This window comes from Rousettus aegyptiacus, unplaced genomic scaffold, assembly GCF_014176215.1.
Source record: "Rousettus aegyptiacus isolate mRouAeg1 unplaced genomic scaffold, mRouAeg1.p scaffold_m13_p_7, whole genome shotgun sequence".
NCBI classification, from domain to species: Eukaryota; Metazoa; Chordata; class Mammalia; order Chiroptera; family Pteropodidae; genus Rousettus; species Rousettus aegyptiacus.
This window is the reverse complement of record NW_023416310.1, coordinates 59999233-60119073: the sequence shown is the minus strand read 5'-3', so window position 1 is coordinate 60119073 and position 119841 is coordinate 59999233. Positions and strand designations below refer to the sequence as shown.

The 119841-nt window shown below is 41.0% G+C and overlaps 1 long non-coding RNA gene across 2 annotated transcripts; it reads right to left on the bottom strand.

Moving 5' to 3' along the window:
* Window positions 1–578: 578 nt before the first annotated feature.
* LOC118605394 lies at window positions 579–85541 on the bottom strand. 2 transcript variants are annotated; one of them, XR_004952115.1, is made up of 3 exons: window positions 85048–85524; window positions 6388–6498; window positions 579–3521 (listed from the first exon to the last, which is right to left on the bottom strand). It is a non-coding gene; the product is annotated as an uncharacterized LOC118605394 (long non-coding RNA). The 2 variants fall into 2 exon arrangements; XR_004952116.1 differs by lacking the exons at window positions 579–3521; window positions 6388–6498 and adding exons at window positions 43548–45043; window positions 45180–48113 and having other exon boundaries at window positions 85048–85541.
* Window positions 85542–119841: the final 34300 nt, after the last annotated feature.

The window sequence follows — 119841 nt, the reverse complement described above, 5'->3', positions numbered from 1 at the left end:
ATGTTCAAAATAGCAGATCATTTATCAATTTCATTTTTCCCCATAGGCTCCTCACCCTCCTTCCCACCTATAACCCTCTGTTTCAACTGGAACTGGTAGCACTCCAGGCCTACTGCTCCACAGTCACTGCAGGATGACACCCTTCTCTCTCACCTAGGTTGGAGTCTTTATTCCCTCAGACTGTAATTGCCTATGCTAGGATCACACCCCGATTTTGGTAGAACACAGCATTCCTTAAAACAAAACAAAACAGAACAAAATCATGGGAGGCAAAAGGTAAGGTTAGGGTTTAAAATTTTTCTTCTATCCTTGCCTTTGACTGATGTTTGATAGAATTCTGGTTTATTTCAAGATCAGGATTTTTTAAAGAATAATTTCCCATAGAATTTTGAAGGTGTGTAATCATTGTCTCTAGTTTTGAATGCCACTTATGAGGAGTCTGATCTACTCTGATCCCCAGTCTTTCTAAGTCTTCGTGTCTTTTCTCCTCCTCCTCCTCCTCCTCCTCCTCCTCCTCCTCCTCCTCCTCCTCCTCCTCCTCCTCCTCTTCCTCCTCTTCTTCCTCCTCTTCCTCCTCTTCTTCCTCCTCCTCTTTCTTTTTTAAAAATCAGTGGAGGCCTTTAAGATGTTCCATCTATCCTCACTGTTCTGAAATGTCACCTGGCTTGTGCACCACTGTTCCTCCAATGACCTGGGCACTGGGTGAAGCTTCTCCATCAATAGGAAATTGTTCTATAGGATCGTTTGGTTTATTTCCTCTCCTTACTTTTTTCTGTTCACCCATTCTTGAATTCCCTTCCAGATATTGGACCCTGTTGACTTGTTCGCCAATATGGACAAAATCTTTTCCCAACTTGTTTTTTCTCTCTCTGTTCCGTACCAGCAACACTTCCTAACCTTACTTTCTAACCCATTAATCGAAGTCTACATATCTGCTCTCACATCATTAATTCCTAAGCACCTTCTTTCTGAATGATTTCTTTTGTAACCTCATGTTCTTGTCTCTTGGATGTAACATCTTTACTTATCTCTTGAAGCATATGAATTATATATGTCTTCTTCTGTTCTTTGTCTATTTTTCCCACACGAACCCATGTTTCTTTGGTTTTAACTCTCATAGTCCATATTAGAAGCCTTTCTCAAAATGTCTCCATTTAAAACAAGTACGAATTCTGTGTGGGTAGGTGACTCTTCTTGATTTGTGGACTCTACTGTTATGTGAGCTGGCTGAGCTGTTTCATTGGGAAATCCCCAAATGTAAATAAGTGTTTTCTCTCAAGCAAGTTTTTCCTGCAGGGGAGGAAGTCCCCCTTCTCCTCCAGGGACATGTAAACATGGCTCTCTGTGTGCTTGGAATCAAATCAGCAAAGGGGTGACACTCTCTCAAGTGTCAACCTTCACTTGGTCCCCTCTTTTCAGCATAGTGACATCATCCTCCACGGTTGCTGCTACCGTGGAGGCCGGAGTCTCTCCAGTTCTCCCTATGGTTTTATCCCAGCATGGACTGGGGCAGTTGCTTGGTTGCTTTAAGGAAAGGGGAAATTCAGATATAACTGGTTCTTAAAATGACTCTTAACCCTATATATCTGTTTTCGGTCTCACTCGGCCTCTCACTTTTAAATGGAGCCAGTGTCTCTACTTCTTCAGTCTTTCTGACTTTCTTCTGCACAAATCAGACTACCGCTGAATTTATTCCTCTGCTGGTTTAGATTTAGCTTTCTCAGGGGTGCTAAGTAGTTATAAGTCCATTAAGACAAGCCCACATGTCATTTCCTCTCTTGTTCTGTGTCCTTGCAGATTCCTTTTTCTTTTAAGTCTCATGTCTGTTTTCTTAGAGAAGGTTTTAGAGGGAGTGGAAGCAAATGCATAACTCAATCTACCACGTCTAACTAGGTACCCCTCTAGAGGCCTTTCTAAGTGGGTCTGAAGAAATTCTGGTCACGAGAAATGGCTTTGAACGTGGATGTCGAATGACAAGAAAAGTCACCTTGGATGTGAGTGACTGGGGAGTGAGATGATGACTGCATCATGAAGGTGGTCAGTGCCCTCACTGAAAGCTGCAATCCACAGAGAACCACTGGGGCAGAGTTGGGGTGTGGGGAATGGAGCATGAAGACAAATGGTATATGGAGAGAGTACTGAGTCTGGTCAAATTTCTTCTTGTTACTTATTAGTTTCTTACCTTATTGACTCTTAATTTGTTGCAAATGGAGGAAAGAGAAAGAGAAATGTAATTTCCCTTATTTTTTTATTTTATTTTTTTACTGCTTTCGTCTTTAACAGCATGGGTTCATAGACAGGTAGGTGGGACACTTTGCTCAGGAAGAAGCAGAGTAGTTAAAATGCGAAGGGCAGTTTAAAACTTACATGGGGTGTGAACTGTGAAACGTTAATTCCAAAACTTCTTGTGAATAATTTCATCCAAGTTCATCAAAACTTGTTATAAATATAGTACAGTACTCATAAATTATTAATTTTTCTAATTTTGTGTGGGTAGGTCTGAACATAAACACTTTCGTGTGTGTGATTAGTCTAACAGGGAGAGACTTCAGCTCCAGGCTATTCTGTATCTGTGGCAGGATGTGCTCTGAATCTTAGAAAATAAGGAAAGGAGGAAAAAAAAGGGAGAATGGAAAACAGATTTTAAAATGATATCAGGGTAAACAACAATGTTAACAGCACCTTCATTCACAAGTAGCTCGAACTGGAAACAACCCAAATGTCCGTCAACATAAGAATAATGAATAAACACAACATCCATACAATGGAATATCGCTCAAATAAAAAGAAACGAACTACTCATATATGCAACAACATGAACTAATCTCAAAATAAATCAGACAAAATAACGCATAAGATACGATGCTTTTCATGTGAAGTTCTAACCTATGGATATAGAAATCAAAACAGTGGTTGCTCATAGGGGCGGGTAGGGGAGAGAAGGGACATGAAGGAACTTTCTGGAGTAACATAAATGTTCTATATTTTGATTGGAGTAGTGATTACACAATTGTATCAGAATCCCCGAATTTCTACTTAAGATTTGTGCAACTCTTTCTATGTAAATTTTACCTCACTACTTTTTTTCAAAACTTTCAAAATGTCTCCATGCTGTTTCTACCCCAGATTTCAGTTTAGGCCTCACTTTCTCTGGATCAGAGAAGTCCGATGTGGAAAGTGATTTCTTCTGGAACTTACGTAGGCCCATCTCCATTCCTGACCAATTTCTACTCATTCCTTGAAGACCAGCTCAGGGCTAGCCTGCCTTACTTTCTCACTGCCTTTTCTCTTCATTAGTCTGCCACCAGCCCCTTTCCATACATTTAAGCACCTCTTACAGCCTTGTAGTAGTAGTATGAGTCATCTTCTTACACAAAACTGTTTGTACCTATGGATTTTAAAGCCACTGCAGACTGAAAGTATGCTCTTTGAGTTCTTGAATTCCTCCATGATAGTTTCTGGCTACTCAGAGTGAAGATTCAGAATCCCTGGTTCCGGAAGTGGAAGGAAGCACTTGGGTCCTAGAATTAGAAAACAAAGGTGGAAATCCTGGAAACATGAACTTAGATGAGTGAACCTCATTGAGTTTCTGATTTTTTCATTTCCAAAATCAGATATTAAAACCTACTTCACTAGATAGTTGGGAAAAAGGAGAAATAGCATCTGTAGACATTGTCACAGTGCCTGGCTCTCAGTAGGTATTTAATAAATATTACTGTTATTAATGGATATTTTTAAAAGGGGGAGGTTCCTGAAATAGGGTCAGTGACTCGAATATTCAGTTCCATCTTCACTGAAATGTTGTCCTCTGGGCTCACCTGCCAACTCCTTCCTTCCCAGATTCCTGACATTTGTGAAGGGACAGTGGGAGTATCCTTGAAGACAGCAAGGGATGCCAGTAGCCATCACTCGTAGCCTGTACCTCTGGTCACCTCCATAGTAGCAGCATGGAGACATTGTGACTCTGCTCTGTTTTGGGCCGCTATGTTTCCCTTCATCTTGCCTAAGACACTGATTCATGTCTCCAAACATCACTTGAATTGTGTTCTTATTTTACTTATTTTCTAGACCTCTATATGATGTTAAAAGAAATAGGGCTTTTTTTCGTTGTTTCTCTAACATGGCCCAGCTAGATGAAATTATCAAGTCAGCTAATAAAGTTATCTTTCAAAAGAGTCCCGAGATACTTAATCAGATTTGTCAGTTAGAATAACGTTGTCCCCTTACATGTCCCCAGGTCTTATGATCACTCCTTCCCTGATAGTGCATAGGATTTAGTAAGTGTTGATGCTCAAAAAGGGCCTGTTATTGACTCAGCTCATGTTACTTGAGAATAAATATTTCCCTGTGACATGCTCAACACCTCACAAATGTGGCCTCACATCCTTCAAGATCCCATATTAGTGGGCTACGTGCTACTTTGACACAATTGCTCTCTGTATCCAACTCAGAAAGTTATGTCTTGAACTAAATAGAAGGGTAGTTAGGAACAGTGCAGAAATGATGACTGCGATCGCTAACTTAAGCCTAGACTTTGACCGATACCAATTTTGATACAGGGACTGTGCAGCGCTTTGGCTCTCAGAGTTACTTTTCTGCCATCACTGTGGCCGAGAGCATCATGCACTCAGGAAAAGAACATTGGCTGGGCTTTGGAACCAAGCGTAACTTAGTTTAAATCTTGGCTCTGCCACTTACCAGCTGTGTGACCGCAAGCAAATTACCCAACATTTCTGAATCTCAGTTTACTCCTCTGCAAATGTTGAAGTTACTGGGTCATTGTGCAGAGTGGAGGTTACGTAGATACTAGCACAGCACGGGCCATGTGGAGGCCTCGAGGAAATAATGGCGATGATAATACAGCAAAAAATCATCTCTGCCATTTTAATGGGGATAACAACAGCACACCAATTGTCAGTGGCTCACCTGCACAACCTGTGCCCAGGGGAGCCACACAGAGTACTGAGTTCTCATGAGGAACCCACTTGTACCGTACAGAGCTAGGTAACATAGAAACTTACATTTTTATCATTAAACCTGGCTTGATACAATTTGAGATACATATCTGTGTGAGCCTGCTTCTCAGAAAAGAGGAAACTGCCTCTTAACTTTAATTTTTGAGGCTAACACCTTTTCCTGGTGGGATCTTGTATGGCCCCTTGAGGATTAGGTGACATCTGCCCTCTGTACAACCAAGACTCCAGCTCAGGTGATGCTCACCATTGCCCCCCTAACTCTGATGGTGCTCCCAGCCCTGGGCCCCTGGACTTTGCTCTCACTCCCGTGACCTCAGGTAAGTCATCTTACCTTCCCTGATCTGTTTCTTCCTCTTTACGTACCTCAGTTGGGGTGGCCAGGTGATCCCAGGTGAGCCATCTGGGAAGCAGCATGAACCTCTCTCTGACTCTAGCACTTGGGTCACATAGGAGGAGGTACGCTGACCTGGGGAAGAACCTGCCTAATGATGTCTCTGGATGGCTAATGTCCTCAGCTGAAATCGAACCACCTTTTCTATGATGCTCGTTTTGTTAGCAGGCTCCTTCCTCATCTTTAGAGGGCCCTGGTCCATAATTGCTCACTCATAATACTGTTTCCTCTTGTCTTTTGCCTACCGGCCAAATCTTGGACTATTAGGAACTTAATATCGGAAATTCTAGTCCTAACATATACTTGTCTAGTTTCTTATCTTTCCAAAGAGTATTTTGCATCCATCATCCTCTTTGATCGTTGTAACAACTCTGTATGGTAAGATGTTTCCTACAAATGACCAGTACAGAAACTGGGGTTTGGGTAGAGAGGATCTAAAGTTCAGTGGCCATTTAGGTGGTAAAACTTCAATTAAAACCTCTGTTCTTTAACACTAACTACTTTTAAAATCCTTAGAACCCAGGTTTCTATATTCTGTCAATATGCTTAGGGTTTAGGATAAGTTTTTTTTTTCTCTTATGTGTAACAATATGCTTAAGGCTTAGGCAACTTCTTTTTCATGTGCAAAGTTTGACTATTGCAATAAAAATAGCTCATCACACAGGGGTGAAGAGGTGTAAGAATTCACCTCACTTCTCAGAATGCTGACTTAGGCTCATGGCTGCTGAGAGCAGGGAGGGACCTGGGAAATCAAGTTCAACCCTGTACGTTATTCAGATGACTCAACGAGCATCTACAGGAAATATGTCTTGCCCAATGTCACAGATCAAGTTTGACTGCTACCAGCAGAGCTGTTGGAACGTCGGGGGAAAAGGTAGATGAACTTCTGGAATCAGTGCAAATCCAACCAGCCCACGGGCCCACTCCCTTCTACCAGAGTCTCTGGTCTATGGCAGACACACGATGTGCTTGCTCTGATTGGTGTGAGGTGATTCTGCCGTCAACCCAGTGGAGCCTTACCCTGTTAGGAAAGTATATTAGTGTTGCTTCTTCTGTATCTCCCTCCCATCTGTCCTCCTGAAGCTTCAGGCTGGCTGGCCAGGGTCCATGGGGCCACCATCAGGGAGAGAGCTGGATAAAAGAAGACACGGCTCCAGTTATCTCTGCTCAGGAAACAGAGTTCTTACACATTTCCGGGCACGGATGCTGCCACCTCTGCCTTTCCAACCTCTCCTGCTTCACAGACTGGGGACTGTCCCTATAGGCCTCTCAGGACTGCCAGCCAACCTGTCCGCCTGCCCCTTGCTGCTTTATCAGAACTCCTGGCTCCTGTAAGCTCTCTTGCTTCTCACTGTGTGTCTTGTGTACACTCTCAGCTCATTTGTGGGGCAGATCCCACCCCAGTCTCTACTTGGGCTCTTCTGGGCTCTACGCACCTCCTCTCTGCTCCCTGAGGCCTCTGCTTCTTCATCTGTGTAGAGAAGCTAACAAAACCTATTTTGCAGGGTTATAGTATGTAATTGATTGAAACCACACTAGCATAGCACCTGACCCATAGAAGTTCCCAAATAATGGCAGCTATTAATGTGATTTGCAAAAATGTCTCCCCCACTGGATTGCAGACACCTGGAGGTTAAGAACCACGGCCATTCATCTTTGTATCCCCTGTGCCTGAGACATATTAACTGCTTAATAAATGTCTCCAGTTCAGAATGGAAGACAATCATCCTGGAAAACTGTCTATGAGTGTGGTCTGCTCACATTCTCAGTGTTTCCCAAAATGTTTGTTTGTTAGAATGATGTTTTACTCCATCAAAGCTGCAGTCACCTGACTGGCTCCTTTTGGTTACCAGAACTCAGCACTGTCACCAGGGGAAGGGGTGACCTTCATGTAAACTTTCCTTAAACTGTGATGAGAACAAAGCAAAAAAGGCGGAAACCAGCAGCTTTATCGAGGGGCATTCCAGAATGTTGAAATAAGGATTTAGTAGAAAATGGTGAGAGTTGCTGTTTGACAGAGCAGTGTTTTTGCTCAAGCCCCCGGTCCCATGGAGCACGGCTGCGACCAGTGACACACCATCGGTCGCACAGACTGTGCGTCAGGCCCTCACCACTGTGCAGAAGGTGGAGTGTGGGTCCCACACAGCTGTGACTTTTGACTCAGTTCAGAGATTAGGTTTGCTGAGAGGTTTCTAATTACCAGAAAAATCTATCCAAGGGCTGCTTTTATGGGGCAAGAAGCACCTAACCCAGTAACACCAAAACTCAGCCAAAGCTCCAAGGCCCACCCCTGGTCGAGCTCCCGCCAGGAGGGTAGTAGACCACTAGTAGACACCAAGCACACAGCTCCTGCTTTGGCTAAACGACGCAAGGGAGTGAGTGTGTGGAAGGAGGACTGGGTTAGTCCCTGTGGACAAAAACAACAGTTTAAGCTTCAGCACTTGCTGTAGCTCCTGTCCATTCTCAATTCATTTCTAAATTTAGAAAGTGCTATTTACTTTTCCAAATCCCACCACTCTTTGACAACCTGGGTCCAGTGAACCTTTCACAAACCTTCACCATCTTCTGGCTCATTGTGTTCCTGGGCTGTGTTTTCTGATGCTCTAGAATCCTGTTCCTAATTCATCTCTCTGAGCGCTTATCATTTTCTGCCTTGCACTGTTATTTTTTATACAAATCTCCTGTATTTCCCATCAGACTGCAAGCTTCCCAAGATCAGAATAAGAAATCCTTTGGTTCTATCTTGGCACACAATACAGTTCCCCAGGGGGTGGATCTTGACTGTTTCTTGAATGAACAAAGGAAAAAGTGATGTTAAGTATATCTTGAGACTTCTAGAGTTACAGAAAGCTTAAAGATAGTGAAAAGAAGGTCTCATATAATCATTTAGAAACAAAATTTACAAAGTGATTTGGAAAACTGAGATAATTATTTGGAGGGCAAGTAAGTGTACTTTTCTTTAAAGATGGCTGGCAGATTTATGAATCCTTCAAGGAAGTGGATCATGTTTTTAAATCATTACAAATCCCCACTGCCTGGCTCATTTGGGGCATTGTTTTGTCTCTTCCATGGTTTTTTATGATGGAAATAGGTCTTTACTGTTTTTGCTTATCAAAAAGTAACATATGCTCAATGTAACATTGAAACAATATTGTGAAACAAAAAAGTAAAAAGAGAAAGATCTGCCTAGGTCCATCTCCTAAGAGGTTATTCACGAATATTTTCCATTGTTATAATGCAATAGGAATAATGTACTGTTTGATACATGCTATCTGTAATCTTCTTTTATAAACAACCGGAAGTTCTGGCCTCACATGCCCACTTACACACAGGTCTCCCTCATTCTGAAGCAGCTGCAGTGTTCTATTTATCACCTCTTACAAAGTGGGAACTTCAGGCAGGTTTCAACTTTTTGCTGTTACTAACTTGCTTCAGTGCAGTCATTGCCCATTCGTCTTCTTCAATACACGGGAGTATTTCTCTGGTTACCGAGACATGGAATGTATTGTTCGGGGATATGACAATTTACACTTGATACAAACATTTAACATTTCCCTCCAGAAGGTTTTTTCCTGACTTATCTCCAGTGGGAATTGGAAAAACCTTTTGGGTTTATCTCCCTTTAAATTCTTCCCGACCATATGTTGAAGGATTTGCAGCAGACGTGATTTTAAAATGATGCTTTAGGGGCATAAAGCACTCTGTACTTTTCCAGGCATTTTTACATAGAATATATATTCTCCTTTGACCTTCATGATGGTCCCTGGTATAAAAGGGAAGACCTTCTTATTCCTGTTTTAGAATCCCAGCCAGAAAGACTGGCCCCAGGCTTCACGAGATGTCAGTGGAAATGTTGGGGCAGAACCCTGGACTCTTTTTCTGAATTTCCACAAACTGGAGAGACTAGCCTGAAGAAGCGAGGAGGGCATGGCCGTGTGGTAAGGAGTCTCCTAGGGGTTGTGCAAGTCTTGAATCTATGCCAAAGCACAAAGGATGACTTGGTTGGGGTGTCTGATTTTTTTGGCTGAAGTACGTCCTCCTTTCTGAAACTAAGCCGAGCTGAGGAAGGAGGGGACAGGTGGCCAGGCAAGTTGGCATCGGGTCTGCCCAGAAGCTCTGGGAGGTGGGGGGTGGGAGGTAGAAGGTCAGGCTCCGAGACCTATGTTGCCATGAGACATCTTTTCACTTCATTCTCAGAAGCACCAGTTTAGAGATTGGGGGCAGACAGACCCAGGGGTTCTGACCACTTCTTTGCTGGGATCCTCTGAAATCCAGCTAGTGCTATGAACCCACCTGCAAACTACCCTGCTGCTTCCCTTATATGAGGTTATAATATTTTTTGGAGTGTACTTTACTGATCCTTGGCAAAGAAAGAAAATAGCGTGATTAGTGCTATTGTTCACCAAAAGTTTCTATGGGCTACCTGGAGAAGGGTTGATCTGATTGTGAAATACACACTGGCTTTCTAAGGCTTAGTATAAAAAAATATATACAATCTCTCAATGGTTTCATATACCAATTATACATTAAAGTGATAATAGGTTGGATATAGTGGATTAAGTAAAATATGATATTAAAATTATTTTACTCATTTTTACATTTTTTAATGTGGCTGCTAGAAAAATGGGAAATTTCTCAAGCATTCCCTCATTCCTTCATTCATCAAGCATATATTGAGCACCTATTATGTAACCAAGCACTAAGCAAAAATAGCTACAGCAAACAAAAACGAGCACCTGATAAACTTGCCATACTTGGATGAAAAAATATATGCATATACATCTGTATATGTGTATATAGATATCATCCCACTGAAGTGTAGCATTTCTTAAGACATATTTAATTCACTGTTGTTTTTTCCAAGCTTCATGAGTTTAACCCCCACCTCATTTATTTATAGTCTTTTTTGTTTTCTAATACATGTATTTAAGGTTCTAATTTTTCCTAGAAGTACTTCTTTAGCTACATTCCAAAAGTGTTGATATGTTGAGTTTTTATAACTATTTTTTAAATGCTTTAGAATTTCCCCTGAATTTCTTTAAATCATGAACTATTTAGGAGTGTGCCTTTTAGTTTCAAAATACAGTGAGTCCTCGCTTAGAATCGTTCATAGGTTTGAAATTGCAACTTTTAGGCAACCTGTAATTAACCAGTTTCACACTGGGCTAAGTGACAGAAACAAGAGTTAAGTTCTATGGCATATTCCAGTCACAAAAACGTCAGTAAACTTCTAAATAAAGACCTAAACATTTCCAATATTGAACATTGAAATAAATGCGAACTCTATGTACATTAAAGGGAGATGAAGAAAAACAAGTAAGAGCATTGTTTTCCAACTCCCCGATTCCGGCCTAGAGTCTCGGTGCCCAGAGCTCATCCAGGCATCTCAGGGCACCATGAGGACCCACCTTGGACAGGATGTCCTTCCATCACAGGGCTACCCACACATACCCTGATCACTTGGACGGAGACAGGGCAGACACGCCGAGTGTGCACGTCTGTGGGATGTGGGAGGAAGTCGGCGTCCCCGGAGGAAACCCACGCAGACCCAGGGAGGACGTGCCAACTCCTCATAGATGGTGGCCCCAGCCAAGAATCCATTTTTTGCCCTCATCAGCATTATAACAAAATGACATTATGGAAAGACCTGCTGTAGATGGGAGAAGTGGTTTGGATACTTTTTTTGTTGGTGATTTCTAATAATCACCAATACATCATTGCTTTCATACAATGTGGTGGTCTGTGGATATGGATTCACTGAAATTTGTTGAAATTTCCTTTGTGGCCTAGTATCACCAAGTTGTGAAAATGTTCCATCTGTGCTGGAAAAAAAAATTATCTATCCTACTAATGAAGGTAGTCTATGTTATCTACTAAAGTTAGCCTGTTCTAAATGTCTTGTTAAAATTTGGGGGAGTGCTTAATTTTCTATTATTTTGGTTCTTTCTCTCTGTCAGTTTCTGAGAGAGATATCTCAAAATCTCCTGCTATGATTGTAGATTTGTCGCTTTCCCTATGTAAATCCATCAGTTTTAACTTTGTATCTTTTAAGATTATATTATTAAGTAGGTGTGTTGTTTTCTTTGTTAAAACTTTTTACCCTAAATTCTATCATGTTTGATATTAATATTGCCAGAGAAGCCTTCCTTTGTTAGTATTTACATGGCATATCTTTTTCTATTTATTTTCTACCATCAATCTCTTTATGCTTGAGATATGTCTCCTTCAAAAGGACATTGTGGTAATTTTGTCTTTTTACTTTTCCCACATGAGACTCTTTGTAATCTATCTACATCTATAGCGATTACTAAAATATTTGGATTTATTTCTAGCATCTATTTTTTGTTACTCTTATTTACTATCACTTCTCTTAACTTGTCTTTCTCCTTTCCTATCATGCTGGGTCATCTCGATTTGCCTTTCAAATTTGCCAGTCTCCACCCTACTCTGTGCCCAAGCGGCTAACCTCAATGCCCTACCCACATTGCCCTGCCCTGGGCATTTAGTTCCGTTGAGCCAATGGAAGCCCCAGCAGGATATCTGAGGACAGGTGGAGAGAGAGGTTGGGCTGTGGGTTCCACCAGCTCCCTCTCTGCAGGTTGTGTTCCTCTGAAGGAGATGGCAGCTGGTGTTGGGAGGCCTTTCTCTGAAAGGTGCAGCTCCTGCTGGTTGCCAGGAACCCCTCTTTCTCTTTGCCCTTTTAGATGGACCACAGCTAAAGCTCCCACTTGTTGTAACCTCGTGGGCAGATTGCAGCATACTGAGAAGAGGTCCAAAGCAAGGCAGGTGACAGACTTTTGAAGTAGAGGGGGAAGAGGACGGAGAGTGGGTACATTGACTGATAGGGTGGAAGGACCCGTCTGAGCCATCATCCCTGTGTCTACCTCATGCTGCCAGGAAGGAAACCACCAGCAAGCCCTAGGCTGACACCAGACCCAAGTGTGGCAAAAAAAAGTAACCAAGGAACCGAGCTCTGTGGTCAAAACACAAGATGGTGAATCAGGAGCGTTCTGCTCAATTCCCTTTTCCTTTCCAGGCTTGGAACACCCTCTTAGGTCAAATCGCATCACCACCTCAGCCCTGGAATTCCCGCCCGAAGGGGAAGTGGTACGCTCCTGACCAAGTTCCTGCTCAGCGAAGGCACTCACATGCCTGTAGACTGCAGCCTTTGGTGACACCTTGTTCCCCCGTTTCTCCAACAGTGACTGGGGGCGCAGAGGAGTTGTATGAGGTGAGGAGATGGACACCAGAAGAGAGAAGCCTACATGTCACATGCGGATTTTTCTCTAAGATTCTAACTCAACACAAAACACACTCATCCCAAAATAACATACCTTAACTGCAGACATTTTTAAAAACACAGTTAAAAAAAAAAAAAAAAAGACCATTTCATCCAAAGTTTGCCATCCAGATACAAGCACTGAAAACATTCTGGTGAATATATTTGGAAAGTATATCTTCCTTTTCATGATACATATTTTCTAAAATGCCTATGGGTGAAATATAATACACACATTTATTTAGATGTAAAAATATAAGCATGGGATTCTGTTATACATACTTTGTAAACCACGTTTTCTCTCTCAATAACATATAGTCAACATTTTCCATATCATTAAATATTATTTTATAATATATTTAATGGTTGCACATTCTCTAACTTTTTGTTGACCATGTGCCTCTCTCTCAAAACGTCCCTCGGTTTCACTTGGCATTACTGGTTTGGGGGCAGGAAAGAGACTAAGAAAGAGAGACAAAAACCATTTCCATTTGGGCCTCATAAAAGTTTTGGAAGAAGCTCGCTCCCCCAGTGCCCAGGGAAGAAAAGAAATACTGAGAGATTAAGAAATCTGGTTTCCTTCTTTACCCTTTGATTGCCTGGCCTGGGGTGGGGGGGAATGTGAGGCTGAGACAGAGGTCAACACAAAACCAAGCAACAGGGTAAGTGTGAGGAGGCCGGAGGGCCTCCCTCCAATCAGACATCCCCTGGGGAAGGAAGGTAAGCCACACAGAGCTGAACCTACCAACTCATGAGTCAAGTGTAATGGACAAACATTCTCAAAGGTCTCCGAAGCACATTGTTTTTGAAAGGGGTCATTGTTGTGCCAAAGAGTCCTTAATTGGTTGAGTTTTTGGAAACCGTAAGGTAACATATTTGGTCACTGCATCTTCCTGGGCCACCCCAGTGTTTCATGGCTTCCTGCCCTATCACATAAATAATACAAGCTGAATGTGGAGGAACAGGAAGTGCCTCAAGGAAAACAAAGATGGAAAAGATCTGTTTTCTCCAAAGGGGGCTCACTGTCTAGTGTTGGTATAGGAGAAATGCTCAGATATCAACCCCATAAGATAGGCTGAACTTTGAGCTGGACTGATGGATTTGAACCCTGGTCCACCACTTGCCAGTGCAAGTGAGCTTCTGCAAGCCAGCCAGAAGCCCCCAAGAGGATAGCGACAGAGCCTGCCTCTGAGGGTATGGAGGGTTTAAGGATAAAAGCACACAAGCCCTTGGCAGAGAGCAGCATGCAGTAAGTGCCCACCATGGTGCCTTTGTGTGTGTGTGGGGGGGGGGGGGTGGCGGATGGGGGGTGGGGTTGGGCTGATGGGAATGAAGCTATCAGACCAGGTCAGGGGCCAGGAAACACTCCTCGGAAGATGTAGGCCTTGACCTTTAGAAAGGTTCCGATGACACAGATCCGGTGGGTAGGATTTCAGAGAGATAGGGACCGGAGGTTGAGCTATATGGAGCACAGTGTGGGGAAAGTGACCAGAACATCTGCACCCAGCCTGGCGTCCGGTGGAGGTGTGAGTAGGAGTTGAGTCAGGAAATCAGGGCCTAAAATGCTGACCTGAAGGGTCTGTGCCCAGCTCAGTAGGAAATGAGGAAATACCACAGAATTTGAACAGAGGATACCAGGTGTAGATGTCGTGCGTAGGAGTTAACAGGCTGATGGAGTAGGATGAGGGAAGGTGAGATGGTGTTGGGTCACAGGAGGTGTGTGGAACTCCAGAGCATCTGTGGGGATGGAGTGAAGAGTCATGTGTGAAGGAAAATGAAGAGGGGACCCAGCCAGCTTCAAGGACGTGCGACTTCACAGTTGCGTAAGGCCCATGCTAGGTTTAATGCTCCGCTGTCACTCTCTTGACATTGTTAATAAACGTTGAACACAGAGCCCCTCCAATTTTGAATTGGATCTTGTTGATTATGAGGCTGATCTTGGGAGGGGGCTATATAAGACCAACAAGATGTTTGGACATGGAGTGGGGCGATGGAGGGAAGAAAATGAAAGAGTAGTGGAAAATTTAGGTGAACAAATGAGGAGTAAGATGGTGGAGAGCACATGTCGTATGTGATACAGCAGACATCACGGGGCCATGCTTGATAAAGCGTTGGGAATTTGGTTTTAGAGCTCAGGAAAGAACATGGAGGTAAAGTTATTTATTTGAAATCATACTGTCTTATTAACATTTTTTGGAACAGTAAAGGATTGCTCCACTTTGATGAGATACATTAATTTTGTAACTAAAAAAATGAAATTGATGAACTCATTTACTCAATAATAGGCAATGAAGCTTTAGAAATGGATGTAGGAAAGAAACATTAAAACAGGTTAAAAGCTGGATCAGGAAGACCATTGTTATGGGCCAAGTTGTGTCCCGTCAAAATTTGTATGTTGAAGTCCTAACCCTTGTATCTCAGAATGTGTCTGTATTTGGAGTTAGGGCCTTTGCAGTGGTAACTGAGTTTAAATGAAGTTATCAGAGTGGGCTCTAATCCAGTAGGACTGGCGTCCTTATAAGAAGAAGAGATTAGGACCCAGACATACACCAAGCAAAGACACAGGAGGAGAGAGCCATCTATGAGCCAAAGGGAGAGGCTTCAGGAGAAACCATCCCTGCTGACTCCTTGAGCCTGGACTTCCAGGTTAGAGGTGGTCAGGGAGGTGGAGGGAGAAACAGGAGGTAAAATCACAAAAGGAAGGAGCCTCTCAGGATGAGGGGTGATCATCAGTTGTCAGTGAGGATGCAGGGCTTATGGAAAGCTGCTTGATTTAACACCAGGAAGTCACTGGTGACCTTTGAGAGAACAGTGCCATGGGTGCAGAGGGGAAAACCAGGTGCAGTTGAGTTGGGGGAGCATGTGACGTGATAGTCTCGGGGTGGGGAAACCTGATTCTTGAGAAGTTTCAGTTTAAAGGGCAGGGAGGAAAGAGGACAGTAGTTTGAAAGGAAACCAGAATCAAGGGAAGGATTTGGGGAGGAATTTAGGAAGCCTTGGGTCAGCACGGCTGCGGAGACCTCAGAGGAGGCCCAGCACCGTGTGTAGTGACCATCCATTCTTATTAAATGATTGAGAAGGAAACTAGGAGGGACTAGGGGGTTGCACAAAGGCCAGGTGGACAGCCAACCCACGGCACTGGCTAGGCATGATGTCTGGAGGAGGAAGGACGGTGTCTTTGTGCTGTTCCTAACTCTGGCAGCCACTGGCCTGCCCCTCCCCGTTCACCTCCAGCAGTTCCTGTAAAGAGCCTGAGGCTGGGTTTCCTTTCCTCTGTCCCTTTGGAATTCCCCTTCAAAAGTTATAGGGACAGGGACTGTCTTCCCAGGGCTATAGCTGTCCCTCCGGGGCTTCCCCAAGAGCACAGCAGGGTCACTCACTGTGAAGAGGACAATGAGAGTGATCTGCAGGCCCTTGATATTAGAAACCCTGGATGTGCAGGGGGACACAGAGCCGCTTCCTGCTCTTCCCTGCTCTTCCATCCTCAGCTGAACTCTGAGAGGTTCTTCCCAGCAGCCTCAGCTCTCTCTTCGTCCTCTGCCCTCCAGGCCCAGTCCCCAGGCAGTGGCCTTGTTTTTTTGGGAACCAGAAGCCAATCTCTGGGCAGCCTGAGCCCTAGGGCCCTGCGTCCACATGGCCAGAAGTTTTCAAACTTTTAAAGAAATAGCTAAGCCCATTTCTCAGACTATGTCTTAGAGAAATCCGTAAAATATCAGGTTGCTCAGGTATGGTTTATTAATATACATTTCCATTATGACTTCAAACTAATTGTACTCACACATTGTAAAGCCAGCCAATGGGAATTACAAGCTGCTTTAATAAATGGAAAAATATCAAAATTGAGGTTATGGGAAATCATTGCAATTTGATACCAGCTTCAGGGTCTAGTTTATTTCTGTAGTTTGCTTTGTATTAAGAAATTCCTAATTCACAAGGCTGTAAACTATTCAGTTTTTGAAATCACCAGCCTCAAAGCCTTGGGATATTCTTTAAGGAAGCAGCAAATAATAGGAGGTTTAGTCAGAGTCTTCACAAAAATGATTTATCTTTGTAACACACATGACCTGCTGATCCTGCAGTGTGTCATGTGTTTGTAAATAACTTATTTATTTGAACCTGTTATACTATAGTGTGCAAAATAATTTAACAATCTTTTAAAATAAAATTGGAGTCAAGTATTTGTGGAAACCTAAATGGAACTTTCTGTGGGGCGTGAATGGAAGTTCAGTAGCCTAAGAACGGCTGTGAGCACCAACCCTGTCACCAACCAAGCAACATTTGCTGAATACCTACTTTGTGACAGATACTGGACTCGGGTGGAGATACAGAAAAAACAATTTATCTTCACCCACAAGGACTTTGACCTAAAAGATGAGGTAGAGAATTTTATAAATTCCATCAAGTGTAGGGAGTTCAGGAGACAGACACCCGGGGGGCCTGGGAGTGAAGTGGGGTACAGAGCAGGCTTCTAGAGGCCACAGGCTCTGTGCTAGGGATGACCAGGGACTGGGTGAAGAGAAGGCCCTCAGAAGAAGTGCCCAGAGGCAAGGCATGCAAAAGCCAACTAGCACACTTGTGTGTGTGCCAGTGTCAAGCGGTGTGAGATGGCTCAGAGGTGACAATGGCAGTGGGAGACAAGCCTGAGGAGGGTGGCATGCCTGGTCTGGTCAGGTAATAAAGAGGTGCCTGGGCTCCAACCTACAGGTGAGACATGGCTGGCCCTTGAGGGGTTTTAAGCAGGTCGGGGCTGCAGTTGAATTCGCATTTTTAAAAGTGCCCTTGTGCAGATCAACCCCATATATGGAGGCAGAGAGCCCGCTAGGAGGTGATAATGAGGCCGAGGCATGGAGATTGAGGCAGGGTGTGGCAGCGGGGATGGAGGGATGCCAGTGGAGGTGAGTGATATTTAAGCGGCAGAAATGACAGGATTGGTGATTGATTGGCTCTGGGGTGGCTGTTGTAGGCCTGGGGAAGGGGTGACAAAGGAGAGGCGAAGTCAAGGAAGCCCTCACAGCAGTTTCTGGCTTAGAAGACTGGCCACACAGTAAGAGTTGAAGCCCAGATGTCTCTACTTCCATAGCCCTTTAAACTGACCCTATGCAAGGAGGAGCCATCGCTTTAGATTTGTGGCCAGGGATCACCGTATGAGAGCAAATCCAAAGGGTGGGTCTGAACCAGCCCAAGCCAGGGGCGAAGGTCAGTCCTTCTTTGTGGAAGACTGCTTACGATTTGTTGCTGAGAACAAAGGAGCGGAGCAATCAGTGCGGGATTAACTGGTAGGCGAGATTAGTTCTCCCAACCTAAATTCAGGCCACTGTGAAGATGAACTTGCTTTCCTTTTCAACTGCAAAATCCACGTAAGAACCACACTAAGGCAAAAGCAAACGTGCTTTTCTCTGGGTTCTGGTCATGGGGCAGGAAAAGATTTTCCAGATAGTCTTGATCTCAACAAGCCTGGGGAAAATAGTGAACGTCTGACCTTAAAAGCAAAGAAAAATAACCAAAGGGACTCTGCGTGAGTGTGACTGCGTTCCTGTGCGTTTCTGCAGAGTGTGGTCACGTTTGATGTAAACTGTCCATTGCAGTGGGAAACCAAGAATTCTATGTCCTTGGGTTGCCAAAGCGATGGAAGGGGAACGGGTGGGGGAGTTTTTGCGGTTTTTAAAATAGGAAGTTTTACCCCAAAGTATGTCATTTTTGAAGTGAAGGAAGTTCTGATAAGCTATTAGAACAGCCCGCACAACAGCAATTTGATGTTTTCAACACATTCGACATATTTATTTCATGAGAGTAAACACATGGCTTTTCACCAAATCGGTCACTATTATTTGGATACCAGATAACTAGAATATTCCCCGAGATTGGCTGCTCTGGGATTTTCCAAAGCCAGAGAGAAACTCCTGTTTAGTCTTGTGAAAGACAAGATTAGTTGCATGTCAAGATTTTTTCTCATTTCAAGTGTCGGTTTTCAAACTGCTAAAGAGACTTGCTTGAAATTATGAGGAAAATGGCAACAAAGAAATGTTGGTGACTGACATCAAGGGAAGGCGAAGCCTGGTCCAAGTGATGCCAGAGGACAGCTTATGAAGAAGCGGGACCCTCAGGGTCATGCAAAACCACTGAGATGCTCACTAACGGAGACCATCTTCCTCCTCAGGTCATAACTGTAACGGGCCCAAATTAGACTCTGGTCTAGCATCTCAGCTGCTGTGGGGACAGCCTCCCTGCACAAGTGTCCACAGTGATGCAGGCTGGCCAAGCGGCCCATTTCACCATGAATAGCTCCAGTGTACTCTGGTCCTGGTGTTTCTGCCACCACCCGGGGGAAGGGGAAGGACTGAATGGCCCAGTGTCCCTCTGCAGGGCTCCTGACCTCAGAAGCTTTTTTGAAGTCTCCCAGAGCTTGGGAACTCCCTTGGATGGTGACAAAGCAAATCTTTAGGGAGCTAGAAGTTGGGGGATGGGGTGTGGGGAGTGGGGAGAATCGAGATTGCATCATGATCTTAACTAAATGCTGAAGAGGTTGGCTCATACCTTGTGTTTGCACTCTGAGTAAATGTTTTTATTGCTGACATTGAAGTTTGGCCATTGCAAATGGTCCGATATTGTATCAGCACCGCAAGAGGAGCCTACGAAAAGTGGAGGAGGTTGTGAGCACAGGTGCCAATAAAGACCACAGACTCTGGATTTGAATCCTGAGACTTCTATTGCTAGCTCTTTACCCTGTAAGAGCCTTGGTTCCCTCCTCTGAGAAAGGGGGAAAGTAATAGCGGGGTCTTTGTCACACCTGGGTGAGACAGCTCTGGCGAAGGCTGTGGGACAGCTTGCTGGGAGAGTCCAAGAGCCCAGTTCATCACACAGCTATGTACCAGGCACAGCTAAGTATACAGGGCTGAAGGTGACCCTCCCACGGAGTCCAACTTGAGAGTCAAGCCTGTCCATGCACACCCCAACATCCTCTTCCATCTTTGGCCACTGTAATGGGCCACCCCCTTTGATTCCTTTTCCGGCTTGTCCCCTTGGCTCTGCACATGTGGAGCTCCTCATGAGTGCGCCACGGCCCCTTCTGACCCCTCTTCTCTTCGCACCAGGTGGTCATATCCACTCCCAGTGGTCACTGCAAGCTACACACTGGCAACTCACAGAGCTACATCTCCGGCTCAGGCCTCTCCACTGAGCAGCAGACCCAGGTATCAACTGCAGGCCTGACAGGTCCTCCTGAATGCTGGATGCCTCGCAAGAACTGCAAACTCCATAAGTGAAAAGCCCAGCTCCTATCTTTTACACCCACGTCTGGCCCTCTTCTGGGGCCACCCGGTTCAGTGCTTGGCGCAACCATCCATGCAGACCTGAAAGGCGTCTGCACCTTCCTCTTCCCTCTCCAGTTTACCCATAATTCCTGTCAGTTCTGCCTCCTAAACATTTCTCGAATAAATCTCCTTGTTTCTTTCCATCTCCACCGGATGACTTAGTCCAATTCTTTTGCTCAGCTACTGCCTTCTACGTCTAACATATAATGTGGCTGGAGAAGTGGTTAACAAACAAACACGCCGACAAATTTGGTAGTTTCTTATAATGCTAAATGCTGTGAAGGGAAATTGGGTAGAGAGTGACCCAAAAGGGTGCTTGGGGATGGCCTCTCTGAGGAGGTGATATTTGAGGGTCTTGAGGAAGAGGATTCCAGGCCTGCTTCAACTTCACAGGTCCTGAGATGGGACGGAGCTTAAGGGATCAAGGGCTGGAGGTGACCACAGGCTAGAGATATAAGGGAGGGTGGGGAGATGAGCTGGAAGGTCTGCAGAGGCCAGCTCCCATGCGGTTTTGGAGACCTTGGGGAGTTCGGATTTTATTTTAAATGCAGTGGGAAGCCACAGGTGACCTTCAGACAGACCCTTCGGCTCTCAGGGGAATTGATTACTGTTACCAGTTCTTCCAGCCCCATATGATTTTGCATCCAATAGAGCACTTGGTGCATAGAACGCCAATGTCTATTCATAAAATAAGTGCATGAGGACTCCTGAAACCCAGTTTATTATTCTCTGTGATCAAGGGAGACCTCCAGGGCTGGCTGGCCCAGCAATTGCGCTGTCATTCTTGCAGATCCACAGACCAGAAACCTAGGGACGTCTTGGCTTCACTCTTCCCCAGCAGTTTGTCCCCAACTCCTGTTCTCTCTACCACCTAAACATCTCTCAAATCTGTTCATATTCTTAGATATAAAGTAACAAGCAAAACCTCCCCACAGTGGGGCCAGAGTCACCGCTGCCTATGACCCCTAAATCCAACTCGGGCCCACAAAGAGTAGCTCTGGGAAGGGGCCCCTGAGCTGCTCTACATCCTGAGACCTCAGGTCGCACTTTGTCAATGCGGCTAAGTGGTCAAGTGCTTACGAAGATGGGTTTGTTGGGACCGGCAAGAATATTCTAAGATGCAAATAGCTATAGAGGCTTTTCTCTTGGTAACCAGAGTGATACACACAGAGTGAGGCCAAGTAGAATAAAAAGGGAAACTGCTTTCTGGGCAGCCCTCTCCCTGCCCTTGACCCTGCCTCTTGTTCATCATTCACTCTCTTCGGAGCACCCTGCTCTCTTCCCCACTCACCCTTCTGCTCTGGGCTGGCACGGATATGCCTTTTTCACTTGTTTTTGTTCACAAGTGGTGGATCTGACTTCATCCCAGTTCACCACATTCTAGCCCATTTCAATGGGTAAATTCTCCATTAAGCATTCTAAATCTCTCATCTAAACCCTGACACCTGGGGGCTCAGAGGGACCATAGCATTGGGTCAGTGTATATCTGGCATTCCCAGCACTTTCATGTACCACGTCTCACTGACCCTGCAGCCCTCGCAGGGGGCAGTTATCACTCGCTTTTTACAGAAAGTCTGGGCAGCATCCTCAGGTGGCCCCAAGCTGAGATCGAACCCTGCTTTCTCAGCAAAGGTTAAGCTGGTGATTTTGTTTAGGAAGAATCATGTCTCCTTGCCCTTCTTTTAAACTCATAACCCACTGAGATGAGACGGTGCAGTTAAGTTTTTCTGGAAGTTTCACCTCTCAGTTTTTGCTTCTACTTCCCTGGGCATGCCCTAGGCTTTGATCAGGAATTGTTAGTCTGTATCCTGTTTCAATAAGATAAGTTCCCTCATTATCTCTGATCCAAATTCCCTGTGGCCAGCTGCTCAAGTCTCTAAGATAATGCAAACAATACTTACTTCTGTTCTCAGTTGCTAGTCTTTCTTTAAAACTTTTTTTCATGAAAACAACAGTCAGTTTTCACAGGTAGGGAGCTGAGGCCTTCGCCTCTAAGGTCAGCATCTGCCAGCAGAAGGACAGAACTAACTTCAGGAGCTCAGGGCCACTGCTGTACCAAACAGCACCATGGTGCATTCACGCAAGTTAGGGGGCGTCCTGGGACCCAGCACACGGTAGCCAGTGTAAGGGCTCATGCAGCTGGCACTTTTTAACAGCCCTAGACTGGAAGCCACCCAAATGTCCATCAGCTGTAGATGGATAAATAAATCGTAGTGTGTCCATACAATGGAATGCCCACCCACAAAGAGAAAGAACCATCTAGAAGCACATGCAGCAATATGGACGCATCTCACGGACGTGATGTTGTATGAAAGAAGCAAGGCACAAAAGGGAATATACTGTGTGATTCTACTTATAGAAAGTACAAAACCAGGCAAAACTAAGCCATGGTGTTAGAATTAGGATACTGGATACCCCTGAGGGCAGGAGACTGAGGGAGCTCTGGGGTGCTGGCTACATTCTGCCTTTTTAAAATCTGAGGTGTGTTCGGTTTGTGAGAAGTCATTTAGCCGATTGCCTGTGATGTGGGAATTCTTCTGTAGGTATAATATCTTCAGTAAAAAAAGATTTTTTAATGTTGAAACTGATGACGCTGGCTTCATCCAGCTGCATTTTGATGTTTCCATTTCTTCACCATGTTTAACTTGTGAAGATGCATCGTCGTTTCTTCTAAGACAGAGTGACCCTTGGAGGCATCAGGTAGTCTCTGATGCCTTATTGTATCTTATTTAAAAAAAAAAATTTTTTTTAACTGTTATACTCACTTGGAAATCACACCTTCATCACACCTTACGTATTCTGTGAATGTTACCTGACAGTTTTATTCTTTAATAGAATTCGCCTTAGGAATTCAACAGAGCGTCATATCTTTTTGCCTGATTGTGGGCATAACGTGGCCTATCTTGTGTTCTTTTTTCTTGTGACCATATTTTGAATTCTAGAAATGTACTTTTTACTGTGGAATGTGAGAGAAAAAAATAATGAGATCCTGAATAAAGTCTTCTTCAGATAGTTATCGTAATTCTTGGTAAAACACATCAAGTTCTTTTAAAAACAAGAGGATTTTTCCATGCTGGCTAGGAGTAGCTGGTTGGCAGCAGCTTAGAATGAAGAATGAATCTGAAGTTGTCAGGAAAACCCGTATGTCTCTGACCATCTCTAACACCATCACGTTAGGTCTCTGAAAGGGAATTTCATTATTCCTGGATGGTGTTGTCGTACTTCTTAGGTGACAGAATGGAAAGTCACACTCTCGACTTTATGATTTTAAAAGTAAAGTTTTGCTGAATTAGAACTTTGATTTGAGGCACACAGGATGAGTGGTTGCAATTGCTGTTACCAGCAAGGAATTTCAATTTTACTTTGAATCTGGTATTGATGACATGTTTATCTTAAGAAGCCCACATCCTTCACCTTTGTTGAGTTCTCCTGTCAATCACAGGCTATCTTTCAGAAGCCAGTATTTGAAAAGGGGCTGCTTAGGTGTCCATCATTAAATGCAGGCTTTCTGATGAAGAAAGGAAGGAAGAGATTGCCACATGCCTCAGTGAAACTTCTAGAGCTGTGACCAACCTGGAAATCCGATTATTAGCCTCAGGCCCAAAGGGGAAGAGAAACAGGAAGTATGGGGGGAAACAAACAGCTGAACCTCACAGAGCAGTGGCCTCAGCATAGTTGGTAACATCCAGAGACATGGTCTCGCTCTTTTTAATCTTTCCTAACAAACAACACTTGGGCCCAGATGCCAGGAAGCCTCTGTTATGGTCCGTCTCTGTCTTATTTCAAGATTTGCCTTCTTTCAGGAAGGGAAATGTAAATTCCTAGGTAAATCTCAATGTCTCAGCAGAGATTTTTCACCAGTCTGAGAGGAAACTACAAATGGTATCTGGAAAAAAGCCTCTGAAAGGAAGGGTAAAACCACTCCAAAGGGGCCTGCAAGGAGCTGGTGTCACTGAGGGCTTGGACGTGGGAAGATCTAGTTTCTGTTTTCACCACGTCACTCTCTTAGGAATGGATATGCTGCTTATCCCTGTGAAAGATGGGCCTGTGGGCAACACTGGTTGCGTAGACACTGGGGACAACAAGTGTGGGGTGCTGACAGTGTACATTTGGGACCGATGACAGCTGGGACCCATGCTACATCCAGGGGCTTGAGGTCATTGCAACAGTGATTGCCACAGGCTGGCCCGCGAGCTGCAGATGAGGCCTGCCCACAGATCGGGACCTGGACCTGGGTGAGACTAGGGCTTCCGTGACTGTCCCATGAGAGAAAAGTTTGCTAGAGATAAGAAGCTCCATTTGGAATCATGGGATTTAGGCAGGAAGCTGCGGGAGGGCAGGAGGCCAGTGTAATTACATAGGCAAATGGCCACGGTCTTTACCCTGGCTGTACCTTAGTCAGTTGGTATTTGGGTTAACACCTGCAAGTGATAAATCCTCCCAAACTTAGTGGTGTAAAACAATCACCATTTTCTACATCCAAAGTCTGTGGATCAGAATCTGGGTGGAGCCCAGCTGGTGATTCTTTGGCTCCTGCAGCAGTTCCTCAGATATTCAGCTGGTGGACGGGCTGGTCTGGAGAGTCCAAGATGGCTTCACCACCTGTGTAGTATCTTGGTGGGGATGGCCTACCTGGGCCAGTTGACATAAGTGCTTACATGTGGCCTCTCCAGCACAGCGGCCTCAGGGATGTTGAATAACTTCAGAGTCGCAAGCAAATCTGGCAGAAATGCATGGCCTTTATGATGCCGCCTCAGAAGAAGTCACATAGCCTTAACTTCGGCACACACTGTTGATGACAGCACGTAAGCCCAGCTAGCTGAAAGGGAAGGGGAGAGTGACTCCATCCTTACAGGAGTGCACCCTGAGGACGCATTGCAGAGGGCATAGGGCTGGGAGGTAGTGTTGCGCCACATTTAGAAATGCAGTCAGCTATACCGGGAAGCTTCTTAAACAACATCTAGTGCATTCTGTTTCATTTGGCTGAAGACAGTGGTTCCCAACCTGGCAAGACACTAGATCACTTGGGAGCTTTTAAAGATACCTATGCCTAGGTCATACCTCTGAACAAGCAAATCAGAGTCTCGGGGAGTATAGGGTAGCCAGCCAAGTTCCAAAGTTCCCAAACCACCAGACAGTCAGACCCAGGAAACTGGTACCATGTGTACGTGTGTGTGCGCGCGCGTGCGCGCGCGCGCGCGCACACACACACGCACACGCACACACATAACCTCCAGGTGCTTCTACCCTGCATCCAGGGTGGAAAAAAACTGGGTTAGAGCTTATGAATTTCGTCCATGAGCAGCTATGTGGTAAGACTATAAGTGGTTCTCTCTAAGTGCAAACGTTTTCATGCTTCTTGTATTTTCTTTGTCTATTTACTTCTCAGTGTCCCTTAGTCAATAATATGTAAAGTAATATTTTGAAAGAGTCTGGCCATGTCAGTAATCCTAGGTCCACAAAGGGAAAGGACTGTATCGGCACTGGGGCCGGAGGCACAGCTGGGCTCAGTGGGCAGTGAGAGAAGAGTGGGGGACCCAAGGCAGACTTGATCAGTGCTGCCCAGTTCCCCCTCTGTGTCTGAGTGTCCCCTTCCTGGGGTCTCTAGAGAAAGCCTGGATAGGAGCCAGTTTAATTTTGGACATGGAGGCCATCTTGTTTCTCTATTTTGTTCTAGAGTAAGCTAACGAAGTGTGTGGATGTGTGTCTTGAAGAAGCAAGCAGAAACCTAGTGTCAGGACGTCTGAAGGCAGGTACAAGACTCTTAATTTCTGTCTGCAATGTGAGGAACCTGAGGCAAAGTTCCCTTTCCAAGTATTTGCTGCGATGGCCCTTTCAAAAGTGCCAGGGCATCTGCCATAGCTCTTAATATGAATTCTAGTGTTTCAATTACTGATGGCCACCAGGAATCATTAAAGCATGTAGTATGGCTTTTGATAATGGATTCTTCTATTATATACTCAAGAAAACTGTGTTTTCAATTGCTAAGTGAAACAATTGTCTATCTTTGCTGCAAAACTCAGGATCTTGCACATAGTAGGTGCTAAATAAATACTTGCTTGGTAAGCAAATAGGTAAATGGAAACAAAACAATTCCACTTTCTTTCTGATACCTCTTTTCTCCCCCTGATATCTCTTTAAGTATGTAACGACATTAATTTCTTAAAAAGAGAGGAAAAAAGGTGAAAACTTGGAAAAACTAAGTTGTTTGTCCTAAAAACCCAGAAGAAATATAGGAGTTACCACAGGGGCTGACCTGGCTTAACTGATGCATCGACCAAAGCAACTGAGTGGACTGGTGTTGGAAAGAGTTCGGTGATAACGCTGGGTTTGTCATAGCGTTTGCTTTGAATGCATGGCTGTAATGTTTGCTCTTGACATCTCAAGTGGGGAGATGTGGATCTGGGACTCTCTCCCAGCCACTCTTGGCTCCCTGTGAGCAATACCCGTCACATCTCATTAGGCCCGCCAGCCGCCATCTGGACCCTGTTGACCTTGATCCCAAGCGGGCAGGAGGGAGGAGGTAAGCAGAGGGAGGGGTCAGATGCCACTCTGGGAAAAAGATGCCTCAAGAGCAAAGTGGTTAAGAGTTTGGCCTTAACTTACAACTGGCCCAGCTCCACTATTTACTGTGTCATTTTTGGCAAGTTGCTTAACCTCTCTGTACCCCAGTTTCCTCATTCACTAAATGGAAGTCACTAAAACCTATTTCAGGGGTTGCTATGGGGACTACATGGAGCAAGGGATGCAAGCACCTTGCCAGTTCCTGGCTCACAGCAAGGCCTCGGGAAATGGTAACTCAAAAACCCCCAAACCCTCAATGCTTCCCTCTACTTTATACCTTTTTGGCTGCTTCAGTGCTTTCTGTGTGGAAAAAAGTAGTTTGAGAATTATAAGAGGCTGAGTTTGGAAGAGGTCATTGGGATCAGTCTGCCCCCACCCATCTGACTTAGGAACCCCTTTCCACATCACTGGTGGAAGGCCATTCATCTCCACTCATCAAGGAAAGGGGAGCATGGCACTTTGTGAAGCACTCCTTTTTTTGTTCTCCTTGCTTCTAGAAGGGTTTTTCCTTGCATGGAGCTGAAATTTGCCTCTTTTCTAACTTCTACATGTAATTTTGAGTTTCGTCCTCTTTCCATTCCACTCTCCCTTCCACATAAGAGTCATCCAAGTTTTTGAAACAGTACTTTTCCCTTTTTAAATTAATTTTTCATTTAAGCACTTTCTGTGAGCCAGCTGGTGTTGACCATTTTTTATAAGTCAGCCTGATGTAGTACTAGATTAATGTTTTATGTGTTCACTTTTTTTCTTCCTGGCTCCTCTCTGAGGAACCAATCTCTGAACTCTTAATGGCTTGGATCAGGCTACCCCATCCCCTATCACTTCTCAGGACCAGAGTTGGGCACGTGACCCAGAGTACTCTACCATCCAGGCAACGATGATTGGCGTAGAAATTAGCAGGAAACCCCAGCTGGACTATTCAGGGGCCTTCCCTAGAATTTGGCTGTAACTCTTGGAAAAGAAACATGTTCTTTTGGGGAAGGATCTCTTGATGGCTAATAAATCCCTGGTCATCTTTGTCAACACACTAAGGAGTTCTTGTCTAAGATTAAACCCAAACACAGGGAATCAGAGTCTCCAGTTAGAGAGAGCTTCCTGATGACAGAATTTGAACCCAGGATCAAACCGTACCTGAAACCATCCTGTCTTGAACATCCCGGTTATAGAGGCCTAAATCCATACCCTATCTTTATCTGTTTTAAGCTAGTTTGAATTGGTTTTCTGTCACCTGTAACCAAAAGTATCTTGACTTATCCAGATGGGAGTCCCCAACAGGACTCAAGCGGGCTAACTTTGGTGTTCCCTCCACACCCTGGCTGCCCCTTTGTGCATATCCAACACACTGTCATTGTCACACAGAAGGGCTATTCATTCTCAGCTCTCCCTGAACCTCAGAGGCAAGGGCATGCCTCAGAACTTCCTTTAACCTTTTTTTCCAAACTAAGAGGGCTAATCTGAGTTGGAGTGTATCTCAGCCAAACGTGAACTACAAAGCAGAAGCAATAACCCAGAAAAGTCTTGTGTGCTGGCCAGATCAGAGTCAGTAAAACAGACGTCAAGAGATAGAGCTATAGTAGGGCCAGAGAGACAGGCACCAAAACCTGCAGCAGGAAGCAGGAGAGCCCCATTCATGGAGGGAGGACCAGGGATTCTATCTCCCTCCTCCAACTCTGGCTCACAAGTTTTCTACTGAACTGAAACCTTTATGATGTGCTCAAAGGAGAGATCTAGTTTTCTTAGTTTTTATTTTATAAAAGAAAAAAATTTTAAAGCATGGAATGGAAACTATAACAAAGTTTCTATAAGAACCTAAGACACAAGCACTCACTATACTAGTTTGCTTGGGCTGCCATAACAAAGTACCACAGACTGGGGGGGTTCACGCAACAGAAATTTATTTTATCACAGTCCTGGAGGCCGGAAGTCCAAGATCAAGGCGTCGGCAGGGTTGGTTTCTCCTGAGGCCTCTTGCCTTGGCTTGTCACCTTGGCTTGTCGATGGCCATCTTCTAATTGCCTCATCACGTGGTCCCACCTCTGTGTGTCTGTGTCCTAATCTCCTCTTCTTACAAAGACTTCAGTCACATTGGATTAGAGCCCACTCCACTGACCTTATTTAACCTAACTGCCCCAGTAAAGACCCTTCCTCTCAATATAGTTCCATTCTGAGGTACTAGGGGTCAGTACCTCAACACATGATTCAGCCCATAACATTCACCAACAGTAAATTCCTGAATGCTACAACCAACTACCAATTGTGCAATGGTTAGGAAATTGGAAAGCTTGAGAAGCTCCATTTCTTTCAGGAATGGGATGGACAGGCTCTCCTTATCAGTTACACAAACATCACCACTTTCTCAGAACATCAAAGCAAAGGAAGGTGACAGAGACCTGCTGCAGAAGCAGCCAGGTGTGTTTGTTGAGAGAGAGAGAGAAGCTAACTCTCCTGACACAGACGGGGCTCACCTTGGCTGAGATCCCTATGGAAGCCTTTCTCAGCCCAGCACTCCTTCACTTCAGAGGCCAGGGGTGGACAAGAAAGCTGGGGAGAGCAAGAGTTTCATCTATCACTCTTCCCAAGGAGCTTGTTAAGTGAGTTCAGTTCTAGGCACATTTGTATTTGAAAAGCCATAGGTGGAAGAATGAGGGAAAAAAAAGGCATGCATCTTGTCTTTGATCTTTTGCAATAACGTGCAGATTTGACAAGTTACTCAGATAAAAAAATATATATATAATTAAATCATATACAACACCAGTGTACATTGCATATAATGCAGTAGATTATTTTTACTTGAAAAATTAGAATTGGAAATAGCATTGCAGTGAAGGGCAACTGAAATTTTATTTTCAGTGTGTCAGAGGAGGTGCCCATTTAAAGTAACCTTATATTGCATCTTTACATTGCAAGTCAACTGTCTGCCCCGATTTTGTTGGTTAAAGACGTTCTGATTTTCATGTTAAAATAGCACAGTCCAGTGGAGCAGGAGGAAAAGAAGAAATGGAACTGTGTTGAATCTAAGCTGGCCTTCACCTGTCTCTCTTCTCTCCTTCATTTACCACCTAGCCTATCTGTGTTTTGTCCTTCTGTACTCAGAGCTCATTTCTACCTTGAGGACTGTGTACTTTCTGTACCTCGGCTTAGGACCCTTTTCCCTCACATCTGGTGACTTACTCGTTTTCACCATTCAGGTGTACACCTCCTTAGAGAGGCTCCCCCATGCCCCACTCCAACTCCTTATCTCAGTAATTCTCCAAATGCAGGCCCAAACCAGCAGTATCAGCCTTACCTGGGGGCTCGTTGGAAATGCAGACCCCACCTCAGACCTGCTGCACCAGGAGCTCTGAGAGTTGGGCCCAGCAATCTGGGATGCAACAAGCCCCTCTGGTAAGCTTATGCTTGTCAAATGAGGACCACTGACTGCCCTGTCCCCTTCCTCGATGTCTTTCTCCACAGCTCCTATCACTCAGAAGTTATCTGATTCATTTATTCCTTTCTCGTCTACCTCCTCAAAATAGAATCAAAGAATGATTCTGAGGGCGGAAACTTCTTTTGCCTGGATCATCACTGTATACCCTGAATAGTGCCTGACGCATAGTGAGGGCTCAATAAATACTATTTAGATAAGTGAACAAATGATGAGATGGAGAAACAATATGCACAAAGACTTTGGAGTTGAATGGTCTTGGCTGAACCCCAGCTCTGCCACTTGCCAGCTGTATGACCAAGTTGTTCACACCTCCTAAGACTGTTTCCTCCTCTGTGAAATGGGGGTAGAAATGGCACCTGTGGTAAAGTTGCTAGAAGATAAAATGAGGTGATCCATGTTCAAAGTTTCCTAGGCTCTCAATAATGCCTGTTGTTACCATCAGCTACTTTCCTCCTTTCTTAAGATAAACAGAACAAAGGTGGCTCCCAGAGTGTTAGGAGTCCTAGGAGAAATTTAAAGAGGGAGAGGTAGAAGGTGGATAGGTGAGCAAAGGAAATTATTTGCAGGCAACAGGAAGGGAGTAGACACGTTCTTGGGAGTCCCGGGATTGACGGGAACAAAGAAGCGGAATATTTGGCAAACGAAGCCTGATGAACATGGAGAGAGAAACAACTCTTGGGAGCCTGTAGCTCTGAGGGGCCAGACTCTGGGTCCTGAGGGTGGGGGTGGGGGGCGGGGTTCTGACAGGTGTTCTCCCCCCCGCCCCCGCCCCAGAAGCGCACCTCGTCTCCCACATGAATTTCTCTTCTGAATAAGCGCAAAGCGCAGTTATATCTTCCTCAGATATTTTGTCATTTAGAGTAGCAAAAAAACTTGTGCCCCCAGCCCACCTTCTTAGTGTTCTTTCTCATGCAAGAAAGGAGGTTTCATCTCAGGGCTGACTTTATTTAAAGATGCCTTTAAAACTGTTACTCTCCATGGCAACTGGGGGAATAGATGAGTGGAGAGCATTGCCCAAATCCCCAGGTTTTTCCCTACCTTCAGATTTGTTTCAGTTACTGAAGGAAAGTGGCATAACCAATGACTACTTTTCTTTCTAAATTCCAAGGCCTGATACAATAAGCTTTTGCATGTACTGTGGTAATGTGTTCTAATTTAATAAAACTCTGCAGAACAAAAATATGGACATCCAAAGAGAGGATTTAGGGCGTGGCTGCTTACACTATCAAATTATTTTTTTTTCCTAAAAAGATTTGGAGCACTATGCCTTTAAATAGTTAGGTGTCCCTGGCCTACGTATTTAAAATGCATTTTACAAAGACTCAACTTACTCAGAATTATTGGGAATATGTTGCCTACAAGGTGAGGCCGGCCAGTGGGAGTCCCAGGCTTAGCGAAGAGCAGTCTGCCTGTCTCCATGGGAGCAGAAGAGAGACCCCCTTCTGCCCTCTGAGTTCCTCTCCAAGCCCAGCTCTCTTGGGGGTTGGGGGGTTTTGGTGATGAGGCCAGTCAGGACCAGTATCCCTGAATTCAGTGAGGTTTGTTTTCGGGATAGTTGTACTAACACACAGAATGAATTCTTCCTTTGATCATCTTGGACGTTTTTCTTGATGCTGGCTTAACTTGGTGGATTAATAGGATAATTTAACATTAGGGTGGAGCCTGTTCCACAATGCAGGCAGCTGATTGTCCCAGAGAAAATCCACAGAGATAAACTTTGCAGGCCAGAGACTGATTGGATCCTGTCCTTTCTGCTCTGGCCAGCTGAATCTGTGACAGTGCCTTTACCTGAATTCTGCCTCTAGGCCTTTGCTCATTTCACAGCCCAGTGCTGGTGGCCGGGTGGGGCAGCAGCCAGAACAGGGCTTTCTGCCACCGGGCATTCTTGGTGCTCAGGGCCTGTGACCTTTCGAGGACCCAGGACAATATTTCAGACCTGAAAAAAATGTATTGGCTCCTAAACATGAAAATAAAACGCTGAAACTGAAATAAATATTTAAGAGTCTGAGAAATGTAATGTGATATCAATGAGTCAGCTGCTACTCAGCTCGAATTTGGTGTGATTACATAAAAATGTAACCGTTTGCATCACTAAAACACATTTGTAAGTCATAAGAAAACTCCAAATTGGAATTATAAAACTTATATAGCAAAAATTTATATGTTCTGTGGGATGCGAATATGCTGTAATGTTTTGCTACGAAGTGGGACAGAGTTGGACACTGAAGCCCTAGTCTCGGGCCTGACTCCACTGCTTAGTAACTTCGCAAGCTTAGGCAATCAACAAAACCCATGGAACAATGTTTGCTCATTTAAAAAAGGAGTTTAAATAAGATGGAGTTCGTTAGGAAATTTGTCGATGTAGAAGTACCATTGAAATGCTATTTTATTTTCATTTGTGAAAAATCCAAGGCAAAGATACAGAAGTGAAAGGAAAGATTTTCTGATGCGATAGCAACTTCACTACCTCTATTTGATTCTCATTTAGTGATGGGCAGGCTAGTGGGGGCAAGGGACCTCTCTCACACACCTTGAGGAGGTTATGATGGGTCTGGGGTCTTCTGCGGAATAGTGAACAGATTTTTCTTTTATAGCCATCTGTTGAAAATAATATTTATATACTCCTTGCGTTCCTACCAGTCTCCTAGAAAAAAAGATGGTCACGAGAGCAAAGACTAAACAGGACAGGAGGTAAAATCTAGACAGTGGAACTCAGCTCCTCTAATTCATTCAGTCTGGTTTTCAGTGATGTCCTGTCAGCAATCCAAACCCAGTGGCATATATTTTCCAGGTGCCCCCAAAAGAGACCACATAGAAGTCCATTCCACATCCCCCTCAAGAAATATCCCTTTCATCTGACCAATGCCCCCTTTCTTGGCTGGAGCCCATATATTGCAGGACCGTTTGGATCGTGACCTTATGATGCTGGGGGAGGAGCTTCCTCTTAGCTCGGTGGGCATCACATGGACACTGTGTGGCCTCGGGCTGGGCCCTGTTGCCGGCAACTCAGATGGCCAGCTTGCAAAGAGAAAGCAGTAAAATCTCTGCACCCCGATACTGATTTTATTTAAAACAGTGCCTGGTTCAGAGCAGTTCCAACCCTGTAGCTAACTGTGTTCCATATTAGCTAATAAAAGGGATCCAAAAAAACACACCAATTTACGTCTGATTGAACTGGTCTTTCCCTGCCACCCCAAGTCTTTTATATTTAAAAGTATTCCAGTTTTCTGGATTTACTTAAGGAACAGCACTTTTTGAGAGTTCCTGGGTAGATACTTGTTGGGAGTTTGATATTCTTACCTCCCAATTCCTGATTATTTTGCCTGCAGCCTCTGCTATGGTGGGTTTGGTTTAAAGACCCACTCCTTGAGACACCCGGTGTACTGGAGCCTCCAACCTGTGCACACGCCCTTCCCCACCTGAGTCATCCTCTTGATTATCCTTAGTTATGTATGTCCTGCTCATCCCTTAAAGTATAGCCAAGGGCCACCCCTTCCAGAAGCCTCCCCTGGGCTACCTCTGAGGACAGGGGCCTCACCTTTCTCTAACTTTGATGACTCTCAATATTGACATCACTTACTCAATTTTTAGTTATATTTTCTTTGGCTCCAATTCAATGCTGCCTGTGATCTCATGTGTGACCAATTCTGGAGAAGAAATAGAGACAAACAAGTCAAACTTCCTGCCTTTGAGGACACCCAGGGATATATTAGGAGTTAGGAGAGGCCCATGAAAGAAGAGGGCAGGGAGGAGTGAGACACAGACCACCCCTGACCTGGTGGCCAGGGAAGGCAGCCTTCAAGCTGGGTTTAGGGAGATAAATAGGTTTCTCTTCATGGATAGATTTCCATCCAACAAAGAGCAAATCCAAAGCCACAGAGAGATAAAAGGGTTTGGACTTGTCAGGGAACAGAGAAAGATGGCTTTGGCCCAATTGTAGTTAAGAGCACATCCACTGGAGCCAGACTCCCAGGGCTGGAATCCTGGCTGCAGCGCCTGCAAGCTGTGTAAACAGGAACAAGTCACTTAACCTCTCTGGGCCTGATACCTCCCCTGGACAGAATGGATAATAACAGTACCTACCTCCTAAGGTTGTTATGAGAATGAATAGATGTAAAGTATGTAGAACTGTGTTTGCCATAGAGTCACAGGATCGCTGACAATGAACATATTTGGGGAAGAGCAGACACCCATGGGGAGATGCCACTGGCAAGGGGCCATATGGAGGAGGAGCTTGCATACGATAGGTGGGGGTGAGCTGGGCTTTATCCTGTGGGCAATGGAATCTTGAATTACTTAAAGTTCATAAGGGTATGTTTTATCATAGTTAAAATTAAAGAGAAAAACTGTCTTATACCTTCTTTTTTTCTCTAAGTCAAAACAGTTCTTGATACTCAAATACTTGTCGAATGAATAAATAAAGGAATGAATAAATAACTACTGGGCTAATAATCCTCATTTTTGTGTACATGGTGTCATACACCGCATTTTACTGAGGGTTCATTGAAGTTTTCCTTATGTGTTGAATCCCCTTTCCTTCTTCCAGACTCAGATCTAGGTGTGACTCTGCTCTCTCACTGTGAGCTTCGGTCTTTCAGCTCCCATTCTCCTAGGGTATTTGACTAATTGAGTTTATGTCTGTCTGAATGTCTGCCTCAGAGTCTGCAATTTCAAGTATGTGTGAATTCCTCTCCCCACCCCACACCCACAGCCTGCCAGCATGCTCACAGACCTATCCAGACCCTGGGTCATTGCCACAGGCCTCCTCTCTCCCACCCCCTGGTGCCTACTCAATGCAGGAGAGGTCGCTGCACTTGGGATCTACTCAGACTTAATGCTGTCTACTGTCTACCGGGTTCTCAGTGCTGCCTGGCAGTCATTTATTCTTTTAACCCTTAAAAAATGAGATGTTTCAGACATCTACAAAAGATATATAGCTCAATCGGTTCTCACAGAGTTAACCTACAAGTGATCACCATCTGGGTCAAAAACTAGAATGTTTTAATGCCCCTGACATCTCTCATGCCCCCCCCCCCCATCACTATTACTTTGTCTTTTCCTAAATTAATCACCATCCTGAAGGTTCTGGTAATAATTCCTTGCCTTTCTTTATACTTTTACCACTTAAATATGCACCATTAAACAATATAATTTAGTTCTGCCCATTCTCTAAATTTCATATAGATAGAACTAGACAATACATATTGTGTGTGTATTTGTCTGGCTTCTTTCACTTTTTATTATGTTCATGAAATTCATTCATATTATCTCATGAAGCTGTAGTGCAATCATTCTCAATTTATATTATTCCATTATGTCAATATACTATAATCTATTATTATTTTTTTTATTGAGGTATCATTGACTAATTGACAAATAACAATATACTAATTTCAGGTTTACAACATAATTATTTGATATTTGTATATACTGAGGAACGATCACCACAATAAATCTAGCTAACATCTGTCAACATATACAGTTACGAAAATTAGTTTTAGTTTTTTTCTTGTGATGAGGGCTTTAAAGATTTATTCTTAGCAACTTTCAAATATGTACCGCAGTATTATTATCTATAGTCACTACGCTGTCTGTATGTGACATCCCCAGGACTTACTTTATTTTATAACTAAAAATTGGTACCTGTGACTCCCTTTACCCATTTTGCACCTACCATGCTGGTGAATAAATTCTTTATCTTTTCTGCAGTTGTTAGATACTCAGGTTGTTTCCAAGTTTGTGTTACTTTGAGCAATGCTGCTATTAACATTTCTGTGCATGTCTCTTGGTGACTAAGTGTAGGTATTTTTGCTGGGAATTTGACCTGGGCGTGAAATTCCTGAGTCATAGAACATGAAGATGGGACTAATGAGTTCCCAATTTTGTTAGTGGAATTTACACACACACACACACACACACACACACACGCCACCAGCAGTGTGTGAGGGTTCCAGTGCTCCATATCCTTACTCACATTGGTATTTGTCAGTGAGGTGGTATCTCATTGTGGCTTTAATGTCATTTCTCAGTTTAGTAATGGGGTAGAGCCTTGTTTCATATGCTCCTGGTCCACTGGATATCTTCTTTTGCTCAATGTCTGTCCTCGTCTTTTGACCATTTTTCTATTGCATTGTTTATCTTTTGTTTCTGGATTCATAGGAGTCCTTTTGGGTACAAGCCAGTTGAATAATACTTTTTGATAAACAGAAGTTCCTAATTTCAATGCATTCCTGTTTATCAGTCTTTTCCTTTGGTTAGTGCTTTTTATAGTGTGTATGAGAAATGTTCCCCTACCCTGAGATCATAAAGATATTTCTCTATATTTCTTCTAGAAGTCTTATTATTATTGCATATTATTTTGCTTATTCTTTGCCTTTCACATTTAAATCTATAATTTGTCTGAAGTTAGTTTTTCTATGGAGTGATGTAGGGGCCAAGTTTTATTTTTTTTTCCTTGTGGCTATCTAATTTTCTCAGCACATTTTATTTAAAATGCCATGGTTCACCTGTTCTCTGCCGTGACAAGTTTGTCATGTCTGTATATGCTTGAGTCTACTTTTGGACTTGATTCTGTTCCTTTTATCCATATGTTTATGCCAATGTCATACTATTATAATTATGGCACCTTTATAATAATTCTAGATATTTGGTAGAACAAGTCTTTCTTGTTTTTCTCCTTCAAACATGTCTTGATTCTTTATCAACTTTTCACTTCCATACAAATGTTAAAAATAAGTTTGTCAGTTTCCTGTATAAACAAAAAACACCAGTAGGAATTTTGATAATAATTGCCTTGAATCTAGACATCAGTTTTGGGGGAAGTGATATCTTCACAATATTGAGTCTACAGTTCCATTTTTAAAGATCACTTCAATTTTTCACAACATCTTACAGTTTTTTGCACATCTTTTGTTACATTTATTGCTAAGTTTTCAATGTTTTTATGTTGTCGTAAATGGTATTTTTTAAAGTTTCTTTTTCTAATATTTATAATTATATTACAAATATAATTATATTAATAATTATATATATATAATTATATGATTTAACTATCATTGATTTTTTGGTATGTTGACTCTGTATCCAGTAATCTTGCTAATTACACATATTAATTTTAATAATAAAATAGATCACTTTGGATTTTTAAATGTACATTATCACTATCATCTGTGAATAGTGAAAATTTCCTTTCTTTTTTCTGATCCATACACCATTTTTTTTTTTTTCCCTCCCCTTACTACAATGGCTAGGACCTCCAGCATTGGATGTTCTATAGAAATGGTGATAGCAGGCATTCTTATCTTGTTCTTGATCTCAGATAGAGACTTTTCAACCTTAACCATTAAGTATGATGTTTACTATAGATAGTTTGTAGATACTTACATCAGTCTGCCTCCAATCAGATCCAATCAGAAACCACGCAGTAATTTAAACAGAGAAAGTTTAATATAAAGAATTATTCAACTATGACAGGAAGGTAGCTTTAATAAAAGTATAGAGAAAATGTGAAAGGACACCCAAGGGCTGAAGGAGAATATCCAAGGAAGTACAACCGTGAAAGTGGGGCTCCCTCCTGAAGACTTGAGTTCAGCCCTCATTGTAGAGGATGTAGTTTCAACACTCTGGGTGGTGGAGAAGTTTGCTGGGTTGTTCAGGCTAGTGCGGGGCTGCAGTCACGGAGAAGCAGGAAACAGCCCCTTAGGATGTAGGCCACCCAAGGCTGGTGGGTGGGTGTGTAGAAGGAGTTGGGCTGCCATGTGGTTGTGAGGCCCAGATAATGAAAGGGCCATGGGGAGGTAGTTACTGAGTCAGGCTGAAGCAGCAAGATTGCAGGACTACATGTTCCGGGCACACAGCTGGCGCAGAACGCCCCCCAAATGTACCCACAGGTGCAGTAGTAGTGAGAAAAAGCAAAACACTGCACACTGGAGTCAGCAAGAGAGGCCGTCTTTCTCTTGCGGTGTCCTCTAGTTCCCTTTTAGCAAAGCTCCATGTACTTGTTGTAAAGGAAAAGTGTGTCAGAATCCAGCCCATCACAGAGCAGGTACTAAAGGGTGAATCTGGAGCCAAAAGGCAATGTATCAACAACTGGAACAATGTCCTTTCTCAGATTGAGGCAGTTCTTTTCTATTTTTAGGTTGCTAAAAGTATTTTTCATACATGGATTTCTAATTTCATTGAATGATTTTTCTACACCTGCTGAAATAACCATGTGGTTTTGCTCAGCTATTAATGAAGCCAAGTACATTAATCAAGTTTTTCTTGTGGTAAATATATGTAACATAAAATTTGCCCGTTTCTGGTACACTTTAGTAACTTTTAAGTGCAGTAATTCAGTATCATTTATTAATTACAGGTACACCGTCAACACTATGCTGTCCTAATATTTTCATCACTGCAAACAGAAACTCTACCCATTAAGCAATGTCCCCATATTCCCCCTCTACCTGGCATCTGACAACCTCTAATATTCTTTCTGCCTATGAATTTGCCTATTCTAGATATTTTGTTTTCATAGAATCATATATTTGTCCTTTTCTGTTGGGCTGATTTCACTTAGCATAATGTTTTCGAAGTTCATTTATATTGCTAGATGATTCAAAACTTCATTTCTTTGTATGGCTGAATAATATCTATCTATCTATCTCTATATCTATATCTATCATCGTCTAATCTATCTCCTATTGTTTCTCTGGCAAACCCTGATTAATACATCCATTCATCTGTTGTTTCCACTTTTTGGCTAATACGAGCAATGCCACTATGAACATTCATGAACCAGTATCTGTTTGAGTCCTTGTTTTCGATTCTTCCAGGTAGAGGTAGGAGTGGAATCATATGGTGAGTCAGATGGTAATTCTATGCTTCACTTTTTCAGGAAACCAGCAAACTGTTTTCCAGAGCCGCTGCACCACTTTACATTCCCGCCAGCAGTGTACAAGTGTTCTGACTCCTACACATCTTTACCAACACTTGTTATTTGCTGTTTTTGTTTGTGTGTTGTTATAGCCATCCTAGTATGTGTGAAATGGTATCTCATTGTGGTTTTGTTTGCATTTCACTGATGACCGATGAGGTTGGGCATCTTGTGCTTACTAGCCATTTGTATATTTTCTTTAGAGAAATGTTTATATCCTTCACCCATTTTTAAATTGGACTGTTTGATTTTTTTATTTGTGAGATGTAGTTCTTTTTTATATATTCTGGATATTAAGCTCTACATTTTTGTCGACTTTCTCCCTTTCTCTAACTCTTGTTAAAATGCCTTCGGCTTTCTCTCTCCTATATCCCCCCAGTTCCAATCTCAGTGTGTTTCATCAACTAGAAGTCTGTCTTCAATCTCTTCTATCCATCTGCTTAAAATCATTTCTGGGTGTTTCTCACCTAAATAAAACCTTACTCCAAATCTCTTACTATCTTAAGCTGTCATCTTTTCCCTTCTGCACACTGATATCCTTTCCTGAAGAAAAAACCACTGTGGCTTCTACTCTGCCCCCACCCCATTCTATTGAAACTCTTTTGTAAACTGTCACCAATGACATCTAGGCTAGGAACGACTTTTCGTCATTTTCTTCTATATTGACTTCTATGGAGCACATGAAACTGTGGCCTACTTTTCTCTAAGTCTCTTTTTCCATGGCCTAAATCATAATTTGATTTTCCTTATTCTTTTACTTTTCAGCTCATTAGGTCTCTGCCAGTGTAGCTGGCTGCTCACCTCACATTTCTTATAAGGCAACCATAATTTCAGAGTTTCTGCAGGGTCTTTCAGGTGGGTGGATGGATCTGTTGATGGAAAGCCAAGTGCCTCACATCTGGGCCCTGAGCATGTCCCTAGAGCAGGGACATTAAAAAAAAAAGAAAAAAATTGTTCTGCCTCATAATGTAAAAAGCTATTTCAGTGATAGACTGGGGAAATTTTTATACGTTACATTGCCTTTTGGAAAATGTTTCTCCTCTTTAATGTGTATTTAGACTACATCGTCTCTGAGAATTATTATTCATCCTTGAGAAGGGGATGCGAGGTTGTGTCTTCATGTTATATTCAGGACAATTTTGAGGGCTGTCGTCACCGCCTATCATGAAGATGCCTGAGCAGAGACTGAACATGGAGTGAGAAAGCCCTCTCTAAGTTCTGGACTGTTCTATTAAAGCCACCTGCATTCTCATTCTAAATAGATTAGCATGCACTCTAGGAAAAGTCCTAGTGGCTGGCTAGTTGTGTCTCCTGGATTATGTGCCATATGGAGCAAGGATATGGTCCATCCATTGTTAGAGGATCCACTGGTTTTAGAACAGAGAGGTGGAGATTTGCACAGCAGAAAAAGTAATATGGGTGTTTTTTTAAGGGGGAAAGAGAAGGATGGGCTCCATGTCATGAAAATAAGACTAGGTAGTCAAGTGTGCTCTGCTTAAGGGATGGCCTTTTCCTTTCCTTTAAGATTCTAGGAAATAATTATTTAGCATGCAGACTGAAGTTTGCTTCTTTCCTACATTACCATTTCCTATAGTTATTTCCAAACCTTTAATGAAGTTTTCATCACACCCAGAGCCTTGTGTCAGTGATTTTGTGGATAAATAAGGGGCAGCCCAGAAAGGGGGCATGCCGACACCCTCTGCACCATCCCCACCCCATATAGCTGTATCCTATTGAGAAAGAGCAGGGGACCCAGAGGCCTAGGTGACAAACAGCAGTATGAGCAGCTCAAGGTAGTGCTGAGAGGGGCCTAGGAGACAGTATGGCACCCGAGAGTCAACCAAACCACAGGTACATCCTCCTCCAAATATATTAGCAGAAGGAGCACCTACTAGGGCAACGGACTCCCCCAAATTCTATTTTGAACTCTCTTTTCTGTTCTTCCCTTGCCTCCCGTGAGCACTCACTCCTCTCCTCACCCATTGGGCTTATGCATGCCTGTGGTATCAACCTCTCCCTCACTCTTATCAGTCCTAAGTTTTGACCACAAGCCCATAACTTCTGGCCTGAATTTTAGTCCCATATTTCTCACCAGTAACAAACATACTGTTCACACTGCAAACTCCATGTGATTAAGGTTAAACTTTGCATCTTCACTTTTCCTCTACATCCCTTCTGTCAATACCACCATCTCCTTGTCTTTGTTATTTTTATTTTTGTTGGTTGCACAGTCATTGACATCACCCAAGCTTAGAAGGGGATCATTTCTTTAAGTTCATTGCTCTTGCCATCTTCATCCATTTGGGTGGCCACATCCTGTCTGTTCTTTTTTAGTGGCTTTTCCTTTTGATCCCAAGTCCATTCCCTCTGTCACAATCCTAATTCAGGCCCCTTCTTTCATGCTCTGATTCTTGTGATACCTTCTAGTTTCTGGACTCTTGTTTTTGGCAATTCCAGGAATCTGCATATCTAATCTACTCCCCTAAACGGGACTTGCCTTCAACAAAATTGATGATGCTTTGCATTTTCTTCTCTCTGTCTCTCCTAGTTTCTCACTAACTGATTTAGTCTCTGCCTTCTTTAATCTCAGACACATCTTTTACAACCTCTACCTCAAATTCTACCTCAAATACCACTGAGGCCAGAAATTTTATCTCTCAACCTTAAACTTCTATTTCACTAATGGCATATGGTTGTGTCTTATTTCTCCAACTAAATTGAAAGTCTTATGAAAGTAAAAATGTTTCATATATTTTGTATCTTCCACAGTACCTAACAGAATGATAGATATATACTAATCAACAAATGTTGGAAGGAAGAGCTGAATGAAAGAATGCTCAAGAAGAAAGTGCTAATCATAAAATTGGGAAGAGGATTTCCCCTATTTTCAATGAGAATTCTGAAAAAAGGGGTAATTTTTAGAGCTGATCTAAGTGATATATATTAATTTACCTTTGACTTCTTGGACTTTTTTTTTTTTTTTGAGTTTGACCAATCAGACTAGAACATGTAGGTCCAAGGAAAGTAGTCAAATGGCTTTTCTCTGAACAAAATTTATTTTTATGGCCATTGCTATCTGGGAAGATTAGATGTGAACACAAAATGACTAGTTTTCCAGCCAAAGATAGGTATTCTGAAAATATTATCACACTTGTTATTTCTAAGCCATCTGCAAGTGTGGCTTAATCTATGAAGAACTAGTAGAAAAACATGATTTTTGTATGATTAGATTCCTTCCTTCAGAGAAATGTAAATGAATTTTCCAAAAACAAAAGTAGAAGAAAACTCTATCGTCAAAATAGGGGCAAGCGCCTAGCTGTTTAATGCTACAGAATGGACATTGTCACTCAGATAGCTCTACTGTGTGTAACCAACACACAGTCTCTGTGGAGAGGAGGAACAAAGTGTCAGGTTTTAACCTATTAAAATAATTAAATTTTGTTTACTTTGGTTGATAGCAAGTAATTTTAGTCTCAGAAAGCAATTTTTTTACTTAGCTCTAACCCCGAGAGTGTTTTGATGTCAGCGAGTATTTGGCTAGTGGTATTGCAATTTTGCCAAATTGCTTGGAGTCTGAAGAAAAAAAAAATCATGAGACAGATTTTTTTTATTAATAACTTGATATTAAGTGGATTTGGCTGCATTATTTATGCTGTTTCATTTTAATTTAAAGAGAGTAAGTACTGAAATATTTGGAGCAAACAGCTGGAACATAAGCCAAGTCTGTCTCTGTCTCTCTCTCTCTGTTTCAGTCTCTCTCTGTCTCTGTCTCTGTCTCTCTCTCTCTCACACACACACACATACATATATACACTTCCATTGCCCACTGTATTTTTTGATGAACAAGTCTGGCCTTATTGAGGGAAATGAGATGTTTGCCAGGTGATCTGAACTTTTTGAGACTAAAAAAAGCATGGATTCTGGAAGCTTCCTAATAGACTTTTTGATAAGGATTTGCCCACACTGTAAAATGGAATGGCTAAGGTCGCTTACCTCCTGAGATCTGCTGCCTCCCTTTCATGGTCAGAATCGATGCGGTAAGAAAAGAAGAGGGATGTGGCTCTTTCAGGTGAAATCAATTCAATGAACAAAAATATGAGCATCTGTGGTGGCCATGCAGTGCAGGCCGCCGACCACGGGGGTGTAATTGATAGAGGACCCCAGCTGCTCCACGTTGAAATCCATCATCGATTTGCAGCAGGCCTTCTATGGACTATTCTCAGGCAGTGACTGAGCCAGGCGGAATAATAGGGCAGGTCTGTTCCTGGGAACCATGGGATGCCTCTGCCATCCTAAACCTTCCCCATACCACATGGCAGTGTAGATGTTCAATCAACCTTTCCTCTCATTCTCCTTCACTCTGAGTCAGACGAGTACGTTAGTCTGATGGCTCTCCCAGCCTCGTTCAGCTTCTCTCCTATTTTTGTTTCACACAAGCATATATCCTTGCACATTTAATCCCATCTGTTTCTCTAATGACCCGGATTAATACAATATGTACTGTATGCAGAGTATTCTTCTGCAATAAAATCATCCATAGGAGTGGAAGACAAGCTCATCTCTACTTCCTCCTGTTCCTTGTTCTTGGAGAGCAGAGCTGGGTGCATGGGGGTGGTTGAGGTGGTGCATTTTTTTTCTGACACTTAGCATGAATTCAATAAATATTTGTTGGCATCATTTATTTATTCAATCAATTGTCCCTTCAGCCAGGAAATGGCATACACTATCTTAAGAATATTGATGACGTAAGGTGGTGAATATAATTTAATGTTTTTCAAGAATAACTATGACATAACTGAAACAGGGCCGCACACAGGAAGGATTCAGAACAAGAAGTATACGTTTTGACCTCTACTCTGAAAGAACATTTAATCTAATTAGGAAGACAATATTCCTGATTACAAACTTGTATTTAATATAAAAAAGTACTTAATTCTGTATGTGTAATGAACATATATAAAGGATATGGAGACCTTTCTGTGTTTCTGTGTTTATAGGTTAAACCCCAAATTCTGATCTGGAAAAAAATGTTTTATCCAGATTCAGTTTGCAAAGACTCCTGCCCACTCAGACATTTATAGTTCTCATGGTGAGTGGAATCTTTTCCCACTACATATAAAGATAAACTCTCTCTGGGGGAAGCGATAGTCAACCATTGTGTAACTTCTAGGCAGCTTAAATTTTCAAGATTAAGTTTTTTTAATCTTGAAAAATAAGTAACAATTCTATCACTTTCAAGATAAGAAACTAGAATCACGAATTCTATTTCATGATTCATCTAGCTGACTTCTTGACATTTCAGCAAGTCTACATAGTTTCCAAAAGTCTTGAGAAATTTTTCTCTAGGCTACTAAGGAGATTCATTCCTCCTTTAATATCCTAGCGTTAGGACTAGTAAGATGGAACTGCAAATATGTGACACACCCACTCTCACCTCTTCCACGGCACTCCCATTAGAATATCCCGTTAGAATATCCGTGAGGTAAAGAAGGAAGGGGAGAAGCAACAGCAAGAGCAGCACCGACCATTCTCTGAGGGCCGCGATGCCTGGCACATTGAATATGTTCTCTCATTAAATACTCGGAAGAATCCTGCTGAACAGCCACGTTCGCTACAGACCACACTGGGATTCAAAATTTAAGTGTTTCATTGGTCACACAACCAACTCCCAAACAGCAGAAGTAGCTTCTGAGCTCCAGGCTGCTTAACTCTAATGCCTCTGCAGTTTCCAGACACCACCAATCCCTCGGGCAACCCTAAAATCATTCTTCTCATCAGAAATGGTTGTTCAGTCTGAGTGCAAGTGATGAATTCAAGTGAAATTCTTGAGGTCACCTCCCCTGCCAATCCCCTTCCTTGACCCTTATGGCTCAGAGGACCCTAGTGAGTGGTGGGAAGGGAAGGACTTGGGTTATTGTTTAGTCATCTACTTCTGCATAACAAACCACCATGAGACTTCATGGCTCAAAATAACACTTTGTTATTTCTCACAATTCTGAGACTTGATTAAGCAGTTCTGCTTCATCTGCTGGGGCTCTGGGTGGCTGGAGGTCCATGGTAGCCTTGTTGTCATGTGGGTGTTGGCTACCAGCTAGAAACTCAGCTGGTTCCTCGGTTCTCCTCCCTGTGGGCTTCTTCTTACAGCTACTTGAACTTCCTTGTAGCATGGAGGCTGGATTCTAAGAAGGCAGAGCAGGCTGCAAATACCTCAAGGCCTTGCTTTGGAAGGTACCCAACATAACTTCCACCACATTCTATTGATCGAAATGGGTCACAGGGCCATCCAGATTCAGGATAAAGAGAAACAGACCCTACCTCTTGATGAAGGGACAGTGAAGTCTCCTTGAAAAAAAACCATGTGGTTCTTAAAGAATGAGAAAAGAAGAACTGACCCCTAAATCAACAGAAAGAACAAAATAGTAAAGATTATTACACAGGTAAGTGAAGTGGAGAGTCCAAAAAAGATAGAGATAGATAATTCACAAAACCCAAAGTTAGTTCTTTGAAAAGGTGAATAAAATGGAAAACCTTTAGCTAAACTAAGAGAAAAAGAGAAAAAACATGACTAAAATCAGAAACGAAAGTGAGGACATTACTACTGACCTTATGGAAATTAAAAGGATCAAAAGAGAATAGGATGAACAGTAGTGTGCCAACAAATTATAATCTGCATGAAATGGACAAATGCCTAGAAATACATCAATTATCAAAACTGAGTCAAGAAGAAATAGAAAATCTCAACAGACTTAGAATAAGTAGGAAGATTGAATCAATAATCAAAAAACTCCCAACAAACTAGAGGGCTTCACTGGTAAACTCTATCAAACTTTTAAAAAATAATTAACAGCAATTATACTCAAACTCTTCCAAAAATACAGAAGGGAAAAAACTACTTTTTAACACATTCTATGAGGCCAGAATTATCCTAATGCCAAAGCTAGAGAAAGATACCATAAGAACACTACAGACCAACATTCTTCATGAATATAGACTGAAAAAAAAATCCAGAATACATAAATCCATACAGAGAGGAAAACAGATTAGAAGTCATCAGTCATCTAAGAGAGGGGGCAGTGGGAAGAGATCATTTAATGGGTATGGGGTGTTTTTTATGAGATAATGAAAAAGTTTGAAACTAGCTAGAGCTCGGGGTTGCACAACCTTACAAATATCCTAAATACCACTAAATTGTATACTTTTAAATGGTTAATTGTATATTAAGTGAATTTCACCTCAATAAAAAAAGAACATGTGGGATAGATGTGTTGTCCATTTTCAGAACATACAAACACAATTAACATAGGTAATCTGCAACTAGATAAACTCTCAGATAATCAAGGGCCAATTACTTCAGACTGTCATTTAAGGAGTAGTAGCATTATTTTGGGAGCTAAGCTGCCCAAATATTTCCTCAGAGAGAAGATGATATTCTGAGCTTGTTCTCCTTCCTCCTGTCATCATTTGGGCCTAGCTGAGTTCCAATAGTTCCTGTCCTCATGCAAGAGGCATGTCCCTTTGGAGGACTGAGACCAGTGGCTCTCTGTGGATGTGTCCACACCCCTGTAGGTACCAATGGACCTCATATTGGATATTGCTATAGTGCTGTTCATCTAAAACCCTTCTTCCTTTTCAAGCTGAGCAGCTTTGTTTCACAGATGCTTTAATATTGTCCCAAAGATGTGACATACTGAGTCTACCACAGAAATGGCAGCACCTGCAAGAGATGAATTCTATGGCGAAAAGTAACATCACTCCCCTGGAGAGCATAAAACCCAGCCAGCTGCTGCATTTCTTCCCAAGATGGTTTATAAGAGAAATGGCCTGAACTGGAGCTGTCTTATCTGAATGGCATAAACGGTTCCCATCCAGATCTGAGGCTGGCCCTTTTGCCCATGAAACATTAAGCCTGCTGTGTCCACTGGCTCACACTAATTACTCTCAAGACCTGAGCTCTACAGCTTAAAACAACTCCCTTGGCTGAGACAGTTTCCCCAGATACTGATGTTTGGTGTGGATCTCATATACCTTCCAGGGCCAGGATGACTCTGGGGGCCCAGACCCCAATTTTGTACTCAGGACTTTCTCCCGAATCCATCAGTTAACCAGCTGTCATTCCTTCCCACCTGCCCATGTGTGCCCTCCCTCCACCTCCCCTCTCTTATGACTTGTCTTTGTCTTAAGCAGGAAGAGAACAGCTGTTTACATTGGTCTCCAAATTATCTCAACTAGTAAATAGTTTTGCATAATTGCACTGCGTGTCGATATTTTTTTGTTTTTCTGTTTCCCACTTACTGTTTCATTCACAAATTTCTTTATCAGGACATTCAGGAGCTAGGGGGATGTGACATGGCAACCTTCCCCTCAAACTATCCCCTGGATAGCAAAAGGGGCTTTTGAGAAGATAGAGATCAATAAATAAAGAAATTTGGGAGACACTAGATTAAACAACATTCAACAGGCTTTTTATCGTAGGATTTCTCCGAGTATTCAATATGTGTTATAAGTTTTCAAAATGGGGTTTTGAAGCATTCCCCAAATCTATTTGATCCAGATACTCTTTTTGTGAGGCATTTCTAACGGGATGACCCTTGAAGAAGAGCAGTTTATAAAGATTTTTGTCACATGCTCCCTAAAAGAATTTTGAAACCGTTCATTCCATTGCACATTTTATGTTGACATTTTAAAATGTGCATAAGTTTAGACTCATAGATACAGAGAATAATGGACTGATGGTTGCAGGATAGGAGGGGGTCAGAGGGATGGGCGGAAAAGGGGAAGAGATTAAGAAGTGCAAATCGTAGTTATGAAATAGTCACAAGGATATAAGTATAGTACAGGGAATATAGTCAGTAATATTATAATAATTGTGTACAGTGCCAAGTGGGTGCTAGACTAATAGGGTGGATCATATCATAAATTATGTAACTCTCTGGAGGTTGTGCTGTACAACTGAAACTAAAAAAAAAATAATATTGAATATCAAGTGTAATTTAAAAGAAAAAAGAAAATTTACATAAGGTTAGATAATTGCATCTATGCAAATACTGAGCCTCAAAAAAAAAACTAATTAATCCTTAAAAAGTTTTACAATGGAATGTCAAAACTCTAGCAATTTGATACTCGCCAACATCCATTAAAAATGAACTAAAGTCGATTTTTCTTCTCGAAACTGTATTTCCAGTCCACTTTCTCCATAGCTTTTTATCCTTATGCCATATTGTGATTCATCAAGGTTTCTTATTGGTTATCCTATGAGACAGAACACACATATAGAAACTGAAATTTTATGTTTCAAGTTGATCATAATGATCTACGCGTTAGTTTTTCTTGACTGAGTCAGCATTATAGTCTTTTACAACATGACTGATTAAGACAACATAAATACATTATCAATTTTAATACATAGTGACACATGAAAGGCAGAATTTTATTGGAAATGAATCTCTAAGTCAGATACACCATGAGCAAATGTTTCCTATGCCAAGAGCTAGTATATTATTTACTTCTTGCTAGTAGGAGGTAAAAGGAATTATAAGTTTAAAAAATAAAGCTGGAGATCATATAATTTGAGTGAATATTTTATAATACTCGATGAAAGTGGTTTTACCAACTACGAAAGAAGTTTTGCAACAATTTTACCTCTGGGTTATAATCAATGACTCATGAAAACTTTGGCAGTCCCAGAAAGCATTTAGTTTTATTTCAAATAATCACTGTCACTGACCTCTACTTCTCTGGCTATTTGATGGCACATTTCTTTCCTGATGTCACTTGCTAGGGATGAAAATTGATAACAGCTGAGAAGAATAATTAATGTACATGTATGAAAATAAGCATTTCTTAATAATTAGTATTTCTCAGGACTGCTCTTTCTGCTTCACTCTCAAAGGATTCTCAAGAGAGAAAATAGTGCTTTAGCGGTCATGGTGGGGAGTGGAAAAAGCAAAGTTGCAACACGGAGGTTGTTACTACTCTCGTGACCCACGCTGCCATGTCTTAATTCACACAGGACCACCTCTCCCTTCACAAAGTTGTGTATAGACTGGGAGAGGCAGTGACCGTCTGGGTTTATGGGAAATTGATCAGTTATTACAGGGGGTGTCATCCTGTTTTGCATATGGAACCTTTCCCACCCAGAGCAACGCTTCCTACTAAGATCCAAGAGGGTGAAAAAGCATGTCTGCCTTTCCTAGGTGGGATTGGGCTTTGGGGAACTTGAGCCAACTGTCTGCAAACCCGTTGTAGGACAGGACGCATAGGGATACTGAGAGTCAGGTAATGCGCTCCCCTGAAACTTTTGGAGTAGCCTCTGAACGTCTTCACCCACACTAAGGTACCCTTGGTCCCCAGTTTGAAGACTTGTGTTGTAGACACCAAGGGAGACTCCGGTACAAAGGAGAGAAGACCAGCTCCAGTGCTGACCATGCCCACAGCCAGCCCTAGGACCCAGGGCTCACAGTTGCATGCATAGAACCTCCCACAGCCCTCAGATGCATTTCTGGAAGACATCTCTTATTGATCAGGTTTTCTTTTTAGGAGCCCAGATCTTGCCTCAGGTCCCTTTGAATTCACAACTCTGAGACAGACCTCAAGAGAATGGGTGCATAAGATGAAACCTCTTCCCCACCCTGGATTTCACCTCTCCTGGGTGTCTTCATCTATAAGACAGTGAGATAGATCCTCATGCCTTTAAGTTAAGCTGCCATATTTTATTTAACCAATTACCAGATTTGAGCATCTGGAATGATTCCTTATTTTTTACAACTGTAAATAAATAACTTTTATGTGGTATAATTCCTAGAGTCTTAGACGAGCAGTCATAAAACACATTTGTAGTTTTTATTATATATACTGCCATGTCGCTGTCCCAAGAGATCAAACCGATTTAGGCTCTGACCAAGCTGGATAGTTACATTCTTATTTATTTGTGAGCTTTATAGGTACCTCATGCTATCATAAAATTGTACATTTACATTTCTAGAAGTGCTTCTAGGCATTGATTCTTTGTGTTTGCTTTTGTGTAAAGTGTCTGTCTGCTTTGATCCCATATCAGAGGGAATCTAGGTATTGATCTATCATATTTGCATTCGTTGTCTTTGCCTCGGAAGGCATTTTATCAGTGATGTTTGCCCTTCCCTCTCCACACAGATTGCTGGCTTGCCCTTGGTGCTCCCCCTCTGTCATCAAAGGGGTAGCTGGCAGGACACAGCTGCTCTGTCCCTGAGCCTCTTTGAAGTCTAAACAGAAAACATTTCAGTGCTTACTTAGCCTAGGTTAGTGCTTTCAGTGTTATCCGTAAGCAGGATTAACTCCTGCCCTTTGAGTTTTACCAGACCTTCTTCCAGGGGCTTATTTATGCCAAGTCCCAAGTTTGAGAGCTGCCTTTTTCATAAAGAAACAAGAGTCTGCACAAATTCTCAGAACCTATGAATTCTAATCACTGACTCACCCAAGGCTCTTTGTTTTGTAATATCTTGCTGCTCATCTAATGCAGCATTCCTGCACAGCCTATAACTTTTCTAAGCCCCAAACCAGCCATCATCCTATCAATGCTGTACCTTGTTCTTCATGCCTGCAGCCCAACCTTGGACTATTTTAATCATTTCCTCTTGGACTCCATAGTAGGTAACATACTAGGGAAATCAGAGAAGGAAGTAGGTTTTCTGTACCGGAAATGGAATTACCACTTGTTTCTGGTCAATGGATAAAGCTACATGAGGGCAGCCCTCAAGGACCGGGCCTTCTCCAAATGGGGAATGACCCTAAGAATCATGGAAAAGGCACATGTAATGGTAGGAGACTCTTTTGGGGTCAATCTATTCTGCCCTTTGTGTAGATGCTAAAGTTCCTGGAGGGAGGGGAGCTTCTCTATCACCTCTGATAATGACTAGTAACCTGCTTTCCCCAAGACAGGATTTTTACTCCAGGTTATTAGCTCAGGAGTCATTCAAAGGGGCAGGTTCTCAGTCTCCCTTCGGCTCATTTCAAAGCTGGTCAAAAACTAATTCTACCCTTGGGAAAAAGAGAAGTGCTAACGGTCAGTTAAAAATCAAATAAATAAAAAGTTGAAGTGGAGAAGATATCTGCCTAGCCTAAAATAAAGGTGTTATGGGGCAGGAAACAAAAGGAAATTACTCAAGAATTGTCTTAATTAGTCCAGATTAAGATGTTGCAAACATGAGAGTTGATTCATGTTTTATTTAACTTATTCTCTGATAAATATGTTGATATGAATCTTTGCTTTAGGTTTAGAGGCATTTTCTCCTTCCTTCCTTCCTTCTTCCCTCACTCCTCCTTCCTTCCTTCCTTCCTTTCTTTTTCTTTCTTCTTTCCTCTTTTCTTTCTTTTTACAGATCTTCATGTGAAAATGGGAAAAGGAATTAGATCAAGGCATTTTACAATATTTGAGCTCTCTTCTGCGGTGGCCAGTAAGAGGCAATGCAAGCCCAGATTTCACCTTCGGCCCTTTCTGTTCCCTAGGAATTCAAGTCCTCGTGTTACATTAGCTGGCTCAGTAAGCGAGGGGCTCTGGGGATATCCCTGGAGAAGGCCACATCATCCAAACAGTGAGGGCCCGATCCTTGGAGGGGCATTTGGAAAACAGTTGCTATTGATAGGATCATGTCAGCCTATTTCATGAACAACAATGAGACTCCCTGTGGCCCTTAAGGGCCTTCTGTAGTGTTGGAGGTGGGAGTGAGCACCAGCAGAACATTCACTTGAGCCCCCGGGGAAAGTTCACCAGGTGACTGTCAGCCAAAGCTGGGTTGGGGGTTCTAGTCTCTGGAATTCTGAAGATTAAGAAGAGAGCCTTCAGCCTTCTGCATATCGAGTGCTTGGCTTTCTTAATTTAATCTCATTTATTGCTGTATTAGTCAGGGTTCTCCAGAGAGGCAGAACCAGTAGGATGTATATCTGTAGCTATTCCTAGAAAGAGACAGAGAGAGACAGAGACAGGGATTTGTTATAAAGAATTGGATCTCTAATTATAGAGCCTGGCAAGTTCCCAGATCTGCAGAGCGAGTAAGCAAGTTGGAGACCCAGGAAAAGTGATGGTATAATTGTAGTCCAACTTCTCAAGTGTGTGAACTCAAAGAGCCAATGGTGCTTTAGTCCAAAGGCTGACAGGCTCAACACCCAGGAAGAGCTGATGTTTCAGTTTAAGTCTGAAGGCAGGGAAGACCTGTCCCAATTCAAAGGCAGCCAGGCAGATGTCTCTCTTACTTGGGGTGGGGTCAGTTTTTTGTTCTAGTCAAACCCTTGGCCCACCCATCCTGGGAGAGTGGGCAATCTGCTTTCCTCAGTCTACCACTGAAATGTTAATCTCACCCAGAAGCACCCTCACAGACACACCCAGAGGAATGTTTGACCAAATATCTGGGCACCATGTGACCCAGTCAAGTCAACCCATAAAATTAACCATTATAATAACCAAAACTGAGATAACAACACTGGCTCAGGAAGCACAGGGAATTTGTCATGGCCTTGGAACTCCTTACAGGCCGGCAAGGAAGGTTCTTTCCATCCTGTTGCATAATGGGTAATGCACACATTTCTCTTCTACAACCAGGAGTGTGGTTTAGGGAATATGCAAGTGTGGCGATGGCATCCTTTCTCTAGGTAACACAGGTGGTTCAAAGAGAAGGCAAAAGGGATGTTGAGCCTCAGACACCTTGAGGCCACCTTCCACAGGGGGCTGGATGATGGATGATGTGCTCAGTTAGACCCCCCAGTGGCTCTGGCAGCCCTCCCCATTACAAGGCCTCGCTCAGGGTGACAAAGTTAAAAGCAGCCATTACGGATCCCTGTCTGGGAATCATTGAAAGGAGGGGACCAGAGGGACCTCTCCAACAAAGCAGATATTTGCTGTATTGCTAAGCTTAAGGACCTTTCAGTAATCATATCAATAATCAGCAGCAGTGCGATGAAGGATACAGACAATATAGTCCTGTGTGGTGGCGGTGGCTCTGCCTTCTCATGCATTTCCGAGTCCTGACATTGAGGGTGAGGATGTTCGTTCGATCCTGCCTTTCGGGTTCTCCTTGTGAGGCCAATGAGGAGGTGGTATTTCTTTACGAAAAGGAATGATACAAAAGAGATGCCTTTACTTTTAGTGTTTCATTTAAAATACTAAAATGAAAAAGAAATTTTTGTCTTCAAGAACTATTTTACCAAAGAGAGAGTTTTCTTTGTTCTTCTTTACTATTTAAGAGTTTTAAAGACCAATAAAGAGGGCTCTTTTTTTCTGTTTTTCCACTCTTTGGCATCCTTTTGTTAACTCATCTGCCTTCTTTCCAGATCCATTTCCTAGGCCCATTTCCTAGTTTTGTGGCAAGAGAGAAAGTGGAAATGATTTGCCCAAGCATAAGATACATGCTATTAGGCACGAAGTGATTGAAGAGGACTGTCTTACAAGGACATGGTTTGGAATACAGGGGACATTCATATCATGGTTAGGCAGAGTGCCTGGGTGTTATGCACCCAGGAATAAACTTTACCTTCCCTTCTAAAGGGGAAAACACCCTCCCTGCCAAAAGGAGTTCCAATGCCCTCCATAGGATAGCATTTTGGTTAAAAATGTGGACACAGATACTTTGAGAGACAGAGCTCCAGCCACCCATGGCCATAGCCAGAAATTGGTGGAGGACTTTGGAGAGAGGCAAAATTCTATAAAAATAAACCAGTAGGGATTCACTTCTCATAGACAACCCTGGTTGTGCATAAGGGCGGTAATGAAGATAGAGTAGTAGTCCAGGGCCCATTGGACTGCAGGAGCCGGGGTTGAGGGATGGGAGTTAGAGCACAGCACATAGGGCTCCTGGGCTGGACCAGAAGTGGTCCCTTGGTCACTGGGGGAATTCAAAGTTGAGAGGCCTCAACAGTCTATTTTAGATATTTAAGATTTACATCAGAAAGTTGGTCTTCTACAGTACAGGCAGCCATTCCTCACCTTCTAAGGTCTCATGTTAAAGAACCCTTTAGATGTTATTATTAGACTAAGATACCGAGGCTGGGTGGATAACTGATCCAGATTCTAGTGTATAGGGGCAACTTCACCTTCAGGAACCCTGGCTTGTCAAGGCTTATTTCTGTCTAGAATGCCATGGCATTCAAAAGCCCCAGGACAAATTGATGGTTGACATGGGCTCTCATTTTGTCTCTTGCTTCACTCACTCTACCAGCAGCCCTGGGCCTCAGATGGGGGCAAGTTCAATATTAGAGGCAAAGGTCATTTGCAGCTAAGCAATTTCCAAAGTTCCTGAACAACACCAGAGACTTCCAACCCATGCCACAAAATGCCCTCTTTCCTAAAGTGAGTGCATGGATGGAGACAAGGACCCACAAAAAAAAAGTTTGCATACAGCTCCCTGCTACCATGCCCTGGGACATGTCACTGATTGAGTGCAGTCTGAGCCTAGATATGAACAGACTCCCCATGTCTTCAGCACTTTAACAGTCATGCCAGCCACCAAGGGTGTCACTCAAGTTGAAATTTCTTTGTCATCGCAGAGATAGACCTGGTCCTGGCTATACTTTGAATACATTGATCAATTTCAATTCTTCTCTAGTATACACAGAGAACATGAAATAATCGAAAAAAGAGTAAAAATGACTGTTCTCCTGAAGATGATGAATCCAGATGGGAAAACAAGAAGCTGACCTACCAAGTTCCATATACATAAATCGGTGTTAGTGTATTGCAAATTGAATATGTACAGAGCTAGAATGGAGGTGGAAACTGAAATGGGAAACAGATGGAAAATTTCTCAGGTGTTCAAGGGATGGGAAGAGTAGGACAGGGGAAAGGAAGGAGTGTGCCAAGTAGACAGAAGGGCCAGAGTCCCCTGGGGGAATGAGTTCCCTGTGGAAACATGGTGGCAAGTTGGGGACAGCTCAATAGTAAGAGAATGAAGCAGAGTCTGGAACAATGGGGTCCAGACACTGGCAGGGAATCTGCAGGTCTCCTGGCCAGGGACGAGCTCTAGGCTGACACGGGATGGAGCAAACAAGTCCTGGCAGTGTGAGCATCAGGGACGTGGGTTGGGCAGCTTTAGGTTAGTTAAGGTATGATGGAGTAGCACGAAATACTGAAGTGAATCTGATCCTAACAGAAGGATGGATCATTTTGCTATTTTTACGCTCCTGGCTGGTGCGGCAGCTTCAAGGAGATATGGAGAGCTGCAGAGACCCAAGATTATGCTGGCAGTAGCATCTTAGAGCAAATGTGTGTATGTATTGGTAGAGGGAGAGGGCGCATATGCAATGAGACTGGTCACCAGAAGAGCTGGGCTTGGGCAAAAGCCATGTGTGGGAAAAAATGGGATGGGTGGAAGCGGAAGGCTAGGGCGGAAGGGACTGCAAAGCCAGGCTAGAAAGTTACGTCTAGCTATTGAAGTAGGAAATGTGGCAAAGGGCTTGAGTTCTTTGGTGTTCTTCCCATGTTGCACAATTTCTTATGTAAGTGCTAAAACATCTTGGATCTGAGATCAAAGGTCAGTGTGCTACCATCTGAATGATGATGTAGGGGCCGAGCCAAACCCCACATTTCAAAGGGGTTGCTGAGAACAAGTACTTTGAGCCTGCGGAGCTGAGAGATACATTCATTCATTCATTTGCTCATTAGTTCAAATATTCATCCATTTATTTATTTACTTATTCCACAGATATTATGATAAACTAGTTTCCATCAATTGGGTGGTTTGATACAGCTCATTTTTCTTATTGATGGAATTGCCAAGAAGCACAAACTTAAGACACATTTGCTTTCCTCTTAAGCACAACAGCCAACAGGAAGGAGGGGTCGAAGTTGGGGTAGAGACAACCAGGAAGCAGATGAGCTGAGTAAAACTGAAGGGTGCCAGATTGAAGTTCCACTGACATCCTCCTCAGTTTTACACTCTGGCTCCATCTACTTCTCCAACCTCTGCACCCAGACACCTCCCTGGTGCCTGCTGCTCCAGGGACCCCTGACTTCTAACTGAGCATACCACACCTCTATGTGAACTTGGAATAATATCACCACCACCATTTATTGAGAACTTTCAATGCACCGAGGGCTGAGCTAACTGCTTTAAGTTCAAGATCACATTTATCCTCACACCCGCCCGACAAGCCTGAGCTATCTTTACCTTTTTCATAGAGATGAGGAAAATGGGGTTCAGAGAGCTTAAGTAAGAAGCCCAAAGTTCTTACTTAATAGTTAAAATTTCTTCTATTCACACAAGTACATTTGCATTCACAAAGAAGTCAACCAAAATGGGTGTGAGTGTGTATTAGTTTCCTAGGGCTGCTATAACAACGCACCACAAACCAAGTGGCTTTAAACAACAGAAATGTATTGTCTCACAGTTCCGGAGGCCAGAAATTTGAGATCGAGGTGTTGGCAGGGCCTTCCTCCCTCTGAAGAAGTTAGAGAAGGATGTGTTTCGGGAATGTCTCCTGGCTTCTGGTAGTTCCTTGGCTTATAGCATGGGGATCTTCCCTTGTGAGTCTAAGTCCAAACATCCACTTTTTTATTGGATAAATAAGAACCCATACTGGTTAGGAGCCCATCCCATTCCAGCATGACCTCATCTTCACTAACTACATCTGCAAAGACCCTATTTCCAAATAAGGTCATATTCTGAGGTACTGGGAGTTAGGATCCCAGAGTTCTCGGATAGGATGGATCTCAATTGTTTTGCCACCTATTTCTCTACTGTTCCAGGAGTACCACACATACCTTCCTTCTACCTGTGGTTGTGGGCAGGCAATTAGGGAGTGAAGGGGGGAAGTGGGAGGCTGCAGTGATTTCTCTCTCCTGCTCCTGGGCCTCGCCTATCATCAGGCTGTGTCTACTTCTGAAGGAGGTACAGGGTACATCCTCTCGATAGGACCCACATGTTCCCTGTGAATACAAGTGGCTTCTCCTTATTAGGTGCAAATACCTGACAAAGTGCTTCATTTCCAGGTCAAGGATCTAATGGTGCGGAACACACAACCCCTAGGTTGTTCCCCTGCGGGCTCCTTCTCCCCAGTAGGAGTCCACTGAGGGTCATTCAGGGCTTCAGGCACTGCACATAGATGTGGCCCCTGCCATGCACAGGGCAGCAAGAGGACATCCATCAGGGCCTTGGGGAAACTCTGGCCTTGTGGGGCACAAGGAACTGTAAGACCAGGCAGAAGTTTCCTTAACGCAAAAGAGGACAGATAAAACACTGATGTTTTATTCTCTCTTGGAGGATCAGGGGAGACATTGTAAGAGATGTGCCCTAGCTGGACCTTGGAGGTGAGGTGGCGATGCTGAGAAAGGGTGAGGTGGCACCAGGAACAGTGGGGGTTGAGGCAAAGCCCAGAGCATGTACAGTCCAGTTCAGTTAAAGGAACCCTGGGATATTTCAAGTAGAAAAAATGGGGTGGCTATTTTGGAAAGTTGGATTGAAGAAGCTTAAATGATAAGGTAAGGAGTGAGGACTTTAAAGAGTCTCCTTGAAAACATTTCTTTCCTCGACTTTTTTCTTTTCCTCCTTCTAAGGAAACGCGGTTCTTTGTGGCAGGCAGAGTAATGGTCCCCAAAGGTGATCACACCCCAGTCTCCAGCACCTGTGAATATGTGGCCTAATATAGTAAAAAGGGATTTTTGCAGATGTGATTCAAGCTAAAAACCTTAAAATAGAAAGATAATTCTGGATTAATGGGATGGGTCCAATTTCATCACACGAGTCTTTAAAGACAGAGAACATTGCGGATGGCAGTGTGAGGGGACTTGGCTTTGAAGATGAGCCCAGGAAACAGGTTCCCTGCCTGCTGCCTGTCCCACGCCATGACCTTGTGGCTGAGGAAACTCAAGTGGGGCTGACACAGCCTTTATTATCACCCGTATGAAACGGCGGGAGGCTCACATCCCAGCACTGGTCCCATGCCCTCCTCTGTAGAGGTGGGAGCGGCAGCAGGGAGGCCACTGTCATTTACACCACACCTCATCTGGGACAGTCTCAGGCAGGAACCGGCTATCGAACAGCAGGTCCGTCAGTGTCCCACTGTCCCTGATATCAACTTAAAACATAGCCCTTTCTAGCTTCTCCACGGAAGCCACCTCTGTCTGTTGCTTCCTATGGCATAAGAATAAGAGAATACTTACATTTACAGAAACAAAAAGAAGAACAAAGGAAAAAAAGAGAGAATACACCATCCAGATTCTCATAAAATCAAACACAGGGACCAAAATGGAGAACTATAGTTCAGGCTGGCTGCCTGGTGGCCTTAGAGGTAGGGCACAGATGGCCTTCCCTTCCTGGATTCTATATACAGCGCGTGAGACCAGCTTTTTCTCGGGGGGCAACTTCCTTACATGGCAAATACCTACCTCTGGGAATTTGTGAAGAGGGAGCTGCTATAGTTGGTGTTCCTACCAGCTTTAAACTCATTGTTGTTTGTTTGAAAACAGATAGTTAGATGAAGTTGATGATTTAAAAAAAAAAAAAAAAAGGTTGCTTTCACAGCCTGAATAGCTGCCTAGTTCAAATAGGGAAAACAATTCTATTTAAAAGCAATGATGTAAGCTATGACTCGGTGTGTGTATTTACAAACAGGGTACAGCCAAGTTTCCAACTCTTAACAGACAATAAGATCATGAATAGTTGCTAGCTAACCCGGATATTTACTGATGGTCAACAGACACAGAAATGTCTTATTTAGATGGCTGATGTTGCCTCTGGGTGCCAGAAGTTACAACAATCCCAACCTTGCTCACTCTTTCCTCAGCCAGTGTCTGAACCTCCCTGTGTCTAGTTCATTTTTTTTTTTTTAAATCAGTTGCTTCTATTTTAGTGCTCACACCTGTGTGTTGGATATTTCACTAGGTCTTCTCATAAAGTTTTATTGCTGGTGCTGGAATTAGATCACATATACAACAAATGACTTCCAAACTAAACTGATTTGAAAAGTTATTGCTTACGCATTTCAAAAAATCATGTGTATTCCTCACTCCCTACTTTTTGCCAGAGTAGTAAACATAGAAAAGCTAAAATTTATTCATTACTTGGGAGGAAAAGATTGTGAATATATTTGTTCAAGGTACAAACTGACATAATTTGAAGCACAGAATTTAAAAAGCCGTAAATCTGAACAAAATCTTCCAGAATAGAAGGGGTAGCTCTTCACATGACTTTCAAAGTAGTCTTTCCAAAATAAATAAACTGGAAACTAATCAAGCCTCTAGATCCAATTACTCATTTATAGGAAACACAGAAGCCATACAAACACGTTACATGGCAGCATGAAGTCGCCATCCACAAAATCCAGATCGGGGGGAACTCAATAGGACAAACGACCTGGTTTCTTCAATAACTGTATTAGAGTATCTCCAAAATGCCTAAGCAATAGATTTTCAACTCAGTTTATTTGGGACTTCTTGTAGGTTAACAGAGGTAACACGTACCAATCTGCTGTCAGTATGGAGACAATTGGAAATTTGAACATTGACTAGATATTTGATTTTTTTAAAAGGAATTATTGTTATTTTTTAAAGTCGTGATAACAGTATGTGATTACACACTTTTAAAACAACTTCCTACCTTTTAGAAATACATATTGACCTATTTACAGAGAAGAGATCCTGGATTTGCTTCAAATGGTGTAGTGTGTTAGGCGGATGACAAGTGGGGAAGAGATGAAGAAACATAGTCATGAATTGGTTGTGGTCTGGGCAAAGGTCTGGGTGCCAGGGGATTGCTTAGATTGCCCTGTCTACTTTATGTGTATGTTAGAAATATTCCATGATAAAATGTAAAAAGAAAAAAAAAAGGTATCATTGCTCCAACCACTAATATAGAATCTAACAATGTCTCTAAAACTTGCCCATATTACAGGCAAAATCAGAGGTGACACAGGTGTAAATTTCTGAACATCTCCAAGTTCTCTTTGCCAGTACATGTCACCTTGCCAGACACCTCCAATCTCACCTAGCTCTCTGAAGTATTAGTGGCCTGGGTGTTGTAAAAACACAGTGAAAGTCTGGAGCGGTGCATGTGAGTGTGTGAGGCCCTGCATTTAACCCTCATGGAGGACCAGCCATTACTCCTATAGACCTCAGCTCCCTTCTTGCTCCCCTCATTCCTCTCACTTCCTGGGCTCCAATGGAAATTTTTTAAAAAATTGTTTTACTTTTATATTCAGAAAAAGCTCTTCATTCTTTCCAAGTCTATCCTGACAATTCCCCGAGGACTCCTTTCCTTGTTTTGTACACAGCTCTTTCCCTGAGGAAAACTGTCTCAGTTTGAAAATCAGGGCAGCGGATTGCAAAAGTGGCCACAATATTTTGCAACTCCTTGCATCAGAAGGTGAAATCTATTTCCTGACCCCTTGAATCCAGCCTTGTGACTGTTAACCAATGGACTGGCTAAAGTGACTGTGAAGAGTTGCTGAGCTCATGATGGCTGAATGCAAGAACACACAGTAGAGATGAGCCACCCAGATGAGGTCCCAAGGTCGTCCAGCAACCAGCTGATCACAGACATGTGGGGATCCCAGGCAAGACCAGGCAGGCCAGCACACACAGAACCAGCCAACCTACCCACAGAATGATGAGCTAGCAAGATAGTTGTGGTTTTAAGGCATTCATTTTGAGGATTTTTAAAAAATGCAGGAACAGCTAACTGATCTAGCCAATGACTCTTTTCATTGCCTGTTGCAGTTTGGTGTTTCCAAGGACTAACAGGCAGTTGATAAGCAGAGGCATGGAGAAGGATATTAACCAAAACTTTGAGGCCGGGTAGGACTCCGCACAAGAGATGCCTAAATCGAGACATGCAAGTGAATAGAAATTAGTCCGGGAAAAGTGTGGGAAAAGGTTTCTAGGGAGAAGAAACTGCCTAGAATGTTAAAGTCATTCTGAGTGAAGAAATGAATGAATGAATGAATCGATGCTGAATTATTACATGACATCTTTGAATTCGAGACTCTTACACTGAAGGACAGACATGTTCAAAGATGTAATTGAAATGAACCTTTTAGTTTCCATCTGAATTGCCTTCGGGTACTTTGTCTTTCAGATACAGAGTCTAAATCTCAAGAAGAGAAACTCGAGGCACAAATCCCAGGCCATTTGGTATTACAGGTACTCGAGCTTGCATCTTCTATCTACTCTGTGAGGACCACAGACTATTTTTGTATTCCCAGAACTACCTGCTACCTAGCCCCAAATGATTGAGTAAATGAACAAGCCAGTGTGTTACACAGGAGGCTTCAGAGTCCACTGAAAATTTCAAATCTCCAGGACAATTTTCACCATACTTTTTATTAATACCATAGGCCTAAATTAGCTCATGCCCTGCTGGTAGTTTCTGCCTAGACTGGGGTATATAGACAGCACACAGCACTTTATTCAAACTGCCTTTGCTTCCATTTTGTAATTTTTAAACATTTCCTGCCATGTCCATTTTGATCATCCCTTGAACATTTAAAATCAGCACCTCTGTAACACCCTCCCCGGAGGGCCTTTGATCCTTCATCCCCGTGCCCTTTCCTGTTTTAGAGAATAACTAGTCTGGTTTGGAGGAGAAAAATGCTTCGCAGAGGCTCAACATGGGAGATCTGTGATGCAGAAACTTCAGTAGGAATATGAACAAGCGACCAATTTATGAATCTTTCGGGTGTGCAGGAGAGAAAGCAGCTACAGAGCTTCTTATTTCATTTTAATTAAAGAAAAAACTCTATGAAATACAAAAATGTAACTTAAATGATGGGCTCCATCTGTATATTTTGTCTAACATCCGAATACCTCAATAAAACTTAATTTTTAAAAAGAATAAAGAGAGATGGGAAGGATGAGTGGTGGGGCTGGGTGAGAAAGAGGAAGGGATTAAGAAGTAACGAATTGGTAGTTGCAAAATAGTCACAAGGATATAAATTACAGAATGTGGAAATAGTCAGAAATACTGTAATAACTATGTATGAGGCCAGGTGGGTACTAGATTTATCAGAGGGATCACTTGGTGAGTTATACAAAAAAAATTTTTTAAAAGAATAAAGGAAAAGTTAAAATGTTTCCAGGGGGAAATTACACTCTACTGGACTGTATGTAATCTTATAAAATCCAGAATGTGAAACATGTTCGTCAGTGAATTATTAAGAAAAATAAGGAGGAAAGGAAAACCCATAAATTAAAAGAGATGCAAGAGAAATATCTATCAAATGTAATGTGTAGATTTGTTTGGATCCAGATTCAAACAACTGTAAAATAACAATGAGAACATCGGGAAAATTTATACACCTGACTGGACATCTGGTAATATTAAGGCATTAATTTTTTTTTAAGTGTGATCACGACATTGTGATTTTCTTTAGAAAAAATAAAAAGTTATTCATTTTTTAGATATGGAGACCGGAATATTTATCTCCATGTTAAGATGGCTGTTCTTTGCTTCAAAATAATCTAGTAGAGATATTTGAAATGTTAAGGAATTATTGTTAAAATTTTTGGCATAAAATGGTATTCTGGGTAATTTTTAAGGTCTTTGTATTTTTTAGGTGCATAATGAAATATTTACAGGTGAAATGATATGATTTGGGGGATTTGCTTCAAAATAAACCTGGCAGCAGGGAGCTAGTAGGGGTATAGATGATGATCTCAGTGACCATCACTGGTGATGGACATGTGAGCATTCCATTAGAAGTGCCTCTGTACTTGGGTATATACTTGACATTCTCCACAGTGTAAAGCTTAAAAACCAACATTATGAATTATCGATCTCATCATTTGAATGATTAATGGGGGAATTGGGCATGCCCGCAGGGCTAGAGGAACGGCACATAGACTATTAGTTGAAAGAACTGCATTTGTTTTTAGGTCCACGTGAGACAGACACTAAAACAGTCAAAAAGGCTGTTAATAAAGAACCCCAGGGTCTCTGAAGACATACTAAAGCCATATAACTTCCATTATTATCAGAAGCCTTCAGGTGCTGCTATTTAAAATGAAATAAATATGCTGAAATTTAAAATGTAATTTGCAAAAGTTATAAGCAACTCTTAAATACTCTGTTCTGCATTTTCTACCGAAGTTAAGGGTGATGGTTTTCTCAGAGACAATTGAAGTTTGGATCATTCCAGTTTTGCATCACATCCTGCCTGCTTCAGGCTGCCTTAATACAAAAAAAGAAATGAAAAAACACCTCAGCTCTTCTGGGTCTACAGAACGAAGGCCATCATTTTTCCCTTTGGCTAGATTTTTGTATTTGTGTCTGCTTTGGCAATATGTTTATCATCTTCCTCACTTTAAAACTGCATTTCCTGTCCAGAAACACTACATCAAGGGTTATATTTAGCTTTCCACATAAAATTCTTCAGGCTGCATCCAGGAAACAGAGCCATGTAAGTGGAGGCTGGGACCACAGGGTCAAGGTGTTTCCTGGATAACAGCTCCATCAGTGCTCTGTCCAAACTGCCAACTCCCCCACCACCCACTGCATGCTCCTCCATGTCAGCACATGTGGTGATGAGCAGCCACTAGCAGATGAGAAGCTAATTTTGTGGGAGAGTTCCTGCCTCTCAGTGGCAGGGGAACTGGATTTTGTTGACCCCCCCCTTACCCCAATTCATATTCTTGTAGACCTTGAACCTAGGTGTTATGTCACCTATATAAGTGATCTTTCTCTGTCTAGCTACTTAGCTGATCCCTGCCCTTTATCACCTGCTCACCACGGGCAGTGCTCTAGGAGAGATGATTTCTTCCCTGTTTTGAGTGTAGACCCAGTGCAGGAGTCAGGCAGTCAAACCATTTATTGTTACAATAAAGGGAAGGTCGGAGTATGCGGTGTAGGTGAGCAACCCATACTGGCTTACTAACACACTCTCCATCCCTCTTTCACATATGCCTTCCTGTCCCCTGATAATGGAAGGCCCCTTTGAGGGAAAGCAGGGCTTGCAAGCAAACCCTTGCAAGATTGTACCTGGTCTGGGGCAAAGAGGGTAGAAAGATTAACATCTAAGTGCTTTGAGCTATTAGTATATTGGACTCTCCCAGTGGAGGACATGGACCATTGGTTGTTACCCCCAAATAAAGCAACTGTGGAGGAGTGAGTAAGGGATAGGGCAACAGGCCAGGAGTGATACTCAGAGGGACATCACCCAATAGGTAATGGGAGGAGTAGGTATCAATGTTCCTATCCAATTTATAGATGTGTTTTGTGGGGAGGGGTGTAGCTGGGAGATGGCAATGAGTGTTCAGGATAAAAGAATGAAAAAAAAACAAAAACAAAAAACTAGGAATCAGACTCTTTGTCCTAGGGATCACAAGCTTACTGGAGGGATGACACCAAGAAATGTCTGGTGTCAGCTGAGTTACTTATTGGTTCAAGTAAATGACTACATAATGGCCTTTTAAGTTACAGCATTGGCGAATCCATGCTTTAAAAAATCTGAGTGGTAAAATTTAAGCTTAGTGGGAATTAAAAAAAAACAAAACAAGATGTGGAACCAGACAAGGAAAAGGAAACCCATTTTCTTGTTCAGGACCTCTGAGTAAAATTAGATAGCTGATACACACAGGAAATGACATAGCTTTGAGCAGGCTTTAAAGTTAACTTATATGTTCATGGTCTCATTCCAACAGAGGGTACTAACTAATAGGAAAAGGAAGTGTAATGCTTATGTACTGTAACCACTGTGGTTATATCTAGAATTAGATATGGCCAAATGTGTAAGTTTCAATGTTTCTCGACTATTGTGGTCAGCAAATATTTAAAATAATTCCATGCAAGCAGGGACAATGTCTACTTTTGCTGACAATTATCATCCAATGCCCAGCAGAGTGTCTGGTATACAATAGGTACTCTATAAATGCCTGCAGAAAGAAAGAAAGAAAGAAAGAAAGAAAGAAAGAAAGAAAGAAAGAAAGAAAGAAAGAAAGAAAGAAAGAAAGAAAGAAAGAAAAAGAAAGTCAAGTCAGTGGATATACTATATATTGTTGGTTGGGAGTTAAAAACTGGGTTTATCAAGGGATTTTTTGCTCTCCAGAAGGATAAGAAAGAGGCTAAAGAATTTGGGTTACCAGAGCCTAAAGCAAGATATAGAGCAAGAGCCGAGCAAGATCAAGCAAGTTGGTCTGGGCCTAGAGAATCAGGCAGATCATCAAGGTGAGAAATAAACCAGAAAACAGGTTTCCAGGCCTGGTAATGTTCCCTAACCCTATTCATCACTGAGGTTCAAAGATGTCTTATCTACTTCTCACCCAAAACACCAACCCTCATGGGTAGAAACATTCAGAAACACAAATGAACTTCAGCTTCTGTCCAAGACAGAGTAATAAGGACTGGATTTATCCTCCCACTCAAAACAACTAAAACACTGAAGAAAACATGTTTTCAAGATACTTGACATCAAGCAATGAGGGTCAGTGATCCCTTAAAGGGGAAAACTAACAAAAATTTCTCCAATTTACTGTTTGCAGAGTGTCCAGGTTGTAGCACAGGGAGGGGAGGCCATGTGGAACTCCATAGTATATGGAAACAATATTCCAAGGAAGCTATGGTGACTGAGCCCTCAGGGAAGATCACTGAAGACCAGGGAGCTCCACACAAAGACAGCTCTTGAAATTTGCAAAAGGTCCCCCTCAAGTCTTCCATTATATGCATGGGAAGAAACTACCTAAAACCAAGGAAAAGGCCACCCCCCTAAAATAGAAGGAACAATTCTCTAGGCTCGCACAAGGCCAAGTTTCTATTTCCACCATCCAAAGTGGAAAATTTCACAATTCATGAAGTATTGGGTAAAGAACTCAGAAGAGTTTTTCTCAGTAGTGGGACAATATTATCACTAGACTACACACTGCTCTAGTCTCACCTAGCAAAGCTTAAAAGTAAGACCTGAAATGATTGAACTATTTCCAAGTAACTTAACTGCATCCAAAAACAAAGTTCAGGTACATTTATAGGAATATGAAACCTACCCAGAAATAACACAAATGACAGAATTAGTACTCAAAAGCATTAAAACAGTTATTATGACTATATTCTATATGCTTGAGAACCTAGAATAAAGAATGAACATGACAGAAACATGAGAGACATAAAAAAGACCCAAATCAAACTTCTAGAAATGAAAACATGAGTTTCTGAAATAAAAAATACACTGGATGGTGTTAAAGAAGAAAAGACATTACAGAAGGAAAGATTAGTAAACTTGAAGACATAGCAATAGCAGTTATTCAATTGCTATGAAATGAAACAGAGAGAGAGCAAAGACTGGAAAAGAAATAAAAAGAGTATCAGTGAACTCTGGGACAACTTAAAGATACATAATATACACGTAATTGGAGTCCCAGAGAGAGCAGGGGACAGAAAGAAAACAATGCCAAAATGTTTCGAAATTTGATAAAAACTATAAACACACAAATCTAAGATATTCCACAAAATCCAAGCACACAAAACACAATGAAAACTACACAAAGACATAACATATAAAATTACTTTCAAACATGGATAAGTAATTTTAAAAGCCACCATGAATAAAAAAGGACATACTGTGTGCAGAAAAGCAAAAATAACAGAAATAGATATCTTGTTTGAAACAAGGGAAGCTAGAAGACAGTGGAACAAATATCTCAAGGTAAAATTGTCATTTTGGAATTTTATATTTAAAAAATATATTTACAGACCAAAAAAGGTTGAAATAAAGCCTTTTCCAGACATACAGAAGCTGATAAAATTCATGGCCAGTAAACCTGCACTGCAAGAAATGGTAAAGTCCATCTGTTGGGCAGAAGGAAAATGATACCAGATGGAAATCTGGATCCAAATAAAGGAATGAAGAGTGTTGGAAATGATAACTATATGGGTAAATGTGACAGATGATTGACTGTTTAAAGCAGTAACATTAATAATATATTTTGGACTTTTTAACTTATGTAGAAATAAAATGTATGACACAAATAGCACAAAGACGGGAAGGGGAGAAATAGAAGCAGCGCATTGTGTTAAATCTCTCGTACTGCACACAAAGTGGTGCACTATCACTTGAAAGTGGACTGTCACAGGCTAAATCATAAAGAAACCACCATAAAAACTCAATAAGGAGCTATAGCTAGTAAACCAACAAAGAAGATAAAATGAAAGTATAAAAAAATACTCAATAGATTCAAAAGGAGGCCCAAAATGAGAACAAGAACCAGACGGGATAAACATAAAACATATAGCAAGATAGTGTATTCAAACCCATTCGTATCAATAATCACATTACATATATATTGCCTAAGTAGTCCAATTAAAAAATGGAGATTTTCAGATTGGATAGAGAATAAAAATTAAAACTCAACCCTATTTTGCGTCCTAAGACAGATGCTTTGTAATCCCTTAACCCACCACGTCCTGATGTCACCTGGGCAAACACATACTTTCCTTGCTATTCTCGGTCTGTAACAGTGTCTACTGCACCCAAGGAGTCTCTGGTCCAGAAACTTTTTATGCCACAACGTTTCACTTTAAGTCTCTTCTCTGCAATGACTCCTCAGTACTGACCCCTGCCACTCAGACTTCATTTTAGGTAACCGTGATTTTGCCCAATCTGTTTCCATCCATTTAACTTGGGCCCCTGTGACCAGCCCTTCTTCCTTCTGGACCTTCTTTCTCTCAGCCATGTGAACCATGACAGTTACGTCAGGATACAGGAGGTCAGAGCACTGTGATGTGGGACTGAGGCTTGTTTGGGCCTGTCTATCAATCTTCCTTCAGCTCCAATTGTCTCTACTCCTCAGGACCAAGCTACGTCAGACGGCCTTAGAACACTGCCTGAAGGTCACTGCCTTTAGCAAGAACTCAGCCAGACAACCACAACGCTTAGGATTAAGTCTCTCTCGTTGCTCACTTTGCCATGACCATGTGCTGCACGCCTCATAATTTCCTGAAATGTGTTCCTCCACTTGTGCTCCAGATTCAACAGAAGCCCCTGGACAGCTGTAGACACTTGCCCACTGGCTTTCCTAATGCAAACACGCTCTCTCTAGCTGTTAAATTATATTCATTCACTTGTGTTAGACGACCTCCCTCCTCCACACAACCTCTGCTGCTGCCACCAGCAGAGCAGCAGCAAAGGACAAAGACTGATTGCCTGGGCTACCTCACTGACGGTTATGTGTTTTTCTACCCTTTGAATGTCATGTTCTGCCTGATGGCCTGAACCTCCTCCCAGTACCTATCCCACTTTAATCATGTGGCTTTGATTCCATCCAGTCTTTCTCACACTGTTGCAATGAACCTTCTCAAAAGAGTGGATGCCTAGGCTGAGGTGGTCCAAATATTTTGGACTCTCTGGTCTTGTGTCTAAGAATAATTGCCTTGGAGAAAACTGGTAACAGATACATTCAACACTATATTTTATACAGTGTTGTTTTCTCCCTAAGAACATCAGAAGTCATACTACTATAGGTGCTCTAGGAGAACAGACAGTACTGGGTCACCTTTGGCTCTTCTGGATGTCTGTCCATATAATTCATTAAATAATGAAGAAGCTATCTTAACGTCGAGCTAAAGCCATGTAAAAGGCATAGACATGGTCATTGTTTTCTCAGCTCAGTTTAGGCTGTGGTTACTGTTCATCCTTGAATTGTTCAGAGACCTTATGCTCCTAGAATAACCCAGGCAGTGGCCTGCTTACTAGAAGTTCAATAAGTACTGTTAACTTTTAGAAGCAATTTTTTGAAGAAAATGGTTTTGGGGTAGAAGTTCTCCCATGGCTAGATTCTGTATATTTGGTGGTTTTGCTAGGGCTGGAGAGATGGAAATAAGGATGTGAAAAGATAGCAAGAGAAGATTTGGGACATTAGGAAACTCTGGGAGCTTCCTCTGGGCACGGAAGTGTTCTTAGTAATGAGAAAGTAACCTTTGGGCTTGGAGTTACCATACCTGCAAGAGAATGAGGAAGGGCAAAGGCAGAGAGTAGGTAGAAATGGTTTTGTCAGTGAACTTTTCAATGTCTTCTTAAATTGTGCACAGTGTGGAAAAGGGGCCCACATCCTGCCCATGAGTGTTGTACAGCGTGAAGGTCAACCAAGGTGGTGTGCACCAACAAGAGGTGGAGCAGAGTTCATTTTTAATCTATGCATCAGGCAGTCCATGATGATGCAAAAAGTAAGCTGCAAACTACAGTTACAGCCTACAACAATAGAATCAACTTCACTGTCCCCTTAGTACATAAAATAGTACAAATGGTGAATGAGCCCTTTTCAACCTTACATATGCATAGACTCATTATTAATTTTGTGATATTGTAAATAATTATTGGAGAACTTTTTCTAGTTTGGCAAAGGGTGTAGAGCATACAAAATGAGGTTCTGTATTTTAAAAAAGCACTTCTCCACCCCCACACATCATCACATTAGGTTAAGAAATACATGAAGGAAAAAAAAGGAAGGCATGAATTAAGGTAGCATTAGCATCGCAACTTAATGATAAGTAACTGGACAACTTGGTACAAATCCCTGTTCTTTAGTGAATTTTGCCTAACAGATTCTTGTGCTATCTTATTCCTAGGACCCCTGATATTAGAGTAGGAATGAATGCTCATGATATATTTACCTCCCCATTCTCTACTTGGAGAGAGCGTGAGGAGGAGAAGGGCTAGGAAAGGAAAAATTCTCACTCCAATGCCATAAGAGATGGGGCTCCATTTGTGGAAGATTTTATATTATCCCACAATCTTAATTGTCTCTATATTTCCGAGAGCTGCAGAAAGAGAAGGAAAGAAAACAAGAAGGAGAGAGAAATAATTATATATGAGTGCTACTATTAGAAGGCCCATGTTTGCAATGTTTTCCCAGAAATAGGACAGGCTGTCACATTGCCTTTCACCCCAGTGTGTAGGGCATTTGGGGCTCCAATCTGTGCTGTGGCTCTAACATACCCCATGAGAATCAAGCCACTCAGCCAGCCAGAACAGGGTTCTCTGAAAGAAGTATTAGGGTTACACTAAAGGAATTCTGAGACAGGAAGACAGTAAAGACTGCCTTGTTAGTGTCCTAACAAGGAAGACTTCAGGGAAGATGTCATGTTTGAAGTGGCCTTCAAGTTTCGTATGGAAGAGTCACTTTTCTAAACCTCAGTTTCCTCATCTTGAAAATGAGGAAATTAGATGGCCCTCAATTTATTAGTATGACTCATTGAGAAGAGTAGGGTTTCCTACTCCACCCATGGGTGATGCCCAGCCCACCCATGGGTGGGAGTTGTTGTGCGTAAGAGAGGCTGCCCTCCCCAAGCCCTGTCATCACACTCAGTGTGGGCTACTTGGGGGGCTGGATATTCTTAAAGTCTGTCATAAATGACTCCAGTTAAGCATATTTAGGGAATAATTAGTTATATCAAGGCAGTTATACTTTCTATGTCCAATCTGGACATAAACACTGTCTCTCTGTTCCCATCTTCAATGTTGATATAGGTTACAACTCACCATCGTCCTATTGATTAGTCAGTTCCAGGCCTGTAACTTTCAAGGGCTGTCAAAATGTCACAGAATGTAGTATATAAAAACTAGGCTCTGATGCTTGACTAACTAGCTTCAGATCCTAGAGCTGATGACTCCTGGTAGATTATATTCCCAACTACAAAATGTGGTTTGAATAATACCCAACTCACAGTTAATGTAAGTGAAACAGCACTAAGCATTCAAGTGCTTTTGTTGGTCATCTTTTAAAGACACAGTTATGCCAGTTGAAAAATGACATAACTTTTATCTCCTACTGTGAGAATGCTGTAAAACTTGAGTTAGATTAGGTTGACAGATAAACCAGTATTGCACAACTCTGCTCTGTAATAAATGAGGTAAGAGCAGCCTTCAGGATTTGACAGGCAATGTCCCATATGGAAACTTCCTGGTGCCCTGAAGGAAATAAGTTCCAATGCACCTGGCCTTATTAGTGGGATTTCTGGCTATGGCCAGTTAGAAGGTCAACAAATTCTCTTCTCAAAAAGCAATTATAAAGATGGGTGAATTTGACAAAAACAACTAATTCAGAGCACTGGAAATTGACCGAAGGCATACTAAAATCTAAGAAACATTTATGCGTGAAAAAACTCCTAAGAATAGAGGGAGTCTGACATTCTTGCCTGGGTCTGCTTCCATCCACCTTCCCCAGGTCAGAGGAGGAAAATGTTCTGCCAGGGCAGGCCATGAGAGCTAGCAGCTTTACAGTGTGATCAAGGGTCTTGCTTGATTTGGAGAAGTAGATGACACCTACATCCATTTGCATAGTCTAGAAATGACAATCTTGGTGGTGGGCGGCTCTATTAGCCTGAGATTGCATTCGTGTTTGAGGCAAGCATATTCCTGGCTGACAGCAGAAACTGGAGGCAGCCCAAGCTATCCACACACTCCTGGTCAACCATGAGGTTATACACAAGACACAGAGGGAATGCAAAAAAGATGGTGGGGTAGGTAAACGATGCACTCCTGCTCTCATGACCTCATTAAAATTGCAACTAAATTATGGAACAGTCAACCTAGAGAACAATATGATGACTAGCCGAACAGAACTACTATAACTGAGGATATCAAGAGATCACGTGAAGACCAGCAGGAGGGGTGAAGATGTGTAACAGGCTGGTCCCACACCCACATGATTGAGCAGCTGGAGGGATATCTCAGCCCCTGGGAGGAGCGAGGGGCTCTTCAGCCCAGGGTTCCACTGTGGCAAAGAAGAGTCCTTACAAATCTGGCTGTGAAAAAAAGTGGAGATTCTGACCATCGAGCTGAGACATCCCTTAATGGGCCCGCAGACACTCACCCTGGGCTCTGGCGGAGGGGCAGCAGCTCAGGAGGTGCCAGAGACATACAGGAAAAGACTGTGCCATGTGGCTTCATGGCAAGAGCTGGAGGGATAGCTGCCATGTCCCTTTGTTAAGCCCTCCTCCAGTGCAGCCTGCAAGCGGGCACCATCTTGCTTGTGTTGACACTTCCCCACTCACGGCCAAATCTGAATCTACGTTGGCCAGTGAGATTGGCTCGCCCCACCCCATGACACGCTGAGACTCAGCTCCGCTCAACTTGCAATTGCTCATGACCATTTTGTTACTGGGCAACCAGCACCCCCCCCCCCCCCGCCCCCGGTGCTCTCAGCAGCAGGTTCCTTCAGAGCAATAAACAGGCCTCCGCTGCTGCACCTCAAGAGACACATTTGATAATTGGCAACCAGTCCTGGCCTGAGCTACAGTATTTCTTGAACAAACCTCAGGGGTCTTTGGGCCTGAGATGGGCAGTGGCTAGCTTCAGTGTGATCTGAGACTCTTGCGAGTGGCCACAGGCTCAGCATTGGCACCTTAGGGCATCCTGGGCCTTACACTGAGTTTTCCCAGGCCTGGTACTAGTGGCAGCTGGCCTCAATTCATAGCATAATCTCTCCTACATGCCTCCATGTCCAGCACAGTCAGTGAGCAACCATGGGTAGCTTTGTAGCTCCTATCAGGTAGCCCTGGGTGGTCACAAGGAGTAGCTGAACTTGACCTGCATGGAAGCCTCTTTCAAGGGGATCCAAAACCAGCATGCCCAGGAGACTAGCATTAGATTTTGAAAGAGCACTATCTAATTAGCCCCACAAGCGGCACACCCAAAGGGTGGTCTCAACAGGTACACAAGCCCCGTGGGGGCAAATGCTACTCCATGGGATCAGCCCCCACACAGCAGCTCATACCCTGTGAGTGTGGCCAATCCTCACAGCCAGTCAGCATGAGGGACAATCCCACTCACCGATGTGCCAACAGCAATCAAGAGTCAACTAGAACAGGAGGACTCCCACAGCCCACCAAGAGATGCTCTTGGAGCACCTGGCATGGATGATCAGGGAGACTGAGCTACTGGGCTACACAGGACACCTACTACAGAAGGCCATGAGGCTAAGACTGAGAGACATGGCAGATCTAAATAAAACACAGAAATGAACACAAAGAGTCAGCCAAAGTGAGAAAATAAAGAAACATGTCCCAAATGAAAAAACAGGAGAAAACTCCAGATAAAGAAGTAAATGAAATAAAGACAAACAACCTACCAGATATAGAGTTCAAAACACTGGTTATAAGGATGTTCAATGAACTTAGGGGAAGAATAGACGATCTCAGTGAGAATGTCTACAAAGAGATAGTAAGCATAAAAAAAGACATAGAAATCTTTAAAAAGAACTAGACAGAAATGAAGAAAACGATGACTGAAATGAAGAATATACTAGAAGAAATCAACAGTAGATTAGATGAAGCAGAGGATCGAATCAGTTATTTGGAAGACAAGGTAGAAAAAGCACCTAATCAAAACAACCAAAAGAAAAAAGAATGTTTTAAAATGAGGATAGTTTAAGAGACCTCTGGGACAGGATCAAGTGTAACCATATTTGCATCATAGGGGTAACAGAAAGAAAAGAGAGAAAGCAAGGGATTGAATACCTTTTTGAAGAAATAATGAATAAAAACTTCTCTAACCTGGTGAAGGAAATAGACATACAAGTTCAGGAAGTACAGAGAGTCCCAAACATGATGAACCCTAACAGACCCACACCAGGACACATCATAATAAAAATGGCAAAGGTTAAAAACAAAGAGAGAATCCTAAAAGCAGCAAGAGAAAGGCAGCTAGTTACTTACAAGGTACTCCCATAATACTGTCAGTTGATTCTTCAACAGAAATGTTTCAACAGAAATGTTTCAGGCTGGAAGGGACTGGCACAAAATAGTCAAAGTGATGAAAAGCAAGGACCTACAGTCAAGACTACTCAACCCAACAAAGCTATTAAAACTGAAGGAGAAATAAAGAGCTCCCCAGTCATGAAAAAGCTAAAGGAATTCATCACCACCAAACCAATAATATTACAAAAAATGTTGAAGGGGCTTCTTTAAGAAGAAGAAAAGAAAGTTAAAAACAAACAAACAAACATAAATATGAATAATAAAATAGCAATAACTATGTCCCAATCAATAATCACTTAAAATGTATATGAATTAAATGTTCCAATCAAAATGCATAGGGTAGCCGAATGGATAAGAAAACAAGAGATACATCTACTGTCTACAAGAGACCCATTTCAAATCAAAAGATACATGCAGACTGAAAGTAAAGAGATGGAAAAAGATATTTTATGCGAATGAAAAATTTAAAAGCTGGGATAGCAATACTTATATCAGACAAAATAGACTCTAAAACAAAGGCTATAAGAGACAAAGAAGGACATTACATAAAGATAACAGGAGCAATTCAACAAGAGAATATAACCCTAGGAAACATATATGCACCCACATAGGAGCACCAATATATGTAAAGCAAATGTTGACTGACATAAAGGGAGAGATTGGCATTAATATAGTCATAGTAGGGAACTTTAACACCCCATTGCCACCAATGAACAAATCTTCTAGACAGAAAATAATAAAGAAACAGTGGCCTTAAGTTACACCCTAGACCAGATGGATTTAATTGATATTTTTAGAGTATTTCACCCCAAAATGGCAAAATATACATTATTCTCAAGTTCACATGGAACATATTCCAAGATAGGCTGCATGTTAAACCACAAAACAAGTCTCAATAAATTTAAAAAGATTGAAATCATATCAATTCTCTGACCACAACAAAACTAGGAATCAATTACAAGAAAAAAATTCAAAAATATACAATGGAGGCTAAATAACCTGCCACTAAACAATGAATGGGTTAATAACGAGATCAAGACAGAAGTCAAAAGATACCTAGAGACAAATAAAAATGCAAACACAATGACCCAAAATTTATGTGACACAGGAAAAGCAGTCCTAAGAGGAAAATTCATAGCAATACAGGTCTACCTCAAGAAGCAAGCAAAATCTCATATAACCAATCTAAGCTTACATCTAAAAGAATGAAAAAGAACAGCAAACAAAATCCAAAATGAGTAGAAGAAAATAATGAAAGTCAATGGAATTAAGTGAAATAAAGTCTAAAAAAACAATAAAAAAGATCAATGAAAACAAGAGCTGGTTCTTTGGAAAGATAAACAAAAGTAATAAACTTTTAGCCAGACTCATCAAGAGAAAAAGAGAACCAAATAAATAAAATCAGAAATGAAAGAAGTGACAACTGACTCTATAGAAATATAAAAGATTATAAGAAAATACTATGAGCAATTATATACCAGCAAATTGGACAATCTGGAAGAAATAAACACATCTCTAGAAACATACAGTTTTCCAAGACTTTTTTCTTCCTAGTCAAGAAGAAACAGAAAATCCAAATCGAAATCGAGTCATTAATTAAAAAAACTCCCAACAAACAAATGTCCTGGGCTGGTTGGCTTCACAGGTAAATTTTACCAAACATTCAAAGAAGAATTAATACCTACTGTTCTCAAACTATTCCAAAAAATTCAAAAGGAGGGAAGGCTCCCAAGCTCAGTTTACAAGGCCACAGTTACCCTAATTTCAAAACCAGACAAAGACATTATACACACACAAAAAATTATAGGCTGATATCCCTGACGAACATAGATGCAAAAATTCTCAACAAAATATTAGCATACCAAATTCAGCAAGGATTAAAAAGATCATACACCATGATCGAGTTAAGTTTATTTCTGGGATGCAAGACTGGCTCAATATCTGAAAATCAATTAATCACATTAACAAATTGAAAGATAAAAATCATATAATCATATTAATGTATACAGAAAAGTGTTTGACAAAATCCAGCATCCATTTATGATAAAAACTCTCAGCAAAGTGGAAATAGATGAAACATACCTCAACAAAATAAAGGCCAACTTTGACAAACTCACAGATAACATATTCAACAGGGAAATACTAAAAGAGTTTTTCTTAAGCTCAGGAACAAGACAAAGATGTCCACTTCCACCACTTTTATTCAACATCCGAAGTCCTAGCTACAGCTATCAGACTAGACAAAGAAATAAAAGGCATTTGAATTGAAAAAGAAGAAGTAAAACTGTCATTATTTGCAGATGAAACGATGCTATATAGAGAGAACTCTAAAGTTTCCACCAAAAACCCGTTGTAACTGATAAATAAATTCAGTAAAGTAGCAGGATACAAAATTAATATTCAGAAATTGGTGCATTTTTATATGCCAATAATGAACTATCAGAAAGAGAAATTAAGAAAACAATCCCATTTACAATTGCATAAAAAAAATACCTAGGAATAATTTACCTAAGGAGGTAAATGACCTGTACTCTGACACTTATAAGTCGCTGAGGAAAGAAATTGAAGAAGATACAAATAAATGGAAACATATACAGTGCTCACAGATAGGAAGAATTAACATCATTAAAATGTCCATACTATACTTTCCCCTAGAAGACATACAGCAAACATATGAAAAGATGTTCATCGTTGCTACCTATTAGAGAAATGCAAATCCAAATCGTAATGAGATACCATCTCACACCTGTTAGAATAACTGTTATCAACAGGACAAGTAATAACAAGTGTTGGAGAGGATGTGGAGAAAAAGGAACCCTCATACACTGCTGATGGGACTGCAAATTGGTACAGCCACTATAAAAAACAGTATGGAGCTTCCTAAAAAAACTAAGAATTGATCTACCATATGATCCAGCAATCTCTACTGGGTATTTACCCCAAAAACTTGAAAACCCATATCTGAAAAGATATTTGCACATGAATGTTCATAGTAGCGTTATTCACAGTGGCCAGGACATGGAAACAACCGAAGTGTCCTACAATACATAATTGGCTAAAGAAGCTGTGGTACATATATACAATGGAATATAACTCAGCCATAAGAAGAGATGAAATACTGCCATTTGCAACAACGTGGGTGGACCGTGAAATAATCATGCTAAGTGAAATAAGCCAGACAGAAAAGGTTGAAAACCACATGATATCACTTATATGTGGGATATAAACCTGAAAGCGACAAATGAACAGAACAAATAAGCAGAGACTCATGGGCATGGACAATAGACTAGCAGTTACCAGAAGGTAAGGGGAAGCGGGGAGAGGGGCGGTAGATAGAGTAAAAGGGGTCTCTATCTAACAGAGGTACACCTGGGGTAATTAACTAATAAAAGTGTTTTTTTTGCACACACGAAAAAACAAAACTGATATTGCTCTTAGTAATATTTTTTTTCTGATACATCACATCTGGCAAGAGAAACAAAAGAAATAAAGAAACGGGAATACATCAAACTAAAATATTTTTGCATAGTAAAGGAAACTGTCAACAAAACAAAAAGACAACCTACTGCATGGAAGAAGATATTTGCCAATGATATATCTGATAAGGAGTTAATATTCAAGATTTATAAAGAACTCATATACTGAACACCAAAAAAACCAAATAATGCTATTAAAAAATGGGCAGAGGACCTGAATAGGCATTTTTCCAAAGAGGAAATACAGACGGCCAATAAATGTATGAAAAGATGCTCAGCATCATTAATGATCAGACAAATGCAAATTAAAACCACAATGAGATATCACCTCACACCTGTTGGATGGTCATTATCAAAAAGACAACAAACAACAAGTTTTGGCAAAGATGTGGAGAAAAAGGAACCTCTTCACTGCTGGTGGGATGGCAAATTGGTGTAGCCACTATGGAAAACAGTTTGGAGGTTCCTTGAAAAATTAAAAATAGAACTACTATATGACCCAGCAATTCCACTTCTTGGTATTCATCCAAAGAAAAAGAGTAATTTGAAAAGATACACACAAACTTATGTTCGCCACAGCACTTATTTACAAATAGCAAAGACAAGGAAGCAATCTAAGCACTTATAGATGATTGGATAAAGAAGTAGTACATATATACAATGAAATATTACTTAGCTATAAAAAAAATGAAATCTTGCTATTTGCAATGACATAGATGGACTTAAAGGGTATTATGCTAAATAGAATAAGTCAGAAGGAGAAGGACAAATACCATATGATTTCATTTATATGTGCAATCTAAAAACAAAACAAAACAAAACAAAATAAACAAGCAAAACAGAAACAGACTCATAGATAAAGAGAACAAATGGTGATTGCCGGAGAGCAAGGGGTTTGGGAGTCTGGGTGAAAAAGATGAAGGGATTAAGAAGTACAAATTGGCAGTTACAAAATTGTCACAAGGATGTGGAGTACAGCATAGGGAATACAGTCAATAACATTGTAATAACTATGTATAGTGCCAGGCGGGTACTAGATTAATGGGGGGAGGGGTTTAGTTGCTTCATAAATTATATAAATGGCTAACCATTATGCTATATACCTGAAACTAACATAAAATAGTATTGAATGTCAACTCTAATTAAAAAATAAAAATAAAATAAATAAATAAAATAAAAGTGGTCTGAAATTTGAATGTGCTCTCGATCGCTCACAGTTTTATCAGTACAGAACAACCCTTATTGGCTCCAATTACTTAAGCAAAACCTCTGCCACATCTAACACTCTAATCAAAAGGCAGAAATCATCATACTCATCATACTAGATTAAAAACTAACATCTACCTATATGATGTCCACAAGAGATAAAAGACATAGATTCAAAGACACAAAGAGATTGAAGATAAAATGATGGAAAAAAATATTCAAAATAGTGTTCATAAGGGAGCTCAAGTGCTGAAACTAATATCAGACAAAACAGACTGACATGAAAGAACTATTATTAGAGATATGAAGTAATATTTTACAGTGATAAAGGATCAACACATCAGGAAGTAAAACAATTACAAGTGTATACATATTGAAAAACAGAGCTTCAAAATACACGAAGCAAAAACAGACATAATTGAAATCGAACTAAACAATTCCACAATAGCAACTGAATATTTCGATACCCCCCTCAATAAACTTGATAGAAAAACTAGATACAAAATCAACAAGGATATAGAAGAGTGGAACAACACTACCAACTAATTCACTTTGACATAACACAGAACACTCTGACTGCAGATATACATTCTTTTCAAGTTTCTATGTAACATTTCCTAGGAAAGCCCATATGTTAGGCCATAAAACAAGACCTAGTGTATTTAAACAGATTAATTAAACAAAGTATTCTCTGACTACAATGGGGTTAAATAAGAAATCAACAAAAGAAATCTGAGAAATCTCATAATGTTTGGAAATTAAATAACACACATCTAAATAACCTGTAAGTTAAAGAAGATGTCACGGGGGAATTAGAAAATATGTTAAGCTGAGCATAAATAAAAACACAACATATAAAAATATGTAGGATTCAGATAAAGCAGTGCTTAAATGGATATTTAACTATAAATATATATAAATTTATATTTATGTATAAAATATAAATTATAAATTTAAAAATTATAAATATATAAATATACAAAGAAAGCTCCCAATAATCTAATCAATAACCTAATATTCCACAATAAGAAAATAGAAAATGAAGGCCAATCTAAATACAAAACAAGTAGATGAAAGTAATGAAGACTAGAAGAGAAATCAATGAAATAGAAAACCAAAAAAAAAAAGAGAAAAATTAATAAAATTCAAATCAGTTCTTCGGAAAGATCAATAAAATTGAGAAGTCTTTATCTAGACTGATGAAGAAAAAGAGAGAGAAGGTACAAATTTACAAAATCAGGAATGAGAAGACATCATTACTTAGTCTACAGATATTAAAGGCATTATGAGAGAACTATTATAAACAAATTTATGCCAAAAAAAAAACTTAGATAAAAAAGACAACTTCTCAGAAAGACAAAAATTACCAATTCTTACTCATGCAAAAATAAAATCTGAATAGGATATTCTAAGAAGTAGAGAAATTGAATTTGTTTACATCTTCCCATAAAGATAGCTCTGAACCTGACGGCTTCAAATAACAAAAGAACATATAGTATCAACCCTTCACAAACTTAGAAAATGGAAGAGGGTATATTTCCTGACTGATACTGGGAGGCCAGTATTACTCTGGTAGCAAAGCCAGGCAAAGAAACCTCAAAAAAAGAAAACTGCAGACCAGTATCCCCAATATACATAGATACATTAATCTTTAGCAAAATGTTAGCAAACTGAATCCTGAAACATAAAAAAAGGACGATAACATCATGACAAAGTGGGATCTACCCCTAAAACTCAAGGCTGGTTTAACACCTGAAAATCAATTGATATAATACAGTACATTAATAAAATAAAGGACAAAATCCTCACAATCATTTCAATAGAAAAGCATTTGACAAAATCCAATATGCATTTGTGATAAAAGCTCTCAAGACATTAGGAAGAAGAGAGGTGTTCCACAACTCGATAAAGGGCATCTGGAAAAAACCCATTGCTAACATCATACCAGCTGGTGAGAAAGTGAATGCTTTTCCCCTAAAAATCAAGTACAAGGCAGCAATGTCTACTCTTATCACTTCTTTGCAACATGGTACTGGGGGTTTTGGCCAGGAACATAGGCAAAAACAACAACAAAAAATAAAGTCATCCAGGTTGGAAGGAAATATATAAAACTGTCTTCATTTTCATAAGACATAATTTTGTATGTTATAAATGCCAAAAAATCTACATAAAATGCATAAGAACTTAGCAAGGTTGATGGACAAGATTGATATAAAAAATCCATTGTATTTTCATATGTTAGCACTGAAAAATCTAAAAACAAAATTAAGACAACAATTCCATTTACAGTAGCATCACAGATAATAAAATACTTAGGAAAAAGTTAACAAAAGAAGTATAAGGTTTACACACTGAGACACTGAAGCCTCAATATTGTCAAGATGGAAATTGATCTGTAAATCTAACACGATCCCTATCAAACTCTTAGTAAGTTTTATAAGAACTGACAACTTGATTTTTTAAAAATCTGTATGAAAATGCAAGGAACTTAGAGTAACCACACCAAGTTTTTAAAAGAAGAACAAATTAAGGATTTATAGACGGAAAGCAGATTAATGGCTACCAAATTAACCTAATTAATTGCAAATGGGCATGGGAGAACTTTTTGGGCTAGTGGAAATGTTTGAAACCAGATTGTGATGACAATCACATACCTCCATCAATTTGCTAAAAATCATTGCATTGTACACTTACAATGAGTGAATGTAAAGGTGTGTAAACTGTGCCTCAATAAAGCTGTTTAAACTCTTGAAAACATGAACTGTGGAAACAGAACACCCAACTGCAGTCGGATTGGCTCTGTTTCAGTTTGAATCATTGCTGCTGCTGAAGTTATGTTAGAATTTGAAATAATTATGTGACTTTAATTGCTACATCTCCAGGAAATACCTAACAATATTTTAAGAAATAAATATTCAATAAATTTTGTTGTTTATTTATAACGATTTACTACTTGCCGTGCTTTCTTCAGTGCAAGCCGCTGTCCTTCTCAGGGCAGAATACTACTCAGTACATGCAGCAATTAATTAAGAGCTCAGCTCCTGCACTGGAAGCAAGCAGAAGCGCAAAGAAAGCCCAACAGATGCCCCCAAAATGAGTGTGGTTCTTCTAGCAAGTTCCTGCCATATGCTGGGAAATACTCACTTCCTGTCAGGAGTAGCAGTAAAATAATTAGCCAGAAAAAGAAAAAACAAAAACAAAAACCACAACAACAAAAAAAACCTTTAAATTGTATGCACTGGCCGTTGAAATGTGTAAATGTAAAAATCAGCTCATGTGTTGAATCAACTTTGGTCATGACCAAGTGCAGAGGTTGTTAAATTGAGAGGGGCTATTTAAAGAGAAAGATGGGATAGGGATGGGGTGGGTATGATATCAAGACTAACACTAGTTAACTGGCTTTGTGATAGATGAGTAGACCAAACAAACCAGATAACCAGGAACAGAGCCACATAATATTCTCATATGCTACAATGAAAAAAAAGAATACACTATACTACACTGAAATTAACTATACTAGAAGCTAAGATAGCAAACAATTGAAAGCAGGTTTCAGCAAGCTTTTGTTATAAATGACCAGATAGTAAATATTTTGTACTTTGCAGGTCACATATATCTATCCCTTACTCTATCTCCTCCTCACTTTTCTTCTTCTTCAACAAACCTTTAAAAATGTAAAAACCATTCTTAGTTCACCAGCAGGCTATAGGAAAAGGCCATAGTTTTCAACAAGATGCAGAAATGATATAAACAGAAAATTGATAAACATACCAAAATAAGTTCTTACATGGAAAGAGGGAAATATAAATTAAAACATAACATTCTGAGATAACATTGCACACCCTTAGTTTGCAAAAAAAATAGTCTAAGTGTTTCAAGGGATGCAGATCAACTGAAATTCCTACACTGCTAGTGGGAGTGTAAACTGATTCCACCACTTTGGAGGGCAATTTTGCACTATATGGGGAATTTGAAGATGTACACACCGTGTAATTCAATAACTCCACTAACAGTGCTATGGAAAAAATGCGAAACCATTCAATGTGTATTACTGGATAATCAATTGTTTATAAATGAAGTACATAAATATAATATATGCATATAAATAAATATCAGTTCAGATGAATAATATAGAATTTTATATATATTCACATGGGCGAATACTATAAAAATTTGTTGTATCGAAAATTATATTGCAAGTTGAGACACTGTGAAGAAGCAACTAGGAGTACTTGGCATCAAAATATATTATAAAGCTATGGTGGTTAAGGCAATATAGAATTAGTATAAGAATAGGCAGATGGAACTGAAGAAACCTAGAAATGAACCTGTGTAAGTTGGAAATGAGCAGCACTATAGACCAGTGGGAAATGAACAGCACCATAGATCAGTGGAAAAGGACAGACTTCTCAATAAATGAAATGGGGACAATCAGTTATCTATAAGAAAAAAATATGGAATTAGATCCTTGCCTTGTACCATATTACAAACATCAATTTCAGGTAAATTAAATAGAAATGTGAACAGCAAAACTGTAGAACTCTAAGAGGAGAATATCTTTATGATGTCAGAACAACGACAAAAAGTTTTCTTAGATAAACCCCCAAAGTGCTAACCATAAAAAGAGAAGATTGATAAATTTGACTACATTAAAATTGAGAATATTTCTTCAACAAAAACACCACTAAAAATGAAAAGGCAAGCCACAAACCAGAGGTAAATATTTGCAACATATATTACCAATAAAGGATTAACACGCACAGTATATAAAAAGTTTTTACAAATCAATAAGAAAAAAGACAAGCCCAATAGAAAAATGAACAAGGAATGCAACAGTCACACAGAAAAGAACCATAAATGACCAATAATCATATGAAAGATGATCAATATCATTAATCATAAAGGAAATAGGCTATAATAAGATATCATTTTGTCCCCAGCAGACTGTCTGGTGTTGAAAAGACCATGAAACATCCAGAACACTTAAATACTGCTGGTAGAGGTACAAACTAGTCAAAACTCTTATAGTTTCTGGTACTTCCCCAAGGCTAAGAAATTTGTCAGAGTCACACAGCTAGAGAATGGTTCCAAAGCCATTGTTCTTTCCACCTGAGACACACACACACACACACACACACACACATAGAGTCTTTTTCCAGTTCTTTGTGGTCTCTCCCTGTCTGAACCTCTGTATTTCATTTTGTGTCTGATCTCCCTCTGGCAAGGAACAATTGCTGCCCTCATTTGTCATCTTCTTAGATACAGACCACCCTCCTACTTATACTTCTCTGCTGGTACTGACATATCCTTGCTTCCAATCTATGACTAACTGGTGTCTTGTGGCGAGAAGGCACTCAGTACATATTTGTCAGTTGACTAGCCAGCATTTCCCTAAGGGCATTCTGGAAAGCAGCCATGGACTTGGCCACTTCTGCCAGTTCTACTTGCAACACAAAGTTCCTTGTCTCCCAAATTTCATGAAAAAGTGCTCCAATTCCTGCTGGTCAGGAGAGAACCTCTCGAGTCCTGACACCACCTGGGAAGCCCAGAGACAATCCTCTCATGAACCTCCATATAAACAGCCCAAGCCCATGCCTACTGCTAATTTTTAAAATGCCCCAACACAAATCCTTTTTGTCATTTAGGAGAGCAGGGTCCCTTCTGCCCCACAGAAAAACAAAAGCCCTGTTGGCTTCCTTTCAAATATGCTAATTGCCCAGCTTCCAAGTTTCAGCTCAAGGCCCATTTTTATGCCTGATTTAAAAATAAAGGCCTCACAGACAATGAGGTCTTGAATGGAAATGCTGACAACGCTGACTGGTGAGAACAAACAGCTATTCCAGGAAGGAAACAAGGCAGGGAGGCTGTGGGCACCATTCTGCCTTGCCTTACACTGGAACCCCTGGCTGTCAGCCCCACCTTAGAAGTGCTTCAGGCTCCATAGGCCCCAGCCCAAGACTGACTTCTTCACTGGGGTGTGAGGAAATGTGATCCCATCTTTGTGTTTCTTCAGCATAAAAGTAGAATGAGCTTTGTCCTTTTCAGTTATATTGGAGAAGAGTTTGGATACCTGCACATGGGGGAACCATTTCTGAAGCTCCAGATAAACAATGTGCTCACACGGACCTAGGGAACAGGGTCCCGGGAACCAGTGTACAGTTTCTCTGTTCCGGTCGGTGCTAGCTCTTTGTTTGGAGGAAGTCCAGGCAGTATTTAAAACAGTAGCCACAAATAACAGGCTTTCCGGAGCGTCTGAAATAAGTCTAAAGTACGGTGAGTGGATGGACTTCACAAACATCACTTTACTGGATGACGCTGAGAGCTAACGTCATAATCCAAAGGATCTGGGCCCAAATACAAATTGTAACAGCTCCATCTGGCTGGCAGTTTTAATGTTCTGTGTCCACGGAGACTGCACCCCCTATTCTCACCCAAATGAGTGTGAAGTGAGTCCATGTTATCATCAGCTTTCACTTAAATTTGCTAGTGAAGTTGATATTATTGTCCCCATTTATGGTGAGGATCGCAAGCCTCAGAGAGGTTAAATCAATTAAATCAGTTACCGTAGACCACACTGTTAGTAAGTGATAGAGATGACATTTAAAACCAAGAGTGAGAAGTGATGGGGTTCAAGACATGCTGCCCCGATTATGGCGCCTTGAAACATTGAAAACATGAAGCTGAAGGAGTTTGAGGAAACTAGATGCAGGAAGATGGCTCTGACTTTCCCTTGACCCTTCTCCCCTGAAATAATCATAAGACCCTCATGTGACAGGGTCCCTCCCTGTACCTGGAGGGAAAGAGCATCCTTCTCTCCAGGAGCAAAGGGACCCCAAAGAAGAACTTAGGTAAGTTTCCAAAACTTACCTCCTGTACTTTGACCTCTCACACTTCTACGCAATGGCCCTGGTCATCAAACAGCATAAAGGTACTCAGGTCCAACTTTCTCCGCATCTTCTCTTCCTCATGAAGACTCCCATGTCACATGAAATTCACATAAATGCTTTCCTCCTGTTGATTTGTTTTCAGTCAGCTTGATCTTCAGACCCAGCCAGGGATACTAAAAGGGTGAAGGAAAACTTTTTCCTCCCCCACAGATGCTACGCTGCCCCACCCTTGCTGCTCAAAGAGTGGGCTCCAGACCACAGTATGTGGCTTGCCTGAAAACTTCTCAGAAATGCAGTGTCTCGGGCCCCACCTGAACCGGAATTTGCGTTTTAACAAGATCTTCAAGGCTTCACGTACATATGAAAGTTTGAGAGGTGCTGACTCACATCCCATCCCTTCTCATGTGACCCAGCTGCAGTGCAGGAACAGATGAGCATGGAGCTTTGAGGACCTTGGAAGATAAAACTGGGCATGACTTAAAGATCCCAGGAGAGTGGAGGGCCAGGTGGAAGGATATGAAGGATTCAGCATCACAGTTATGTTATGTCTCAAAGGACTGCCTACCTAGGGGGCAGTGCGAAAAAGAATAAAGCGATAGCCTCTGGGTCTACAGCTATTCGAATCCCAGGAAATTTGTTAAATTTTCTCAATCTCAGTTTCTTTATCTCCAAAATGAGAATAATGGTACAGCGTAGGTTATTCTGTTTTTGAATAAGACTGTATAGGGGTGTATGTGTGAGAGTGTGTGTGTGTGTGTGTGTGTGTGTGTGTGTGTGTGTGTGTACAGGGTAAAACATGACCAAAATGTCATAGCTCATCAAGAAATGGGTACACATTAAATATTAATATCCATATTAAATCTTATGTCATCCAGAGTTCAAGGATACTGTGAAAAGAGTTCTCTTGCAAACAACAGCAACTACTCTGGCTAGTTCAAGGCCTTCACGACTGAACAAAAAATCGCTACAAGAAGCCTGTTCAGGTGAGAACTCCCAGGAAAAGTTCCCATGCACAGAAGCACCTTTGAGCCACGATTGCCTCCACAGCAGACTCCAACACCAGCAAAGCGACTGCATTACCCTCTGCTGGCTACCCTCCCTCTCGGCCTGGTCCACTTAGTGTCTCATTGGTGGAGCCTGGATCACAGTCAGAACCAGGGTTGCAAGGAAACCTGGGGAATGTAGTTGTTAGCTCTCCAGAGGCTACAGAACCAGGAGGCACCCCAGAAGGATGACAGGGGACAGTGTTAAGTATTCGCCAAAGACAGTCTTTACTATGCCCTAACTAGCATGATTTGGGTCAGAGACTCATCTGTGGGCTGGGTATGGTGGGGATAAGGACATGTTGATAGAAGTGAATAACTAAACAGTAGAATGTCCCCAGGAGCTGCAGAGCAGCCAATAGGTAAATCCATTCCAAGGACTGTATCAGATTTGCACCTGCAGGGGGAGTGCAGGGAAGGCTGCTGGCAGGATCTTCTGGGGTGACATTAACAGGCAGCCTTTTTCTTTGTGTCCATGCCTGCTTACTCACTCCTTGGCACCCAGCCCGGAACCCACATTCCATCTGGGTACCCCACACTCCCACTGTAGGGCCCAGCCTGGGCTGGACTCCTTTGGCTATACCACTTGATCAGAATTAATTCACTAGAACATGTAAATGAGGGGCTAAGGGCTTCATTAGTTACGTGGTCCCAGGGACGTGTCTGAACTTTCCAGTAGTGAATTTCAAGGCCATGGGAGCATGTTAGCAGAAGGTGGACCTCCACCAGTCGGGGGCACTGTGAGATAGAGTCATGCACTGTGCGAAGTGTCGGGCCAAATAGCCTGTAAGGCTCTTTCTAATTCCAAAAGTGTACAATGTTTTAAGCTCCCAGAGAAGGACTGTCACAGGAGAAACTGAGGCACATGGTGGACAGATAGGGGAGATTCAGAGCTGGGGTTCTCCACAACGTGCCAATCGATGTCTGCCTCCCCCACTGACTTAAGCACCTGACCAAGGGGCTTCTCAGAATTGCCCCCATTCCTTATCCACACAAAAGCGTTGTTCTGTACGTTATTGACCTGAAACAGTTAATGCTCTCCCCAGAGGGGCCTGGCTTTGGCTCTGAAAGGATCTCAGGAATGCCTACTTCTGCAAACCCACCAGAGGTGACACATAAATAGATTCTTTTTGTAATATTATGAATGTCCGTGGACCAGAACTGGCTGAAAATTTGAAAAAACAAAATGGAACAACATTATGTGTTGTGAGGAGCAGATAGGATTATGATAGGTTTCTTTTTCTTTTATTTGGATTTCTGTGACTATTTTTATAAAGTTTCTCCACAGACTTTAGGAAAAAAATCATTTCTCTAGACTTAAGGGGCACTGCATTAATTGTTGTATTAGGAAGATGAAGAGCATGGTCTTCAATGTGTCTCCTTTTGTCTTGGGAGGTTAAAGGCCATCGGTGGGTTTAAAGGCTTTGGGCCAACACAGTTCCGAATTCAAGCTGATGGCGCCTCAGATTCCATGGCCATCTGTTTGGGTTTGATGAAGCTAGGTTGGCAGGATTGGTTTCAGTTGTTGTTATCCGCATAGCAGCCAAGGAGACAAGAAGCTCTGGGCCTTTTCTGTTTTTTCAAAAGCAAAAGTATTCTTTCACAGTCAACCGGCTCTGGTGCCGACTTGCTGGGTAGAGATGGCGGGCTGAACACCTGCTTCTGATTTTGATCTCTCCTGAAACCCTGCTAACCTATAATAAAAAGAACAGGTGAGACGGCAACAAAGTTTTGGAGAATGGGAAGCAGATGAAAAGCAAACTCGGCAGTGCAGAGAGGTCAGATACTGCACAATTGCCATGCAGCACCCTCAAAAATCTAAAGAAACAGTTGCAGCAGGCACTTCTGGAAGTGAAGGCAAAAGGAGAAGGCTGGAAAGGGTTGGAGAAACACCTGGGTTTGCAGGTCTGTACCACTCTCCTTCCCCTCTCCCCCTGCCTCCCTCTTGCCACCACTGCCCTCTCCCCCCAAAACAGGACACTGTTAGGAGGCTGGAGTTAGTCTGTGGAGCAAGCAAATGGAGAGTCTTGGAACTGGGGACATCAGGCACAACTGAGGATGTGTTATGGCAGCTCTAGCCGGCTAATATACTCAACTAAACTCTATCCTTCAGGTCTCTGTTTAAACCACATTGACTTTTTAAAAAAATCGTCTCTGATGCCCTACTCCTGTACCACATTCCTATTTGGATAGGACCCCTAGTGCTCAGTCTCATGGCAGTTGTGTTCTTTTTTGTAGTACTTGTCACAATAGCGCTAATTCCGTGTGTTACTATTGCTACATTCTTTGCTAGACTATGGTTGATAAAGGAGGAGACAACCACTTTGTCGTTCATTGATGAAAGCCCAGTATCTATCTAACACAGGGTCTGGAACATACTAGGTGCCTAATGAATATTTTGAATATGTAATAAAAAAAAAAAGCTGTCCCTGAATTTGAGCAAATCTTCTGGAGCAGTTTTTAAGTTTTGTTTTTAACTCTACAATCTTACAATAGAAAGGAAATAAACCTTATACTCTACATTGCTCTTCCTAATTTGAAATGTCAGTGTTCAAATATACATTTTATGTTACAGGAATCAGGCTGCCTTACGTTCTGCCATTTTTGCTACAGTGGAGAAGGCTCCAGGAAAACCTTCTTTGTGGGAGCTGGGAATCCAACGAAATGTTCTTATCACATGCCTTTTTCCTTTGGTCACCAGACTGTCCCTTAAAGTAGTTCAAGGCTGTAGGTCCTAAGTTACATACAAATGGTACAATGTGTAATTGTGCGGTAGTTTGAATGGAAAGCCTGTGATTGATGGTTAGTGATAAATCTGAGCAGATGATAGTTCATCTGTGCATGTGTGGGCTAGCCTAGAGTACCCGGCCTCTCTCCATCAGAGCCAGGACTACATCCAATAGTTCCACAGAAGAAGCAGCTCTCAGGCCTGGGCTGTTTTTGTATACTTCCTAACATCTGCTGGTGGAATGATCTCATCTCCTGGACTAAATGTTTGTGTCCCCTCAAAATCCATAAGCTAAAGCCCTGATCTCTAATGCGATGGTGTTTGGAGGTGGCCTTTAGGTGGTAATTAGGTTTAGATGAGGTCATATGGATAGAGCCCCCACGATGGGATTAGTGCCCTTATAAGAAGAAGAGACCAGAGCCCTCTCTCTGCCCTATAAGGGCACAGCAAGATGACGGCTGTGTGCAAGCGGGGAAGAGAACCCCAGATGAGGAAGTGAACCAGTTGGCACCTTGGTCTTGGACTTCCTAGTCTCTAGCACTGTGAGAAATAAATTTCTGCTGTTTTAGTTACCCAGTCTATGGTATGTTATTATAAGCAGCCAAATTGTTTCATACTGCCTCCAACACTCCCTCCTCATAAATCTGCACTGTATTCTCTCAAGTCAAGGGCCTATCTACTTTCTTCTGGGTCTTGGCAGAGGCAGCCATTTTTAATGCCCACAGATTACTATTGATATACCACAATTGACTGAATCATTCCCTATTGTTAATTCTTCGAGTTGTCTCCAAGTTTTCTGGTCTGAACATTTTTAGACTGATAGTTTTTTTCTAACTTTTAGATTTTTCCTCAGAGTAGTTTCCTGGTAAAAGGGTATGAGTTATTTATGGCTCTTATATAAAGTCATATTGCTTTGCAAGGTGCCAGCAACGTACAAATTAGTCTGCCCTATCACACACCCATCAAAACTAGATCTCGCCATTTCTTTACTTTAACTAGTTTAATAGATACATAATGGGCACTTAGATTTACTTTACTACTTATTTCCTTTTGTGAAGAGTTGGTTAGGCTATAATTTTAAAAATGCCAACACTCAGAACATCGGTTATTATTCTACCAAAAAACAGAAATCTTCACTCGAAGACCCATAGTTTTAACTCTGACACAGCACTTTCCTCATTCTCAAATCTACAACTTATTCATTTTAAATATCAGTGATACTTCAAGGGATTTATGGTAACAAATGATAAAAGCAAAAGCAAACAAATGAACAAATAAGGAAACACTTCCTTTTCCAACATGGGCCTTCTCAACATCACTGTGTTCATGGCAGGCCATCTAGTGGATCCCCATGGGAAAAATGCACAGTGGTGTGGGAAGGAGACCATTTTCCCATGGGCATACAGACTGAGCAAGCCTTTCAGGACGAATGCTGGTTCAGAGTTATGTTCCTTCACAGGAGGAATACTTGTGTATTTCCCCAAATCCCATCATCTCTTATATATTATCATTTCATATTTCTTCGGGGAGATGGTGGGCTGGCCTCTTCCTGATGTGGGTATGTAGAAACCAGGAGAGAATAAAAAAAACAGTTGTTACATTTACTAAACTGCACAAAGTTGGGGACTCAGTTAAAGGTATGAATTCCTAACACTCATATACACAAGCAAACTACAATTCCCATACACTGAGGTGCCTGCATTAGGGAGTTATTTGCTTACTAAATATTAGTCGAGTTCCCGATATATGAGCAATACCATGTTCACTTTACAGATGGCTTTGGCTGAGACATGTAGTCTAAAGGAAGGAAAAGACTTAGCTGTGAAAGTAGTTAATGGTGGAAAGGAATAAGATTTGAGGACCGGGGTTTACTCTGTGACTCTGAGAATCAGAGAATCTGCCATGAGGGAGGAGGAACTTTTTTTCCTCATAGGTTTATTTTCAGTTTTAATGAAACAAAATAATTCATGCTTATAAAAATTGAAAAAAGCAGAAGGTGGACCATCCTCACTCTCCCCCATGCACGTCCATTCTTGATAGGTCATCGCTGTTTAGAGGTTGCATCATATAATTACAGGAGGCAGATTTTAAACTGGGCCTTAAAGGATGAAAAGATTTGGCCAGTAGAGTAGAATGGCAGAGGTATGATGTACTGAGACTCTGGAACAGGAAGAGTTAACTCTAGATGGACACCCGGCCCCATTATCATTATGATACTCTGATTTTCTAATAGTCTCAGGTCCCTTGAGTTTCCGATAATACTCATAATTTAAAAAAAAAAAAAAAGAAAGAAAGAAAGAAAAGAAAAAAGAAAAGAAAGAGGCGGGGAAAACCTAGTTAATTCATTCCAGATACCTGGCTCTCTTCAAATTCCCCAGATTTTTTTTTTCATTTTTGGTTTGACCACAAAATGAACCCAAAAGTATGACTCATAAGCCTTCACCTCATGAATGTTCTATTCCAAAACCTTTCACTTTAAGAAGTCTTTATACTTCATGCAAATCCTCGGGCAACTCAATATTTTCCTGCTCTTGCTGGCCTTTGAAAGGAAGAGTTGCATTTGTTTGTAGGTATGGGAGACGTTTGCTATACAGCAGCTGGTACCTCATTCCCAATTCAGTTACTAGCAGTCTCATTCTTTGCAGATCTCCTGGACTCATTTACATACCCTTTTTCTAGACAACCTGTATTTACTTCTGTCTGTGTACTTAATCCATATTGTAAATTGCTATTAATTATTTGACCATATGCAGACATAAATCCATGAACCCTGTCTATTCACTGTGGTAAGCTTGATGCCTAGGGTTTCAAATACTTGCAGAATGAATGTATGAATAATGACCGATGACCCACAAAAAATTCTCTATTCCAGAAGTGGCTACGGAGTAAGAGCATTAGCCACTAGATGCGTGTGATGACATGATAAATCACTGACAGCTAAGCACTACTCCCACACAGGAAGTCTGTTATGCCTCCTTTGTGAATATCCCCACTCACTCATTCTTGAGGAAAGTTAGAACTTTCCAGGATCAAACTGCTCTGTACATGACACACATTCTCACTGACCTTTTTCCTGCCACCACTTCCCCAGTCAGTGGTGACCAACAGTCAGCATATGCCACAGAATCATCACCAGCATATCTCCCAGATGGTGTCATTCCATGGCCTGTGCCTACCTTCCTTATCCCAGACCTTGGGAAGGAGGCAGCCTGCTGCACAGCATGTAAAGCCCAGCCACAGACAAAGGTCCCAGCCCTAGTGTCCGCCCAGAGCCCCTTGCCACTTGACTTCTTGAGTCGTGTTTCCTGTTTCTCTTTCCTTAACTCTTTAGTCCCCGATGTCCCCCTCAGCCTCTGATCCTGTGTTAGCCCAGAAAAGGCTAGGTGCTGCTACAGAAACAATCACTCTAAAAACCTCAGTGACTTAATACAGTGTTTATTTCTTGCTCTTGCTACATGTCCACTGTGGGTCAGTTTTCTGCTCATCATAATCATTTAGGGACATGGGTTAACAGGGATACCTTCTCCACGCACGATTCCATGATCGCTGAAGGTGAAGAAGGCAAAATATGGCAAATTGCGCAAAAGGCTCTAATGCTTATGCTCATATTTCACTGGCCAAAGCAAATCACATGGCCATGCCTAATTTCACTGGGTTCACAGAAGTGCGATCCTACCAGGTACCACCAGGAGAGCTGGAATATTTGTGCATGGCGTTAGTGACTATTCTCCTTTCATTGGCAACATGATCGGACGTGTTTGTCAGCCATGCTGACCTTGGCTGTCCTCCCTGACTCTCAGCTTTGCTTGCTCCTTCCGTTCTAATCCGCCCACGGTTGCAGGGAGAAAATCGCCCTGGCCGAGGAAACCAGACCACTGCTTCCTGCCAGAGGAAGGAACTAATCATTCATACAAGATCAGAGTCATCTTATTAAATGAAATTCTCAGAGGGTTTCCAAACACCTTCTTCACCAGGAGTTTTCATTCAGCCAGCCAAGTAAGTGCCACGAACATTCCCTAAGCCCTTGTTATGTGCCAAGGACTCTGGAAGGAGCTGGAGTTGCTGCTCTGAACCACACACAGTCCTTGCTATTAAAGAACTAACATGCAGGCAGGCTGACACGAAAGCGTCCAAAGCAAGTTGTGCCTCCTTCACCATCCCAAGACCTTCAGGGTGGTAGTGGGGAGAAGCATTTCGGGTGGGGGGCCACTGGGAAATCTGCATCAGGGGATCAGCCGTACTTGGAACAAAGCTGCTGCTAGTGGACAGGGGTCAGCCCCTTCTGTTCTCTTCAGCTGAGAAGTTTGTCAGGAAATCATGGCACTGACCGCCCTGAGGGTTTTCCTATGAGTTGCCAGCTGAGATGGCCAATGGTCTTGACATGTATTGGAGTTTCAGTTTCTCCACTCACAAATGTGTGATTCTGGGCTATTTCCTCAGCTGGAAAGTGAAATTTTGTGAGGATTAAATGAGATGGTGTATATGAAGCACTGACCACAGTCCCTCAAGTGCAGGAGACAGGCAGGAGGAGGTAGTCTAGTGCTAATGTTATCAGAAGCACATCCGGGCACCTGCTGCGGTTACCCAGTGAATGTGACATCGGAGTGATTGATTTTTAATTCCCTTCCCTCTTTTACAACAAAATGTGTCAGTGGTAATCATTACATGGAATAAATAATATCGATAGCCAGAAAAAATGCAATATAATTTTCCTCTTATTAAACTTTATATAATCATGACAAAAAAACATAAAATATAAAACAAATACCCAATACAACAAAGGAAATAAATTTCCAGTACAACAAAGGAAAGAAGCAATGAGTTAGTGCCTTTTAATTACATTAACGTTTTTTTATAAAGGAGGAAGATGTTTTCCTAAAAGTTGGTCTGTGGCGAGCAATAGTATAGTTTAGTAACAATTGAATAAAAGGTAAAATAGAAAAAACAAATATAAATTTTAAATATTCATATTTTTGAGTATCACTCAAATCAAATCATGTATTTCATGGATGGAAAATTTGTACATAACAAAGATATCATATCTTGCAGTTTGCATTGTTTTATCGTTTTAGATTTTTAACATAAAAACTCCAAGAGATCATACAGAATCAGAATGGAAGGAACTCATATTCATTTCTTCAGCTTTGCAATCATTCTGCTATCACTGCTTATTTCAAAGATACCTTTTGAATGCAGGACTATGTAGAGGATTAGACATGAACTTGAAGTGAACTTATTCAGAAGAAACACAAGCCACTTTGCTCTCAGAAGGAATGGGTGTAGCTGAGTTTGGGATAATCCGGGGCCAACTGTATGACTGGAAGTCCTCTGAATTAACTTTCCCGGAATGCACAAGTTCAGCAAGGACTGTGGTGGACTGAATTCTAAGGTAGCTACCCAGGTTTCCAGCCCCTGCCATGCACTTTCTCCTGTTATTCAATCAAACACTAACGTAGGTCCTGCTGTGAGTGACTTTGTACATATAATTAATGTCTCAGATCAGTTGGCCTTTTAGGAAGATTTTCCAGGTGGGCCTGGCCTAATTACACGAGCCCTTTAAATCTCGGTATAGCGATCAGAGATGGCGGAAATCAGAGATTCAAAGCAGGAGAAAGATTTGATGAATTGTTGCTGACTTGAGGATGGAGGGGCCACCTGGCAAGGAATGTGGGTGGCCTTGGGAATCAAGAGCAGTCCTTGGCTGACAGCTGGCAAGGAAATTAGAACCTCAGTCCTACCACAACGAAGAACTGAATTTTCCCAACAACAAAAATGAACTCAGAAGTGGGTTTTTCATTCATCAAAGTAGCTCAGGTTGTCCCCATATCTTAGCTAAAGTGATTAGTGTTTCAGTGAATAGCAGAGTACTAATGTGTCTTCAAGATACTGATTTCATACCCAGAAATAAGTGTTGTTTTCAGCCACTAAATTTGTGGCAACTTGTTATGCAGCAATAAAAAAAAACTAATGCAATGAATAGGCAATGCAAATATGTTAAAATTTAGGTAAATACTACTAAAAATCTACAGCAATTGCACCAATTGTTTAGAACTTAAACCAAAAAATGATTTTTTTGTAGGAAAGGAGTATTTTGTCACAGACTCTGTTTAAAATTGCTAAATCGCGGTGATGATAAAAAGCTGGCCACCTTTAGTTTTACTATTATTTCTTTGTAGATGGCACATCCCTGTACTGCCTGCAACTGAGGCAGCTGTTCCCTTTGCTCTGCTCTTAGTAAACCACTGAGTACCCGAAATCCAAAGGGAAGAAGAACCTTCTAGATAAAGTAACCGCTTAGCAGCAGAGCAGAAACCCAATCCCAGGCCCCAGACTCCTAGCCCCTCTTCCTGTTAAGGGGCCCTTCATTTCAATTAAAGCTACAAGTGTTTGAGACAGAGTTGTGCCAAATCTCCTATACATTTTCTAGTAAATTCTTAGTAAGTTAATCAGCTAGGACTCGTCAGTAATCACTGGCCAAAAAAAAAAAAAAAAAAAAAAGGCAAACTTTGCCCCAAATGAACACCTAATTAATTTAATATTACTTATACCAACTCGACATAAGTAAGGCTGCTTAGGCTGCTGTCTTAGTTTATTCAGGTTTCTTTAACAAAATACCATAGGCTGGGGGAGGGGAGAACTTAAAAAGACATTTATTCTTACAGTTCTGAAGGCTGGAAGTCCGAGATCAAGGTACCAGCCAATTCTGTTCCTGGTGAGGACTCTCTTCCTGCCTTGTAGACAACTATCTTCTTGCTATGTCCTCACATGGCAGAGAGGTCTCGCTTCACCTAATTATGAGGGCCCTAATCCTATCACAGGGGCCCATCCTCAAGACCTCATCTACACCTCTAAGTACACCTCCAAATATCGTCACATTGGTAAGGGTCATTTATCCCATACTTGCTTCAGGGATGAAGAAGATCCAGAGTGCCACATAGCACATGTGCTGTGGCCGTTTAGAGATCTCATGCTCCGAGGTTCCACTGTAAGACCATGTGGTATTTCAATAGTCAGCTTTGCTATCTTTTTTTGTGTTTCTCTGCCCGCCACAGCCTCTCTGCTATGCAGATTAAGATTCATCAAGCCTTTTTCTTCTGGGATTTTGGTATTTCTGCTTCTTTCCCACAAAGGGGAGCCCAGAGCATGCCTCCAATCTAGTCCTATCTCCTCACCATTCTTCCCATTCTGCATCACACAAAGTCCAGGAACTAGATGAAAAAGGCAGTTCTTTCTTTAGAGGAGAAAAGAGCAGAAAAGTAGAAACTGAACAGGCAAAATCAGATTCTCTTAGGGGAGAGAAAGAAGGGAACAATTTAATCAGTTTTCTCTCTGGCTAAGCTCTGAGTACTTTACATTGTTATAAAATACTCCTTTCTCGAAGTCCCCTCCCGTGAGCCCCCATGGAGTCCTGTGGACACTCCCATAATATACCCTCCATCTGGCTGCCCATTGCTCTTGCTTACCTGTCTCCCACCCACGGTGAGCTGGACTGTTGCACAGCACCTGTGGTCCGTCATCAACATTTCATAAATATGAATAAATGAATGCATGAATGCATAATCAAATATTAGACAAATGGGCATTTCTCCTTCATGGTTATTAAGCTGCTTGTTTTCTTGTGTTGGCCCCACTCTCAGCCCCTTGAATTTAGAGATTGCATCTTATTCACCTCTGCATTCAAATATACTGTGCCAGACACATGGCAGGCATTTAGTAAATAAATACCCATTGAGCAACAAGGAACATGGCTTTTCCCTCAGCCTTGCTATCGATACAGCCTCCACAGATTGTCAGTGGCTACCTAGCTTTCTACTCGGGTTTCCATCTTATTTCACTTATTGTAATACACTGTAGGTCCATCTGTGTTGCTGTAAATGGCAAGATTTCATTCTTTTTTATGGCTGAATAATGTTCCATTGTAGATATATATTGAAGGGCACCAAGGCCACTTCTGTTTCTTGGCTATTGTAAGTAATGTTGCAGTAAATATAGGGGTGCATATACCTTTTTGAATTAGTGTTTTGAATTCCTTTGGCTAAATACCTAGAAGTGGAATTGCTATGTCATATGATAGTTCTATTTTTAATATTTTGAAAAATCTTCATCTTGCTTTCCATAGCGGCTGCACCAATTAGCAATCCCAGAAGCAGAGCAGAGGGTTTCCTTTTCTCTATACCCTCACTGACACTTGCTGTTTGTTGTCTTTTTGATGATGGCCATTTGACAGGTGTGAGGTGGTAGCTCACTTCAGTTTTAATTTGCATTAGTGAAAACCTATTCTTGTTGTTGCTACTTCTCCCAAATACTTTGAGCTTAAAGCCAGGAAACCTCTTTGTCACCTACTGATCATGTCCATCTCCAAGAAAATGTGCACAAAACAGCTTTTATTTGCAGGGGAGTATGTGTGTATCTCAAAAACAGTAAACTCCTTCAAGGAACTTTTGTGAGTAATAATCTAGAATAAAGCAGTGACCAGGATCAAGTCCCCATCCTCAGGAACAACTTGAGTTGGGCCATGTGTCTCTCATGATGACCTGTCTATTCAGCTTTTCCATCACCGTGACTGTGGGGTCACCTGACCATCCACCTGACCAGGAGCCAACTGATTCTGATAGTTGAATTACATATGTTTCCTTCAGGCATGACAGACGGCTTAGTCTCTCAGCTCCAGCAGCTTGTTTTCAAACTTATCTCAACTAGCATTATTTCAGTATATGCAGCACAGAAGTGTTTAAAGTGCACTTGTAAAATAATGTGAAAGCTACTTCTGCAAATAGACTACAGAGAAGAATTCTCTTTTGAAAAAGCAATATATGTTCCTATTTATCCACTCACAAGATGCATGAGAATGACTTTCAGAAATGTTTTTTTCAAAGGTTACAAAACTCCTGGCATCATAGGTGGCTCTTCGATTTGGTAATAAAAACTGAGCAGATTGGCCTCTTCATTTACAGACGAATCTAAGCCTGGGAATACAGTCTAGAATTTTGTAGGCAGTTACTAACAGCTGCAAAAAAATCCCTTGTGGTTCCTAGCCAGAGAAGAGTCATCATAAAAATGATAGCAATGGAATCTGCAAGGATTAGGGAACAGCGAAGATGAAACAGTGATCAGACTCGTTTTGGCCATAATAAACACATTGCACAGGTGACTGGCCTTCCTGGATTGAACTTCAACTCAAAAAACCACTCTGAGCACCTATTATGTGCCAGCGGTGTACATGCACTATAAACATAAGCTCAGTCACAGAAAAAGCCCCTTTCTTTTAGAAGCACAGTCAAGAGCTTTCTCATTAGGGGTGGGGAAATCTCCTGGGAAGAAGAAATGTCATCTGTCATCTGTCCGCAATTTGGATATATGGTAGTGAAAGAAGAATGGAGGAACCAAAGGTAGCTCAAGGCTTTCTGGCATGGATATTAGGCCTTAGGCCGGGAAAAGCAAGGCTAAGACCTCAGTGGGAGGCATGGTTGGGAGTCGGGACTGCTTTTAAAGAACATCCGACATTGGAGGAGCCTGTAGAATTTTATATAATATATTTTACATTTTCAGTTCTGTCGATTTTTTAAAACACTACAAACACACCCATTTCACACTCTTTTAAAGGCAGATTGCTAATCTTTTATAGCGGAAGTTCTTAAATTATTCTCAGTGACAGACTTGGGTTTGTATGAACTCACAGCGCTCCTTTGTTTTCTCATCACCCAGATAATTTCTGGTCACAGCTGCAGATCTGTGGTTGTAACTGATCTCTTGCAAAATAGCCGTAAAGTTGCTGAAATTATCCCTTTAAAATTTTTATTTCATTTCATGACATAAAATACTTCAGCTCTGTTCTGTGGCTACATCTCAATTCCTGGCACTTCCCCAACCATGCTATAGTATCAAAGAGCTTCATGCATTTTTAAACAAAATGATCCTACTTTCCAGAGCTTTTTATTTATTTTTCCAGGGACATCAATATTTTAAAGATCAACTACACTTGTGAAAAAATCTAGAATGTAACTGTTACTTCCATTACCCACTGCATTGCATGTAGACTTTTTACTTCTCTTTTGAACGCATTGTTGGAAATAATTCAATCTTTTGTCTTTCTGGTAAGGTCATTGTTTTTCAGCCTGCCATTGTTTATTACTACGTAATTAATTTTTCTTACATGCCTATTTGTTGCTGCTTAATAATTACCCAACTCCCACAACATCCAGAATATAGATAAGGATGTAACATCAGTCCCTACCTTCTAAGAAATTATATTTTAAAATATCAGCTGCAAAAGTGTATGTATCACAAACAACAATTCAAAGGCCTTTCATAAAATATAGGACTCGCACATGGTAAAAATTTGCCTAAACAAGTAATTAACAATTAATTAATTAATTAATGGATTGATTGATTAAAAGACAAAGGAAAATATTTGCAAAATATCTAACTGAAGTGGTTAACATCCAAATTATAATCTTTATTATAGAAAGGGCTCTTACCATTCAATAAGAGAAAACCAAGCACCCTAACAGAAAACCAGATAAATATTACAATTAATTAATTAATACACAAAAGAAATTCAAAAGCCATGAAATATGTGAAAAATAAAAATAAATTTACTAAAAACCAAAGAAATGAGTTAAAATAGAAGTGAGGGAAAAGCATTGATTAGATTAGCAGCATTTTTTTTTTTTTAATTGGCTTAAAAAACAAACTACAAACATCTATTGCTAACTAGGATATGGAGAAACAAGCAGACATTCTCAAACACTCGTGTGTGGTAGGAAAAATAGAAACATTTCTACAGAGCAATTTGACAATATCTATTAAAAATTTAAATATGCATTCCATTTCTAAGAAAATATACCAGGGATCATCCAATTATAAAAGAACCCTATAGAATTTTCCTCATTCTTCTATTGTTTAAAATGAGAAGAGCAGATACAATTTTGTTTGTTTAATAACAAAAATATATTATTTGCCTTTATAATAAAAGAAGAAAGTTCTCACTAGCAAGAGGAAAAATAAAGTATGTGATTGAAGTTTTCCAAAAATTAATAGAATGTTCTTCGTTTATATATAGTAAAGAGAAGGAACAACACCTCATTAATTTGATAGAATTTGGGGAATCTGGAGGTGACTGAGTACTGGGGAGTGTCTGCCAAGTATTAAGGCAACACAAAGGTCATTTTAAACCAGTGTAATATTAAACCTAAGAAAGCATTTTGAAGTTGAAATACAGTTGGATTTGTTGTCATTTATGGTAGAGTCATTTGTAATACATCTGTTAATTATTCATGTGAAAGTAGTGTTTGTAAAGTAAATTTAAGCATCAGGGAAAAAATTAATATTAGTTTCTCAAATCCATTTTTCCATAGCACAATGTTTAATTTAAACCTGTGACTAAACGAATGAATACTTACCAATTTATTATGAGTTTTGTTGTGACTTTTTAATCTATAAATTGAGTCAATACATAGTTTTAATGTATTAAATAAATTTTGCAAATAACCTAACTTTGGAGAAATTCCATTGCATGTAATTTAAAACTGACAAGTTCTCTGTTATATACTGTATATCATTTGATTTCCTAACCCCTTGCATTTTTGCTTGTCTGTTTTACGTTTTGTTGTATTTATTAAACATGAAAAAAACTATACAAAGTTTAGATTACAATAAAAGAGTGACTGCATTTCCTTTCACTTTCATTTTGGGACATCATTAAACAGGCCTGCTCGAGTACTGATTTTCTAAAGGATACACCTTTTCTGGAATTAATAACTACTACTGATTACGACTTGGATTTTTAATTGTAAAGATTAGCAAAGATTTCTGTTTGGTAAAAGGGTTGCAGTTTTCTTACCCTGTTAGGACATTAACCAGTAGTGTCTCTAATGGTGTTATAGGCTGAATTGTGCCACTCCCCCATAATTCATATGTTGATGTCCTAACCCCCAGTATCTCACCACGTATTTATAGGTATGATTGTTAAAGAAGTGATTAAGTTAAAATGAAGTTAGGAGTGTGGTTCTTAATCTAGTCTCTCTGGTGTCCTTACAGGAAGAGATTAGGACAGAGATTGGTTCAGAGTGAAGAGCACGAGAAGACACGAAGAAGATGGTCCTGCCAACACCTTGATCTCTGATGTCTTACCCCCCAGAATCATGAGAAAATAAATTTCTGTTGTTTAAGCCCCAAGTCTGTGGTACTTTATGTTAGCCTTCGTAAACCAACACACTTAGCAAGTCATTTCGTCATGCCTTTCCTGATTAATTCTTGAATTGAATTAATTCTTCTTTGAAACAGCTTTAATGTCCAGCTCAATCTCTCACCAACATGTCAAATAAACCTTCTATATTTGTATAAAAGTTGTGTTTTAAACATTTTAAACATTATACTTTGATATAAATTTTGTAAAAAGCTGTAAAATGATCTCCCTGTTTTTCTATTTGACATTTATTCCAACTGAGTATTCATTTCTAAATGTTCCATTGTTAATTCTTTTGATATCTGATAACACATTGCTACCAACCAGTATGTTGTGAGCCATATCCTAATCAGCTTTTATTCTCTTTTGTGTGTCTGTGTGCGTGCGTGTGTGTGCGTGTGCATCCTTTGCATCATATCAGACTTCAGTTAGAGTGCCCTAAGGCCAACCTCCTTCCAGTTCTGATAATTCTCCATCTTTCTTTTTGTTACCTTAGGTCAAAGGGAGCTGAGAGACTTTTGCTACTGAAGGGCCCAAGCCATGAAAGGCGTTTTAGGTTAAAGAAGGCAGGCAGGCAAGGAAACTGAGGTTCTTTCAGGCTTTAGGAAGCTTTTGGGGAGAAGTCAGTTTGGCCCATCACTGGGGCTGCTCTGCAATGAGTGAGACATTCGATAGCCTGTATAAGCATCATTTAGTGATGTTAGCAGACATACAATCTAACAGAATCCTTGCTCAAGTCATCTGGGGCCTTATCTTTAATTTCACCTGTAAGAATCTCACCTGTTTAAATGACACTATTTATATTTATATTATTAAAATAGCTATTCCATATCAACCAGGTGGATTAAAAGACTTCAATTTACTGAAGACAGAGAACAGGCTTGATCTTTCCAAGGAGACTGAATGCAGCCATTTTTATTTAGAAAAACATTAAGTAATTTTTAGTTAGAGAAACATATATTAGAGTATTCAAAGCACTGCAAGCCAACAAGGAAGGCCTTAGCTCAGTGCAGAGAGTGATATCACCGTGTTTAGAATCACTATTATGAAATATTATTTAATTAAATAATTAATTTAGATTAAACAGATAAAAATAATTAGTGGGCACTAATTGAGAGACAGACCATCTGTTGGTTGAAGAGGGCATAAAGGAAGTAGAAATCAGTTTGAAGGCTAGAGATCCTGGCCCCATGCGAAGAGGCTCTGGGACCAGAAACAGAAATTACCACTTTCTTTTGAACTCAAGAGAAAATAAGCAATAAATACTTGAAGCGTCTGTGTGTGGAAGGTGCCGTACTATTTCCTGTGGAGCTCGCCGCACAGGCACAAGGCTTGAACACTGTCCACGTCCAACGGTCATCTGTCAGGCAGTCAGCAGATGTTATCTCATATTGTTTAACCTTAACAAGAAGCCCCGAAGGGAAGCTATTCTCATCCCCTTTACAGGCCAGCAAATGAAGCTCACAGAGTTGAGAAACTTGCTCATAATCACATAGTGGCCAAGTTAGGCGCTAAATTCTGAACGCTGGTCTAATGTATTCCTGAAGCTGATGCTCCCTTAATAACATGGGCACCGATAAGTCCAATGTGGGTCATCAGATGAATTGTGTGTAGTCTGGCATTAATGAGCATGTTTCTTAACTGTTTCATTTAAAAGAAGAAAAATCATAATCAACAAAACCCTGTTCATTGAAATGTGAAGGATAACCAACTTAAACCTACCTACTACCTTACAGCTTATGCCTTCTTCTTGCCTATTTTTCCACTGTTAGTTTCATGTTTGGTTATTTCTTACATGGTTATTGCGTTACCTGACCTTGGTCATGTCCCTAAAACCCATTTTTGTTATATTTTACAAATTTGATGTGGACACCACACAAATGTTCTTCTGATATCTTTTCCAGATGAGGATAAATTAACACACTCGAAGAGTGCATTCATTAGACAAGTGTTTATTAAGAGCCTAAAAAATATGTCATGTGCAAACAATAAGTCCCAAGTTATGAGGACACAAAAACGAACATGTCATAGTCCCTGACCTTAATAAGCTCTGGATTTGGTGAGGAAAGAAAACAATTGATCTGCAGCAGATAACAACTAGATAATTCAGACCACTTGGCCTAATGAAGATAACTTAAAAAGATGAACAACAAAAATTTTTAAGAAAACATTAGAGCATCAAGGAGCTAATATAACAGTGAATTGTTTCCAGCCCAGGATCCAGGAAAGGCCAGGCACCCAGAGGGGTGAGCGATGCATTTGGAGTCACTTTGCTGTGGGGGCATTTTTTAAGCTAAGTGACTCAGAGGCTGAGCTGCATCGTTGAGAGCCTCATGACATAGGGGGACATAAGTCAGAGTCCAGAACCTGCTAAAGGTGGGTACCTTGCAAAATTAATTTCCTACCTCAGAGACCATGTCTGATCTTGACAAGAAAGGGTAAATCAAAGTTAAATCAGCTCTAGTGTGACTACAACCAGATTTTGAGTCCTTTGGTGACTTACAAAGTCTCCAGCTCTGAAGATAAAGGTCGCAGTGTGTTGCGAGAGCACTCATGCACCTGACAGAAACAAATAAAATCTTTTATAGGGGTAGATAGCATTATTCTAAACTACGACTTTTTCTACATAATATTTCTCAAACATAATGTCAAACACATAATACAAAACAATGAGGTACTATGTCACACCCATTAAGATGGCTACTATTAAAAAAAAAAAACGAACAGAAAATAACAAGTGTTGACAAGGATGTGGAGAAATTGGAACTACTGTGTACTGTTTGTGGGAATATAAAATGGTATAGCCACTGTGGAAAGCAGTATGGTACTTCCTCAAAAAATTAAACATAGAATTACCACATGATCTAACAATTACTCCTCTGAATATATACCCAAGAACAGAAAGCAAGAGCTTAAAGAGGTATTTCTAAACCCTTGCTCAGAGCAGCATTATTCACAGTAGCTAAAAAATGGAAACAACCTTAGTGTCTATAAACGGACGACTGGATAAATAAAATGTAGCAATGCTCGCAATACTATTATTTTGCCTCAGAAAGGAAGGAAATTCTGAACCCATGCTATAACATGGGTCAGCCTTGAGACCACTATGCTAAGTGAAATTACCCAGTCACAAAGACGAACACTGCAACATCCACTTACATAAAATACTTAGAGTAATTCATAAAGACAGAAAGTAGAATGGTAGTTTCCAGGGGATAGGGGAAAGAAGGAATGAGAAAGTTATTGTTGAATGTATATAGTTTCAGTGTTGTGACATGAAAAGAATTTTGTAAATGGATAATCATTCTGGTTATACAACAATGTGAATGTACTTAATACACTATACATTTAAAAGTGGTTAAGATGGTGAATTTTATGTTATGTATATTCTACCACAATACAAATCATTAAAAAATATTTGAAACAAACAAACAAAAAATCACCAGGCCAAAAAAGAAAAATCACCAAGCATACCAGAGACAGATGATATTAATGAGAAATTACAGAAACAACAAACAGTCGAAACAAGGACTCCAAATATGGGAATCACCAGATGCGGATTTTAAAACAACTGTGCTCACTAAGTTCAAAGAAATAAAAGCTTGAATATTTTGGCAGGGAATTGGAAACCATAAAAACAGAATCAAGTGGCTTCCAGGAGTTTGGGGAGAAGGATGAAAGGATGAAGCGCTGAAACACAAGGAATTTTTAGGACTGTGAACCCATTCTGTATGAGATTGTAAGGGTGGATGTATGACGTTATGCATTTATCAAAACCTATAGAACTGTACAGTGCAAAGAGTGAACCTTACTGTTAGCTATGGGACTTTAGTTTATGATAATGCATGTTTTATCATGCTATATCTCATAACATGACCTCAAAATATATAAGAAACAGTTGAAAAAGTAGAGGGAAAAATAGATAAGTCCACAATTGTAGGTGAGGTTTTATAAAGAAGGAAATAGGAAATATGAATACTCTACAGAATTCGTGTTCTTTACAAGCACATGTGATTTACTATGCAATCGAGTGAATCTTATCAAATTTCAAACGATGGAAATGTTTCATAGTTAAATTCTCTGACATAGTGCAATTATGCTAGAAATAAATCACAAAAAGAAAGCACAATTCTCATACATTTGGAATTAAGAAGCATATTTCTCATAAATCAAAATTGAAATAATATAAAGTAGAAACTTATTTGAACTAAATGATAAAAATACTACAAAAATAATATTTGCAGTACTAAAATAAAAGTGTTAGCCTTCAATTCAAATCTAAGACAGAAAAACCTGAATTTAGTGAGCTAATGCTCTATCGCAAGAAGATAAAAATAACCCCCTAAAAAAGAAGAAAAATTTTTTAAATTGAAAATATAAGATGAAAAATAAGGGAAAATATACAATAGAGAAGATCAAAATTTGTTTCTTTGAGAAGGGAAATAAAACCATTAAAAATCAACAAGAGTTTTCAAGAGAAAAAAGGAAAGGCACAACTAATATTAGGAATGGCATAGTTCTTATAATTATAGATCTTATAAATGTTTAAATGATAAGAAAATATTTTTAAGAACATTATAAATTTTTGAATGACTGGGAAATTTTAATTTACCAAATTGACACACTGGGAAAATAAAAACTAAATAATGGTGTAAATATTTTTAAGTTGGATCTATAATTAACTCTCCCCCCAAAAAAACCCCAAAAAATTCAAGTTCAAGTGACTTCCAGAGTGAATTCTATCAAGCTAAAGCCGGTATTGCACAAATGTTTCAGAGAATACAGAATAAGGCAGTATTCCCCAACTCGGTATATGAGGCAAGCATAACTCAATAGCCCAACCCAAAAAGTAGAGTATGAGAAACAAACAAACACATGGCATTCTCTGTGAAGAACATAGTTGAGGAAAAAATCTTAAACAAACTATTAACGATTCAAATTCAGCAATATTATGAAAAGGATAATATATTATGATGAAGTTGGGTTCATTCCAAGAATAATAATATAGTTTGCTATATTAACTAGTTTAAAGAAGAAATATTATATGATTACTTCAATAAATGCAGAAAAGATGTTTAATAAAATATAATATCAGTGCATGATAAAAAATGTTAGCAAGTTAAAGAAAGAAACTTCTGTAATCTGATAACTGTTATCTATTTTACAACTACAGTAAATATATATAATTGGCAAAACATTGAAAGCTTCCACTTTGAGATGGGAACAAGGTAAGGCTTCCTGTTTAATTCAATATCGAACTCAGGTAATAGTGATATAAGATAAAAAATAAATATATAAAGGTGGTAAAGGAAGGAACAAAAGTTAGTATTATCCTTAATTGATATAATTTTATCATAGAAAATACAAAATAATTTATAGAGGAAATCTTAGAATTAAATATCAAATGCAGCAGCATTTCTGGGTGAAAAGTCAAGTATATACCCAAGAAAAATAAACAAATATGTCCACATGAAAACTTGCATGCAAATGTCCATAGCAACATTATTCACAATAGCCCAAAGGTAGAAACAACCCAATTGTAATTGTCTATCAAGCGATGAATAAATAGTTCATGATATAACACATAATAAATACTACAGATGATAAGTAAAATGTGGTATAGCTGTGCAATGGTATATTATTCAATAATAAAAACAAATGAAATACCGATACATGTTGCAATATGGATGACCCTTGACAACATTGTGCTAAGTGAAAGAAGCCAGACACAAAAAACCATATATTATATGATCCTATTCAAATATGAACTGTACAGACTAGGCGAATCCATAGAGATAGAGATAGACAGTAGATTAGTGGTTACCTAGAATGAGGAGACTGGGGGAGTCAGGAGGTGAATACTAAAGTGTGTAGGTTTTCTTTTTGGGGTAATGAAAATGTTTTAAAGTCGATTGTGTTGATGGGTGCACAACTCTGTGACCATATTAAAATCCATTGAATTTTACCCATTGAATTTTCTGCTGGATTGAGTTTCCTGCTCAGGTGAGGCCTGGGGTGGAAAAGAGAATATCCACTTAGCCTGCGATCTTTTATTTTTAATAGCACGGAGCAGTAGGAACTCTCTTACACTGCTGATGGTAGTGTACATTGCTACAACCTTCGAAAACAGTTGACACATTAAATAAAGTTGAAGAAATACAGATCTAGCAGTTCTACTGCTACGTATTTCTGGTGCAACAGAAATCCTTGCACAAGTCTATCAAAAGGCATTTCATAGGAGCATTATTCAAAATAGTCCCAAACTATTAAAACCATCCCAAATATCCATGAAAGTACAATGGGCAATTAAATTATGGTCATATATTTGTCATACAATCATATGGAATGCTATAAAGCAAAGAAAATGAACTAACTACAGCTAGAGGTAGTAAAATGGATGAATCTTAAAAGCATAAGTCAAAAGTTCTGATGCAAAAAATTAAGTAATTTCATATATAATATTCAAAACAGACAAAACTATTGTTTAAAATGCATTCGTAGGTGGTAAGACTCTAAAGAAAAGCAAAGATGGGATTATCATAAAAGTCAGTATAGTGATTATGTTTATGGGATGGAATTACGGTTGAGTAGGGCCAAGAAAGGTAATACCCATTTCTTAACTCAATGGCTATGGGATGTTTACTAATTACTATAAATTATTATAGAGTAACAAACTACAACCTGTGGGCTAAATCCTACCTGCCACTTGTTTTTGTAAATAAAGCTTTATTGGGATACAGCCACACTCATTCATTTGCTTATTGTCTATTGCTGCTTTCACTACAATGGCAGAGGTGAGTGGTCGTGACAGCGACCATAGGACCACAAAGCCTAAAATAACTTGCTCCCTAAAGAAAACGTTTACCAGCTCCTGTTTTATACTATTTATTAAGCTATATGTGATATGTAACAACTTTTTGTAGTACATTATATCTCACGGTTTAAAAGGTTTAAAAAATAATGTGGTGTGATAAGTACAAGGATGGTAGCATAGCCATATGGACAGGTTTGGAGTCATGTGGACAAGGTTTGGGGGTCACAGGAGAAGGGCATGGAGGATCAGGAAATACTTTGGGGAGTTGATGGCTGAATGTGTCTTAATGAGTGAGTAAGAATCAGTCTTAAGAAAATAATAGACTTTGACTTTGGGGGAAATGGTGGACTAGGCTACTCAGAATAATACTCCTGCTAAAAAATCAGTAAAAAATAATACATGAAATATTTTTAACATCTTTTTTTCTATCCATTCATTTCATCCAGACCCTTCCCAGGGTCTGATGATTAGTTATCGAGCACTTTGACCCAGTGTTTGGTTCACCCCACAACTCCAGCTCTGCTTATTGAAAGTGGCCCACTGGGCACTCAGATTCCACACCTAGCTCCACGCCAGTGAGCCAGGCTTCTTGCTCACTTAAAGTCTGAAAATAGGTTGAGATTGTTTTGGCCCCAAGACTTCTGATTCTTTTTGGAGCTCACTTTCACTCTATATTAAAAACATCAACTAGCAGACAAGGTGATAAGGAATTACTAGGCAAACATCTAAATGGAAACCTAAACACAGAAGTGAAGCTCAGATGTTTCCCTGCCCTGGGAGCACCTGTCAATCTGGTCACAATGAGCTCAGGTTTTCCTGGACTCATGAGACAATGGGAGAAAATCAGCACATATGGCACATCTGAGGTGTAGCTAGTCATAGCGAGGACATCCTACCATAAAGCTGGAACCAAAAATGGCTATTCCTTACGTAAACGCCCACAACAAGGGCTCAGGAAAATTGAATCAATACTGCTCAGAGTATGAGAAATAAAAATTTCCCTAGAGTCATAACCACAAACCGGCCCTTGCGTGGATTTGCAGTTCATATCACCTGGTGGTCCAATAAAACCCAAGCCTCGAGGTTAGTTTAACCTTCTCCTGTACTAGTAGTGTCCCAAGACTGCTGGCAAAAATATGCACAGAGGTTTTCTAGAATGCACCTTCAGCCTAGGGCAGATAAAAAGCCAAAGATTATTTTTCAAGGGCAGTGATCAACACACAGCCAAAGCAAACAAGCATGCAAAGTAATAGCCACCCTGAGTAAAAACAGGTAAAACAGTAAATTGGAGAAACTGAACTGCAAAGATTTAAGATAACCAACTATCAGACAGAATATGGAACAAATATTTGGTGTATTTTTAAAAAGAAAAGTTTATAAAAAGCTATAAAACTTATGTCTGGAATAGATTTGTTTAATAATCAAACAACAACAACAAGTGTTGGTGAGAATGCAGAGAAAATGGAACTCTCATACATTGTTGGTGGGACTGCAAATTGATACAGCCTCTATGGAAAACAGTATAGAGGTTCCTCAAAAAATTAAAAATGGATCTACTTTTTAACCTAACAATTGTACTTCTGGGTGCTTATCCAAAGAAAACCAAAACAATAATTCATAAAGATCTATGCACCCCTATGTTCTTGGCAGCATTGTTCATAATAGCTAAGGTATGGAAGCAATGCAAGTACCCATCGACAAATGATTGGAGATTGAATAAAGAAGTTATGGTTCATATGTACAATGAAATATTACTCAGCCATAAAAAATGAAATCCTACCATTTGCAACAACATGGATGGACCTAGAGATTATTATGCTAAATGAAATAAGTCTGACAAAGAAAGATAAATACCATATGATTTCACTTATATGTGGAATCTAAGGAACAAAAAGAAAAACTAATCTGAAACAGACTCACAAATACAGAGGACAATCTGGTAATGACCACGGAAAACAGGGGTAAAGGGGACGGAAAAAAGTGATGAAGGGTTAAAGAAGCACAAATTAGTTAGTAGTTGGTAGATGCTCATAGGAATGGTGATCACGGCATAGGGAATGCAGTCAGCAGTAATGCAATGGCTATGTGTAGAGTCAGAGGAGAGAGAGAGAGCATTCGGGGGGATTGTTGCATAAACTATATAAATGTCTAACCAATATACTGTATACTTAAAACTAATAATACAATAAAATTAAAATAATACTAATAATCAAATAAAACTTCTAGAAATGAAAAACATGACAATTGACATTAAAAACTCAATTTATGAATTAAATGAAAGAAGAAAAAGTACGTGAAGGAAGATTCAAAGGCTTGAAAAATAGAGTAAGAGAAGAGAGAGGATGGACTAGAACAAATATTTGAAGAGATAACAGTTGAAAATTGTTCTCAAATGATGGAAGACACTAACCTATAGATTCAGGAAACCAAACAAATCCCAAGCAAGATAAAATATAAGAAATCCACACCTTAACCCATCACAGCAAACCTGAGGAACACTAAAAACAAAGGGAACTTAAGAGAAGACAGAGAAAAATGACATATTGCCTTCAAAAAAAGAACGAACTTACATCTGACAATTCAACATCAATGACAGAAGCCAGAAGCATGTGGAATAATATCTTCAACATCCTAAAGGCAATAAATGCCAATCAAAAACGTTAAAACTAACATAAAAATCTTTCAAGAAAGTGAGATAAAGATATTTTTAGAAATAAAACCTGAAAGAGTTTTCCAAGGGCAGATCTTCAATAAAGATAGATCTAGAAGATAATCATTAGGTAGAAGGAAAGTGATGCCCGATGGGAACGCTGTTTTGAAAGAAGCAACAGAACAAAAAGCAAAAGAAAATGGAGAATATATGGGTAAATCAAGCAAATGTTGCTTGTATAAAACAAACTATTAATGCTGGGGAGGGTAAGAAGGTAGAATCAAAATAAGTTACATTTACATATAAGTAGGTAGAAAAGTAAAGAGAGTTAAGTGTTTTTAAGGTTTTAGTGTTCAGGAGTAAGCTAACTGTATTGATTAATGTAGACTTTGAGAAGTTAATTTTTTATGTTGTAATTTTTAAAGTAATCTTTAGGGAAAAAATAGATGCAGAATGTTACTTCTAAACTACTAGAGGATAAAAAAATGAAATGATGAAAATACTACATTAATCCAAAAGAAAGCAAGAAAGGAGAGAAAATGACTTTGAAATTTATCATGAAATCAGAGGGTGCTAGACAAATAATAAAACTAGTAATAGACATCATGGCAAGGAGGTCGCTCTTAAATGATATGAAAGCAGGCACTCTTTCTCAGCAGTGACGGGAGGAAGGTATGAGGTGAGAACAGGGACAGAAGCTCTATTTCACCATCTATACAACCATGTGGGTCTCAGTGGGCCGCCAGCTTCCTCCAAAACATTTGGTGATTTCATGGTGTGTTTTTAAAAATCCCATTGCCCAAAGATGCTGTAATTCTGATGGTCACGTGACCATCAACCTATACTGTGAATGTTCCTCTTATTCCCAGCAAAGCAGCTTTATCCAGGAAGAAGAGGTGCCTTTGCTGGTTTGAGGAACTGAGAGCTGAGTCGAAGAGCCATTGTTTGAGCTTTCCTGTGCTGGGTTTTATGATAAACTGCGACTTTTGTTTTGTTTTGTTTTTCTTCCTTGCAGAGGAAATCAAATGCAACAGGCCCCTTTACAGTGGGCTGTATCTGATGTGGCAAAGGCAACAAAGTCAGGAAGTTCAAAGGATGGTTCCTAGGATGAATCTGAACAAAAACCCCTCCCCCACTTGTGAAATAGAAACTATTATGCGAAAGCAAAAGGTGCAAGGTGTGGTCCTTTTTAAGGAACACAAAATTCAGGTTTCTATCATCTCTTCTTAGACGATACTTCTCATTGCTATAGGATGTCAGCAAAAATTTATTTAGCACCTACCAGTATCCATCCAGCACTATGCTAGTCAGTGCCTTTCTTCCGGAGCTCATTTTATAAAGGAAGGGCAGCCAAGTACTCAGACGGTGAGCAATGCTGTGATGGAATTGAGCCCAAGCAGGTATGGGAGGACACTGGGAACCCCCACTGGAACCCCAGTATAATGGTTAAAGAAGAAGTGGTCTGGAAAGGCTTCCAGGACAAGGATAGATTAAGCTTACGTAGGCTGGATAGCAGTCAGCCAGGAGAAGAAGGGTCAAATGCTTTGGAGATTCTAGGCAGCACGAGTAGCTCGTGCAAAGGCACTGAGACATGTAAATGTGCCGCCCTTCAAGGAACCACACGTCCTGTGCTTTGGGGAGCTGAGTGTGATGAGGCTCGAGAAGCAGTTGTTCAAATCTGAATAATTTCTGTACAAACATTTGAAATTATAGGCCTTCACCTGGGAGAATTGATTTTCAGGTACGTGGTCATGTCACTATGGTCATTTTCGGTAAACTGTGGATCCAGAGCATGACAGAAATGTAACTAACAGAAAAGATTTAGGAAGATTTAGCTGCAACCGTACGTTCTTAAACAAACTGCTTGATTTCTCTTAGGACTCAGTTTCTTTACCTACAAAACAATAAAAATACCTGTTCCATAGATGTTTGAACATGAATGTGTTTTATAAATTTTATGAGCAAACGTGATGCAACAGCAACAATTGTGTTAAAGGGGCACAACTGTATGATTCGGCATCTGTGTTATTATTATCATCATCTTCGTCATCACAAGGTTAATAACTCTTCCCAGCCCTCCCTGCGGTGGGACTTGGAAAGAAAAGAATAGAGAAGATCAATTGGAAGAGAAACAAAGGGAGGGGAGGAGGCCTTCCGAATCCCAGAGGCCCAGAGGAAAGCCTGCCTGAAGGATGAGAAGGTGTGAGCAGGCCTTTGGCGGGTTGCAGAAGGGTCGATCTGGAAGGGGAAGTGGCTAATTGTGCTGTGGGCAGATAAATAAAAAAGCGAGTCTGTGAATCAGCACTGTATGACTCTCAGTGAGCAGTTACGATCGCACTCTCTTTATTCGTTTTTTAATAAAACTGCCAGAGCAAGGAAATTCCAAACTGATCAGTCAATTCAGTTTTCATGTGCTTTTCCATGCATGGGGAAACATGAGTTCGAGTGCTCACTAAGAGGAAAATCAGAGGAAATTTATTTACATCATATCGGAATGTAAATGTATAAAATGTGACCACATGTGTCTTTTTAATTTCACATGTTACTTCTCTTTGGGTGGAGCTACACACGGATTTAATCCTGTGTAACATATGAAGGCCCAACTGTGTGCAGTCGAGTGGAAGGAGCCCAGCCTTCACCCCGATCCCCAAGGAGCCTGGAATGTTTCTGGGGCCTCCTGTCCATGCCAGTCACAGGTGTTCTCCCATTTGCAGAGGTGAGTGAGAACGAGGCCACCTCATTCTCTCACCGGATATGTGGCATACGAGGATTAGGACCATCAGGAAGGAGAGAAGGGAGAAGAAAAGTAGACAAAAGAAGTATGAAACAAGAACACTAAGCTTCTTTTTTGTCAAACCTCTAGAAACCATTTCGTTTAACAGCAGTTGATGCTCCCAGGACAGCCGATGAGTTCTGACTTATTCTATGATGTAGCTCATACCTGTGTTTCCCAAACTGAGTTCCATGGAACCTAGTATCTTTCTAGATGTTTATAAGTGGTGACGGATGGTATGCAAAAAAAGACAAAGAAGCAAACAAATGAGTATGGGGTGGGATTCTGAAGACAATTAAACTCATGAACACTATGTTAGATAGAGTTACACAGGCTTTTTACTGCAGGACTGCTCAGATCCTTTAACCTGATAATACACCTGTGACTCACCAAGACAGAGATATAGTATTTGGGAGTTTCCAAATATGAAGCTGTTTTTTGGAGAATACTTAGTTACAGGAATGTTCTGCAGAACACCGAAGCAGAATCCTAATAATGCCATGTTAATAAAACACTAGTATTAATTAATTGGTCATAACATACTATGTTTGGGTATTTTGCGTGTTGAAGTCCATACATGTGTGTGTGGGTCTGTGTGCATATCAATATATTTTATGCATTGTCCCCCTAAAATATAACTTCAAAAAAATAAATATACATATATAAACTTTTTCTTTTGGAGAATTTGAAACACATACGAAAGTGGCGAGCGGAGTAAAACAAACTCCCGCAGGCCCATTGCCCAGTTTATTGAGCACATACTCCATGTCAGGCACTGTGCTAAGAGCTTTGCAGACTTTTTTTTTTGGCTCACAGCTACCTTAGTGTCTTGTTCTGCAAGAAAGGAAACCTCCACGGCAGAGTGGGTAAGCCTGGGGTCCTGTGTGCTCTGCCACATTTATTGGCTGTATGACTTTGGACGAGGTCACTTCAAGTTTCCTTTTTCTCCATGTAAAATGAAGCGAACAATTCTCTTCAACTCTATTGGACTCACAACCTTGCGTGTAAGACCCCGAGGGGTGTTGCTGTACTTCTGTGCATGCCACATGCAAGGCGAGGAATCTAAATTTTGGTCAGATACACTAGATTTGCCCAAGGCAATGATTCAGTTGGTCCTCTGAGATCTTGCCCACTCTCCCTAGGTAAACATATTTATCTCTTGGTTTTACTTCCCTCCTATCATTCCCCAAGATGGCTCCAGGCCACATGGGGAAGTTGGGTGGCTTACTGTGAAGAAGGGCCACATAACTCACGGTGAAGCCAGGCACTCTGCAGAAGGGACAAGAGAGCTAAAAACTGTTGCATGAGGGCAACAGGCATAAACTAGCTCTGTTCCAGCCAAACCCCACGCACATGGGTCCCTTCTCCAGCCTTGGCCTCTTCCCTGGTCCCCAGCACTCAAAGGCAGTGCCCTTGTCCCCCCCTGTCCCTACAACATTGCCCATTCTGGTAGCAGCATGGCTCAGTCGCCCTATCTGGAGAACTTGACCCTCTTACTCCTGCAGGCTCTGTGGGCCCCTGGGGTCTGGCTGTGACCCCACTATGTCCCCTGCCAGGAGGCCCACCCTGTGGTCCAGAGCTACATGACAGTTTTGACAAGATCCCTAGCTAGACCTTCAACCACTATCTAACGCGTTCTATTTTACAGAATCTTTTGGGGTATTTTGGGGTGTTTTTATTCCTCTGTCTTCATTAGGGACAGTGGTTGTCATGGGTCCCAACGGGGCAGGTACCACTACAATGCGTCCTTCTAGACGTCTGCCAAACCCCTAGAGTGTATGTGGCCTGCTGCTCCCAGAATCTTCACTGTGGCAGTTTGTTGGAGAACACAGAGGAATCCTGAGGAACTCAGCCTCAGGAGGGATAGCTGAGCCACTCGGGAATTAGGTTGTCAGACGTCTGCCCTCTCCAGCTGTCCCCACGCAGGTTCTGTGGCCTCTCACCATAGCCCACTTCCTGTGAAAGGTTCTAAGAAGTGTCACCAAGCTGCGTGGTCTGGCCGGGGAATTATCCGAGGCAGTTGGGAAAGGAATAACCTGGACTGCTCAGCTGCATGTAGCACTGGATGAGGGGCACTGGGCAGGTGTCTAGGCTTCGCACAGTGATGATATATGAATATTATATTTGAGAAAGACGATCTTGACAAGTGTTTGCATCTTGGACCAGCTCTTTGGGGTTTTAATATTAGTGGATTTTAACCCAGGTGAAGACACTTATTTGCATAAAACATGCTTTACTTGAACTATCTTTAGGGATCCACTGGGATGCATCTACATTTGTTCTGCAATAAAGCATACAGGCAGATGCTCTTCATAAAGCATTCTCGCCTCTCTCTACTGGGAATTCCAATTGCTAATTAGCAGGAGGGTCACACAACCCATTGAAAGGCAGCCTGCTATCCCTTAGCTGCCTTCAAAAAACTGTCAAACACGTTTTTGGGTTGGGGATGCTTTAGTGAAATTCATTTCATGGTGGGGATGATGTCATGAGATAATTTCATGCAGAACAGCAGGGAGCAAACAGCTGTCAGAGTATGTTTTTACCAAAGAATAATGTGAACGATGGTATGACTTAAAGTCAGCCAAATGCCACCATTTTAAAACTGCTTTTAAAAGATAATGTCCCCACACTCATGCAAACCTTTAAAAAACTATTTACACAAATCTAAAGGGATGCTTTAGTTTGCTTTTGCCCATCCTTTTGGAAAATTAATGAATTAGGGTAAGATTTATGATTTTGCACACTATTATTATTTGGATAAGTGCCTTTTGAGGTTATGTGACACTCTAATAAGATGACATTTAATTCCTACTATTCTTTTGTAGAAAAGGACACCATATTTCATTTTGGTTTTGCTTGGTTTTCTATCAGACTTCCAGAAAAATCCCACTATAAGTAGAGCAAGGGTTCAGACATGCAGCTCTACAAATTATAATTTACAAGCATTCTGAGATGAAGGAAGGCTGTTCCTTTTCATTCCCCACATTCTCAGAGCTCCTCTGCCAATAATACTGTTAGTCACACCACCTGTGGCCAGTGTTTCACGTGACCTCTGCTAAAAGGAGAAAAGTAATACTGTGGGTTGGTGGAAAACAACATTTATAGGAACAGCATGTTTTCTGATGCTCCAAGTCACGGATTTCAGACCAAGAAATGGCAGAGGTGTGCTTTGTGTGGAGTCGGGATTTCCCATTACACATGTGCCTGAGACTGTGGTGTTCCCATCAATTTCAACTAGAGCGTGAACCAGACACTCATAAGGTGAATCTAGACCAAGGAAAATTTTGACACATGATCACCATTTGAAATCTCTCCAATGAGATTGTTTTGCTCCAGCATAGTTTCAAAGTCTTCATGGCTTACTTTTTTAGAGCCCAGAAACTCATCCAGGCAAAAATGGAACATACAGTTATCTGTCTTCTGTAATGCTCGGTCCCTGCAGATGCTAAATACATTCTCCATTCTTGACCAAATGCATTATACTCATTAGCTTTATTTAAAAATACAGCTATTGCCGGAAGACACCTGGTACATCCACAGAAAGTGAATAATTGTAATGATTGAATGAAATTAAGCACTCCAATCAGAGATGGTTTTGTGCAAGGATAAGGCACAGCTGGTGCCCTTTCAGAAGGTGAAATGAGACTAATTGGATAATCTCAAAGCCAATTAGGCTGAAGTAGGCAAAAGTAGTCTCCACTCAGCTAAAAGAGATGTAACGTCTGGCAGAGGGAGGAAAAGCTTTGTGTGCATCAAATGAGACACAAGAATCTGAAATTCTATTCAGTGTCAACTTTAAGATTTCTTTTTCCTTGTAGTGGTATAGGACACTAGAGGGAAGATGCTGGACTTTCAGAGTGAGACTGGGCTTTTCAGGTACAAGAGAGCAAAGAACTCAAAACAATGATTTTTGATGTCAGTTGCAATTAAACATCCTTTGAAAAGAAAATGGATTTTATACCAAATTCTACTGAGCAATCTATGTGGCTATATGTTCAACCCAAATGAAAGCCTTAATTATGCTGCCACTAAGAGAGTCATGTGCAGAATTGAACGTCCTTTGCACATGTGGCACATTAGAAAGGCATAAGCAGCGAATAAATCTGAGTGTTCTCGCATTAGCATGCACCTACTGAGAATATGCATCTATAAGAGGGCTGGTCAAACTAAGGACACCAGCTGCCACCTGTCGTAGATGAAATTAACTGGTCTTTTGGATGGAGAGTGTGAGATTAACCCCATGGCTTCATTTCTACAGTCTGCTTACCAACCAGCCGCAATGGCTCTGGAGCAAGGGGAGGTGATGTTGGCATTTCATAGTATCTAATATTTGATGCAGTCAACAGCAAAGAGACCACTGGCCAACCAGAGGGTCATGGTGTCCCACTATATTTCCAAGGTCTGTCCCAGTGCCTGGTACACATTGAGGCTCTGTAAATATGCAAATGTTATATAATCAGTAGTGACATAATAAGATTTCAAGTAGGCCCTAAATAAAAGTAGATTCTTCTCTTGGTTATTTCCAGTCTCTGTGGAAGTGGGCGAGCATCTTGGGAAGCTTCGTGGGTGGCAGGGAGCTGCTGCAGGCCAGCATGAGGGGCAGAAGGAGTCAAGCTCTTGGCATCCATAGGTTATGGAGAAGGACCTGCACTACCGCAAGAGGCGCAGGATGTTTGCCCCCATCACTTGGTGATTATAAGCCCTTCTCTTTTACCCACCCACCTAACCCCATCCCTATCCCACATACCCCTCAAAATCCTCCCCAAGCTTCAGGACCAGGCTAACCCTGGCACAGCTCCCCCCAAAAGAGCTAGATGCCATTAGTGTTGGCTCTAGTGATCTAGTCAAACTTCAAGGCTTGAGATCTTCAGTGACTATCCTGTCATCTCCCCTCTGCACTGCTCTTGAGCCTTATGCCTGATGCCCTGACGAGGTTGTTCCCAAGTTGGCCATGGAGACCTCTGCTGGTATGTCCAACAACTACATTCCAGTGCTGTCACCTGGTAATCAGTCAACACTGCTGAATGAATCTCTGCCCTGCTTTTGTTTTTTTTAATTGTGGTAAAATATACATAACGTAGCGTTTATCATTTTAACCATTTTTGAGTGTAAATTCAGTGGCATTAAGCACATATCAATTGTGATGCAACCATCACCACCATAAATCTCCAGAACTTTTCACCATCCCAAACTTAAATTGTGTGCCAGATAAACAATGTCCCACTCTCCCCTCCCCCCAGGCCTTGGTAACCACCATTCTTTCTGTCTCTATGAGTTTGACCATCCTAGAAATCTCATATACGTTGAATCATCCTATTGTATCTGGCTTATTTCAAACAAAGCACATGGTCTTCAGGGTTCATTCATGTTGTAGGATGTGTCAGAATTTCATTCCTTTTCAAGGCCGAATAATATTCTATTGTCTGTAGATACCACATTTGTTTACCTATTCATTCGTTGATGGACATGAAATTGCTTCCACCTTTTGACTTCTGGGAATATTGCTGCTGTGTCCGTGGGGGCACAAATTACAAATATCTGTTAAGTCCCTGCTTTCAATTCTTTGGGGTACAAACCTATAAATGGAACTAATGAATCATATGGTAATTCTACTTTTAACTTTTTGAGAAACCACCTGCTTTCCATAGCAGATATACCTTTTCACATTCCCACCCAGTAATGAAAAAGGTTCCAGTTCTCCACATCCTCACCAAAACTTTCTAATTTTTCTTTCTTTTTAAAAATAATGGCAATTCCAAAGAGTGAGAAGTGGTATCTCATTGTGGTTTTGATTGGCATTTCCCTACTGACTAATGATGTCGAGCATCATTTCATGTGCTTATTTGCAACTTGTATATTTTCTTTGGGAGAAGATACTCAAGTCCTTTACCCATTTTTAAATTGTGCTGTTTTGTTGTTCACGTGTCAAATGCAATGGAGATGAAGAAAGTCTTATGAGGGGTTTTCAAGCAGTCAGCAAAGTAGCAGTCGGCAAGCAAAGTAAGGTGTGCCACTGGACCTCTTTCTCATGCCACCACCCGTCCTACATTTATTAGCTCACTTAACACAACGACCACACAGTTGCAGGCAAGAGAAGTGAGGCTAGGAGAGAGTGAACAGCTCAAGGTCACACAGCCAGGACATTAACGTAAATAGCTCTTGAAGGCAAAGACTGCTAGCGCCTGGCTGCAGATGGGGTGTGAGGGTCACTCTAGGGCAGCAGTTCTCAGCCCCAAGCTGCCCCTGGAGTCTCCTGGGGTGGGCCTCTAAAAGTCCCCATGTTCGCACTCCCCTCAAAACTCCCAGGACGGGTGGTTCTCAGCCCAGGGTGCACATTAGCGGCACCAACCTCCTGGGGGGGCTTGTAAAAGCTCAGTCACCCAATTCGGCCCACCTCACCCATTGCACCGGAACCTCTGGGGTGGCCCTTTGGCACCAGTATTTTTGAAACCCGCCCAAGTAATTCCGAAGTGCTGTCAGGATTGAGGACCGCTGCCAATCAAACGAACACCCGGGACTTTATTTGAAATATCATGTATATTGGTTTTTATCTGTTGCTTGTTGTTTGGTTGATTGGTG